The 144179-nt window shown below is 40.2% G+C and overlaps 1 protein-coding gene across 1 annotated transcript; it reads right to left on the reverse strand.

Moving 5' to 3' along the window:
• Positions 1-15453: 15453 nt before the first annotated feature.
• Positions 15454-120866, reverse strand: NRP1 (neuropilin 1). The gene is given in 19 exon segments (XM_072329170.1): positions 15454-15624; positions 15627-15878; positions 17117-17173; positions 18901-18994; positions 19453-19724; positions 22660-22797; positions 29518-29577; positions 32560-32664; positions 35480-35624; positions 39678-40009; positions 41306-41450; positions 44303-44458; positions 61376-61542; positions 63845-64000; positions 70910-71137; positions 75333-75514; positions 116831-117005; positions 120042-120113; positions 120728-120866. Coding segments are annotated over 18 exon segments (2772 nt in total). The 5' UTR covers positions 120109-120113; positions 120728-120866; the 3' UTR covers positions 15454-15583.
• Between the last annotated feature and the right edge of the window lie 23313 nt (positions 120867-144179).

Raw genomic sequence — 144179 nt, forward strand, 5'->3', positions numbered from 1 at the left:
ACTACCACAGAAGGTGCGGCACAATCCCAAGTCTTCTGCAGACACAGTGGGGTGGTAGGCAGGGGAGCACGGGAAAGTGTCACAGCTATTCCAAGAGCAAGGAAGAGTGATCTATGAAATTCTGACAGGACTCTCGTTTAGAGTCTGTAACATGTTTCTTGGGCTCCACGGGTAAAAGATCACAGAGACTTCCTAGGCCCTCATTTAATTAAGACTATCAGTTTCTCTTTTGTGATGCTTTCCTGCACCAGAGTAGAATAAAAGCATTGCCCAAGCAATAGTCTAACTAACCATAGAGGAGCGCAGAGCATGAAGACACTTCCTGATCATTTCTCTCTAAGGGCAGACAGTCTCTATTCCAGCCTTCCGAGAGGCTGCAGACTAATCACAGCAGCAAAGTCACTTGCAACTAGTGAGGTGCCTGCGACATGATGTAGAGGATGGAACTGCCTCAATGAGGAAAAGAAAATTGCCTGCCAGTGGCACTGATATTTCTTACTATTAGAAGTTGTGAAAGGGAGAAGAATGGCAAAAGCACTGACATGGATCACAGCTTCACCTTCAGGAGACACTTTCAGTGGTGCTGTGCAGAAGGACGCAGTGAGCCAAGTACTCCTGAGCCACATGGCTGAATGCTGAGATCAGGTGCTTCCTGGCAGCATGGGGCTATTGGGCACTTAAGATTTAGATGAGTTTAGAAGATGCTTTCTAATCTCCAGAATTTGATCAGTAAGTAACCCTGTGCATCAACCAGCTTTTGTGAACCTTAAATTATAACAGCACAGCAAAACATGCCTCTAGCTAATTTATAATTTTCTGTAAAGATGAATCTGGGCATGTGCAACCTTGCTTCAGACATCTGCCTCCTTCCAGGTAACAGAATGCATTTAGTTTCTTAATGTGCTGGAGTCATAAAGGTTCAATAAACCTAGCAATGTGGTATGGTTTACTTGTTAATTGTTCAGTGTTTTTTCAGTGAGAAATGTCTCTTCATTTCCCCCCCTCCCTTAATAATGCCTTCATGGGCTTCCTTTGTCTGGCAGAAAGTTTTGTTTTTTAGCTGCAGAATGGGCAGACAAACTGTGAGTGGCAGAATGTTTTTCTGAGAGTGAAACTAACAAGTGCCTGCCAGGTCATAGTGGTATTATGTGGCACGAGCTGCAGGCTGGTAAACATGTGTGCTTCTTAGTACTTGCTTTCATGTGGGTAGGGGGTGTAGTCTCACTATTTCACACCTGTCACCTAAGCAGAAGCAGAGCCATCATACCCATCCGTACCCATGCTGAAACTAGCCAGTTCTTCAGTAGTTTTAGAAAACAGTAAATCATATGCTCTCTGCTTTCTGCTTACCAGAAGATCACATATCTTTAAACTGTGCCTGAAGAAGGGAGTAAAAAGATGAGCTGTTAACAGTTAGATGTGAGAGAGGATTAAGGCTGCGGGGGTGGTGAGCGATGCATACATATGTTGACATTTCAACTCTAATTAACTAAGAAGCGTTGAGTCAGTGGTGGCACATAGATACGTGGCTGGCGGAGCAGACCAGGGATTCGTCTTTTCCTAGGATAAACATCAAAGAGTGGTGGGCTGAATTGCCATCTGGAGGTGCCCATCTCTACTCACAGAAGAAGACTGAATGTCTTGCTTTGATCCAGCTTTTGGATGACTGGGAAGGATGAAGATGAATCCCACTGCTGTGACTTGGAGCTTGATGTCTTCCTCTGCTGTTTTGCAGGGTGTAAACTCAATCTTTTCAAGTCTCCTGCTTTCAAAACTCCTTCCTTTCTTCCTTGTCCCTATCATAGGCCTGAGCAACTGTATGGCAAGGGGCAGAAAATGACCAATATTTTTGTTTCAAGAGTCAGTATTAAAGTTCCTTGTATGCGGTGGAAAAAATGAGAACTCCACTTTGTGTTGCTTTCCCTTCTTTTTTTTTGGTGGCAAAAAAAGCCTGGTGACTATGTATATTCATATAGATCACTGCAAGTTCAACCAGACTAGACCTTGGGCCATATTCAGCTCCTCTGCACTGCAGATTTCCACTGGGTGGGAAATATCCGTTCTCTCTGTAATTCAGAATGAAAGAATTGCTGCTTATCTAAACAAGTACAGTAGCCATCTGAAATGATAACTCAGCTTGTGTTTGCAGGATAGTGGATTTCAGTAGTCTACACTGAGCTTTGTGTTTGCATGGCTGTGCCACTGCACTCAGTGTGAGATCTGAGTGTGAACACAACTGCCTGGCACACAACATTTGAATGTGTAAATGGTATGACACATTAAACAGTAGCTTTGGTGTAGCTTTCATGTAAAAGGCTTTCTGAACACTGCCTTTAATTGCACTGAAATGAAATGGGAGAATCACAGCAGTAGTTCAGTGGGAACGGGGAATGGGAATGTCTGATTTAAGAAGGAGAAAGAACTATATCCGATTGAATCCAGACAGGTGGATCTGTGCCAAGCTACAGTGTAATTAAAACACTGGAATTAAATCCACTTTTCTAGTAGCACCCTCTTAATTAAGAACTGAAGGCAATAATATGACTATGTTGTGTATCTTCTTGTTAGAGCTTCAGTGTAAAGTCTTCAGAAAAGAAAGAACTGAACCTGTACATTGAATAGGAAGAAAAAACTGAACTACTTGCCACAGCTAAGTGTTCTGTTTCACAGAAAAGACAATGGAATTTGTGACAGCTGGTTGTATTTCATAAGCCAGAGAACACAATAGAAACCACTGTCCAGATGGAGATGAAGACATATTGTAGGAAACTGCAGTCACAGTCTTTGCTTAATGAACAAGTTCTCTTTACTTGTATTCAATCATTGTCACGTAGAAACTAGGGTCACATATTAAATATGCAGTATTTAAAGTGCTTCAGTAACTTTCAGTATATTTGAATTTGTGTTCAAGCAGGTTCCAAAACAAGCTTTAAAAACGTTCTCACAATGACAAATCTACTTTGGGGGATCACTTCATCCTGAATGGTTGAAAAGATATGTTTTTATTGAGTCCACAGGGGTGGCTTGTCTTAGAGGTCTAAAAATATTCATTGTCTTTGGAATATTTATTCTTAGAGTTGGTCCTGCATTTCCCTTTAGTGCTTGGAAAAAGTGTAAAGGCATTACAATCAAATATATTGGTGTATTGGAAAGTTGAACTCGAGATTCTAGCAGCTGCACTGGAGTTCAATTACTCCAGAGATGAGATGGAATTTAAAAAGACAAGACTTGTCACTATCAATGGCCATCAAATACATTTCAGAGTAATGCAGTTTTGTTGTGTGTGGAATACTGAGATGATGCCAAGTCTTACAAATGCATTTTAAAGTATTATTTATTCTCCTGAGCATGATGGTTGCCAGGTTCTTGGATCAAAAATCTTGGATGGATTCTACATGTATGTTAATCAGTCACTGCTGTTCTCTTTTCTTGCACTGAAATTAAGAGCAGAAGAGTTTCAAAAATCTGAAAAAGTTCTGTATGATCATGACATGTTTGACAACAGCAAACAAGCCAGTAAGTTCTTTAGACTTCGGCTAATTTATAGCAGGAGTAGAACATTGGAATTGTTCTGGGGGAAAGGAGACGAGAAGACTTTTCTTCCACCATTTCATTTGTATTGAGAGAAGTATGTTCCTGCAGACAGTAATTCAGAACAGCTGAATTGGCCATTTAATGATTTCAATGAGTTAGGTGCCTAAGGTGAACCAGAGTCTGTATGCCGTTAAGCACCACACAATGTAATGAGGAATAAAAGTTATTTCAACTCCTTGGAGAATGAGGAACTACTAAGTTTAGGAAATGACATAAAAACTGACTTTATATATTTGTTAGCAACAGTAGTTATTTGAAACTCGCCATCTGGGTTTTTCTTACATTGTGAATGTACATTCTGAACTTACGGGTCCCGGTTTTCGTACAGTGACATCAACTATCATGCTGGCTTCAATATCAAAAATAGTTTCAGTTCTGGGAACTATATATAAGCTATAATGCTAAAAGCTAAAACTGTTCTGTGCAAAAGATGATGATGTTTATTTCATGTTAGAAAGTCTCTGTGAGTTACTCATGGCCAGTTCTCTCAACTTCTGCAATTGGTCAACACTTCTTTGCATTCATATCATATCATCATAGTATCATAGTATCGTGCGAGTTGGAAGGGACCTTAGAGATCATCGAGTCCAACTCCCGGGATTCGAGCCCTCTGTGTAGCAGAGCGGCACTTCTACCCCCTGCTCCACAGGGGGGGATTCGAACCCGGGCCCCCTGGTGTTGCAGACAGGAATTCTACCGCTGCGCCACCGGAGGCATTCTTCTAGTTTTTCTAAAATCTTCTTATTGTAGCACGAATTACTTATCTGCTAACTGTCCTCTGAAACATTGGTATCATTTTTCAGCTGGCAACAGTGGACAGTGAATCTAAATCTTTCTCCTTCTTACAAACCTCCATCTGATTTTCTGGGCTGTTTTTCTTGATTGGGTCCCACAGAAAGGGATCCATCCGCACCACTGGTAGGAAGAGCAGAAGTAGTGTGGTTGCTCAGTGCTTTCTTCTGCTTCAGCATGGGATTTTGAGATGTCAGATCATTCCTATTTAAAGGACTTGGAAATGGTGAGACAGTTCCCACTTATCTATCATTTCTGTGTTTGGTACAATGTCTTTCAGTCATTTGATAACATATGCACCTTAGATATCATGGCTGCCTTGTGCACGCATTTATATTTGCTTTAGAACTTGCACTGACCTGAGGCAATAATTATAAAAGGTATTTTATAATTATAAATCCTTATCCTCATGCTCCATAGCAAATATGGAGAAAATGGGCTTGGAAGGGCTGAAAGTTGAAACTCTCTGAAACTTGGAGACTCCTGAATTTATTAAAGAGCAGCATGGAAATAATCTGGATGCCTCTGTCTTTTTGGTGTTGCAAACACTAAAAATGTCAGAGCAACCTTCCTGAAGATGGTTATTAACACGTCACACACTTGAGCCCGTACTGTTCACCTACTTAAATACAAAAAGAAGGAAGAGATGACCTTATTATTAAAATGTAAATTCAGATAATGCGTATTCTGATAAGTACTATGGATTTTCCTAACAGAGGTAATCAGAAAAGACCTTGAAGTTTGCTGCAAGCATATTGATGTCAATAACATTATCCAAAATTCTCCTTAAAAACACTTCTGATAGTTTCTTACAGGTCATTTCAAGGTTCTATCAGGTTTCATTAATAGGCTCACTAGAACTGTAGTATGAAAGGCAGACAGATTTTGGGTCACCCCTCATGCAGACTGTCATTGACATAAGCGTGTTTCTTGCTGAGAAAAATACTCAGGAAACCATCCAATATAATGGTTTGAAGTGCATGACAAGTTAAGAAATATAGCTATATGTTGCAGAAGTTTGAGATTTCCTAGAGAGAGCAGAGAGCTGCACTTTAGAAATGCATGCTTTTCATTCAAGCATTCAGAAGGAGTATAAGATAATAAAACTGTAAGTAGATCAAATCTTTAAGAAGAAAAAAATTACAACTTTGTGTAAAGTTATGCATACAGATCAGAACAAAACCAAAACACAAAAAAAGGAAGTGAGAAAATGAATAGATGACTGCGAGGGAGGCAACAGTATAACCTGCAGCACTGTAGGAATGAAGTATAATTAGCTCATAGCAGCTGGAAGAAAACCAATCTAAGATGCATATTCAAAGAAGCCTATAAAAAATCAAGTTTAATTCTCAGTTCTAGATCTTGAATAAGGGCACAATCAAACCCAAGTCTGCCTAAGTACGAGGGCAGGATAAGACTTCTTCAAGGTATATTTTAATTCTATAGGTAGTAGTGAATGACCCAGTTATAAAGGAGTGGATGCTCTACTTACCTTCTTACTACTTATTTGCTTCCTTTACTAAAGTTAAACCAGTGGGATTTGAAAATCCAGCTGTAAATTAAACATCTAAATTTCCCTTCAGTTAGCATAGCAGAAAGTGTACCAATGCTTTAAGATGTCAAAACAAACTATGAAAGAAATAAACCAAAGTAATTTAAATCTTTGTCCCCAGGAAAAGCAAATAAAACCAGCACCTGTTTGTTCATCACAATAAATAGTTGGGGAATTTTATCCATTTCATTTTATGCGTCTAAAACATAGTCCTTATATTATTTGAACTATAGTCCAGACTATTGTGTAGACAGGATAAATTGATACTAAGAGAACAAAATTCAACCCCCTCTGAGGTAGATGTTCGTAGCAGTGGCTATGGCATAAGCTCTGGGTATCATGTCCCACTGCCTGTGGTAGATAAGCTGAAGCCTTCAAAACTATTCAGTTAGCTTTTAAGTGGTCAGCTACATGTGTAGTGGCATTCCTTTCTCTTGCTGCACTGACCACAAAAAACAGCAGCAGCTCTGGAAAATACAAAAGAGAAACCTGTCAATAAAGGTGCTTTACAAAGATACCAGCTTCAGAATCATCTTTCCTCATAACTACCACATTGCAGTTTCTATCTGAGGAGCAAGAATGTACAGCTCTGTATCTTTTTATGTTGTTTTGCACTGCTGGACCCCAATTTTGTTATACCACAGGCCCTTTCATTGCACAGACATTAAATACAAATTCCTTTAGTTAAAAAAATGTTGGATCCATAAAGCAGTAGAGGAAAATAGTTGCTGAATATTAACGATTCTCTTCTTAGCCTGCAAAATCTGAGCTAGGAAGTGAGCTACGGAAGACAGAAACATAAAAGCAGTCTGAAAATAATTCTGCTTGTAGAGATACTCTTTGTATTGCACTTTCACAAGGAAGCTCCAAACCTGACTAGAATCTTCATGTGTATAATAATTATGTATACCTTTACTTTTTGGCAAATTCTATATTCTAGTACTTCTAGAGCTTCCTCACCCTCTGCTGCATCTCAAGGGAGGTGGTGCTGTGCTTACTGTATGTAATACACAGGCAATATGTTACTGGTTAAAAGGTACATACTGGTAATCACCAACTCCAAAGAAAACAGGTAGAAAAGCTGAAAGCTTTTTCACCATTTATATATAATGAAGTAACTTCAGCCAGTACGTACTGAGATGAAACCACAAAGGTCAGACTTGTGCTGAGCTGTGCCTTACATCTGAAACTCAGAAGAAATGGCAATCTGTATTGAAGATCATAACCTATGTGAAATGAGACTTGATTAAAATAATACAAGTTGTTAGTTCTGAGATGGTTCTTTATATGGAAAGAACAAAACTCACTGCACATAACTGTGCAGTATAAAAAGTACTGAAATCTTCTCATGTGCATTTAAAGCAGTGCTTAGCATTGTAATAAAACACATGGTTCAGTTATAATGTGGGGTCAGTAATGCACGGAGCAAGAAGAATAGAGTTAAATTAAAGAAAATGAGAGATCTGACTGACTATCAGTTTAGCACTATTACTCATGATGAGAAGTAAAATGAAGTTCATGACCTCATCTACTCTGCCTCTACTCTCTGCTCCTTCATGTCCTTCATCAGAAGGCACTTCCTCAAGGAGATTCATAAATCCACAGTTTTTTTCATTGAAATGACACACACTTAGAATCTAAGTGTTCTACCATCAAACCTCTATAAACAGAAAAAGAAAAGCTGTTACTCTGAGACGAGTTACTGCACATCCTCCTTGGCAGGTAGACAGCCTCTTAGACTAGGTGGTGACTCCTTGACAGCATTTCTTCAGTCTGGCTATCTAGCGCAGCGCACACTTACATTATTACATACAATATATAACGAAGAACCAAACAGTCCTCATAGAGTAAATAACCTACACAATACGCATGGTGGTTAGCTGGTATTAGTTTTTTTTTTTCAGCCTGGAGAGTAAGCTGATGGTTTCCAGAAAGCAGTTACAACTTAAATTTTCATAAGCAAGAGTACTAACAGGATCTTTGGTAAGATATGCTATTGAAAAGTCCATCATTTGCAATAATAGCTATTAAGAGCCATAAACTAATTGTAGATAATGGCCTACAATTCAGTGACAATGATTCAGCCACTTTATCTAGTTATATGGATTTAAGACCATTTTAAGACCTTGGAATGCATGAAGAAAAGGGAAGTGATGATCGTGCAAGTCTTGTTGAAAGTAGCAAAGATGATCCTTGGTTATCTGCTTATAATGGCACTGGAATAGTCCAGATTTCAAGCGAACTTTCTGTGACCTCTTGTTGCAAACAGGATAGTGATGCAAAACAGTCAGTAGGCCATGAAAGGCTTAGGCAGTAGAGCAGCATCAGATCAGCAAACTCTGGTCCCATGTGGGGCTTCCTATGTGGAAAAACAGGACCTGGGCTGTACTGCACCATGCAAGGCCGAGATCCTGAAGGGACATGTTTGTTTGACAAGTGCTGACTTATTAAAAAGAAAGGCTAAAGAAATGGAAAAGAAAGACAATATGATCCACAACAAGTATTTTTGATAAATTTGAGTACATGGGCAATGTGTGCAAAGTGGTATTGTTTCCTGCATGCAACCATTTCAAGAACAAGCAAAGGAATTGGTGGTAGGTTCAGAAACTTTTCACAAAGAGGGTGGTGGTGAGCAGCTTCTCCTTGACTCAGTCTCAGAGATGCTTGATAACTGTAGGGCATGAATTAGTCAGCACGAGCTGTAGGTAGGACTGAATGATTGATGACTGATTGTGAGACATGTAGATCTTACAAGAAGAAGGTCATCTCTGACGTTCTCTTAGCACTAAGTATTTTTCTGTTTTCTACCATTTCACCAAGCATACCTGCAGTAAATCAGTATCTTCACATCCTGCCTACTTCGGTAGTCCTTTGTTCCCATGACCCAGCGGTGTTATTAAACCTTCTCAAGCATTACAGGATAGTTTTCAGCTCTGGAAGCTGCCTCCTTACTGCTAACCTGCCCTCCCAAGCACCACCTCCAACCGGCCTTTGCTTCTCATTCCACAAAAACACATTTCAAATTAAAGTTAACTTCTCTACTTATTCAATATGTTCCTCCAGTCTTGTAGATAGAAAGGTCCCAGCTATGTCTTCATCTTAGTTTTTCTGAGTTTTTTTTTCCTCGCTAATAGAGTGATGGAAAACACAGTCAGGTTAAAGGGAGAGAAAGATAAAACACTGGAGTTTAGTTAGCAGTCTCAAAAGGCAGAGGGAGAGTGACCCACTCTATTATGCTAACAGTTATGAAGCTGGTAAGTAAATATTAAACAGAAAGATTGTCATCAATATTTAATTAATGGATTAGCACAGACATATCAGTACTGATCTAGAAAACAGTGAAGCTTCTTGCAAGGTGGATTACTTATTAAAGATGTCCTGTCTGGGCCCCTGACATAGAGTGCACAGCCCTGGCAGAGATGTGGAAAGGAGGGGTGAGAACAGGTGGAGTCTTCTCCTTTCTTCTGACACAGAGTATGCATGGCATTGAGCAGAACTATTTTATGCTATTCATGCCTTAGAAATACATATTTGGGCAGGGAGGAAAGCAAAATACACTTAAAAATACATATTAAGAAACCATAAAATATACCATCAGAGCAGTTTATTTATGAAGCAAATGGTATCAAGCAACTTGAGGAAAGAGACAAAAGGTGCTCAGATGAAAATGATACATGAAGAATGCATATCTTATTGTCCTGAGATACTAACAGGGTCTCCAAAGACACATCTGTACCCACTTTGCCTCTCTGAGTGTGTAAGTTCACCATTTACGTTCAGCTAAGAGCTGTGTTGGTTCCATTCCCTTCCTCTGTGCGTGAGGTGAGTGGTGCATGGTGCATGGTGACTTCTTGAGAGATTTCTGTGAAGCAGACACTTTTTTTGAGAATTGTATTTTTTTTTGTTTTGTTTGTTTGTTTTTCAAGGGAAAAACAGAGGAGTCCTGGACCGAACACAGGAGCATGTTGATAATTCCCTTTGTTGCTCCCTCAGGCAAGACCTTCATCCTCCAGCCTCTTGTCATTAAAACCTTCAGTCTGCATTATGACAACACCTGCAAATCTCCTCCTTGCTTTCTCCCTGTGATATCACCACCCCATCTCTCTCTCTGACTCCAGTAAGGAGTAATTCCTGTTTCAATAGGATTCACCTCACTCATGATGGAAGTGTAGATGCCTGTAGCCAATCACAATGATGCTGCACAGTGATGCTGCACAGTGACAGAGACATGAATTAAATGTCTGAGATGAATAAAAACAATGTAAATTTAAATAGGAGAATATGATTATTGAAGGTGAAATTAGGTTTGAACACATGATAACAATCCATTCATCCGTGAAAAATGCCAGAAGATTTTTTAATGAGATTTTCAGCCATAAACATTGGGGCACCAATGTGGTGATAAGATTAGAGTTTGATTATGTGTTACTATGAGAATAGAAGTGTATGTAGGGAACTGACCTACTGTAGAAAAACAATTAGGGTCTACAGAGGGACTAATGGGCAAATAAACAGTACAAAGTATCCCATGGCAAAAAAAAAAAAAATAAGATACACTTTGTTATAATTCAACAAACACTTGTAGATAAAATTGTGGTAATGGGTGACTTGATGCACAAAATGGTAGAAAAAAAGAAATTGAAATTCTAATAAATTAATGTTACTTGAACCAATTTGCTGTTAGGCATGATACATTGCAAAGGATAGGATAATTAAGGAATGGGAAGGGAATTACTTCTGGGATCAACATCCGCCATACAAACAAATTTACCAGTGATCTGCAAATCAAGAGGAGTTTTGCCATTTGACTTTGCAAAAGCAAATGAGGAGATGTGAATTAGAAATATACTCATTGCACATAAGACAAAACATACAGGAATCAATTTTAAAACTATAATAGTAGTTTTGGAGGACTGTGGGCCGGGTGTTCCACAGGGGTGGGAGCTCTGCACCCTCAGATAGGTCTGAATGGACAGGTCCTGCTAATTGTCCTGGATGCCAGCAGGCCCAACCCAACCATGTGCCAACCAGGCTCCCCTGCCTCTACTGTGCATCTGCTGTGTAACTCTACTTTCCGTCCTGTTGAAAGTGAAGGAAAAGAGAGTGTGTTCAGCACTGCAGCTACATGGCTGCTGGTTTAAGACTGGTATGTTTGATTGGTAAAATTGTAAGTATTTACTTGTTTCTACCCACTTATGGTCATTTTTGCAGTTGGTGACTTCAGGGTCCACCGGAGCCTCAGTTTTGTGCTCCTGGCATTGTTTTTCTTCAGCTGACCCATCTGTTTTTCCAGCCTGCTCATCATTTTCATTCAAGTGTACAAGTTATGTTCTGAAATGTAAGCTTCAGTTTTGCACAGGTGGGTTTGACTACCAGAACTCACTGCGCTATTTCTGTTTTTCCTTCATGAAGCCTGTTCAGTGTGGAAAACAGAAGGTTTAGTGCTAAGTAAGTATTAGCTTCTAGACTAATCCATCTCTCCTAAAAGAAAGAAAGACAATTTTTAGCTTGAAATACTTATCTCTTCTCAGCCTCCTGATGGATTGACTTTATAGATTCATTTTTTCACTAATTAATTTAAGTGCCATTTATATTCCCTCAAGATGCCCTGTGGCTGAGTATCAGAGAGCAAAACGGGAAGTGATGAAGTACATTCCTATGGAATTTGGGTTTAGTGATTATATGGACAATAACTCTCACAGCTATCCTTTGAGCAACCTCCACTGTGACCACAAAGCGTAGTTTTGCTCAGAAACTCTGCTGTAGCTTCTCCTTATTTTACACAGGTACCCTAAATGCTGCTATCCCGAGGAAGACTTTGTACTTTCTTTTCAAATGCCACAATCATCAAAAACACAGTGCAGAATTTCTCCCAGGAACAGTAAAGAAGATGAAGTAAACCACGTGTCTGTGAGCACTCAACCTAATGACACAGCGACAGTACATGCACTGTTTCTATGTGCAAATAAAGGAAGGGTTTGACAAACTTTAATTAGCAGAGTGCTCAGCACTAAAACCATGGTGTTAAAACCATTCTAAACAATGAGCTTTCCTACCAAGGTGTCTGTCTGTCCACTGCGTATACGGATAATTGAGACAACTGGATCAGACTAGAAGGTTAAGTTTAGGAAGCTCCTAAAACTAGCAAGATATGCCCTAACATTTATTCTAACCATCTGTCTTGAAACAAATTTAACCATGATTAAAATGTTGTGCTTGCTGCAAGATTCTAAAGAAAAAAAAAAGACATTTAATAAAACAAATGCATTTGGTATAATAAAATACATCAGGTAGGGGATATTTTATGAAAATGTTTAATTCAACTGTTTCTTTGGAATGTAGTAGTCATAGTTTGGAAATTTAAGTTACAGTTCAGTTCTATGTGATTCTTCTTATGCTACTCAGTGTCTGAGAATACAAATGTCATTTAAAGTTAAGGCTTCGCTGTTAATTTTGAAACAACAATTTACAAGTGTCATATTGTCATAGAAAATAAAAATTTCTGTAAAAAAAATTTGCACAAAATTTTATGATGTTACAAAACATGAAGCAATAATATACCAGTAAAATGAAATCATTTTACTACAGAAGATTTTTATAGTTTTTCAATAAAGAAAAAAATATGTTATTTTACACTTTAAAAATTATGAAACAATCTAAAACAATATAAACTGAACATTTTGTAACACTGCCTTTACAAATTAATAACTTTATAAACATATATTTTTTTTAAATATATTTATCAGTGCAAGATACTTTTCAATGTAAAGTTGCAGTATCATTTTTCCTTATTTGAAGGGCAACTTTCATTTTATTACCTTCAGAGAAATCAAATCTTCAGTGCTAAATCCTCATTATCATAGTAAAGTCTGAAGACTACAAAGGAGATACCATTCTTTTTTATGTTTACCATTCTCAATACGTTAAGAGAATAAAGGAAAAAACAGCACACAAACAACCATCAGCTTTACTGTTCAAACAGACCAAGACCAAGAGCTGGTCCAGAATCCACTGAAATCCATGGGAATATTTCCAAAAGTTTTGGGCCTGGGCTCCGCTCTGGGATTTTCTCTTCAAGGCAATATTCAAACGTAACTCTCAGTCATGCTAGTGGATGTGTTTTGAAATGAGGAGGGCAGATTCTAAAACAACCAAATTGCATGGTGGTGTCCCGAAAATAATTTAGAGTGATCCTTTTTTTTCTTTGGGTTAATTAACTAGCTGCTGCAATACCATGATGGGCAGCTTACGCTGTTGGAAGTAAATAAAACTTCTGCCTCTGTCCAAGTGAGCCTGCCACTCGGGCCATTTCATGGTCTAACTTTTGGGCTTAACTTTTAAGTCACAGGTGCTCTGCCTCCTCTTCTGGATGGCCTGAGGCCCAGAGCCTGGGGAGGTAGCTCTTCCTCTTTAGCCAAAGGTGTGATGACCTGAAGTGTGTGTTTCAATAGTCACTATAGTCTCTGCTTTCAGGAGTCCTTTGAAGTAGAAACCATACTCCTCACTTTTCTACTGAGTCTTCGTCTACAATATTTTCAGCTACATAACTCATATTTTTTTTACCTTCAGCCTCCCTCCCTCTTTTTCAATTTCTAAATTGGTGGATTTCTTGTTTTGTGATTAGTACTGGCTACATGACATGCTTTAAAACATTTAGCTGGTAAGCAAGGGTGGATTTTGTTGCAATTCAGGTCTGAATTATCCCTTTCATAGTCCTAATCCTGAGCAGGATATTTCCCTGCTTACCTACAATACTAGTTTCAGAAAAGACTAATTCTGAAAATCACAGACTCTTCCCTGGCTCTACAGAGCAAATCCAGTGAGGAAGAACAGGAGTTCAACTCTTTCCAGAATGGTCCTTTCTCCAGGTCTGCATGGGTTGAAACACCTCAGCTCTGACTGGGCTGCATCCTGATCACTGCAGACAGCTCCTCTGAGCACAGCAACATTTTATTTATTTTTACCTTGTCAGACCAGCTGTATCAACTGCTGGATATTATTTTTTCAACCCACTTGTCCTGAAATATTAAAAACTGGCATGTAATTGTTGAGTACGTTGTCCTGACAATTTAAATTAGCCTTGCTCACCAAATCTATTGCTATCTGTACATTTGGTCAAACAGAGACCTCATGGTAGGAAATGCCAATGGGATATTACAGAACAGCAAGGACATCTCCCATATACACTGTGGGATTTTAATCTGCCCCCTGAACTCATGTGAAAGCCCAATTAGCATTGATTTGCATGAAAATGAAGGTTTACTGAGAGAAGAGAACTCTGGTTCAGGTACGGACAGGAGGAGGAAAGTTTCTCATTTTAAAGGCAATCTTTTCAGCCAGGAATTCATTTCCCTAGTGTAATTAACAGGTATGTCATTTAGGATAAAATACGTTTCATGACTTCAGGAAAAAAGATACTGTCACTTTATGCCGTTAAGAAGAAACCCAAAGTTCGACTTTGGAGGGTAAAGTTAAGAATTTTCCCTTATTTTTTAACACAAACTCTAATAAAATCTTTTGCCATTACCAGCAAGTTAAAGCTGCAGTTTTCTTTCCTTGGCAATGGCAAATGTTTATGCAATCTACTCAGAGAGAGAAAGAGAGAGAGCAAGAAGAGAAAGGTAGAGAGACTTTACATTTGAAAATACATTCTATATGAAAGAACAATAAAAGGGGATATTGCAGCTTTATACAAAAGGGTCAAGAGATGTGAAGGTGAAATACAGAAAGCCGAACCATTGAGCCAGGTGGTCAAAGTTGATTAGCCCTTGCCTTGCCGAGGCTCTCTTACACTAAAATATACTTTTTTTTCAGTGAGCCATCAGAATATGATTAAAGACAAGGGCATAATTGGAGAGAAGCAGAGCTGTAGTCAATGTTAACACAATGAGAAGCAGTACAAACAAAAAGGCACTTGAGAGGACATACACTAGCCAGTGCCAAGGACTTTTTTGTTTAGATTTTAGGCAGTATACTTGGTTACCAGTTGTGTCTGATGATGGCACATACTCTTTTATGGAGTCACAAGCACAAAATTTAGTACAACACTGAAAAACATCAATAAAATTTGACTGTATTGCTTTGTAAACAGAGCTGACACACTATATTGGTACTGATGCAGCAGTACTTTCAAAAACATCCTAACCCTTCTTTGCCTATGCACAACACGAGCAATTATACACAAATACAGGTGCAGGAGTCCACTAAATTGCTGTTACTCCAATAATTTCTGGGCACTGAGCTACAGACAGCATGTCCATCCAAAGGACCCCACTGAATACATTTTGTGACAGCATCTTGGATTTTGCACAGTAAAAAGAAAATTACCCATTAACAGAAAACAAAAGAGAGGGAGAGAAAGAAAGACAAAATGACCTAGAAGTCAATCATACTTGGTCTCAACACCAGCATTTGATTATTTCAAATAAAACCAACAGAAAAAAGCAGACTGTACATGATTCAGATTGTTAACACAGATTGTTGTCCATGTTTATCGGTTACACACTCGTTGAAGCTCCTGAGAAAAGCTTGGCTCAGTGTCATCAATGCACTTTTCAGCCTGTACAGTAAAAGATGATCAACAGTTCCCCAGCACGACCGAGCTATGTCCTTCCATCCCGATTCTCTGAAACTTCTCAAGTTGCTTTATACCTTCATGCTTCCGAGTAAGAATTCTGTGTGTTTAGTTTATCTTTCTTCAGTTTTACACCATCGACCAGCTCAAAATTGTAATTCTCCAGTGCAGACAAGTTCCTCTCTGACATCCCATTGTGCCAACAGGCACAGTACAGGACAACTCCACAAATGGCTCCTAAAAGCACCCCAAGTGCACTCATGGCTATGATGGTAATAAGGATTGGGTCTAGCGTCTTCAGAACGTTGCCTGGTTTCCTGGAGATGTCATCGTAGTCCTCATCTGTATGGTATGAAGGAGTAAACCCTAAAATAGAGTAAGAGTTGCAAAATGTTCAGAACTGATTCCGGTTAGAGTTTAGTTTGATGAGATAGAAATTTGGAGAAAGGATATCAAGCTTTTGGCATAAACTGCTATGTAGTTTGAAAACCTAGCTTCTTAGAAGTAGTCATAAGTGACTGAAAACTATAATGGGGCTCAAATAGCTGCTGAATTCTTCATACTGCTCTCCAGTAATCAATTCTGTTGCATGGTAGCAGGAGTCCGATTCTGCCTTGACTTATGTGGGAGTCTTGGGAATGAATAACCAGATCTTTTGGTTATATTTTTCTTGTCTGCAGTATTTAGCTCCAAAATGTTAATTAAATATTTCATAGCTCAGTGTGAATCTTTACAGTCTTAAACATCAATCAGGAATCTTTAGCCAGTCTGAGTCTGTCTCTGCTTCACTGGCTTCAGGAATGGACCTTTAAATGGGGATAGTGACAGAACTGACACAGGAGAGCACTCTGCTTCCTAATGTAAAATATTCATTGGATATCACAATGTTTTCCCTAAACTCAATTTATTAAGGAGATATGCTAAGCTTATGAAACTTGCTAATTGTTGCAAGCAAAGCAAAGGAGTACTTCTGCATGAACTCCACTTTCACTAAACCCAGTGACAATCTTGTTGACTGTAACAAAAAAAAGAAAAAAGAAGCTCTTTGCTTGAAAAATGCGAATGTATTTCATTATGAGGACAATATGACAATTATGATCCATTTAATGATCCATTTACAGCTATCATCATTGAAAACGATAATGCTTTGGTAGACTGGTTATAAAACGACATTTTCTGCAAGGTCTGAGAAATGATTAGCCTGAAGAGTTTTGAGCCTAATTACCTAGACACTGCATGAGACATAAAATACAGTGATAGCTTTTTCTTCATCTGTGGGTATGCCTTCTGGATAAAAAAATATTAGGGATCTATAGTGTGTGTGTGCATAATATGTATACAATGTAACAAACATACATAAACAAAATTTGAATTTTTCAAGTCTTTATATAGGACAGAAAATCCACAAGATTGTAAGGCATAGAAGAATAAAACTATGAAATCCTTAGTATAAATGTCAATCTTCTAAGTGTCTGCTCTAGATAAACAACAACAAAAAAACCTTAGTGCCATATGCAATTCATAAATAAGGAAATAGAATACACAAATTGACATGAAAATACACATTGTAATTCATTTCCTTGTAACAATAGCATAATTTTTACCTGTTTGATTACTTTCTGGATCTTCTTCATCTATTCTGTTCTCCACATCAGTTGATTCTAATGAAGCAAAGAGAATTGACATTGATTATTAGGGTTACAAACACTGATTGACTATCATGCTGACAATAATGGTATAGCAGATTTTTCTGTGTCAGAGCATCATTATGTCAGCTTGACATAACTGTTCATTATGACGGGCTCTGAAAATTAATGGAGAAAAAAGGAAGATTTAAAAACTTCTCCCCACCCAATCCTGGCACAGTTTTAGAGTTATCAGCAGGGGTTTTCCATGCCTACAAAAGAGAAATCAGTGTGATAAATTAGCATCTCATTCATTGTATTTACAGTTTTGGAGCCCAATTCCACAACACTTCATCACTGAAGGCACAGTGAATCACAAGAACTGCAGCGAGACCATTTGTGTTTGGTCTGCTGAATGAGCTTTAGCTCACATGGGCCAAAATTTCTGCTCACCATTCGGTTTGTATATCTGAAAGGAGGAAATATACAAACACCTATTGGAGTCATACTGTTTGGGGTTGAATTTTTGTTCCTCCTTTCCTGTTGGACAGTTTACGTGATTATTAGTATTGTTATTACATCTGTTATGATGGTTCAAATAGAAGCTCCATTTGTCTTTATTTCTTGCTTGAGATTTCAGTTTGTATATCAGAAATGAGGAGGTAGGAAATAAGTTACTTTCCTCTCTCATTTCAGTCAGATCGGTGCCATCACTGTGGTCCCAGCATCTTGCTTGGCACTGAAGATACTGCAGGGGGACCAGGCAGTGTGCACTGACTCTGTTCCCCAGTAACGTTTACTTGTGCCGCAGGATGAATCGAGGAGACGGACTGTACAATGAAGAGACTGTTTCAGTCTTATTCAGCTATGAAATTACCATGTAGTTGAAGCCTGTCATGTTATCCACAAATGGCTGTTAGCCACAAAGGGTGAGAACAGCCTCTATCATTGTTCTCCGTTGTGCTGCCAACTCAAGTGGTGTAAGTTTACATTTCTGATGCTGAAGGTTCTCTGTTCTATTTTATCTCTTATGTAAAAGTCATACCTCAGTCTCTATCATGAAGGACGGGATTTAGTTGCTTGTGTTTATCTGGAGGTTCTGCTGCCAAATTACGTGCAGTATGCAATGCACATATGATTGGCTGTGACTGGAGTAATTCCAGACTGGCCAGAAATAAAACGACTGAAATAGGGCTCAAGAACAGCCTGGCTCAGAAGCAAAACAGACCATGATCCAGTACTACTCAGTGACACCCGTCTGGGGAACTGATAACTATGGTAAATGAGTAATAGCAAACTCTGCTGCAGGGCAGAAAAGGACAGAGCTGCGGTCACTGAACCATACTTGGGTATCTGATGTTGGTTTGATAAAGTGCTTAAAAATCCTAGGATAAGTGATCTAAAATGAGTGAAGAATTTTAAGGATTAATTAAGGTAGACAAGAGCATTATGAAAAGCAGAAAAATAGTAAGAGTACAGCAATAAAAAATATAAGGAGAGATATGAGGATGTGAATGTGTTATGACCTGTCAGGGGGATGCCAGTTCTGATCCAGAAGACTGCATCACTGCAGTATTGAGGCCAGCCTACCAATTAGAGTATGGACCAGATCAGGGTGTTTTCAGTGCTAAGCTTCCAATATAGTCAATAATTACGTATCCTTTTCACTAAGAAAAAAAAACAAACAAACAGCTATCTAAATAAATCTAAGTAAATAAAGGTACTGGATGAGATCTCTATACAATCATGCTATGCATACTTACTTTGGCAATCCTCTTGAGATATGTGATTGTCAATATTAATATCATCCACAGCAATTCCTCCATTTCCTTTTCCAATTTCTCCCTCTATAACCACCTGGAAAAATAAGATAATTTTCACACTGTTTTCTTGTTAACACACAATTGAAGCATTCAGGAAATCTTAATTAGCTGTTAACACACTTCTCCAGTTGTCACGATGCCACATTATGCACACTTTGAATGTGGCCTGTCAATCAGCGCTATATGCCTTCACGAACTTATATGCACAAATGTGAATTCATATAATGTCAAAACTTCACAGAAACATTTTACGTCAGCAGCAAAACTGTGGCAAGGATGCAGTTTTTGACAGCTGAGAAGTGATTTCTAATGCATTTATTTGGCCTTCTATAACAAATTGCTTGTATCACTGTCATCTGCGATAGTATGAAATATGCCACTATTATTACTGTCACAGCAACAGCAACTCATCTGTAGGTATAATACTGTTTACACAAATCCTCCAGTGACATTTTCTGCTAGGGCATATAAGGCATGACCAGCAAGGCTCACCTGGTAGTGTTTCACAGACTTGTGCAGAAGAACGCGGCCCTCCTTCCAGCAGTCTGCCTGGTGCCCGTTCAGGGTCAGCAGCACCTGGTCATATTCGTCTGGCTTCTGGTAGCGCAGCTTGATCTTCAGAGTGCCAACATGTGGGCCAGACATGTGGTACCAGAAAGTCATGCAGTGTGCTGAGTTCTGTGAGTAAATGACGGGGCTCAACAGCCGGGCAACTTTGCCTTTCTGGCTTTCGTCAGCTTGAGAGTAGATGAAGTTGCCATCTCCTGCTGTGACAAAAGGACTGCATTAGGAATAGTGACCAGATGTTGTTTCCTTTGTTCAACTAAGAAATCTCAGCTCTGCCAGTCCTGGTCACTTTGCATTCTGCCCCAAGTCTCACAGCTGAGAGTGAAGTGTGCCCAGAGGGAGTGTATTTCTGCTGCTCACCAAGATGCTCCATGACAAGTGTGTGCCATATAGCACTCAGAATTTTTTTCCTTTTGCTCAGGAATGGAGGCAAGGGCATGTCTGGAGTGATGAACACTTTGTCAGTCAGTGTGCAGTTTCTGAGGGCAGACCTCACACAGTAGGTCCAGCTAAAGACCCCTGGACCTACTCCATACTAATCGTGTAAAGAGCTGCTTTTAATGTCTGTTTAGGCTGAGCTTGAGAAGGCAGGGCTAGGATGGGAAGAGTAGTGGAGAATAAAATATCTTTGAGCAGCCATGGTCAGAGATGAGAAACTGAAATGAGGTGCATAAATTGAGCCATATATGGTGCCAGAGTTAATCCCCTTGATTTGGGCAATAGCATATTGGGCTCTGAATGTTTATGAGACACTTCCCAGATGACTAATTACGGCAGAATGGGTTTGTACATGGATTTTATATAAGAAATCTGAACACTAGATACCCTTAGTTTTGAAAATCACTTGCTTAATTGGGCAGGGAAGCATGTGGGAACATGATTAGTTTGCTAACAACAGAACACTAGGTAAGATACTGACTGAAGCAAAGTGCTGGTGATCTGCTGAAATAAGCATATATTTATACCAGTGCTTTAGCTAAAGAAAAGTTAAAACAAACAAAAAAAAGAGGCAAAAGATGTTTTAGAAGGGTGAAGCATTTTCAACATTGGTCTTTGATTATATACGATATTCTTGAGTTTCAGCTGAAATACCACATAATTGAGATATGCTGCCTTGGGATGGTGTGGGCTTGCACCAGTGAAGTTCAGGGTAGTAAAAGATTAACCAGGAACAAAACAAGTGGGTTAAACTTGGTCATTGGAACCTACTAAAAGAGAAAGAGAAATACTTATTTTGACATGGATTTTTCTGTGAGTAGTCAGAATTACCCATGCCAATATACATGGGAGTATCTGATCTTTGAAAGAATTTTGTAGGGGAAGTTGATGTTAAATTGCCAAAAATATATTTTTTTCCCTATTTTAGTGCAGTAGCACGTTGTCCAGCTTCTTCAGAGGGAGTATTTTTGCTGACAGGCTTTTTCCAACTTTACTCCTGTACAGAGGACATCACAATGTAAATGCAAATCTCTCCCACCAAAGAATGGTGACAGAGAGCCCCAAAGGAAGGAAAAAAGGAAAATAATCTAAGCATTAGGATGGCATCTCATTTGGAAGACCTAACTCTGGTCAGATTTAATCGTAACATGAATAATTTGAAGTGGCGTACAGAGTATCCTGCTGTCTTAAAGCAATTGCTGTTGAAGATCACTTCTATGGAGTTTCTTCAGTTTTATATAAGTACAGCTGGGAACTGCTCACTGCAGTTTTCCCAGCATACCAGGTGCTTTGTTGAGTAACAGGCACACTGAAGTGCACATTTTTGATGGCAGTGCCATTCATACTGCTTGTGGTCTGTGTTCACACCCACTGCACCCCTATGGCAAATGTGGCAGATGAAGTTACCCTTGGAATTGAAGGAATAATTTGGAAAATATTGGAAGTGAGCGTAGCAAGGAGCAAAATGAGCTGCCTGGAAGACTTACAGAAACTACAGCTAATGGAATGAGTAAGTCTTCTGCAATAGCAAGACCCGGAGGAAACAACAAAATCTCATTTGAAGAATATCATTTCTTCATCTCTTGATTGAAGACAGGTTCAGTCTCTCTATAATCCTTGGTGGCAAAGTGCAGATAGCTCTCATTTCCAGAATATTACTGTAGTGCTGGGTCAGGAACTCTGTCTTCATTGTCTTAATTAGAGCTTTACTTATGCATGCCTTTTAGATTTTGTCAGAGTCTGGCTAACGTAGCTTTTAACCTCCTTTCAATGTCAGATCCTACTGAGCCATTTCACTTTACTTTACATCAATTTTTCCACCATTACAGACTTCACTTCAGCTAACTGCATTTAGTTAATTTGATGCCATTTATTTGTACAATGCCATTTATAGTCAAAGTATTATAAGTTTTTTTTCAGAAACTACTGTACTTGTCTTAAGATTCAATTGAAAGTGTCTCAGAATTTAAAAAGTCCAATTTTGTCTAATTTCCTTGTCATTCTCATTAAGCAAAGGGGTTGCAGAAGTGGGAAAGGGTATTCATCCCTAACACATTTGATTAATCTGCACGTATGCAAGGGAGAACACTGAAGTGAGAGGCCATGCAGGTCAAACAATGCACTCCCTTCTCTGTTAGCCAGCAGCATATTTATTGCCTAATTATGCAGAGCCATGAGTTAGGTACTACAAACCAAACTAATCAATTTCCCAGGGTAATAATTCTGGAAAAACTGTGTGCACAAAGGGATGGCTGCAGTCTCCAACTCCCATTGGAGAACAGGAGGGCATGGAAACAAGCTCTTGTGAGAAGTTTCACTCCCAATACCCTTCCACAGTGATCAGTTTCTGTAATCACAAATAGGAATAGTGTGGGGTTTGCTCATGACCATATCATTTGGTAAATGACATCTGCAGAATGTCTGATTATTTATCTAGATGGCAGTTATTGAAAGGACAGTCAGGAGGAGCGTGTATCTTCAGTTCCTGACAATAAATGATCTTTATTCCCCAAAGAAAGAGATAATTATGGTCATTTGCATCTACACACAACGGTTCAGGTTGCCTAGGTTTATCTTTCCTACAATATTTATTTTAGGTATAACTCAGACTCTTCTGGTTTTGGAAGGCATGTTGGTATTAAACAGAACAACTTCTTCTCATGTAAAATGGCTAAATCATGAACTCAAGATTACCTGTGTGGTCTTGAATTGGCCCAGTTTTGCTGGTCAGAATTGCCCACTTCAAATCCACCTGGTTGTCATGTTCCCATTGGCACAAAGTCTTGTGGGATCCCCAGCCAAAGCCACAGTTGAAGTTGTATAGTGGCAGTTCTGCAGGAAAAGATAGAAAAGGAGGGTGGAAATAAATATGATTATTAATTTCATTATTCAGAGTTTGCATTTCAAAACCAAATGCATTCATTTAACCACAAAGAGAGCCATTCCCACTTGAAAGTCTGAGAAGACATAGCAAAAGTAGTTCTGCTAGGAAAAAGGAGGGCCATTTCTAATAAACGATGTGCCAGTTTTTTGTCTCTTTATGAATCTTATTTTGTGATTTTATTTATTTATTGATTCATTTATTTTGTTAGATTGATTTCCCCACATTACCTGACAGCTCTGTTCTAACATATATGACTCCAAGAGAAAACTGTGACTTATTTATCAGACACACTTGCTGGTTGTTAACGTGCATTTCTACTGTAACTGTACCATAACACTGTACAACAAACCATGGTAAGATTTAGATAAAAATAAGAAAACTCAGGAACACTAGTGAAATGCCATCGGCAGGAAAGGATTTCTGGTGAAATGCCAAGCTGCTGGCATCAGACAGGAGCAGCACTGCAGCATCTTCCAGACGAGCTGGCCCACAAGATGGCAGCACTGAAATGGACAACTTGAGACAGAAAAGGGACAAATGTGGCTGATTGCCATATGGACTCAAAATAAGCTTCAAAACAAGTTCCACGTAAAACAAGGGAAATATGGTATTATGGTCAGGATGAGATCATATCTTGTTTTCAGCTTCTCTTCAATTCTGCCCAAAGGTTTAATAGATTGTAGCTTATTTTACTCAACACAACTTGGAACTACTATGGAAAGATTATACAAAGGCAGAATATTCTTTACATTTCTTCTTGAAATCTTTTCGGCTTTTGGCTTCTACCAGGTTGGTATGAACTTTTACCTCACCCTGAGCAATGCCAGTTCCCAGAAGAGTAATACCTCTCCCACAGCAATGTGACCAAATCCTGAAGTCTTTTCTCAGGCGTGACTCATGCCTTATTAAAGGAAAAAACTTAGATTTACTTTAATGAGATGCTTTGTGCAAGTACGAACTAAGAAAAACCTTTCTCTCACCACTGTCAGGTCTAGGGGAAGAATTCTGTTCTGCTGTCTTTCCCATTACCAAAACAGAAACAACAAAGAAAAAAAAACACAAACCAAACCAACCAACCAACCAAACAAACAAAAAACCCAGATAAAGATCATGTAACTCCTATAATGTATTTTGTTTATAGTGGGAAAATATAGAGAAGTATGGGAGGCGTACTGGGCACACTTTTGAGGTGGATCTTTTCCAGTCTGATGAGTCAAAGAGCTCCACATAAAAAAGCAGTCCAGGGAAGACTGGAAAGACTTTTGAACTCACTTCCCAGATTTTAATAGGAGGTAAACTTGAATTAGTATATTTTATGAACTAAGAGAAAACCTCAAGTGAGTAGGTCAATACATAACAGATATAAAAGCAGTTTATCTGTCATTTCCTCCCTGCCCGCTGTGTCCTTGTTCAGTGAATCCTTGCTCTGAGACGTGTTTTTCACTCAACCCAAATCCAGAGGATTTCTGCATTTCAGCCACTGTGCCCTCTCTGCTCTTGCCCCCCCACAATGTTGTTCTGTCATCAGAGAGGTCTGAGTGCATTGCAACTCCTACTGTTCTCCTCTGCCTTGGCTGTGCTGCAGCATCTCTGCAATCCCTGTGCCTTGTTCCTTGCCCTCACCTTTCATCTGCCCCATTCCAACCCAACTCCCCGGCATCCTGTTGGCCTCCGGAGGGGTCTACCTGACATTGACACAGATGTGGCATCCTAACTGGGAACAAATGAATTAAACAGATACTGTCTGTCACAGGAATTTAATGTGGAGAAAACATGTTTCCTGGCGGACCTCAACCTTTTCTAGGAAAGAGGCAGATCACGGTGAGTAATGCCTCTTTGAGCTCAAAATGTTGAAGAAGCAGAACTCAGCCTGTGCACACATGGGTACAAAAAGGCAATCCATTATGTTTCTTGTTTCAGTATGGTTTTTTTTTTTTTTTTTCCTAGACAATGGGGCCATGATCAAAGCGATCTTCCCTGAAAGGGGACATCTGAAAATCAAGGGGAGTTTTTTTTTAAAATGAATAACATTGAAATGAATTAAAGGGTTTTAATTTTTTGAAAAATTTCCTTTCCTTGTCAAGGAAGCCTAGGGAGAGCTATACTGCATGGTTTTGTCATCAGAGTCATGAAACAGAACCATAAAAAAGGCCTTAGAGAACCTAAAACAAAATTAATCTTATTAATCCCAAAGGATTATATCATTTGAAGCTTGTGATAGCCTGTGTGGTATTCAGACCACAAGAAAGCAGAACAATGGTGGATAGATCACATCCATCTGAAGATGTAAGACAGCATAAATGAGCACATGGTGGAAAGAGGTTGAAAGGACTGGGATTGTTCAACCCTGAATAAAAGTAAATAGCAGAGGACACAGAAGAAGTAAGGGTGAAGAAGCTAGAGAAGGAGAATTGCAATGTTCTGTTCCCAGTTTCATAGCCTGAGAACTAGGTGATATACTGTGTAGTTCAATACTGATCAAAGGAAAAGCTCCATGTGGTGCAAACAACGCCTTCTTCCCTTGAATACTGCTAAGGGTGCTTTGAATGCTTCAAAGAGAAATGGGCGCTGAAATCTATGAGGAAAATATCCAGAATTTAGTTGTTAATTCTAACACGCAAGGAGTGACAAAAGCCACCTTCTTCATGGTCTGAAGCAATCTCTGAGCACTGTGACTAGAATGAGAGCTTCAAAGCAGGGCTAAATTTCACAGCATCATCTAATAAAGTATTTCTTACACTTTCATTTTAAATATATGGTCCAGGAAACTGGCAAAATGCCTAAACTTGATATGCTTTGGCCATGACTGTTCCCTGGCTTTGCTGCTGTGTAGCACAAAAATGAACTTATTTTCCAAGTAGAAGTTAATGAGAACCCCTTGAAACTGAGCAGGATTTGGCCTGCAACATGTTCTTCATCAGCTACTTCTTGCGAGGTCCCTATTGTTTTCTCAAAAGTGATCATGTTAATATGTTCCTTAAACAATCACAGCAATGGCACTGGAAATCAAAAGCAAGGCATTTATTTCAGAGCACTTTCATTTTATGGGCTCCTTAAACATGTCATCTATTACTGCCTATTCTTATGTCTCTTCCAGTGCTCTTCCCAGGGACCCATTAAAAAAAACCAAAACTGTGAGCCAATTTATAACAGACACTTGTAGCATCAGGATAAGTTCATTAGCTGTATGGACAATGGGTCTAACCCAGCAGAAGACAGAATAGTTCAGTGCTTCTAATAAATGTCCTGGGAGGCTGAGACAGTAGCTCACAGTACACTACAGGCAATCTGTTCGTTTCTTTGTCCTTGAACTATAGCTTTGCAACTCTTAGGGAAGGAAGGAAAGAAGAGAGGAGGGAAGGATGAAAAGCATTTGGTGGGCTCCCTTTGCAGTGCTGTCCTATTTCCCTGCTAAGATAGTTCCCTTGCCAGCAGGTGATTGATCTTGGGGTTTGTGTACAATGAGAGGATGAAGAAAACCAGCTATTATGTAACTAAATAGCAGCAGTTCAGATGAGAATCTGAGATGGAGGTGTGACGAAATCCCATATGTCTTTTTGAAAATGTAGGGTACGTGATACTGAATTAAAACAGATTTATCCTCTCAAAGAATAACCAACAGCTGTACTTCTTGACCACATCTTGCTCACAGCTGGAACCATTACCGCACGTGAACAAGAAAGTCATTTGAAAATCTAGTTGAGTGAGTTTCTTGCAAGTCCATTAATCTTTTGTGGCCCAATGACTTTGACATATTTTTATAACTATTCCAACAAGAGGCAAGAAGGAGCATGATGGCATTAAAAATGCTATGAAAATTACCTATAGGAAGCTCTTGCCAAAGGGAAAATCAACACTAAAAAGGGAAATTGCAAACACTTCAAAGTAGTGCATTGAGTCTGATTCTTATTTGCATTTCACCTTTTTATACTATTTATATTGGCAGCTTAGAATTACCTCTAATGATAGTAAATTATAATTTAAGTGTTTTAATATCCCTTTACATCCTTTATCAATGCAAAGTCGTCCTGCCATAAAAGAGATTCAGACTTATTCTACCTTTAAATGATTTCTTCGTATAGCTTTTAACCTCAAGATTTCTTATATTTTTCCAAAATAGCTACTATATGTGTGAAAAACAGGATACGTTACTTCTTGAACAATCTGCTTTACAAAGGACTGAGCTTACACTCCAAGAGCACATTATGTAAATGAACAGCTTGCTCTGTATGTAAATAGCTAAGAGTCAAGAGTTTCCAATAGTTCTTTGGAATTGAAAGACATGTTGAAAAAGGCTAGATGTTGGTGAGACTGAGGACTGAGGTCTGAAAGGTATTTACCTTGACAGACAGGTTTGTTGAAAGCACCTTTTAAGTCTGAGAAGTAGATTCTATTAAAAAAAAAATAATAATGAAAAAATCCAAAGCTTTAAACTTTTTGAGCAGTAGGAAATAATGATTCTTTTTTATTTTCTTACGGTTCAGCCTCTTTGGAATGAACTGTAAAAGTCTCTTTGATGGAAAGCTTGTTTATATGTGGAGGCTTTCCAGCTATTTGCACTTAACTGTTTCCATCGTGTATGAAAGCTGGCAGGAATAGGATAATCTCAAGACTTTGACATACACAAGCACGTTAGTCTGGGATAGCATGATTAGGGGTGCTTGAAGGCTTGAACACAGGCAGGAAGACAGCGGTATACAGGAGTACATGGCCTTAGCTCATCTTGCAGAAGTACCTGTCCAACAGGAGATACTGGTGTTGGAAGGGCTGTCAAAGGTGTTTCAAATCACTGTGGCACAAGATGCCATGGCTGGCAGTGGCTTGTATCAACTCTCTGCCAGAAGGGCTTTCCCCATGCTAAAGAGAATTTCTGGCTGCCCCTTTTTGGGAGTTTTCTGGCTGTTTTTCAGTGAGGGATTACAAAGCAGCTGGAAACCTTTATGTCTTTAACTGCCGATTCTGGAAAACCTACTCTTATTTATTAGCATCTGACTGATCTCTATCTATGATCTTTGTACTGTACTGTCATGTGGGAGCCTGGCGTTTGGGATGTGAGCTTGTCCCTTATTGCCCGGAAGGAAACAGCTCTTACCAGCACAATGCAGGGAAGTAGCATTGGCATGCTCTGAAGGGAACCTTGTAAAATTCTTCAGTAGAGAAAAAAATTGGCTCATGGTGGAGTCAAAGAAGGTGGTGCAGGAGGGAAGGAGAGAAAATGAGGATATCTTTAACTCTGGCAGAAACAGTCCCACCCAAGCCAAAGGGATTAAACACAACCTGCAACTGCAACTGGCACTGGGGAGGGGTAAGGAGAACTGCATAGCACTGAGGCACCGTATGAGTTTGCAATTAGCATTTGTTTGAATGCAAGAAGACAGTTAAAAGAACTGTAAAAAAACCCCTTCACTACAGCCAAGTAGAAGACTAAAAGCTCATTTCAGACAGAAGAATCCAAATGTTTTACTCTAAACCCACTGCAATATCCTTTCTGCCTTCCCCACCCCCAAACTGTGGAATCACCAGTTGTCCTTTGGCCCTGCAGCAATGCTGGCTGTGAAAGAACAGCATGAAGAAGTGCTCCATGAAGGCACTGGTACCCCTTCATCTGCCCCACTCATACAGAAGTTGATTAGGAATAGTATACAAAGCAAACTGTATGGCCCCAGAGACAAATTTTAGGGAGACTAAAAGCATTTGCCTCCGCAATAGTGGAATGCAGAGGCTGAGAGTGGGAACAACGTCAGAGAGAAGCCAGCTCTGTCTATCAGACTGACACCATTGGTGTTCTGTAGGAAACTTTTCCATTATTAGTACCCTTTTTTCACTTGAAGCAAAACCGGCTTGTGTCACACAGTTGAGGAAACAATGATAAACACTTACCCACCCTGCTACAAATCACTTGCAAGGCTGCGTCTGACCATACTTTAATGGAGGAAATGGGAGTAGTTGAAAGCTGACCTCTTTACCACTCCACATTTCACTAACGCACAGCATTTCAAACTGGTGTTCCCAGTTTTTACAGTTCAGATATTCTGACCAAATCTATCCTGTCCCCTGTTCCCAGTAAACTGAACAGGATATTAAAAAATTGCTATGAAAGATCTGGAAGCAGCAAACTAAGGATTTTAAAAGCTGCTAGTTACTGTATTGATTAAGTAGAAAGGACCTGCTGCCTGTGACAACTTGTTCCTCTCTTTTCAAGTTCATGGTAGTAGTTTATGTAACCCCATTTTGAGAAAGCTTGCTAGAAAACAACGCTGTAAAACTGCCAGCTCTCTGGTGGAGAAAACTGGCAAACTTGACTTCTCTAAGGTTAGTGAAACCATGGATATAAAGAGTGAATTTGCCTGTGTGGCTTGTTTTTGTTTTCTTCAAGTTTGCAAACAAACTTTGTATCATTAAGATGCCATTTTAACAGAATGCACTGTGTGATTAAGCTAGTTTAATTTTGTCAGCATTTACCATTTGCTGATGCAAAAGGAAATCTTGTTCTCTGCTTTGTCTACACGTGGATGAAAGGAATAAAATATTTACTGTATAAAGCCCAGAGACCAGATGCTTCTTTACTTCAGAGACTTTTAGGGGCTGGGGAGTCAGGAAGTGCTGCAATTCATTATTTTGTCTCTGGCATGAAATTTAGGTTTGGAGATATATATATATATAAATACCTGGTTGTAATGTATTGTCTATCACTGTTGGCTTTTCTGTGTTCAGCACTGTAGTTCCACCTGGAAAAGAAATTATGCATATCATGATACGTGGCATTCAACGAAGGACACAGTGATCATTAGGAATTTCCTACTTATAAATCTGAAATATGACAATCTTTATTAGACTTGTAGGCAACTGAGTACCTTAGGCATGAAAATGACATTAAAGACCTGGTTTCCTTTACAAAACAAAACCAAAAACACCCTCAAAACAATAACCCCCCCCCCCCCCCAAAAAAAAAAAACAAAACAACCCAAATCACCCCACCCAGAACTCAGATAAAGCTTTCTATGTTTTGAGTCCTTGCAAACACCAACTAATCATTCCCCATCATGCCCTTATGGTTGTCCTCACTTTACAGACAGTAATTTGTCAAAATCAGATGGGATGTCAGTGACTGATCTCCCTATCCCCCCTGACACTCACCAATCAGTGCATTCAGCAAGCACATGCTTGCCATATCACACACCTGAGATCCTCCAGCCCCTGCATTGCTTCACAGCCACTTTGTGAGACCAGCTTGCAGGAAAGCTGCATGGGAATTGCCCAGCTTTTGGCTCCTCTCTAGGCAGCTTTCACTTCTGTCTCAAAGAGCAGGGGTAATTAAGAACTTTGTCTTCTTCTTCAAGTAGATGAACAAGAGGAGAGAGGGGTCATGGCCCTCTCTCTACGCTCACTAATTGATATTTAAAAAATACTTGACTTTTTAAAGGTAAGCCTCATATTGATAAAGGAAACAAAAAGTAAACTAGAGCAATTATAAATGCACAGTGGGGTGCTGATTACCAGTCAATGGCTTTTCTCTTCTCCAGCGAGCAAGTGCTTAAAGCATTATAGAAAGGATGACTATGATGACTTCCAATGAGAATGAATGCCCAAGCTATATCAGCTTTATGTTTGTGAGAATGATCTGATGGGAAATGCTCTAAGCCATGCAAATAGAGTAGCTCTGTATGGGGTCCAAATAGAGCAGGAAGGAATCTGGCCTACAGAACAATTATTGTTAATTGCAAGGGAGGCTTCATTGTGATACTCACATATGTGCGAGTACCATCAGGGAAGTGACTCAAGCAGCCGTACCCATGAGAATGCTGGCGCTGCACTCATGGGGCTTGGAGGAAAGAAGGGATGGCACTGATGCCTTACCCTGCCATCCTTAATGGTCTGTGAGATTTACACACTTTCTGTCTATGCACTTTGGAGGAATATCTGCGGTAAAATCACTTTTGTGCATTTTTTGTGTTACATGTCACATCAAACATAAAACGTAACATTACTGCTGTGTCCAGAACAATTGAGCTGGGGTTTCTAGGGGATGTCGTAAATTATACTGAAGCGCTGGCACTCTGTAGAAGGGCAGTGTAGTAATTTTCAATTTTAGTAGTGAAATAGGTTCAGTTCCCAGAAAATCTGGTGCTCAGGAAGGCTGATAGCTGCTCCCTTGTCCTAGAGATTATAAACTGCTCCCTAAGCACAGCCTGCAAAAATTGCCAGAGGGAGTTTCTTCTGCTCAATAACCTTTCCCTGAGGGACATGTGGGATGCAGTCCTGAGCTGCTTGAAGTGCAGAGACTATTAGTGAGTGAACAGGAAGGTGATTGCACAGATCTGTCTCCTTGCCCTCACACAGCCTCTGTCTACGCGAAATATGTCTCTACCTATCGAGTCTCGCAAGCCAGCCTTCATCACAGAGCTTTGCAGGAAGCCCCAGGGTTCTCTGACCTGCTCTTTGCTTTCAGAAAAATTACAAAATTACAATGTTTAGTAATACTGAAAGCTTTCTGAGCTACCTTAACTCAATATGGACTATTTTATTAGACTTTCTACGAGACTCTTTTCACAAAGAATAAGATCCATCTGGAAAAGTGATTTGAAAAGCAGTGACAGTGACTGTGTGGTGTCTTTTCTGCTCATGAATTGTTTTTCAATTTTTGATTTGCAATATATATTTACGGGAGACAATGGCAAATCTCAGAAAGGGTCTGATGCTGAAACTGCACTTTCACTCATATCTGCTGTCAGATGTTCTACTTGGCTGCTTTCAAAAAGCCAATCTCTCTCTTACCTAAGGTTTCTCAGTGTCCTCACGGACATCTATTGTCGTCAGGCTGTGGTGCTATTTTATGCCATAGATATAAGAAGCAGTAAACTTTTATTAGATAAGTGCACCAGAGAGATGTGACGAAATAACCTGTGTTGCTATGTCCAAAAATAAGCTCAGCCACTACAGAAGTATGGATCTAGTACAGGAGCAGGCCCAGAGCTTTCTGCAGTAAGTGACCTTCATGAAGGGATCGAGGACATAGTGATGGAGAACCAGCTCTCTCAGAAGTTCAGTGGTTCTGTGCAGAAGTGAGAAAACATGAAATTTAAGAAGCTTCCTCCCTTCCAGATGCAGAGTACCTTATGTCCTGTTTTTCATTAATGATGGCAGCTTGGAGGAGGTCAGCTGCTCTGAGGCTGTAATGCAGTGCTGATGGGGAAGCTCATGAAAATCTTTTTGGTGGTATATGCGTGAGTATGCTTTGATGAATCAAATCTTCTTTGTTTCTGTCTGAGTAAGATTCAGGGCTGAGACTTGAGTCCTATGCTAAATTTTATCCATGGAAGAGTTTAACAACATGCAAGAGCCTAAACAATATTTCATTTTGAGTTCTTCAGCCTCAGACAATAAACCTCAAAAGGTTTATCAGCTTTGTTCTTAGTAAGAGAAAGTTTAATTATGACATTTGATTAGGCAGAAATCCTTATTAAAAAAAATGCCCTTTGCTCCAGCTAGTCACTATTATTTGCTTCCAAAATTATATGGCTGAGAAAACAATCAAAAGTATTGTCACATGTAAAAGGCAGATGTCTCTGTTTTGACAGCACCGGCAATATGAACTGCATACCAATGTCCATTTATGCTGAGTGACTAAATTAGTACAAATGTTTAGCTGGTTATTGGTGATGAATATGAGCTACAATGAAGCTGCAATGAAATGAGGATGGTTTCTGCACCTGTCAGTTGGTAGTCATCACCTGTGCCACTGTGACAGTTCGCCTGGTCATCATCACACTCATCTACGGGCTTGCCTTCGGAAACAGTAGGGACAGCTGTAGGAGCTGAAAGAAAATCCAGTTGTTAGTTAGAAAGTGTGTTGGAGGATCAGCATGCAATTGGCAGTAATGTCGTGATGAGCAGCATACACTGTTTTCCTGTGTTATTTTTGAGAGAAGGAGCAACTCTCAAGGTTAGTTAATATTTCCTCTTGCACTGAGGTGCTCTCCTGTATCTGAGATCAAGGGCATTAAAGCCCTGGACTATCTGTTCACTGGCTTACTGTTTCTACAAACCGGGAGTGAAGAGATGTCTTAGGGTAAGGTAGAAACCCCATGATCTTATTGTGTGGCCAAAGTTTTCATGAGTAGGCCTGTACAGAGCAGCAGGAGGGGTGTGAGCTCAGGGTGGCAGTTCTCAAGCATCTACTACACTGCCAAAGAAATCTCTGAACAGCACGTGTAAGGGAGGAAATGTCTGAGCAGACGGTAACAGTGGCAGGAAGGCAGTGTGATGTGGAATTACTTTGTGCTCACTGAGAAGGTCTGGAAGGAGTTTCTTTTGTTCTTGTTGAAGTTATAAATAAGTAAGACATCAGTGATGTCAGTCATCCCTCCTGGCCACCTGCTAGCTTCTCACTGGTGATGACTTTCCGGTAGCTGCTGCATAACCAGTAAAAGTCTGACCTTTTATTATTGCAATTAAGACCTTGAGATTTGTGCAAGGTGCCAGAAAACGTATCTAAATCCCAGTGTCTGCAAAACATATAACATCTGGAAAATCAGGATACAGTTTATGTTTTATGCTGGAAGTATATTTCCTTTTCTTAAGATAACCAGCCTGGGAATGTGGTCTGGGCTTTTGCCTGTTTTCAACTACTGCTATTTTCATTAACAATGTTTTACTGTGATTATAGCTATATAATAATGCTTCACTTCCTTGGATTCTTCTTTGCCCTTCTGCTGCCTCCAGAGCCCACTGGCCACTTAAGATCTTATGCACTGAATTCATGGTCAGAAAATGTCAGTAGGGATGGTACTTTCTGTGGAAGCTTTATCCTGGGATGAAACTAGGATTTTCTGGACCTCAACCTGTGCTTTACAGGTATAAGCTATCACTAAAGAAACATTTCCGTACCCGTTATAAGTTATTCAGAGCATCTATTCCCCATATCTCCTTGAAAGCCCCTCTGGGAGCTCCTTCTAGCTTTCTACATCAAGTCAAGTTTCTTATCTTGATCTTCATGCCCCTGTATAGCCTCAAGCTTGCCTACATCTCTGCCATCAATTCATATAGGCCCCCTGGGATGCTCTGTAAGATACAAAGCTTCCCCTTGCTCATTACTGATGGAGAGCTGATTTTTACTCCTGTCTGCGCCCAGCTCCATGCTTCTTTTCTCATCTCAATATCCATCCTCCTCAGTAAATCTCGAGTGACTTCTCTTCATTCAACTCCTTCCAAAAGATACAGTTATGCAACAAATTTTTCTTATTATGTTTCTCCCGTGGGCAAATGGAAATTGACCCTGCCTGTCCATGGATGACCTGCAGGTGAGCAACCTTCAGAAGTGCTCTTGAGTTGGGAAGATGAATGCAAGTAGATGTATCCCAGGGAAACACAATACTTGCTGCCGCAGTTTGCCTAGTTAGTCTTCTCTGGCTCCTCCATCTCACTGAGCCACGTGTTCTTGTAAGGTGATCCATAGCCTTACTTCTTGATGTGAAGGTGGCTACAGGACCCCCGTAGCAGGAGGACATTACCCATGGGTTGTAAGTTTACACAGGGCAGGTGCTGAGTTTTCTTTTCTCTTTTCTGAGCAAGCAGTACAATAGGCTGCAGGAACCAAGAATTCTCACAGGAAATGAGGACTTCCTGCAGGAACTAAGAAGCATTTCCAAACTCCCAACTTTCTGGGCCAAGTAAAAAGCACACTTATTCAATTTGGCCTTCACTAAAAAACAACAGAGAGATCAGCAGTTCTCACAGTAATGTTTCCCACTCCTCTGCTGTGGGAATGAAATGGTGAGAAAGAAGTGGAGGTAGAGCAGTTTTTCATCTCAGGAGCCTGTTCAGCAACTTCTTTCTGAGGTATCATATGAAACCCCTGATAATATGATTTGTTATTAGATGCATATTTCTAAGCTCTGTGATTTATAAGCCAAGCCACTGTACCTTCATCCACCAGATAACATTGTGAAATTCATGTAATGCTCTCTGTAGTTATCTATGATGTTAAATAATTATTGTTTATATAACAAAAATCAAAGCATAATAATACTTCATGTCATAGTCCAAGGATAAATGTCTAAACTTTGCTTTTCCTGGTCTTTCATCTCTTTACATACTGTTGCAAAATAAAAGCATGGTGTGGAACAAAAAAAGACCTTCCTCAACCTTAAAAAGGAAGAACACAGACCCTGTCCAGAAAAGTAATCACTGCCTACCATAGTGTCTGGTGTGACTTTCACATCCTTTGAAGGAGCAAAAGGTATAATTTCCCCCTTTGCATTCTCAGAAAATGTCTCTTCCTGGGTTGTATCATGGTAACAGAAAATACGAGTTTCTGTCTTCATTTTCTCCTAATAGCTCTATTCTTCTCGAAAGCATAATCATAAGTTTGCTTGAGGGAAGAGAAACCATGTGGAGAATATCACTGTGATTCAACAAAGGATGGGAGAGAGAATAATATTTGTGCCTTCAGCATATTCGAACGTCTGCCCAGAAGGAACTGATTAGTTCAAGAAACAGCACTAATGGCAGTCACAGAAGCAAGAGTATGATGTGCTGCCTGTGCAAGAACAGCAGTGTTCAGCAGTAGTCCAAGTACTGAATGTATGTCTGAAAATAATAAAGGGCATTCATCTCTGGCAGAGCAATTACCTTCAAGTTCACATCCCAGCAGCTCCATTCGAAGTCCCAGTCCAGCGTGTGTGGCTCTCTCAGGGTAGACACGGATGAATCTCGTTGATACAGGTTCAAAAGTCCGCAGTTCAGGTGTATCGTAGTTGGTGTTGCCTTCAAATGTCTGCAAAGCATGACAAATGCTGCTTGTTAAAAAAGAAAAGATATTTCAACATTTTCTTCACTCTCTAGCCTTTGAATTAGGTGAGAAGTAGGCCAGATTCTAACCATTTAATAAGTGTCAGACTTCCCCATCCTAAAAGAGAATGGAAAATACACAGTTAAAGCTTCTCAGAAAAGTAATGCATTTCATTTTTCATAAACTCAGTAGCAACCAATCCATCAGGGTCATAACAAGAGCTGAGTGTTTAATGAGACATGTTTTTAAATGACGCTCTGATCTGGGGTTTAACTGGGTGACATTTTCAACACTTCTTAGGGAAAAAAAAAATGACTGAGGTGAAGATCCTGTCACCTTTTAAGTGGTTACAATAATAATCCAACTATTCAAGAGAAAATTTCAATCTGATTTCCCCCAGTGACAGAGTTTCACAAGTTGTAGTTATTTCAAAAGGCATAAATTAAACTCCAGTAACAGTAGCTGCAAGAGTTCTTCCAGGGAGACTGCTATTGAATAAGAATAGAAAGAAAGGAAGAAAGAAAAAAAGAAAGAATGAATGAAAGAAAGAAAAGAGCTGCTTCCTGACAAAACTGCTATGTAATTTAACAGGGAAGGAAGGTCAGTGAAGGTACATATCAAACAAAAAATCTCTTGTCTGAGTTGCACTCTGGGTTCTTCAGCCATAATATAGCTCTCAATGGCACTTGTCTGATACCTTCAGTGTCACCTGTCATTGATATTTTGTATATAGGACAAGTTATAATTTGTATTTAAGCCAACATCTTTATATAATATCCATGGAGATTATAGGTCCCTAGAATGAACTGACTGCACAAAGAAATGTTTCTTCCCATGAAGTATTTCCAAGTCTAGATGATTAAACAGAGTTATTTTTGGACTAATTTATGTAAAAAAAATAACTTCAGAAGGCCCTGTAGAGAATAAACAACAAAATATTAAATGTATATAAAAGAAGTAAAATGATTTTGACTTTTCTTTCTGTTAATAGTTAAATTAGAAATCAATAAAAACAATTTTATTGAACTGATTAGAAGTGCAGCTAATTCCAATTCATAACTGTGAGGTCTGAAGATTTCTTCAGGAAGAAGCCAGCACCTGTCTGCACTTATTTTGAATGAGAACAAAACCTGGCCTTCCTACTGACCTGGGGACGGAGAAAACAGAAGCCATGGGAAAAACTGGCTGTATTGCCCAAAAGCACAGGTAAAACTGACAGCTGCTTGTGTTTTTAGTGCAGTTCTAAAAGCCTTGTTATGTTTGTTTGGCACCTGAGTCTAGTGGGTGGTCCAGAATCCCTTCTGGCCATTGGTTAGAGTGCCAGTTGCATAAGACGATGTTGCATCACATAAGCCAGTGTTGATGGGTAATTTCTACATAAATGCTTTTGCTGTTATTTCTTAGTGAAGACTGTAACTCTGAGGTGGTTCAAGGGGCACAACCTGATCTCATGTTCTGAAGGTGCCTGGAAGAAAGTTGTCAAGAATTCACGTGTAGATAGCCTGTCAGAACTAATTAACATGCAATTAAATATTATTAGATTTGAATTCCAACATAGGTCAAATGATCAAAAATCTACCTACTGCATGTGAAAGAATGAATGCCATTTTATGTGTAGAAAATAGACAGATGTATCTGAGGAATCCTTCCTTCCTTTTTAATAGTAGTCTTAATAGCAACATATAATAATGACAACTGTTTTATAAAAGACATCAGTACTAGAGTACTGACACATAGACATTAGAATTCAATAGGCATCTAGAATTATATTGAATCATAATTATATTGAATCATTGTCCTTTGTAGTGAAGAGCTGCCTGTTATTCAATTTTGACTGTTCATTTAAAATACATACTGATATTCTTCATGAGGGAGGAGAGAGGACTACACAGTAAAACTTCACTTTGTGAGCATCTTTTATATATGCTATGTCACAAATCAATTTACTTTGTTACAAAGATAAGTATAATAAATGATCACAAAACAAAAGGGAATATAAACTAGCAAGAGGAAAAAAAAAAAAAAAGGGTTTTCCTGATAGATTTGTTAATCAAAATAAGTATGGCAGAGAAATTTAAAAAGGTTGCTCCAGTTGGCAGAACATTTAGAATTTTCTTGTGCAGTAAATGACCAGAAGTGGTGTGAAAACCAAAAAGGTCATCAGTTGGTAAGTGGAAGCAGGAAAGAAGAATGGAAGACAAAGATGAATTTATGGAGTAAACTAGAGCAAGCCTATGGCGAACAAACACAAGTTGGATTTTGAAATGAATGTGGGGTTCTGCGTGGCTGTTTGAGGATTTGAGTGATATTCACTCCTTTAAGTGCTTGAGATAGGCTGGAGGGGGAAACATTCTGCACAGTCAAAAATAGCAGAAATTGGGTCAGCCAAAGAAAAAAGAGTTACGGTAGTCCTAGGGAAGGAGCTGCAGGCATGGAAGGCAAGATCGTGTTGAGGTGCCGTTTCATCCTATGGACATATTCTGTTTTTACATTTAGCTTGTTGTTTCTCTTCCTTTTCCTTGCGTGCAGTTGTTTGTTTATTGAAAGTCAAGACTCTAACCAAGTGAAATGATGTGTTTCATTTCATAAAATGGGGCTGTTTCTAATCCATGTTCCTGCTGTGACTCATTATAGCATTCTGTCCTCTCCAGCTCTACTTACATTTAAAAGTACCGCATTCCAGTATTAACATTTTAAATCCCTCAGACTCCCAAATCATAGGATTTATTTAATTCTCTTTAAAGAAAACTTGTACTTTGGAGGAAAGTTTATTAAATAGTCTTGAATTTTTGGGAAGGATTATAATTAGGCCACAAGAGACTTGAATTCCAGCCCTCCTCATTCCATTAACCTTTGAAAGTTAATTTCTGGTAGTGATGAAAGCTGAGGATGGGCTCAGTGTGTTAGTTAGCACTCTAGTTTTCTTGTCAAACTGCTAACTTCTGACAATGATGGCAAGTGCTTGTATTAGAAAACAGAAAGCCATGCAGCAGACGGCGCACTGCTTTGAAAGCATATGGCATTATTTTTTCCCTCACTGAGCCCCAGTGTAGAAGTACATGTCAAAACAACATCTATTTTAAACAGAAAATGGTTAGATCCCATTGTTGATTTACACTCTCTTCACACTTTATGATGAAGTCAAAACTCATGGTAACAAGAGAAAGGAGCTGATTGCAAAGGCTGAATTCATTTAGTTTTAATCCCCATAACAAATGATGAAAAGTGATATTTAGTGAGATTAAAACAGGAGAGAAGGAAGTCCAATATTTACCAAATGTGCCTGGAAAAGCTACATCCATGGGCACACTCAGCTTTTCCGTTAAAGAAACACAGGTTTGCTCAATTGATGAGTCTATATAGCAAAACAGTTTTTACATCTAATTTTCAGACTAACACAGCTAATATATGCAGCAACTCTCAAGGTTTCTATTTGCCAAACACCATAATGATTTGGCTTTTGGGGACCATTTTTGGTGCATCTCATTCCCTACCTTTCCAATACTGTAGCGTCAGCCCCTGAAAACGTGCGTGCTCCTTTCCCAAACAAAAAGGAAGGGAGGACTGAAAAAGGTTGCACCTCTCAAAGCAAAAATGGACTTTGTGAGCAACAATTACAAATCTGGGTGGAAAACAATAAATGGGATTTTGGGTAAACATGTTAAATAGTGCATATTATGTTCAGAAGTGCATACATTCAAAGACAAAAAAAAAAAAAAAAAAAAGACAAGCACATTCCCAGAAATATTTCTGGAGCACACTCATTTTCTTTTCCTTGGCATTTAAAACAGGAATCAATTTGCCCCATCCATGTAAATATTATCTTGTGGTTTCTGCTTCAACCTATGAGTGTTATTCGCACGTAACAAGGTGCTTCACTAGTAATCTCCACTGGGATGAGATAATGTCAAAAGCCACATCACTTTCAGTTCAGACCTACCTTAGCTTCACGCCAACCATGAGCTTTTCCTCAGATCAGAGATGACTGTATATAAAATTTAATGCAAGCTCTTCCCTATGCAGAGCATTCCTCCTTACCTTTATCTTTTTCTTGCTGGAGTCCATGATCATTTTCCAATCTGATCCATTGTTGCTGTAGCCGATTTTGAATTTTTTCATGAATACTTTGTTTTCTCGGTGCTTGCCTCCTTGGATAATAATGCCCCTCACTATTTTTTCTTCACCAAGGTCTATCTGAAGCCATTCATTTGTATAAGGATGAGTAGTTGGTGGCAGTGCCCAGCCTGAACGGCTTGTTATAAGGCGAGCGTTTTCAGGGATCCAGTTTCTATCAACTTGAGTAGATGCAGTAATCTGAGAGTCAGGAATGAGCCCAGACACCATGCCCAGCATCCCAGAGCAAGGATAATCTGCAGAGAAAAAAACAAATGAACTAAACTGTTAATTTGAACAAGCACCAAAGCAGAAACAGGCCGTATCAATCAGCTCAACTCTGTTAAGCTATTTCTTATTTCTTTCTTACATGCAAAATATTCTTTTTGTATTTGTATATAATTTTCCTTTATTCAAACGCATACTTCCTAGTTTTGTCAGGAAATGGAAGTACCAAAATACCACAAGTATTTCTGTCCTTATGGGAACCAAAAGGATCAGAAAATCCTATTCTATTCTTGTTTTCTATTCTTTTTGCTCAGTCAAGGAGTGTGGGGTCACATCTGAATTTGAATTTTCCCTAGGGAAAGTTTTCTAAATCAACCATAAAACCAGTTGCAAACTACTTATTTATAAAGTTGTTGGAACTGGAAATCTTTCGTATATTCTGTAAATTACATTTTATTGCTGTACTTGAGATTTTCTATTGTTATTACTTTGGTCTTAGGCATTTTTAAAGGACAAAGAAGCTAAATATTAAAATTATCATTTTCTTATACACCTTGTAAAAGTTCTTAGTAAAGAAGACTATTTTTACTTTGCATATAAAATGTTAACAAATTTTTGTAGGAATTGGAAAAAGAAATGCTACAAAATTCCTGGTTATGCCTGCTTTATTTTTTTCTGTTTTTTTTTTTTTTTTTTTTTCTTCCTTTTTTCTTTTTGCTATTATTTGACATTGGATGCTTTTTGCTATTATTTTAGAAAGCACTTTGGGCGATTATTTGGGTAGGTATCTGTAAGTAGGTATCTGTGTGATACAAAGGAGTTACATTCCAAAAAGTAATGCTGATTTCTCACTGGGAACATGAGTTCATATGTCTAGATACTGAAACAGGCTTTAGATCTCAGGGTTTTTACCTTGTAGTGTTTTTAAATGTAGATGTATATGTCTGTTCCTTGGGCAACCTGCTGAGAACAAACTGCAAACAGTAGGCAAGAGAGCCAAGAGAGACTGGAGGGTAAGAAAGGGAAAACAAGAGCGGTGTTTATCTGAGGTGTTTTGCACGAAGCTGTAAAAGTTGCATGAGAAGTAACTACACTTTATTTATTTAACTTCTTAAAGCAGAACACTTTAAAGAGAATGCTGGAACAATATTCTGATAATACTGTATGTTTGGGTTGTTGGGTTTCATTTTCTTTCTCATTTTGTTCACATTTCTACAGTAAGACCACAACAGAAATAGTGAAGATGTATTTCACTAATACAAATAAAAAAGCACAGCATGGGCACAATAAATTCCCTTGGTTTTAAAATCCTTCCCAAGACTTACCCGTTATCTTGCAGCCGTACACTTCAAATCTCAGCGATACTCCATTTTCCCAAGACATAGGTCTAATTCGTACAAAACGTGTTAAAACTGGTTTGGCAAAAGGTCTGTAAACAACATCAGTGGGATTGCTATTCCCTTGAAACACCTTTGTGTGGAAAGAAAAGGTATATATTTGTTAGGCTTTCTTTTAAATGGTGTTTAGATTTCTGCATTTTACAGATACTAGAGGTACAGGATCTAGCCAGGTTTATTTCTGTGGCAGATAAGACAGAAGTCTTGCATGGCGAAGTATTTCATTAAACTCCTAACATAATTTTTGCTGACAGTTAAGCTTTCTTTTGAGATGAAAAAGATGTCTGGTTATACTAAAAAATAGCCATGTCCCATAGCATGCTGCAGAACACAGCAGGAGAGTTCAAGGCCATCAGGAGATCAGGAATTCACCTGAGCACAAGGCTCTGCACAGCCCCTGACTGCGTTAACATCTCCTCAATGCCCAGGCCTCTATGTGGGACTGGCATACACTGGTCCTTGCCACCCAAGGATTGCTGTGTCCTGGCAGAAAGCCTCATTGCCTAATTAGGGCAGTTTGATTACACAAATGCTTGTAGAATGATGCCAAAAGCTACAAAACCTCATGCCCAAATTAAAAGTTTTGGATTTCAATTAGACCACGTAAAAATCCCTATATGGAGTTAAGCTAAAAACACTTTGTTTTGCTGTCCTTGAGTTTCAGAGTTTTTCAGAGTGCGTCATGCAACCCTTGCTCTGATAACCTTCTGGGCTAAACTCCTTTTTAACAAATGCTCAAGTCTTTCTCCTTGCATTCTGAGATGGAAGTCTATTTAAAGTCTATATAGCAGGTTCTAAGGTTTAGCCTCTGTGTGTCCCCTGAGGCTAATAGTCAAATCAGATGAACAATAAGACTTCCACAAGAAGAGAGAGGACTGTGCTGCTCTTTCATGTTGAGGATCCTACAAACATGCTCCTTCCTAGCAGAGCCGAAACCTTGCAATGTTCCAGTCCAAAGAAGGTGATTCAGTTTCCTGCCTCTTTCTCACGTAGAGAGGACCAGCTTCCTGTTATTTTCCATAGATACAGTCCCCTCTCTTTTTATAGGAGGTTTTCCCATTTCTTACATACACTGTCTACTTTCCTGTTTGTTACTTGCAATAACTGAACTAATTTGGAGCGGAGGCCAGCAGCACACAGCTGCCAGCTCATCAGGCATGGTTATTTCTTAAATAATTTGATAAAGGAGTTTCACACACAGAAAGAGATTTTAAATGGATCTACATTTCTCTTTAGCAACTATCTTCTTTTTCTCTGGGAGGACCTGTTATAGTTATCTCAAGGTTTGCATCTGATCAAGGAAATGGGTCTCTCAAGGCACCCAATTCCTGAGCTTGGTCAGTGCAACACTGCCATGAGGCTTCCTTAGAATGCTGGTGGCTGCCTGCTTTTGTCATTCCTTCAGCAGCTGAGTCTCCTTCATTGGTCTGAATGAAGCTTTTAGAGGGAGAACAATGTACAGGTTTTTTTCCTTGTCCTGATAACAGCAAAATAAGGTCATTTTAGAAATGTGACCTTTTAAGAAACCTGTTTTTTTTTTTTTTCTTTTTTTCTTTTTAATAAACACTTTGAAGAAGTAAGTGATTTAAGAATGAATTAAGAACAGTGTGTACAATAGAAACTTGTGCAAAATACACTCTTGGAGAGTTTACAATTTGAAGCTGGTAAAGAAAATCAGGCATGGCCTGATTCTGAAAGAGGCATTTGTTCAGGTTACTGGAACTGGAGCCAGAAAACCCTGTGCCTTGTACCCAAAGCAGTATTGGCTCCTCTTGTGACTTTGGGTGAGTCAGTTATTGTACCTTTTTACATCATTACACAGTGACTGCATTGAGGCACTTGACCTTCTAAAGTTCCTTCTCATCTGTAAAACCAGGATAATACCTGTTCAGGAGGCTTTCATCATTCTTGTTTTTTGTTTCTTTACAAAGCGTTTCAAAGAAGAAAGGTAAATGTGTTAAACGGTACTACCATTTCGATTAGATAAAGTTAATGGACTTGGCGTAGCACCTAAAGATGAATAAGGGACAAACCAGTTACCAAATATTTTGAGCTAGATATGGTTACATTGATAGAGCATAATATTATGCAGCCATTCTGAGTCCTTGCAGAAGGGTCACAAAAAAGCTGTTTTGAGGAGAGACGGCAGAAAGTCTTCTACGCCAACAGTCCCAGGCAGCCACTGGGGATGCAGTTCCCAGATGTGTCCCAGATGAGGTGGAATGGAAGTTATAGTCTCAATGGGAACTGGGACAGAACTGACTTCTCAGTAATGAGCTTTATGCTCGTGGTAGTGGATAATGAAGATTTTTCTTACAACTGTCTAAAGCTGTTACGTTGGGAGGTTACAGGGAGCACATCTGCTGATAAATGGAAAGGTGATAAAAATCTATAAGGATGGAAAGATAAGACTAATTATCTGCCTGCATGACCCCATCACTGAGATGCTTGAAAGTCTAACACATTACTAATGGCTTTCTGGCACTCCTGCAAGACAGCAGGACTATGCTGAGGCACCACAGCAGCACATATACAGAACTTCACCATATATGAAGGACTGATACATTTTCTAAAAGGTTCCCCATGATGTTTTTCTCAAAGTCACATAGGAAATTTCTGTCAAATAGGGAAACAGCAGCACACTCTGGGGAGAAGATCCAAACCACTCAAATTCCGGTGGCTACAATAAGCAAAGCAGAACCTTACACCCTTTTCAGCTGCTGCACACAGATGATTTCTCGGGCCCTTTGCTACTGAGAAAGTTTCTGCCTTTTGGATTTGGGAAATTGCTAACACTGATCATTCTGATTAAACCTGTGTTACAGTAACTAAGGAATTCAACAGCCTATATTTTTTTTATTTCATTTAATTTATTTTTTTATTTTATTTTTTTGTCAAAAGAAGTGTAAAAGAGAAAGGACTTACAACAGGCTTGTTTCCTTCCTTCAGGGTAATCCAGTCCTCTCCATTGGAGCTGACATCTACACGGTATGTCTTCAGGTAATATTCTTTCTTTGTCTCTTTTGAGATGGCTCCTTGGGTTCCAATTCCAGAAACGAAGCGGAGAAGACCCAGATCTACCTGTGGTTGTGAACAAATTGGGATGTGAGGACAATCAGTGCATAAGTGACCCTCCACATCCCTAAGTTTCTTGGTAGTAATAGGGATTTATATAAAAGAAATTGCAGTGCATTATTGCTAATGACAGTACTAGTCTTTATTGCTAACAGGGCCATCAAAAAAGAAGGGAACATTTGCTTTATCAGTTAGGAAGGCTACACACATGGCAGAGGATTATCTTGCCTCTATGGAGGAGGAACCAGTAACCCCTTCAGTGCAACTGGGCACCAGACTATAGACAAGTTATTTGCAAAGCTCCTCAAGGATCAGTCTGGTGAACAATCTTACTTAATACTTTCATTAACCGTCTTGCAAAGATGCAAATGAAATTTGCTGAGGACACAAAGCTACCAGGCATTGTCAATACAGAGGAGAGCCATGCAGTGAAAGCTGAATGGCCCTGAGGACTGGAGTATTAGAAACGGGATAAAATTTAATAGTACAATAACGAAGTCATGCACTTAGGGAATGATAAAAAGAATTCTGCTGAAGCCTACAAGCTCATCACTTGCAAACAGATGAGAAGAAAAGAGTCCCATGGTGTATTATTTAGTCACAAGATAATTATGAATCACTGTGCAATTTTGTTGGGAAAAAGGCAAATGAGTTGCTAGCTTGTACACTATGAGGCATTTGCTGAAAAAAAGGAGGCATTAACACTAGTTCAATAATTCTGCTCCGACTGACAAATGTAATGAACTTCAAGCTTTAGAAAATAATGGCAATTTGAACTTACTATAGAAATGAATGCTATTGTGTGCACACAAATGCTTGCTGGAGGCCATCTCTCTTCCTCAACTATTCTCGGTCTTTCCCCATGAAATTGCACAGCAACCAAATGGGGAAGTGATTTAGATTAGCTCCCTCCTCAAAAAACTATTTCTAATCTAGATCTGTTTCTTGATCTAGGTCACCATATGTAGTCACTGAAGCTGTATGGGTGTAGCTGGGAGGATGATGTGGGGTGCAGGAGCAAGACTACTCAAGTCAGCTCTGCTGGCACGAGAAACATTTGCCTCAGAGCACAAGTATAGCTGGCAAATGGCTGAAACTGGGCATGAAACTTTCATACTGTCTGGTTGATGACTACAGCTTTGAAACTCACCGTTTCCTTACTTTCTTTAACCATAAATACAAACTTGATAAAAATCAAATTCAACACTCTGCTTTCTCCACAGCTAGAACCTTCTCTTTGTTTCCCAAAGCAAACTACTTGAATTCAATACAAAATTACACTGTTCACAAAATATTAACCAGAGCAATTAATTTGCTCAAAATTGTTAACCAGGCTTTAGGAGCATAATAATAGGTTGATTAATCCTTCTCGCGTGAATGTCCAAAGAATGTCTCAGGCCTTCTCATTATTTCCAAAGTATGCAGGATGGGGCACATATGTCCCCTGTGTCCCACAGGCATCCTTTTTCCTGGATGTATGTCATATATCCAAAGGCGCTGGAGCAGTTAAATCAACATGCTCTGCATTCTCTCTCAAAAGGCTGAAGGAAGTGCTATTGAGGACAGACTGGCTGCTCTCTCAATGCCCATGTCATATGCAAGTCATTCTGTAGTCTTCCAACACAAGAATAGAAGCCTTGTGTATGACAGATAGAACTAGCTTTCAGCACAAAGCCACTGCCCTTGTCACGGTTTTTAAGGCTGGTGAAGCCTATATGTAACATTTTAGCGTTGGTCTGTAGAGGTGATATAGTGCAACATTTTGTTATCTCGTGATTAAAAAAAAAAATCAATCTTAAAAAAGAAAAAAAAAATATCAGAGCACCGCCTTACAAAAACAATCAAGTGATTTAAAGTAACTGGAGAGTCTCAGATGTTAGATTGTTGCAATCTGAAAGTTAATGGGGGAATCTGGGCATCATTGCGCTGAGCAATCTCAGCTTAACTTCAAATGCTCTCCAAACTGTACTCTGCTGATTGTAAAGTGTGCTGCGCTGAGTTATGTCCAATACCACATTCACTTCCAGACTGAAGTGCACTTGAAAATCTGGAAGTCTGAGGGAGTGCAGAGCTAAGTTATTTAAATGATCTGCTTCTCTTACAATTTGAAACAGCTCTTCAGTTTTGAAATGATTAGGGTCCCAAGCCTGTACCATTCCAACTGATTTGAAATGATTCTAGTAGGGGCTTTTTAATATACAGTAAGTACTTCATTGTGAATAAAGTCAAGCAATGGCCTATTACAGGAGTTCCAGATATTTGAAGCTAAGTTGAATTTTAGCAGTGGGGACTGAGGGGAAGATTTGATTAGTTGATGTCTGAGTGAACAAATACAGCTACTGGCCAGTGACCAGTCAGGCACCTCAGGCTTGTCCCATCACAGAACTTCAGGTGTCCACATTTTGCTAAGGCCCAAATGCTGATATTAAACACACTCCTGAGGCACTGAAAACCCTGAAACCCATCTATCCCACTGTCCTGAATACAGTAAGGACTGACATCTATCATTATACCTAAAATTGGACAGAATTCTACAGGTAGGTAGAAATTCTCCTGCCAAAAGTTCAGTGGACTGAGAGAGGGAGTCTGTGAGCAGGCCTCCAGTTCACTGCCTACAGGTAGGGCAGAAGTAACCTAATTGTTCTCCTGGTGCCAGTAACTGTGTCATGGAGTACAGTTTGATAGAGGAATTGCTTCTCTCCAGGTGCCAGAAAATAGAATCACAATGCTGTGGTACCTCTGTATGTTTGTAAATCAAGCTATACATTTACCAGTCTTCTCTAAGTAAAGTGATTGAAATAAATTATGTAGAAGACAACGTGGGAAATTGCATGAAGCATCTCAAAAGAGTTGTTAATTAATCTCCATTAGCCATTTTTTGATGCATTTTGTTCTCTATTTTTTCAGGGTTGAAGCTCAACCATTTCAACTGCTATTAACAACTAAAACCTGAAAGTACCAGGATGCAGAGGTTGTAAAACAGAGCTCTTCTGTGCTATGTTACCCAGAGGAACCTCTGCAGCAGCTCTAGTACAGACGTGTCACCAAATAGGTTGGAGTTCCTATGTTTTTTGGAGGTGTTTGCTTTTCAAGTCATGAAATTTCCAGTCAGCTCAGTGTGCCCTCTCAACAGAGGTCTCTGAGTGTTAACATGACCAGAAGTAACCCATTTTTCTTGTCCTTTTTTTTTGTGTGTGTTTAGAACTTGTGTTTCATGTTAAAATGAACTGCAGAGAGAGATGGTGATGAAACACAGTACTTTTGAAGATGTACATCAAATGCATTTCCCTGCAATTATTTGACATTTAACTTTCTGCACATATGATAAATAAACATCTGGTATTTATTTTACAGGATGAAAATAATTTTCTAAGTTATTGCATGCTGTATGGCCACAGTCTGAGACACACAGTGGTCTCGAAGCCTGAAATCACGACATTTCACTGCCACAAACAGAATGTTTTGCTTTATCTAACTGCAGTATACTGACAGTCCGTTTTCAAAATCTTGCTCACCTTCATTCAGATTAAAAACCTTCTCTTTTCTGGAAAATGGTGCCTTGGGGCCCTATCCAACAAACTGCTTTGATAATTGCCTGTGTTGCGATGTGACTGCCTTTATTGGTAAGTACAAGATTGGGGGCAGACCTACCTACAGGAATGGGCCCCGAACCTACAAGAAGTTAGGAATATCTCAAGTGTGTGTTCTTCTCCGGGAGAAAAATGTTCGTAAAGAAAAGTCTCAGTTTTTCCTATTTCTAAAATCAATTTATATCCTGTGAAATCACATTGCAAGACTAGGTGTTTCTGCATATGAATTTCTTCCTCGCTATTTATACTGCAATATCTTTTAGCTTCCAGGAAAAATATTTTTATTGCTGTCTTACTATCTTCAAAATATGTGGGTGGGTGACACACTTGTAGGACATAGATATGCAAGGGGTGACATGCACATTTGATTTGAGACCATTTAAGGAGAGAGAAAAAGGATAACATTTAGCTCTGCACAATATATCACGCAGCAAATCTTAGCAAAACTGCTGGTTAATGAACAACACACAACGTGCAAGGCACGAAATGAATATTGCTTCTCCCTGTATGTTGTCATACATAACCGTGTCATTGTATGGAAGACTTTATTTTCAGAATGAAAATCTGCCTCCCTAAATAAAATACAGTCGCTGAGTGAGCTGTAGCAAGGGAGCAGTTTCATGAGCTTTTAACACTCCTACTGTAGGTCTGTTCAACAGCCTGAGAAAATAAAGGATGAAGCGCTGGAGTTTGATTAACAACAGGAAGCTTTTTGTTGTGGGCATCTCTTGTGGCTTGAAAAGCTGTATAATCCATCACTTGACACAACACACCAAAGTAAATACTTTTAGAGAACTGTGTCATTTCCCTAGATAGCATACATAGCGCTCTGATTTACATTAACTGTTGTGATGCTTCACTGTTCTTCTGTCAAATATTTTAATTAATGAAGAGCTGATCTTTTTCATTTGTTAATATAATAGTTTTTATTAGCTGTTGCTGTTGTTTTGACCAATCACATACTCCCGTGATGTACATACAGCTATCAATTAGTTCCTTTATTTATTGTGCTTTAAGTAAAAAAGATTACAATGCTAAGCAAAATGACACAAGCTCTAGAAGAAATTCTGAGAGTTTCACTAATTTGGTTTCAATGTTACTTCTTAAAGCCTTCACCCCTGAGATGAATCATCATTAAAAGAGCACAACCCCTTGATTAATGACAGGGCATAAATATTCATCCTGGGTTTAAGTGAAAGTAGTTAAGGCTGTAAAGCATCTAAGACTTTTGTTCAAAATTCTCAGTGACATTTGTGTCAGCTCCACAAACAAAGCAAGTTAAAAAATACTGCTGTTGGTAAGATCTCTCCTGAGTCACTCAAGTCTTTCTCATTGACTTTGACAGAAACATTCTGAAAGCATGAGAAGATAAAGCAGCTAATCATGCACTCGACTTCTAGACTGTGGTAAACAACTGCCCTAAGTCAGCATGCTTTACTGAACTGATGCCTATGTGACTTGGCAAAATTGGGAAGGTAGGAACAAGAAGATGAGCAAATATTCGTGCCAAAGAAGCAGGAATGCTTGGCAGCAACAAGAAAGTGAACTTTTCTTAGCAGTTGAAATATTCCTTGCAATCTTTGCCCTCTGCCCAAATGCTTTTCTGAGCAGGAAAAACGTGAGTGTAAAGATTGTGTGCACGAAGACAAAGAATTGATTCAGAGGAGTCTATCACATTGAGATACTGATGTTGGGACTGCAGTACTGAGTACAGTGATATTTCTTTTCAGAACTAGATCAGCTAGTTTCTACAAGAGAAGAGTCAAACTGGTCCTGAAAAAGTACGTCTAATAGACATAAAAGAGCCTCAGTTGCCACTATGGGGCTTCCTGGAGAAAGAAAAGATGCAGAAAGTGTAAGAAAAATGAAATCCAGAAACAAAGGCAAAAAAAAAAAAAAAAAAAAAAAAAAAAAAAAAGACTAGAAAAAAAGAAAGAAAGAAAGAAAGAAAAAGCCTGTGTCTCTGACAGAGAAAAGATAATACTTGTGTGGGCTGTGTTGCATCTGGATTCATGGCACATTCTCCCACTCTTATGTTAATTTTTTTTTGCATAAATCAGAAGCAACTAATTAAAAAAGAAATATTTAATTCTGACATGTTCTTTGAACTGGTGTTCCATCTGGTTCTGTTTGAATAGTAAAATCTGCTGTAGTTGTAAAAATTGGCAAGCAGCACTCTGGTAAAGAGAAACAAAAGAGACTCAGTACAGCAGGTTAATACACTAGCATTTCAACTTGAGACATTTCCAGAATTCAGCAAACCAAATCGCTCCAGTATGGAAACTATAAAGATCAAATGCGAAAGAGAAATGCTGTGAGTAGGCTGGGAGAAGTGCTGCCACTGGAACACATTAGCTCAGTGTGATATTTTCAGTGTGGGGCTTGGAAGGGGTCAGTTTAAAAGCAGGGGCAATGCACTGGTCCCCTGGAAGGGGGTGACTGTGTTGCTGGGTGGTGACAGAGAGTGCTCCTGCCACTCTTCATTCGTTCCAAGCTGCACCTGATGTGGTCTTGTAGGGCTCTGATGTAACACGATCGTTATTCAGAAGACGCAGAAAATACCTTCTTCTTAATTTATTTCCTACTTCAAAACTACTTAAAACCTGAACACCAAGATACGATAACAAAGAGAGGAGAATGTAATAGTATTGGGATTTCTATAGACTCTGGGATCCAAATAATCGGTATCTTGTGCCATTCAAAACTGCCACAGCAATGCAGAGAAAGGCTGATTAACTCCCAGTGCTTTAGAAAAAGATTGTTTTACGTCTTTCAGGAGCATATCTTGCTGTGAAATATTACTTCTTTAAAATGAAAACCTTTGCTTCAGCACTACATTAACTTGCAAATGGATAACCTAAGACATGTACAATGACTTGGTCAAAAAAAGAGGAATGTGAATGGCCCCTTTCTCCAGCTAAGATACTTAGGAACCCTTGCTGAGCCATAAATGAGTCAGGAACGTAATACTTTTAATTAACGTTTTCTGAATACTTATTTGTAATTTACATTTAATTTTAAACCTGAGCTTAATCCTCTGATCTGGAATGAAGACAACTATTTAGTGCAGTCTGAATGTAACCTTCCCCAGTTTGTGTTAGAAACTATAGAAAAAGGAAACTCTATAGCAATACTTGTAGAACCGCTCTTTTCTGAGAAAGGGACATAATTGTAGGACTTTTTTTTCTCTCAACTGTACCAAGCAACTAATACACACATGGGAAACAAGTGATGCAAAGTGACAGACTGCCTCACATGTGAATAACTGGGCTCTGGGTGGAACACACTGAATTTTATCTACAGTGTTCTCTTCTAGCATGTATTTACCAGCTACTCTTCTGTTGAAATCAGCGGCAGAGGCAGCAAGGCTTGATATGAAATATGTTTTGGCACTCTGAATAGAAGTACAATATTATATACATATAAACACATAGGAACAACCTCGGCTTCTTCCTGTTTCACAGCATACCTATGCTAATTGTGTAGGAAGCTCATAAGTGAGGGTGTGATGCTCCATACAGAATTAAACCTCTGCTGTCTCAGACCAGAAAGATCTGACTGTGCAATCACAGATGCAGAGAAAGTGCTTCTGAAATCAATGGAATTTGCTACAGAGTTCAAGCTTTGAGTTTTCTATGTATACAGCAACAAAATGTGGGAAAAATGCCAGTGTCTAAGATTTAATGTTTTTTAAGCTTAATTTCACTGGGAATTGGAAAAGGTGTATAACCTGTGTCACATAGAAATATATGTATTTTCTTGTGATCAGCTTTCTCATCTGGGAAAATCTGCCCAGTCTCTTTAAGTCAGTCAGTCATCCACAGGAGTCTGCATTCATTTATTCTCTGTTAAATGGAACTGTCAGTTTCATTGCACCAAAATTCGATTTTCTATTTCATACACATTGTGTATGATGATTTTAATTTACTACTGGGTCACCAAACAAGTCACTGCTTTTTTAAAATATGAGTTTCTGCTACTTTCTAGAGAAAATGTCAGGTAACTGCGGTCAGATGATGTGCTGAAGGGACTGTAAATGCTCAGAATAAAGGGAGTGACATACCAAGATCATCTTGTTTGGTACATTTCTCATAGCTTCAGCTGTGGATGAAATCCTTCTGAGGCAGAGATCTGGAAGACCTGCTGGTGAGTGCAATGGTTTTGCCTTTGGAGAAGTACAGGGGCAGCAGAAGGGATGTGCAGGTTGTTGACCACCCAGACAAAATCAGTGAATCATCTGAGTTGGAAGGAATGCCCCCCACAATGGACAGGAGCACCTACACTGGATCAGGTGCTCAGAGCCCCGTCCAGCCTGACCTTGAGTGTCTCCAGGGATGGGGCATCCACCACCTCTCTGGGCAATCTGTGCCAGTGCCTCACTACCCTTATTGTAAAAAACTTCTTCCTTACATCCAATCTAAATCTCCCCTCTTTTAGTTTCAAACCATTTCCTCTTGTTCTGTCACAACAGATGCTGCTAAAGAGTGTCTCCCCTTCTTTTTTATAGACCCCCTCTAGTGCTTCCCCTCTGGTGATAAACAAAGCACCAGAAGATTGGTTCCTTTCCATCTCTGCCCTTTTCTCAGCAAAACCTGCTCAGACTTCTGGGATCTCATTTCCAGGGTTTCTTGGGCCAAGGAACGTGCCTGGTTTCTGTACTCCCACCCCGTTTCTCTAAAAGTTGCTCTATCTTTAGCCATGCAAAGGGCAAAGCCATTGATTTTTAAGTGCTGTGACTTTGTAAAATAAACACAGGATGTATTTTCTTAGTTAAGCATATCACTGAAAGGGGAAAGGCCACTATGGACTGTTAATTTTTACAGCCTGATAACAGCATTTTAAAATTATTCTATGCTCTGTCAGCCCTTCAGCCCACAGTCTGAACTTAATAGGATTTGCAATAGAAGACCTGCCACCTTTGTTAAGGCTGAAAGCCCCCTTAGTCTCCATTTCAATCATCTCTAACCTAAATATGACCAGTTAAAATATGCCCAGGTTTTATAAGCAACACGACAAATTAATCTTATCAGCAGCTTCGAACGATCAACACCAGAAATGAATTTGGCCCAAAGTGTTCAATGCAGGAGACAGTAGAGAAGAGAAAGACCAGACTGCACAGGTACCAACAGCTGCGGGGAGTTGTGTGCAAACAGGGTTCTGAGGAGGAGCCAGGCACTTTCAAAAGCAAAGGAACCCCACCTTGGCATAACAATTTCTTGACTGTCAGCTGTGCTTTCTCTGCTTATAGGCTTTGTTTATCAGACAGCTGTGAAGTTCACAGTGATGTTTTTTTAAAGAATTTTTTAAAGACTTGATAAAAAATGTTAGAGGTGAAGCAAAAATTGAAGTATCTCCCTATTGAAATATATACTTACATATATATATATATATATTTTGTGGGAAGAAGAGAAATTGTTTTCTGAAGAGAATCTATTTACTACTTGGAAGAAATCCAATTCATCCTTCCACTTTACCTATTTTCCTACTGCTGTGAAAATGTCACCTAATGGGCAGAATAGAATCAAACTGGGACAGAAAAGCAGGATAACACAACGGCAGGGGAGGCAACTGTCAGAAAATCCAGAGCGTGGATGCCGGGATGGGAAGGACCCACAGGACTCATGAACCCTTCAGCCTCATACTGCCATGCAGGTGTGGAAAGAGTGAATAAAATACACGACTGTCTCTGCAAAGCACTCAGTAGTGCACCTATCATCTCCAGCCCGGGGTCAGCCCTGTGCGAGCAGTGACCTTTAGCTCAGTAACAACTCTGCTTATTATAACATACCTCAGCTGTGTGTTCCTACCCAAGACTGTGTTTTTAGCCACTACACTTAGGCATTTAACTTCTAGCCTTGAGCTCTGCTTTCCCTACAGCCCAACACCTGCCTGGTCTTGTAGATTAATTTATTTCTGCTGGACTTGGAAAAAATCTCCTTCTGAGATACCTTCCTTCACCTCTGCAAAGAGCACAGGCTCAGAGGAACAGAAGCGTTGCAGTGTGGGATAGGCAAGGTTGCCTCAGCCCACATGAGCTCTGCAGACCCTCCAGGAGAGCTCCTCTGCCGAGCAGAGTGACACAATCAACTGATTTTTTGCCCTCATGGCAGTTAAAAATATTATTGAGCAATAACAAATGGTTTGAGTCAAGCTAAACACATGAGCATGGTCAATGGGAAAAAAAGAGAAGAATAATTCTGTGCCAAATATTTTCAAGTGGCTTTAATTTATGTGAAAGAAAGTAGAAGGAAAAGATGCTTTCATTAAAACGAACAAACAAACAAACAAAAACCCCTTTTAGTTTAAAAGCATATTTAAAGGTTTTAATTTCTTTGCCTCCTGGAATAAACCGTTTTGTGAAAGTGAGATAAATTTACAAAATTATTTTAGTAGCTGCTGATTCAGTGCTTTTGCTGGACACATTTTTAATTTGCTACCTCAGCTCTAAAGGGCCATCTGTCTTGCAGCCATTGAGGCGATGTAGGGCTGGACTGGGAAGTGGATGCATAGGTAATTACGGAGTTATATACAAACTACTCAGATCTCTGTATAATGGATCCCCTGAAAGAAGTGCAACTATTATAATGATTAGGCTGGTGGTGGAGACTCAGAGGGGCTCTGCTTCTGCTGCTCCTCCATATGTTGCATGCAGGATTGCTCGAAGCCACGCAGGACTCCCCACTGTACCAGGGCTGATGCAGAAACTTGTCAGTGGGATGTAGCGAGGCTTTTCCTCTAAACAGCATTTTGCACCTGCAATTCTGGAGCAATAAGGCTGCCAGTGGTTGTATACAGCACTTTGAGCATCCCTTCAGCCTCCCCAGACTGATAAATCTATGGCTGGAAACTTTCTGGTACTAAAATAGCTCTTAAAATGCTTTGAATAACAATAAATAAATAAATAAAACCCTTCATACATTGTAGAGCCCTTTTAGTTCTCCCTCTCCCTCTTGCCCAATTTCAGTACTTGCCTTTGAGAAACTGTACCATTTATTCCCATGTCACAGTAAATAAAGGTACAAATGCATCCTGCTGGGTCAATTAACCCTGGTTCTGCATCGTGTCACAGTCTGTACTGACTGAGATTTCCAGAAAGGAATATCCTTTTGTCATTCTTTGCCATGTGCAAACACGTTAAGATTATAAGATAACTGTAACACTCTTCCACATAAAGCTAACTCTGCTTTTCGTAATTGGAGTACAGTTATGAACTGTAAAATGACATGAACCAAATACAAGACTCGTATTCTGAAGTGGTAGGGAAGAAGGACTGGCAGGTTTTGTGCTTTCATGTCAGTGTGCTCCCTAATGATGGGCAAGCCCTGCCATGAAGCCTCTGAGCCTCAGCTCTCAGGCAGTCCTTCAAAGGCTTAGAAGTGGGTTTCCCAGGTTTCCTAAGTTTCACATTATTCTATGCAGAAATACGATGTACTTCACTGCAATATCAGACTCCAAAAGAAGCAGAAATAATAGCAGTAAAAATAACAGGAATTGTTGACTTGCACTTCCTTGAGCTTTCATGTGAAATATTTAGATAAGCTTGCTCAGGAAAGTCAACCTGAGCAGCTGCCTGATGTAAGAATAAACCTGTTAATGAAACAAATGCGCTATGCAGAAGCAATATATAAATACTGAGTGCATTTTTAAGTGAATACCTGATAAGGAAATAAGCTATGACACAGATGAAAGGTCGAGACACCAGATGATAAACTGTGATTATTTTCAGAAGTGCTGCAGGAATAAATCTATATTAATCTATATACCAGTTTACATCAACGGTGCATGCTTCTGGCTTTCGCTTACAAAGGAGCAAGTAATGAAGAAGGTAGGTTACTGCAAATTTAAAGGAATGAAGACAAATGTGGAAAAAAAATTCCACCTCAGAGGTCCCTCTCTTTCTGGTGAAGCAGTGTATACATGGAAGTGTTTTAAATCAATGGAAGTATATTTTCCTTGCATGGGAGAGTTCGTGTTAAATAAACAACTGATATTTCAATCAGTGGAGGCGATGGGATCCCCCAGGTTGCTTTGTGAGGAGGCCCGTTCTTACTCCAGAGACCTCACTGCTGCAGGATATAGAAGGATAGTTTTACACCAGGTCGACTGCTGTGTTTAGGGCTTGCTGGGCTGGAGAATGGTCCTGTGCAAGCTTGTGTGCCTGAGGCATGATGCTGGGAGGAGGTCTGAGCTGCAGGCCGGGATCTGGGGGCCTCCTGGGCCAGGCCTTCTCCCTGCAGACCTCTAACCCGGCCATTCCATTGCCCTGCTGGAAAACCTAGTACGCAAATTTGGACCGGATTAGCCATTTCTGTCATGTTAGCCAGAGCACACAATATGGAATTCATCTTAGAGTACAGCCCCGTGTCAGCTGCAGAATGACAGATAATACCCGATCCAGAGTATAATGTCTATTTATGTTAACCCTCTGCTAACCTTTTGGAACAAATTTGAACTGGCAGAGTATGTTTATACCACATTAGTGTCTTTTGTCTTATGGCTGCAAAGTTTTGATCTGGTTCTAGATTCTTAAAGCTGGATTTATGGTTTTGTTGAACTCCAGTCATAATACGAACTGAAGATGTTGTGCAAACACATCTTTGCTATCTAGACAAGCTGGGGGTCAATGAGTGACAAATGCTGCCACCCAGAAACTCAGCTTGGTGGGAACATAAAGATTTGTTCCATAAGCATTAGGAGAAATATTTTGTTAGAAAGCATACAGATGTTGCAGTAAGAGTACCCAGAAGGTGTTGCTCTTTGCGGGTTTGAAAACCCACATCATTATGAGAATTGATGATAGCACAGGTTCCAGTGACCCTGTTAATAGGCAATCAGTTTCCCTTCAAAACCACACACACATGGGGCTCAAGTGTCTGCCTACAGCCCTGCCCATATGGGCCACTGCCACCACCCATATGGCCTGGAAATGCAGAGGATTACCTTGTGCAGCACCTATGGCTCATACTCCAGGGTTTCAAAGGTAAGATGCAGAAAGTTCCCTAATTGCAAAGATTTCACGTGTTGCCTTTTCAGTTGTGTGTAAACATAACAGCCGTTCTTAAATGCAAACATTAAATCTACTCTGTAAAAGCACAATTACTGCTGCCATGGCAGAACTCAGTTGTCCCTTTTGAAGGAATGCCTTGAAAATGCAATCATAAAATCCCTGCATGTTATGGATTTCATTAACATTGTACTCCCCTAGGATTCCCAATTGCACAATAACAGCAGTTCTTTAAATTTTAAATACCACAGACAGGAACAGTTTCACTAAAACCAGATGTGAAACCCTTGTGCTGGCCTTCTTAGTGGTTCTAAGTACTGAAACTGGCTGGTAATTGATACCTATTAACATGTTTGTTGTTCAGATTACAGAAATGGAAACACTATACTATTTTTCCTGTGAAAGGATACGTTAATGAGGGACAATGACTTACAATGCAATGTCAGTACTCTGCTCTTGATTAAATTAAAGGTCTGTTTTTATTTTTTATTTTAAATTATGCTATTTCACACTGTCGGGCAGCTGAGTGTATAAAACCTAAGTGTAATAAACAGGGATGTTTAGCTTAAATTTGAAGAGCTAATAACATTCCATATGAAAATAAACTAACTTTATGCTTATTTTTGACAGTCTTTGTCTCATGTGTATCTTTATTCTGCTCATATTAGAAAATCCACAGAATGTATTAATGTGATTTTAAAGAAGAAATTCAATCTGGAGTGACTCTGTTTCTGATTATGGAGTCACTCCAAATCTCAAGTCAGTTGAGTAATTTTAAAAAGTGTGTTTGAGGGTAAAAAAGAAATAATGGAGAAGGTACCGTGCAGACTGATGGTATGATCGTGCTATTGATATTTTGAATCTAAGCTTTGACATTTATTTCAAAACAAGAAAGGAGCGGATGTGCAGCTTTCATCTTGCAGAGCCTGGCAGGCAGGCAGCACTCAGATGCACCCAGGAGCTCATGCCTTTTCAGCCGCAAAGGAGACACCCAGTTTTTCTACCAAAAAATGGATTTCACGTCCACAGATGGAATGCATGCAAATCCATTGCTAACAGCAAGCCAAGGCTATTTTCCTAATTATTTTCAGTGAAATGGTCCAAAAGACGTCAACACCTCAAAGGAGACAATCATATCGCATGCCCTCTAGACGTCCTCTATAGATACCAATCTCCCTTTGCTGATACTTAACTGAGGTTTTCTGTTTCTTTTGTCTTAATAAAAACATTAACCTTGAAGGGAGGGGTAAAAGGAAGGGAAAGGAGAGCTATAATATTTTCCTTATACAAAAAATGAAACACTAAGGAAATTAGTATTTGGAGCTGAATTTTCAAGCTGTTTTGCCCACATATAATTGTACATATCTCAAATATATGCCCTAGTTGTATATGCTTATTGGCAGTTTAAAAGCAGACATTGCTACTTAACCAGCTGCAGTGTGTGCAGGTATGCAAACCTGCAAACGTGAGCTGATTAATGAACAGTAGTATAGAGAAACTCCCTTACTCTCAGACAAAAGCATATAGGCAGAAATTTTCAGTCTAAAAGTTTCAAGTTCAACATTGCTGTAGACTTCAGCATGTTTTTTCCCACTGAATATTTTCCAGGTCTTGAACTGTGCCACAAAAATCTCTTTACGTTGTACTGCACAAAAGCAAAAACTTCATGTAAATGACTAATTTACAACCGCATACAGAACCACATAGAACAAAGTGATCTCAGTCCTTCATATAGAAGTGCCCCCCTCCTTTTAGAAAGTATTATAATTTTTTTTCAATGGGTAGTTTCAGAGTGTTTTATTAGTTGTATGTCCTTGGTTGTTTGTCTGTAAACTCTTATGGATATGAACATCTGTTCCTGCAGATATTTGTGGAGAGGAAACATGGGCTTTCATTACCATATCCAGATACAAACTCACAATACCCGCTTACTGCCAATGGCATCAAGCCTTTGTAGATAGCTTTTCCCATGTGCAAGGACACTGCTACCAAGGTACTCGATGGTCTGAATTACTTAACATCCATTTGAAGACTGTCAATTAACTTTAACAGGAAAGCATCTAAAATGCATTTGGAGGCTTGAATTATCAATGAGTGTTGAATTAAATGACAACAAATAATTACGATAATTCATATTCTCCTCACACAAATGGAACCAAAGATGTGTTAAGCCATTGTACATCGAGAAAGGTCAGAGGGTGGCAAGTCCCCAAACTATGGCTGCTTCTGCTTCTGCTATGCAGACAAAGAATGGTAGGATAATGAGACGCTTACACAGGATGAGTGGAATGATTAACAGTTCTGCAGCATGTGTAAAGCATGCATATTCAACACAGTGAATCCCCAAGAAGGGCTTTGTAGGCTTGGTCCTGCAAACACGACCTATCTCCTATCTCTGCTGTAAAGGCTGCCACAGTTCTGGCATGAAGTTTGCCCCAGGGCTGCTTGTATTCTCATAATGGCTTCTGGGCACTGTTCTAGTGCTAGAACACTCAAAGAAATGGCTCATGCTGCCTTTTCCAAACCAGGGGCTGTGTGAAGTAGGTGAGAGCTGAGGCTTGAGCAGGACAGCATACAATTAAGAACCAGCTTCTTGACCGATGGGTAGCTGAAAGCAATATAAAGGTGATCAAAAATTTGTTTGGTGATTGTTTCCACCCCTGAGTGCTCTGGTTTATAACAAAATACAAAGGAAGCTGAGATATTTCTGGTTAGGCAGCTTGAGGTACCCTTACTGTTTTAAGCATAAATCCTTGAGTGGCTTGGATTCTGTTATGCATTTGTTATTAAAGTGGTTAATAGTTAAAAAAGTCCTCTGACTTTTTTTTCCTCAGAAAGGCCTGGTTCTAAGTGAAAGGATTAAGCTATATACATATGTATGGTGTCATCATAACTTAGTAAAGTTAATAAGCACATAGAACACATGAATGAGATTTGACAAGCTTTCTTGTTTTGATTATCCAATCATAAATGCATAAGTGATGGTAGAAAAGAAGGAAATAAAAAACAAGTGGTGGCCCTCTGACCAGGTAAGACACATGGACCTTGATTCTGATGCATTCCATCCTTTTTTCTGCAAACATTCCATGATTAATAACATTTCTACAAGCAGCGATGATTAATAACAAGTTGAGCACTTAGGTAAGATTTTATTATTTATTATTAAGTAAAGAAGGATCAAGAGATTTTTTTTTTTTTTTTTTTTTTTTTTGCCACTCTGAAGCCTGATTAGGTCCATCAACAAGATCTCAGGATGTGTAGAGGCCCCTAAGCAGGACACCTGAGAGTCCCATTGTGTGCCAAGGATCAGAAATGAAAGACTTCCCCTTCTTTCTCTCCTTTACTAACTACTGCTCAACATGTTTTTAAGCTCTCTTGCAGACAGCAAACCTCACAGGAAACACTGATGTGAACATTCTTATTGACAGCTAACGAGACCTTTTTATATGTCAGTTAGCAATTTCCTATAGAAAACAACAGGAACAGAAGAAATGTTTTGAATACTTGAATGAACTTTCAATATTTGTAATATTAATCTAATATGCATGAACCTGTCTGTCTCACAACACAACTAAGGAGTCAATACATAATCTGTATTCTTCGCCTAATGAAATTAATACTGGTGTGCTACTATAGGTTGTTATTTGCATACAGTAACTCATATGAACAACTTTAATCTGCTCAGGGATTGTACACCATGAAGTTAAGGGCCTGGTTGCAATTAGCAACAGCCTTCAGTGGACCCACTGAGCTCAGGGAATCTCTTCACCGGGACAAATGTTTTCAGGATTGCTATTGCTCCTGTACTGTCAGAGCAAAGCTGAGGCAAGCAATTGTGCTAAACAACACTATGTTTAAGGATGTGGAAGAATCGCCACTAGATAGAGACCAGTAAACTCACTTTCTGTTTAAGATATTCTAGAAAGGACCTAGGTCTTCTGAGGTGAAATCAGAGTGCATGAAAACACCATCCCATATTAATGCTTAACTATAATCAGCTTGAGACACAGCACATGCTCAGTTTACTGGGACATTACACTTTAAGTTCATGTTAAACTAATATTGACTTTTCCACTAAACAAAAATCTGAAAAACAATAGACGTGGGAAGCAGAAGAATTAATCTTCCTGACCTTTTTTTTTTTTCTTTTATACCTTTGGGAGTCAGTTTTTCTATGTGTTTAATAGGGAATTTGAGCTTTCCACTTGCAGCGATTCTTAGATTATGTAGGAGTATTTTACTGTATTATTTTACTTTTTCTTCTGCATTCTCCACATTCAATAAACTCCACAGGGTATCAATAATAACTTTAAAGCATTATCTTTTTACCTGTATCCATTCTTTGACAGAATCTTCCCCTGGGGTCCATCCATTTTCAGGATAATTTAGACGGGACCTTTCTGAAGACCAGATAGCACTGTACTGGGAGGAGACAGTGATTTGATCAGAGTGAATTTCTCCTGACTCCATACCTAGTGGCTCCATGCACTGGAAATCTGAGGAAAAATAAATTACCATCATTACTATGGTCAGGTTTTTGAATTTATTTTTATGCGACTTTGAATTCATTAGCAACTTTAAGCAAAGCAGCATGGAGCTCGTGGTGCCATTCTTAATATTGTCATTCAAGTTGCCATGGCAATTCCTACAATAATAATGCTATACAAATATTTCTAGACCAGCAGTTGTAGTCATTTCAGTATAGGACAATAGAATTCTCTTTTCTAGGGTAGCACAGGCACTGCTATAGATTTGTAATATAAAACAACATGTGTTTAGCTCATAATTATGCACAAAGCCAGGAAAGACAAACTAGATGACAGTACAAAATAATTCAATATTAGAACTACATGTATACTCCAGAACAAAAAGTATAACATGTTTTAAGATGTTATTAAAATTGCAGCTGTTCTCTTTTGATCCTGGACACTGGAAGGAAACAGACTAACAAAATGTGAATACAGTTCAGAAGAGTACTGACACAAGGGAATTATCACCTCTTCTTTTTTAATGAATTGACCATCTTCATCCAGTCTCTTTCTATACACATAAAATTACCTAGGTAACAGAATCAATTAACAATGTTGTCAATATTGGAAGTTCAAAGGCTGATAGGGCATGGACTCTAAATTCTCTCACTCTTTAGAAAGATACTACTGTTGAAGAAACAGAGGCTAGTTACTTTAGATGGATCCTCACACCCAACTGCATAAGGACCTTTGTCAGAGGCTTTCCACTTTGATTTCAAGGGCAGAAGAAAAGAGCAGGTGCCTGCACTACAGTCTGGGGAATTAATCTTATATTAATATAATTCATTTCATCACTGGTAGCTTAAGAGAAAAGGCCAGCATGTGAATCTGAGAGAAGGATCTCTATTTCTAACAGGTGGTTAGCCAAAGGTTTCAGAACTGCTAGAGAATGTTGGCTGGATTCAGTACTGAATTCAGGACTGAAATGCATTTTCATGATAGTATGGGAAGCCTGCTTTGCTGCTGATTCTGATTCATCTCGTATGTCGAACAAATGCACACTTGAATTTTGAGAGGTACAGCTCACTGCTTTTGAGCATTTGACCCAAGGAGGAGGAGAAGTGAATCACAGAATCACAGAATCACAAGGTTGGAAAGGACCTACAAGACCATCTAGTCCAACTGTCCTCCCATTACTGTAGCTACAACAAATCACTAAACCATATCTTGTAGCTGAATTATCAGCTTTTCTGGTAAAATCACATTCTCCATGGTGCACCACCCATTTCCCTCTTTCTGTGCTGCTAAAGAACATTAGAGGCCTTAGGTGAGGTACTGAAACTGAAGCATGTTTGGGTAAGTCTTCTTAGGTAAGAATTCTTACATCTGTGTAAATCCCCTTCTACTTGGAATTAGAAGGCCACTACAGAGGACCCAAGTGATGGTAGGTCAGAGTCATATTAAAATATCTAAAAAACAGGTGTCCAGTTTGATGGATGCTTTCCCATCCATGCCAGCTGGGTATGTCCTACTACCTCCTGCTGTTTATGAATATACAAGAAAAAAATTGAAAATACAAAAGCAGAAAAAAGGTGGGGAGAAATTGGAATAATTTCTGTTTACACATTTTTCTTTTGTTCCTTCTTTGATTTAACAACTATACCAACTCTGAATCTGCTCAAAACTCAGACACAGAAAGGAGAAAGTTTGATTTAAAGTGTATATTTTATCATCTAACAGAGCAAGGAAATCTACAAGGGCATAACATAACATAGCCCATTATTTTCCTGCATGTCCCTCTCTTGGTTTCATTCCCTGTGCAATCAACAAGCACAAAAATGAGGCAACTGGGAGAAAAATAACAGACAGAGAACAAAGCTTATGTAGCTTATGAAATGTCTAAACAAGAGCACACATATTAAATGGGTTCTTCTTATTCATGAAATCGATCATCAAAGCTTATTGTAATAAAAGAAGGCTTTGGATAGTGCATTTATTGTACATGCTTCATTGTTTTAATGCAACTGTTTAATTGCTCTGCATTCCTGTGTTTCCTTGGTCAGCAGAGGTTTTCATAACTGTTCCAACTTCCTGAGGAATAAAGCTGTGAGAGGAATTCTGCTTCTTGCAGAATTTTTTCAAAGGGTAGTTGATCTTAAAAAAAAAAAAAAAAAGATAGGAAAAAAGCAGAACAGCAAAACAGAACCTACCCTCCCCCATCATCTTATTTATTTAAGGTTACTTTAAAGTTTCATGCAACACCTGGTGTGAGAGAAGACATAACAGAGAATATTTTCCAAGAAGCTCTGCAGGATGCATAAATACTGACCTTCTGATACACTGCTCTGTGACACGCTGTAGTTTGCTGAAAATCCCTCTTTTGCTATTGCACTGTCAGTGTAAAATACCATTGAAAGGATCCCTGTTGAAGAGCGGACGCGGCCTGGGTTGTTCTGCCCACAATAACGCCCTATGTGCGGGCCAACTGCAAAGAGATAGAGTACAATGGTAAACGAGCACTTCTACTACAACAATAGATGACTCTACAATAGCCTCCTAGAGAGACTTCCTCAGCAGGAGTAAGTGAAACTTCACAATAGTTTAAAATCACAGCCTCATCAATAACTTAGCAATGAACAATAAATTGCTTATCCTGCCCCAGTGGTCTTCTAAAATGCTCCAGATAGCACTCCATTAAACCCCAGAAAACAGAAAGAATCAGGATTTCAAAATGTGTTCTTTAAAGTGCACAGAAACAGTAATGATGCACAAAATGACATGTACAAAACAGCAGAAGTATGTTCCCAAGTGTGACTGAAGCACCTATTTACGACAAGGACATTGGAATGGCCTGATTTGCCCACACAGCCTGCAAGATGCTGAACGCTCTTAGCTCTGGTAAAAGTTCAAACAGCATCTTTCAGGATTTCTGCTCAATATTGCAGGCAATCTATTAATTTTATAGCAAATTCAGAAAAATATTTTTGCACTCATATTGAGCCAATGACCAAATTGACACACTTGTGTCACAGAACAAGTACACATACAAGATTTCTTTCAGTGTTCGTAACACATAAACTGGTTCCTGCTATTTATTCTGGCTTTCCTGTGCAGGGAGATAATCTTTCCCCTTAATTACACTACTCAAATCACAACCAACATATGCGGTCTTCCAACTCTTGAGCACCTATGCGGTTGAGTACTGACACATCTCTGCTTACAAACAATAAGAAAAGATAATGCTAAACCCATGCATGGAGTCAACTATAAAAATAATCATAAGAAATCATTCTAATGCTTACACCACCGGCTTTCTAGACTTAAATTAACACCTTGTCATTTCTTTAGGAACTCCATTTAACATTCAGTTTAAATTATAAAATGTTTATATATCCTAATTATTCACAGTTCAAAGAAAATCCTCAGCTAACATCATTTTGTAGTCATTTGTTGGCATTTTTCAACAAGTAAAACAGTTCCAGCTTGGAACAACTTGATTTTGTAAGCCACACTTCTGTAAGGCTCTTGAGTTGCCAGAATGAAGAAGCTCATGAGATATAGCTTTTGCTGCCAGCATATATATTTCAACCCATATTCTGGCCATGGTTTTCACTTGCTATGGCAATCCCAGGACATTCTGAGTACCTGCCAGTCCAGCCCCTTTCCACCAGCATTGCTCATTGTCGCACCAATTAACTGAAACACCCTGTAGAGTAAATGAGTTGGATTTCTTCTCATTCTAGAAATAATAAAGCTTTACGGTTTTTAATATTTGGAGTGTGGAAGCTGTTCCGGAGTGTTACAGTTACTGACTTTTTAAAAAAGACAAAATTATACCCCAGTTAAGGCTCCAGTTGTGGCACTGGTTATATATATATATTTACAATTTTTGCATGTGCACACAGCTCTGACACTGCTCTTTCTCGTGATGGCCTTTTGACATTACAGCTGCTGTTCTCGCTCTGAACCGAATCAAAATAGGGAGGATAAGGCCACCATGTTAGGGCACTCTGAGCCTCCCTCCTCCCATTTCCTGCAGGGAAGCCTCTTTGAAATGACAAACAGAAGAGAACTTTGTTTAGAGCAGACAGGCTTTAAGAGTCCCCATGACTCACTGGTTTATAATTTTTAAGACACATTCAATAATTCTGCATTTCAGACTTCTTCAAACTAGCACTGTTATCACACTACTATTCCCTTTGCTAGCTGTGTAGATGAAGAGGCAAAAACTTGCAGAACATTACAAAGAGGTATTGAATTTTTTGCACAGCATGTAAACCTCAGTGTCTGGAGCTAATATGGTATTGATCTAAGCAAAATTTGATCAAATAGAGATTCTTACTCTTCTTACATAGACACCTAATACATTTAAACTCCTCCTTGTTCCTATTCAAGTCTTGATGAGTTTTGAATGACAATAAATTAACATGTTTCAGGTGTCACCACATGAAACAAATGCAGTGTGGGGAACACTGAGCACTCAGCCAGGAAATGATATTGCTACCTGCTTAAGACTATGGCACTGTTTTTTGTGCTGTCTTCCTGACAGTTCTCTACCAGCTGAGATGGGTTTTCATAATGGAGCAGATAAAGCCACAGATGGGAATTTCAGGCTAGTAGGAGCTGAGAAGTCATTACGCCCAGAAAGCTCTTTGCAGCCTTTGCCTGTTGACAATCATGTGACTTTGCTGGCATCCCGCAGGATGTCCTGCTCCAAGTGTGAGCCACTTGGAAATGTTCTCTCTCAAGGTCACTTCTGCATTACCTGCGGAACAGAGGCATTTCTGTGAGCCAGCTACTTCACTGACGGCCCATGGTCTAGCTATTTCTGGGGCCTCAGCATGATACGATAGAGTGGAGACCGAAGTCACCTCCAGATTAAAAGATGGAGGTGTAACTAAGAAAGCTGTTCCACAAGCTTTTGGACTAGATTTAAACAACAACAACAAAAACTGTACTGAATTACTAAAATATCAGACAAAATGTTATATTAACTAGTGTTTTTATTGGATTTTAGAGTTTGCTTATAAAAGTGTGCTAATGTGCTGCCAACAGTATGTTCACAGCACTGTGATTGTTATTGACAAAACATTTGCACATAATTTAGGATGCTAAAGAGAAAACAACTGAAAAATGAGTTCTGTTCTCACAGTCCACTAGTCACACTGAGCTTGAATACACTCAAATCTTAATGGCTTCTCATAAGAATGTAGAATGCAACCACAGCGGAGGAGAAAAACCCAGATTAATAGCAACCTTCATTTGCACTGATGTAAACAACTGCAGTGAAGCCTTCTGTTTTGCTCTGTAACTCAGTGGTATTGACTGAAGAAGCAATGCTCAGCCTATGGTTCTCAAACCACAGGTAAACTTCTTTAAATTAGTACTGAGCACCTAGTAGACAGTCTGTAGAGCTTCAAAGAATGCTGCATGATGAATAGGTGCAATTCATCACCTGAGCTAGCCCTCATTTTGAGTGGGCTATTTTTCTTCAAAGCCATCAATGGAGTATTCTTGGCCAAGGCTGGTTGAAGTATGTCTGTGCCTTGGGCAAAGACATCTTCAGTGCCTAGTTTATCAATGAGAAACCATATGTTTCTATTCTGTCATCTACACTCTTCTGCTTCAACTTTACTCATTCCTGTCTTCCAGCTACGAATCTTTTCTGCACTGTATTTGCAAAATGCACCTGTAGTTCCCAAATATTCTCTGACAGGACTTGTTTCACTTCAAGCTCTCTTTTAATGAAGATACCAAAGGGTGCACTTGGCGTACAGTTATGTGGAAACAAAATGCCATGCCTGAGGCATTCCCAAATGCCTACCATTCCCCTCCTGAAACAACAAAACACTTAAACTGGTGCTTAACTTCAGACCTGTAAGTGTCCTCAGTGAATTCCTTTTGAAGTCAGTCTAACCACTCATGTGCTCTGAAAATAAGAACTTGTTTTGCAGAATCAAGTCACAAGTACTCAGCACCTGCCAGATTCCATCTAGTAGAAGGATAACCAGAGAGACTGAGGACTATGATCATGACAGAACATTTCAGAATTAACTTCTTTGTGAATGATTACTATGGGGCTGATGGAAAATTTTCTGAAGAGTCATTGTTTTCCATCACAAAAATTTTAATGATGGAGAAGCAAAATATACATGAAAGCATATTTACTTTGACACATTTTAGTCAAGAGAAATAATGGAAATTCTTGAAGACAGCAAAACCATCTTCTGTTGATTCCTCGTGCTTGTAACCAAACTCCAGAGTGAAAGCACTCAGCTTAGGAGGATTTTTATCTGCACTAACTTAGGTACCTAAAGTTTACAACTGAGTTTGTGATTCACAGAATAGCCAATTGACTCCCAGAATAGTCAATGAGATGAGCACCTCCAGAGGAGGTGTCTGAGACCAGGATCAGGGTGGGGTCCTGTTCTCTGCTTGGAACAGTGGGACTGTCAATGTCTAGCTCACACACTGACACCTGCTTTCTGGGGAACTCCTGCTTTTACAGTGGAGCATCATGTCCAGGGGATGCCCACCTCATTCTACCCTGAATATAGCCACAACTAGTTTCCATCAAACTTCTCTTTGTGTTGTATTAAAAAAACCCCAACATAATCATACCAAGAAAACAGGGATGTTTTGCTTGGATCTGGGAACTTGAACAGAAGGATATACTTTTTTTTTTTTTTTTTTTTTTTTTTTTAATTAAAAAGTTTTTATAGTAAAACAAACAAAAAAACCCAACCAAACAAACATAAAAATCAAACTTCTTTTTTTGTGCGTTTGTTTCCTCTAAGTTCAGCTGTCTGCCCTATTATTAGAGCTAGACATCCTTCGACTCTGTTTATATAAGTGCAGTGCAATGAGGGCTTTAACCTCTATCACAACTGGGAGTGTGAGCAGTAACCCAGTACAGCAAAGAAAAATAGCTTCCTTCTGCATGGCTGTGTGAATATCAGGAAGTAAAGGTGGCCAGGGAGCACCCTCTGGACCTATGGTCAGTGGCCAGAGGAGCAGATTATCAGAGTGAGCTTGCTCCCAGATGGCTCCTCCCTCTGAAGCAGGATAGCTGTATTCAATGTGCCATCTAGACCTGCTGCATTCCAAACCACGTTTGGGAATGGCTGGGGAAAGCATCAGCTGATGTGGGTGAAAAAATGTGTAAGGGAGTATTAGCTAACATTTTTTGGAAACATGCTATTTCTATGTAGATGCAAATTAGATTTATGTTGACTTCCTTATTACCTGGACATTCTCTTTTTGGTACCTAGAAACTTTTAATTTCTATCTTCTATTAACAGCCGGGTCATCCCAGCAGTTTCCCATGTCTCCTTTGCTCTCTGGTAGAAACAGTTCTTCTCCCTCCCAAGCAGTCATCTTGTGACGCATGTATCACATGAATAAACACATCCTCTTCATCTCTGTTAAGTTAAACAAGAGAGCCTGACCTCTGGCTGAGGAACATCCTACAGAACAATGATGTAGCAAATGTTTCCTTACAATGCCACCAGATCCAACAGCATGTATCTAAGGAAACATTTACAAACACGAAACACCCTTATTGGATGTCAGGAGCAGTTTGGATTTAGACAGTTTGTGAGGGAATTGGAAGGCAGATAATGTCTGTTGTTAATTGCTCTTCAATATGGCTCAGTCACTGTCTTGAACCAGGAAATTACTGCTTTGAAACCCTCTGACACTAACAATAATGCATTTTTTTTTTTGGTTACATTACACAAATTGATTGACTGGATCATCTTTTCACATATCAGTTGAAATCCAAGCTCTACAGGAATTTAGCTTGAAAGGATTTGGCCTATGTACAAATAAAGCTATTATTAAATGTTCCAGACATCGTTATTGTATTGTTACAATACTGTTTTCCTAACTGAGGCATTAAATACTACTTGCAGTTACTGACATGGCTCTTTCTTCCCTGTTTGTTGGAGAGGATTGAAAAGAGCCACGATAAACCCATTAAGCATAAAACAAAAAGGAAGAACAGATATACATTAAAAAGCACTTTTTTTTTTTTTTACTGCAGCATCAATAAAAATTTTAATTAAAATGATATTGAGGATTTATCTAAGAAGGCAGACAAGTTCAAATGTGTTATTAAAATATGTTCCTAAAGTTATATGTTTTCATTTAAATGAAATATTTATGTAGCATTTGCAGTTTGTAGAAACTGACAGAAAATATCTATTATTTAGAATGGGTTATCACACCAAAAGAAAACTAAAATATCTGTAATTAGCACCCAACACAAACAATATCAATCCTCAGCCAATGAATTTTGTCACCAGTTAGAAAAGAAAGAAGAAAAAAGACAGCTACAGGATACTTCTCTTTATCAGGCTGCACTGTGCATAGAAACAGTGAAAAAGGCATCACAGACAGCTTGACATAGCTGTTTTCACAATCTGTATGGGTGTTTGGACACCCCAAAGGGTAGGCACTCAGCTTGAGCAGCCCCTTTTAGTGGAAAAAAGAAAAAAAAAAAAAAAAAAGGAAAAATAAAGAAATCACATCACTATTTTGTTCAACCATCTCTGTTAAAAAAGGGCATGAGATTGGGCATGGGGTGATATGAGGGCTGAATGTCTCCTCAGCCTCTGCCAAGATCTAGCAATGCACTTCTCCAGTTTACACAAGGTTAAGTGTGGTCAACAGATAAGTGGAAAATTACTGAGATGGCAGAGAAATAAATTCCAGTAGGGCACCACCATATCCATCCTGTCATGTGTGCCTAGTTAATCAGAAATTATAACAAATTAAGAGAAAGCCTTTGGATTTGTTTGTACTGCTGGAAGAGAGAGCACTTTGAGCAAAGAACCCTGTGGTATCCGATGACCAATGCTACCTGAATGGCTAACTGGGGACTGCCCATTGACCTGAGTTCATCAAGTGTGATTTGGACTGCGCGGTTGCTATGTTTGCTCTGGCACAAAAATACTCTGCTTTGGTAGCTGGTCTGAAACCTTGTTCCTTCTGCAGTTGGAGGGTTAAGACTTGAACTCCAATTTGTGTAAGTTTCTAGAAATTACTGGATAATTCCAATGTGTTATCTGTGAAAGTCTAGGGATCTGTTAAAAGGTTTTGTGTTTGATTTATTTCAGTGTACGAGGTCCACCACATATTCTATCCAAAAATAGAGTTTTTCTCTGAGCCAACTGTTCAAAATTAAGCATATTTCATAAAAAAATCATTCACACTGTGATATGCTTTACTGAATGAATTTACAGAGTATTTTCCCCATTTCTCTTCAATTCAACTCATTTCACATAAATCAAACAAGGACCTCTGTACTATGGCATTAAAAAAATGAGAATGTGCCTTCTGCGGCCCACTATGGAGTAATGGTTATGTGTATCACAGTCCATTTTTCTCTTACCATCAGGGAATCCGTCCCAGATTTCCAATCGGTCATAGCGACAGAATGCTCCCCCTGGAGTATTTGAATCAGGTTCTAGTTCAAAGCTTTCAAATTCCAGTATAATCTCCGACATCTTTGGTGCAAAGATAATGTAAGTGCATTCAAGGCTATTGGGATATTTTTCAGGGAATCCAGGGGACTTTATCATTCCACTTGATGAAGTAAAGTTTCTGGAGCATTCAGGTCCTGCAAGAGAAAGAAAAATTCACCTGGCTTAACACTATGTTACTAACAAAGCAGTTAGCTGGAAAACAAATTAGGCTGTATTGTCTCCCCAGCAGCAAAGGTGGCTTTTCAATGAAACACCTCATTTTAATTGCTGTATTAATCATTCAGCCAGCTTGTTCATATTATTGATAGTAAGGTTTTTAAAGCACAATTCACATACACTGTCTGATCTCCAATTTTCAATTTGTATAGAACAATATGAAAACTTGTACCAGCTCTAGAAAAAATTATGACAAATACAAAGTCATGTGGGAACAATGAAAGTGTAAGCTGCAGAAATCTCAACAGAGCCCTAGAGAAATAATTATAGCCCCTTCAAGCTCAGATCTTTAAATCTTATGGCTGACAGGCTTTTATTGGTGAAATAGAAATTTTTACGAAAGAGAGTGAGTGAATTCAGTAGAGGGAGTAGTGGTTTCAGATTCCTGGAGCACTGACTCAGTAACTCTGCCAGATGTGACCTATGCCTTCTTGACAAACTAAATGTGAAAGGTAATTCGTACATGTACCAAGGGTGAGTGACTCAGTCTGAGTGGTGTTGACACAGGTGCACCAGTAAAATGTTGCTGTTAGTGCAGGCATGACAAACTGTGTGATTACAGGCGGTGTTGCTAGAAGTCACCTAATGTCAATGTTGACATGCTGGCTTTCCCCAATGTCCCTACCATGGCACAGCGTGTTGCCCCTAATACTGCTATTGGTGGAGGAGGCAGGTAGCAATGGAGGAGCAAGGGTATGAAAGGCCAGGTCACTGGATTTGCCTTTGTGAACAAACGGGACTAAAACCAGAGCCTCTTGTCGACAGATTGTGTTTCTCCCTTGTTTATGTCCTCAGAAATCCTCTCTGTGGATCCCACACCTGCAGGTGTGCTCTGAGTAAGCCACAGGCTCTGCCCACATATCTTCCCACAGGGTCAACTCAGGTACCCCTCTCTCTGCCTTTTGACACTCACAGTTTAATGTAAAGTGATTGATGGGGTTCGTGGCATCTGTGAGTGGCAGCTGATCTGGGGAGTTTGGGGAGGATGGCTCAGATGAAGCTCTTCTGACATGGAGAAAAGGAAGGATGCAGGCAACAGAGTTGAGCTGCAACAGGCCTGTATGAGCATGTGAGAGCTTTTGGTTTGGATGAGGATGCACAGCTTCCTTAGAGATTGTAGTCAGTAGCCTTAGAGGATTCTAACGCTTAACACAGATCATTGAGGGAAAACAGTCTGGCTTGTTGCATATATGCATACTCTTATTTCACCACAGAAAATGTTTTCCTTGTGAATGTGCCAAACATATTACCCCCCACAGATTTGGCTATCTCCCAAGTAAATTCAGCAGGCAAGAGAGAGGGCTGAATGAATGTAATCAGTTCAGGTATTTTTGTCCTTCAGCAGACACTGATGGGAAATGCTTGAGCTATCACATCAGCGTTCAGAACATTTCATGGCATATTTTGGAAGATGTAGAAATTAATGCTCACTTAACCTGACCCATTCCAATTTGGGAAATTACATTTTGCCTGCTATTAAATTGCACCCATACACATTAGCCGGATATTTCTCTCCTCTCCTTGTTGTTCCCTTGTCTCAGTCTCACATATGGGAGGGTTATATTCTGGTTGTTGCTCCTCACTCCCACCAGTAGCTGCTGTTCCAGGATAAAACAGCTTTGGAGTGAGTATGCCATTCATAGCAGAAAGTGCTCTTTACTCTTCTTGGAATCCAATAAGAGATGCAGTATAAAATGTAAGCCAGGATCATTATTGCTTTATTAAACAGCCAAATCCTGGCTCTGTGAGTGCAGGATTGACAGACTCCTTACACTCACACATGGAACCTCAGTACCAGCTTGTATTAGACGTTCAAGCCAATCTGGTGCAAGAAATAAAAATTGTTTTCAGAAAAGCTGCCTTACTAAAATGCCCTCTACAGATTTTGACCCTTTATTGACATGAAGAAACTTCAGGAATTAAATCAACACTGAGGATACAAGGAACTCCATGGAGAGGTATTTGTGGGAAGCTGGAAGAAAAGGCTCTTGTGGAGACCAAACAGAATGAATACTTCCAAGGCACAGAGATTACATGTGATCCTATTCTCAAAGCCCATTCTGCATTTATCATGGTAAATCACAGTTTCCATGGTGTGTGAACCTCTGAGTGCTAGGCTGAGAATTCAGGACACTGTAAGGAAGCTTTCCTTTTCCACAGCTGACGATACTTTCACATCCTGTAATGCAGAAATGCTGGAGTACAGCTCAGCCTTTGGCTTAGCACCACAGGATGTTGAGATTGGGATCATTTTAATGCCTCTCCTATCTGGGAGATGGTTAAGCAAGGTTTTAAAGGTATGCTAAAGAAGAGCATGGTAGATGTGCGCACCTGAGCTTCATCCGCAGAACAGGGTAAACTGGTCAGCTTCATTTGGTATAGAAATTAAAATGCAAATTTGGAATAGCATCTGTGCATTAACTCAAAAGTTAAAAAGAGCTGCATTCCCACTGCAACTATAACTTGTGCCCTTTGTGTACACAAAATGTTTTCTAATGCTGTACCTGGTGATAACTTTGCTGCCTTAAAATACCATTTATGTGGAATGAACTAGAGTTAAAGTTGCTCTGGGTGCCATAATTTTGAGTTTCTTGACTTCTCTGTGTGTAAAATCACACTCATAATGCCTTCTTAACATGGTTAATATGCATCACTGAGAAATGCAAATGACCGCACAAGGAAATAAGCACAACATTCCTGTCAGAGTTCTGACTCACAGCTTCACTGTTAGAAAATAAATTAAAGCTTTTCTTATTGGAAACATCCATTTGCTAAAATAGATTGTTTCTCAGACTACTCACTAGTATTTCACTTGTTCTCTGTGTTTCAGCCTTCATCTTCATTACAGATGGTAGTGTATATATAAGCATCAAGAAACTTTAGGATGTGATTTCAAGAACTTAGCTTCCTAAAGACACGAGAATAAACAGGGATATTTTTTCAGGAAAGCTTGGTGTCACTTGGATGATGAGTTCTTTCAAAAAATTTGACCCTGAAGGTCACCAAAAGAATTTCAGAGAGCCAGGAGTGGACTTACAGGCAGGGAAGATGGTGACCAAGAGGTCTGTGGCCCCAATTAGCACTGTGCAGAGCAGCACTAGCATGCAACAGAGACCTCACAACTGCAGTTCTCCTCATTAACAGTACAGCTGCCTACAAGTGTGTGCACTGAATGCAGTTGAAGATCTGGCTCTGGATTAGGTACATATAAGGGAACTGAACTGGTTCTGAAAATGTAGCAGTAACTGGGAGGGGATTGTTCTGGAAGTCTGGACCTTTGAGCTGCTTTTGTAAACATGACTCTAAACACTGACATCAAAGCCAATATTTGTTTGTCTCTCCATTCTGAGCTTTTTGTCTTTTTGTACACTAACTAGTTTTGGTCTTGTGTTCTCCAGGAATAGAGTAAATGAATTATTTGTCTCCATCCAGCTATAGGGAAGGTGTATGCCAAACATGATCTCACTGTCCTTCTAGCTGTTGGCTCAGAGAGATATCAAAGAGTAACTCTCTACTGGGTTGGTTAACCCTTGACTGGTTCTCTGGGCTTTATTTGCACCATGTACAGCTATCTGTGCTCTCTGAACAATCACCCAGTAGGACATGTTTCTGAACTGTGTGACCTTCCCCACTCCTTAAGCTAGCAAACATGATTTGTGGACGGTACAGCGACATCATCTGCTGCCCATGTGCACTTTGGTCCTTTCTGAGCTTACAGCTGTCTCTTGGGAATGCAGGGTGAGCACTAACCAGAGTTAAGTCAGGGACTCAGAAGGTTACTGTGTTGTTAGGGCTGAAACACTGTAAATCATACAGTAATTATTATCACACAAAAGAAGAAAGCTAATGGTTTTAAGAAGGTCCAAACAAACAGCTGATGAAGACTATCAGATTACACCCAGAGGAGTCAGTTCTCACATACAGCTGACCCATTGCTTCCTTAACACTTTCCACCCACTGAATACATGTACCACATCATGATGACAAAGGTAACGCAATCTTCTCTTTCAAATATTTTCCTGTATTCCCCCCACCCCTAAAAAATATGGTGAACTTTTTGATGAAAGTAGAAGTCACGGGTTAGGAGCTGTATAACAAAGAATTGTTTCTCACCTCTTTTGAAAACTTCATAGCGGATAGAAAATCCTGCTCCATGTGTTTCATAGTCGGAAACGAATTTAATAAAAAGATAAGGTCCTGAAGACACTAAAGGAGGGGGAGCAATTTTTCCACAGTACTTTCCCCATAAGCGTCCTTCAGCATTATCTCCATCAATCACTTCAACGTAATCATACCTGGTAGACAAATGGAAGGAAGAAACTTTTAACTTCCAGGAAAGAAGGAGACCTAATTAATTTAGAAACCATAACACAACATAGATAATCAAGAAAAATGCTAGCTTGCTTGGAAAATGCATTATGCTGAAAGATGTAAGCAAAATGAAATAATTAAAATGGACTACATTATGTCTGTAGACATCATCTGGCAACATGGAACTATTAGGAAGAATGGTGTCCATTATGCTTGCAGACAATGTCAGCTAGAGTAACCAATTAACACAAAAAAAAAAAAAAAGGAAATCTCATGAGCACAATTCTGCATTATTAAATTGTGTTCCTTTGTCTATGTGGTGTTGTTATCAATACATAATGCATAGCATTCTTTTCAAACTGTGAAGTTCTGTTATGAATTCAGAAACATCTTTTTAGCTGGAGCTCTTCATGAACAATACTTTCATTTCCATATGCTGTCCTCCAAACATATGTCCACGGAATAATAAATAAATCCCAAAGCATTAGATTTTCTTCAAAACTCCACCATGCTGCAGATAGAAAAATCTGCTCTTTTCCCTGATAGCTGGATGAACAATTTTCAGCAAATCTCAAAATCCACACATCTATCACAACACTTGAGTTTACTCAGATGAACCATCCCTCATTACAAAGCACCTTTGAGTAGGTTTTTGAGCCAAGGAGTGCACACTACAGTATTCTTGCCTACACAGCATGTGATTGCCAAACAGGCTGGGCTAAACCCTCCCCTGCTTACTTGCTAGATTCCCAAGGACTTCATAAAAGAAAGTACAAATGTACAAAAGCAAAAGTGTGCCTAGGAGCAGCAGTCATAGCAGGGACCCTGAGCTGTGCCACCAGCAATGCCAGTCTGAGTGGCTGGGTCTCACACCTTGATTGCAGGGGGCTGTGTAGGGCTGGCAGCTTGGTGCACCAAGCCAACCCATAGCATACAAATGAGCATCCTAGTCAGAGAGGCACAAGGTTCAGATGCAGAGACAGGTCGGGTTTTATGTTTTATTAGCAGATGATTTCACTTGGCTCTGGGCAGGAAGGATGCGCAGACACAATCTGAAGAACTGGTTTAATCTTCTCTAAAATGCGGTGGCATTTAGACCAGGTTCTGCTCTGCTCTCTGCTGGGTTGCAGTGAAAGCTTTTGCCTTGTCTGTGCCTCTTTGTGTCTCAGCTGTGCTGCCGTTTCACTTCACAGGTTGCTGTTAGCCAGACAATCCCATTTACTTTTCATTATCCTACAACAACTGACATTGAAATGTAGCCATTAATTTGTTTAGACCTTTATTCCTCTGTTGGGTTCACTGAAATGTTCTGAGCATATTAATATACAAGGAAGAGCTAAAACTGACAGGACAGTAAAGTGTGTCTGACATTTTTAAAGAGATCAAAGGAAAAAAAAATGTCTTCATGATGACCAATGTCATTTTTAACAACCCTGTTTCAAACCATCCAGGGCACATTACTTATGTTTACATGAAGTCCCATAAGACAACTGCAGAGATGATATCACTAGTTAAAGTGGACGGCTTAAGGCTCCTTAAATTAAAAATGACATTACCTCATCAGTTAAAACCGTGTGCCAGCTTTAGTGTATATCAAGTAGAAAATAAAGCTGACACTGATGGAACCGTAAGCATTAACATATGTGAAATATTGTGTTAACTGCATTTCATTCAGTGGATTTGATTTTTCTAGTAGCTATTGCTCAGCTAGCTAGCTTCACTGCCCCTGCTCAGATTAGTGGAAACACAAAGAGGAAATGTTCACTTCTGAAAAAATTTTATGGATACTTTAAGTAAGCTGCTTTAAAAAATATAATTAGACCTTTTTTTTTTTTTTTTTTTTTTTTTTTTTTTTTTTTTACTGTAATTTCATTATGATGTATACATGTGAGGATCTGAAATTTGGGAGATGAGCTATTAAAGGACTTCAGGAAGATTTATCTCCCCCCTTTTCTTTTTTCATTTTTGGCGATGTTATGATTATGCTTAGGAATATAAACAGATGCAGGTGCTTAAAGCTATTTGTGTTTTGCATCATCTGACACTTGTGGGGTTCAGGTATGTTAATCCCTTCCCATTTCCAAGCAGGTCTTTGCTATTCTCTCTCTAACAGCATTACTTCACCAGTTTTACTGATGCCATTCATTGCTCAAGCCTCAAAAGTAGATGATTTTTCAAATTAATATTGACAAGAACACTGCTACTGAATGATTAGATCTTATGAACAATTTTAACTAAAAACGTGAATCACATTTTACATGCTTTTTTACTCTTTGTATAATGAAAAAAAAATTGAATTCAGCATATTTTTATTTTTTTTTCTGCACATAAAGATTAACCATCTTCTACAGTCTTAACAAGTTGCACACAACCAAAAAAATCAGGGATAAATAAGTACCAGTTTTGCTATTATAGGAAGTAATATTCTGTAAAAAACATTAAGATTAATTTCTCACTCTCCCGTATCTCCACCTCTGTACAAACAGCCTGCCCACACCTTCCCATTTCCCCTTATACCAATAGAACTGTAATTTACTGTGCTCTGTCTGGCTGCTGTGCAATTCTAGGTGACACAATCTGGTTACTAAAAAGCTGCCTTCTAATGGATTTTGCAAGTTATAGGTCTTAGTGCCCTGCAGAAGGATGGCAGATTTCTCAGATTTTTTCCGTTCCTCTGAAAAATGACGGAAAGGAAAGAAGTTGAGCTGTGAGACAATAGGTATGAAGTAAGACTTGAAAACAGGAAGCTGTAGAGATCAGCCTCACAGCCTTCATGTTCTGGCGATCCTGCCCTGAGTTTGGCAATAAACAGATGGGTTTGGATTCTCCCACACTGGCAGCAACATCTGAAAGCTGGGCTGCAGTAACTGAGTATTAATGGATTTTTTTCATAGGGAAATTAACTTACTCTGGGTTTTACTAGTTTATACTTGGAAACCAAAGACCTGCTGTCACTTCTGCACTTTTCAAATTTCTACTGGAGACTGCAGTATATTGCAAACAACTGTTCTCGTAAATGGAGGAAAGTACAGTCACAACTTGAAAGGAAGCTCAGGAAGCAGCTTGCATCTCCCTCTGGACTTGGTAGCAGTTCTTCTCCATAAGTTTGTCAGGAGAAGATGCTGTGCCAGGGATGCAGTTGGCATGCTGGCATCCCTGCGAGGAGACTAAATGTGTCACCTCCGCGGTGCCCAGACAGCCTTGGCGTGCAGCCCAGAGAACTGAGTTTGCAAATTTGGATTTCCCACTTGGCATTTCTTCGCTCAGTTACTGCTGCCAATGGTGTGGCAAATATTTCTCGTAATGTTATAGTCCTCCAGGGTTTATGGCGTGGAGACGTAAATAAAAACACAGTGCTAACCACTGCTCCAAGATTCAGGTGAAAGACCATCGCATGAGCTCATGCGTGCTGGTGGGTTCAGTGGGTGTACTCATGGAGCTGGTATTCCAAGAGGTAAAAAGCATTCCCTTCTTGCTGGCTCCCCCTGGATATCCCATTTGTGTTCACTCTGCCCTCTAACTAACCTTCTGGTGCTGTGTGGGGTGTGGGAACCTACTGGACTGCAGGGCTCTCGTGCTGCTCTGCTCCTCCCAGACGGTGCCTGGGCATGTGCACACTGAATGGTCCCAGTTTTATGGTACCATAACATTGTATCTGGGAAAGTTTCCCACTGGAATGATGAAGGAATCTAGAATTCCTCTGCAAGTCCTTGAAGGAATTGCTTTAAGTGTGTGTTTGTTTTTTTTATTTTGGCAAGTGTAAGTTATAGGTTTGAGGAAAAGGCCAAGCCATGCCTATAAAAATGAGCACTGGGCAGTGAAAAAACATAAACAGCTGCAGAATACAGATTTTGGTGGATTTTTCATTTCCAGTTTCTGGTAGGTGATAACAGAGCTCTCATCTGTTTTCAGCTGCGAACATGCTGGTGACCTCTGAGATGCAAAACTGCCTGCTGTGCTGCAGGAGGGAAGGTGGGGTGCTGGGAAGCCTTGCAGTGCTGCAGCCAGATGCCCTGACACACTGTGCTCAGATCCTGTACATTATTAGAGCAGCAAAAGCTCATGCATTTTTCCCAGAAATAATCCCTTCTGAAGACATATGCAGAACTCAGCTGAAATCTAAATATCTGCCATGTTACTTATGAAACAATCAGTGAAGCATATACAACTCTAATTTACATCAGAATACACCATATTTTTCTGCAGCCTACTATGATATGCATCTATAGGGTGGTTATGAGTATTTTGGTTATTCACCTGTAAGAATGAAAAGATCTCCAGCTCTCTATTCCTTTTCTTTCTCCGGTTCCCCTATCCCCGAGCTGCTAAATCTCTCCCTGATAGGAATTATCCACTCTGGCTAGACTATCTTTGCTTATGAGAAGTTTTACTCTCTTTTGCCTTTATAACAATTTTTATTCTTCCTTGCAAGTCTCCACTCTAGCCAAGGAGAAGGCATTGCAAAAGGAAAGCTAAACCACTAGCTTGAGTTATTCTGCACTGTGGATTTGTGTCCCATTAGTGACTGAGGGTTAGCAGTGTGGGATTTACTGCGGTGCCTGTGACACGAGGCAATCTGTATCCCAGAGCTAAGAGCTCCAGAACAGCAGGCACTCCAGGGATACCAAACTTAATCCCGCTTTATTAGAGACAAGAAAAAGAAGCACACGCCATTACAAATAAAAAATTAGGCACAGCCCCAAAGAGGTTGTATTTCTGCCCAGAGCTATGGTGTCTGTCAGGCTGCTCTGCATCAGAACTTCTGCATAGCTCAATGGTAGTGAGGTTGAGGTGGCAGTAAGTACCTCTGGCAGGAGTCTTTGAAGCTGGTTTTGGTTGTGAAGGATGCATGGTGTGGATGAAACACACAGAGGGAGGTGGTATACCATCTGAATCCTACTACTCTCTGAAAGTCCTGGGTATTTAGATAAGCAATTTGCAACCAGTCGGAGATTTGTAAGTTACTGAAATGCCTATCAGTCTGGGAGGCTTTTGTTCCAGTCGGTCTTTTGTGAGTTGCTGTTTTTATGTCCTTCACCCAGGGCCAAAATTCACTGAAGTTACTCATACAAAGGTCCTGTCAACCTAAGAGGTTTCTGGGAATAAGGCCATTGGGATTTGGACACTGTTCAATAATTTACTAATGCCATTAAGTGACAGTGGGTCTCCATTAAGAATTAAACAGTGAGGGTCTATTTTAGTGCATGACAGCGCTGTAGTGAAAAAGAAAAAATGTGACAAAGACATGGATGAAGATCAACAGTTGCCCACTGCAACTGTTTGATTGAGACTGCTAGCAACAGTTTTGTTATTATGTTGTTTTTTGGCATCATCAAGAACTCTAAGATTTCATTATCCATGTTAAAATCAAGCTTTTAATTCTTGCCAGAGCAGAGGAATCTGATATACAACATACCTTAACCAATAAAAATCGAAAACCCACAAGTAATAAAAATAATCATTGCTATTTTAAAATCTGATTATCCTTCATCTTATCACGTGCTTCTGGCTGTTTGGCTCATGTACTTTGAATAACCAGGACTGGCAGAATTGAAGATACGAACTAAATAAGCAAGATTACATCTGCACTTTATCTATACTGCTCCACTGAGAACAGCAGATAGATCTTTAGCTGCTGCAAATGAGATTAGCCCCTTTATGTCAGTGGATCTAAGCCAGTTTACACTGATACATGGCTGAAGAGTGCAAGTGGTGACAGCATATTTTTCATTGCATTTATTTACTTCAATTCTATTTACATCAAATAAATTTGGAAAATTCTTCAACATAACTGTGAACATCAGTATCCACTCTAGGAGTTAATGTAACAACATCATGCAAAATGGGAGGCTGTGGACCAGCTCTGATCATTTTAGTGTTGTAGAGTCCTAGGGGAAGTAACAGAATTCATCAGCTATGGTCTTCAGCACATCTATCTGCAAAAAGCCTTTTACCAATGAAAATAGTTGATCTTGAAGTTAAAGTTTATTCCACTGATTTCGTTGCTTACCACACACTGTAATAAATTATAATATAATAATCCCAGTATATAAAAATGGAGGCCTCTTCTGGGAAGAAACATTCAATTTTAAAACTCTTCAGTGAGGAACTGCAGTCCATAACTTTCTGGCATAGAAAAATGCTGTCTTTTCATGGAAAAAGATTTCTGTCTGTCAAATGAGACAAATTTACAAATCCACAACTTTCACTTAAGTAGCGGAAAAAGAAACACTTAGCAGTTGAAAGGCATCAGAGATGATGGAGCTTTCTAATGTCACACTGGTGAAGGTTAGTATTTATAGGAAATTCACATGCATCTAATTACTCCAAACTCAGTTCCCAAGTAAAATATGCCATCTGGAAGATATTAGAATCATTTACAACTTGCTCACCTCCCTATTTCACTGCAAAATCTTGCCTCTTGCCAACTTTCCAGTGTTTTTCACAAAATAAAAAGTAGTCTAAGTTTTACTGGTTCTTTCATAGCTACTTTATCTATTTAAGGGCTTAAGAAACTGGAAAAAAAAATCTTTATTTTTTTTCTTTTAAAGGAATTTTCTTATCACTGGCTATGTTTGAGTTTTATACTCTTTCCTATGGACATTTCAGATATGTCTTGGCTTACTTGTGTATAAAGCCACATAATTAGATTTGTAAAGATATTATAGATGATAAGGAGAGAAAAAAAGAGGACCAATCAGTCATCTTGCATAAAAGTAGGCTCATGAAAGCCAAAAAATAATTTCCCAATCTCAATTACATAGTTTTGTTTTTGTTTTTATGACCTCCCAAGGGGCACCCATCCATCAGAACACTTCTTGTTAGTTGAGGAACTTCACCCAAGTATGCCAATCTGTTTATACGTAAAGCTTTGCAGCATTCCTCTGAGGTGAAGTTGTCATTCTCATTTTACATATGTGGAGACAGAAGAGAGAGACGGAGTGCCAACAACTTTCCAGAAATTTTGCAAACAGCAAGGAACAAAGCCTAAATAGTCAGATACTGTGTTTCGAATGTATGAACTCAGTCTAGCTTCCCCTGAAATAATGGAAAGACTCCTAGCGGCTTCTGTGGTTTTTTGAACGAGGCTTCCTAAAAGAGACTCAGAACTTGAAAGTTTTCTTAAGCAACAGAACTGGAAGAAAGGGCTGCATAGTCTCACGTGGTTAAAAATAAAACACATTTGTATGATTTTTGTAGGAGACTTAGACTAAATTACATACATACAGAGACTCATGCATATACATACACATGCATATGCAGGGAGCCAAGCACTATCTGTACATCTCTATATCCATTAAACATTGTTTTCAAGTGCCTAACTGGTTTAATGGCTTGTGGTTGGATGAGTGTTGTTAGCATGTACTGCTGAGTTCACCAAAAAGCCTACTTAACTGCTATGTAATGGAACCTTCTGGTTTGGTTCCTCGATTACCTGAAGAAAGAGAAAGGGCTGACTCAAACCAAGATCAGACCCTTCTGTGATTTTGTTTTCTTTCCATGAAAGTAGGAAAGGAAATCTTTAAAGGGATAGCAACCTTACAGTACTTCATTTGGGAGTTTTGAACCACTGATTAATTTGTAATTATCCCTTTGGGGTCTATGTGGTATATTAATCATAACCTATGGAACTTGACTTTTAAAAGTATTAGGTACATGTTAGCTTTTCACAGAAACTGTGAAAGTTCAAAACATAAAATAAGTTTCAAGCTTTTGAAATTCTCAAATATTTGTCCCTTGTGGGCTGTCTAAAACCTCTCCAAGCAACAGTTGTAATTAATGAAACTGAAAGAGGCTAAAGGAGAAAGGAAATTGCAGACATACGTATCAGCATTAGGACACAAGTTATGGCAATTTTCCTCCATGGCAACCATGTCCTGAAGCTCTGTAAATGCAACAAAATGATGGGTATTTATTCATTTATTTGCAGTTAGGAACTATATTAAGAGAGCATTAAGAATGCAGTGTTAGGCACTTGGAACTCAGCATTTCTCAACATTTTCCCCTTTGTTATGTTTTCTATTCCACTTTCCCTTTGGACCAATGATTGGCCAAGTGAAAAATCCACTGGTGGGTTAGTGTCTACACATAGGTGGTATTGATATAAATGATTTAGCTGGGTCTTTCTAGCCTGGAAGAGTGACACATCTAAATGAATGCACTGATTTTTGTAGGAGCTACAACTAAAACCTATATATAGTCCCACAACTAGAGAGTAAGGAATACTTACGGAAAAGAGGAGTTATTGGAAGACATAGAGCTTAATTACTGAAGTTTTGACCTGCCTGTGTTTAATCATGTACATGTATTAAAATTTCTTTCCTTTTTTGTGGTGAGGTGAGGTATGGTTGGTAGTGGTTTGGAGGAGAACATGGACTCTCTTAAGCTACTGTAAAAAAACCAAAACATTACAATTCAATAAAATAAAACGTCTGTTTATGAGAGTGTATAGTGATAGGACAAGTGGGAATGGTTTTAAACTATGAGTGGGGGTGTTTAGGTTAGATATTTGGATGAAGTTTTTCACACAGAGGGTGGTGATGCACTGGAACAGGTTGCCCAAGGAAGTTGTGGATGCCCCATCCCTGGAGGCATTCAAGGCCAGGCTGGATGTGGCTCTGGGCAGTCTGGTCTGGTGGTTGGCGACCCTGCACATAGAAGGGGAGTTGAAACTAGATGATCATTGTGGTCTTTTTCAACCCACGCCATTCTATGATGATTCTGAGAAAATAGCTCACAACTTTCAAAGATTTTCTGGCTTGGAAATGAAGTCCTAGGGCGTGTGAATGTAGAGATTTATTAGCTAAATACTGCTATAATGCTGAGAAGACCTTTGACATTCTCCTGCAGTAGAGAAAAAAAACAAAACGCTTCTCCTTACGTCTTTCCTAGAACACAGATTTGGAAGGACAAAGTGTTTGGCTGTAGCATCTGTAAGCGCTCTCTGGCACAGGAGGCACACTAAGCTGAATAAGAAGCATTTCCAGTTCAGAGATCAGCCCACTTACAGTGTTTGCATGCTTCCTGGCTGGGTGTTATCTCAGCACAAAATCATCTTGTTGTGTACATTGCCGCTTTAACAACCAACCCTTAAGCAGCATGAGTAATTCATGTAGACGGCAACTTTAAAGCATCTGTGGCTTTGGGAAGTCTAAATAACATTTCAGCATTTCACAAGAGCAGTGCAAAGAACATTTACTCATGGAGGCTGCTTTCAAATCTCAGCTTTCTGATCTTACTAAATGTGGCTAAAGATCTGTCTGAAAAAAAGGAACACAGGTCTTCCTCTTCTTTTTTCCAGTGGGAACACTTGCATGTGTGTGCCTGTCTCTGTGTTTTTATATTCCTTGTACTTAAAAAGGCCTGAATCATATCCTAGATCTCTCTTTCCAAATTCATTCTCAAGCAGAGGAGCAGCCTGGGAAACTTTCGGCCCAGAAGATAAGCATTTCAAAACAACTGAACCAAATGCGAATATGGAGCAGAGTGGAAATGACTACCACTTATTTTCACTAATTTCTTGTCCAGCTTTGGTACTTGCATTATGAATAAATCTGCTATTGATAAATGAGTGTATTTCCCTATTGGTATAGCTGGGTTTTGTACCAATGAGTTTGTCAATGTAGCATGTTAGTATGGGACTTTCTAATTGAAGTCTGCATTAAGAAACTCAGTAGCGACCTTAGTATAATTTTCTTACAAAGTATGTAGACAATTAACATTACTCTTAAGCTCAGTTTAGTACAGTTACAGTACTTTTTCTTTTTTTTTTTTTTTTTTTAACAGAGACCACAGTTAAACTGCACCAATTTGAAAGATCACTGTATAATTTTTTGTCCCACTGAGCAATTTTATTACATTTCCATTTTATTGTGTATATCATCAAACTAAGAAGTATAAATAACTTCAATGAATGCATTCATATTATGGTAAAATATATCATAGATGCTCAAAGCTGCTAAGCTTGAAGTTAGTTCCTTTGTGTCCTGCATCACAGAGAATATCAGACTTTCTATGAGTTTTGCGACCTTATGATTTATTTGGGTGTTGGGAAATAACTATGTGCTCAAAAAGGAGGAAAACAGTGGCCAATAAACATTCCCAGTAGCCTACAAACAGGAACAGCTTGTTAGCTGAGGTCAGCCGTATGACCCAGAGCCCAGTGAAACCGCTTTGTTACGACCAGCACGTGGGGCACATTGGTCATGCAGAAGAAACCCACCCCAGTGATCCACCTCTCATAAAAATGTCTTTCTTAGAGAAGCATGTGATAATGACTTTCAGAAAGGAAAATGTGTACAGCAGATCAGCATCATTCCCAGTGAAAATTTAGAGTCTAGTGGAGTCGCTTTAGGGATGCATCATCATAAGCTATTTTAAAACTACGTCAAAAGCCTGACAGTAGTTTTTGAAAGAAAACTTGCATAGCTTTTTTTCTGGCACAAGATACTTATCTGAGAAAGCAAGCAGGGTAATGAACACACATACAACCCAAGCACATACACAGCTCATGGGTTTCAATAATTGGGACCACACTGCATAAATGCATCCGCTCAGTTCCTAGTGGGAGCCACACATATGCCAGGGCACAATTCATTAGATGGGATGGAGTTTGTCTTTCTTCTTCCTTTCCCTCTCTCATCAGAGCAATTTTTTGAAATATGGTCTTTCAAGCTTGCTGAGCATTTGAGCCTGTACTCAGTCATTATACACACATACACTCTATACTAAAAAACTAAGTCAGAACTAATACAATCACATAGGAATTGCTGCTTTCGAGATCTACAGTAATGTTTCCATGGAACCACTCTCCCTCATTTTCATTCTGACTTTTTCTACAGCTGTTATCCAGAAAAGAACAGACTTTTCGAGATGGCTGTTAGTGGGACTAAGCAAGCATGGGATAAGGATGTAGATTTGACTTCTTCATCTCACGGGTCAGACTTCTGTCCTTGCTTTCTACTCATGGAAACAGGCAGTGTGACATGGAACTGTAATAATGCATTATCTCAGATTTCAAGGGAGGCCTGCAGTGACCCAGTGAATTAGAAACATAGATGGTGTTGCAGCTTTATTCCTTTTGTTAGACATAAGAGAATGGTGCTCTAAGTCTTCATTAATCAATTACAATAAATAAGCCTTGAAAGGCAATAAACTATTACACGGCTGATGAAAACACCTACTCTGCAATTAAATGGATAAAATCCTGATTTGATAGCTTTTGTTTCATTTACACTTCCAGTCAGGTATCTATTAATGCATTTAGCTTTGTTTGTCTATTTAGCAGTGATAAGCATACAAGAGCAATCTCTGCAAGGCTCTGTGGTATTAAGCATTGATTCTTTCCTCTCCTTCACTCACAGCAAGCAGCACACTAACCCAGACAGACAAGCCGTGAAATGTATTTTGGCCAGATTCTCCTGTACGTGCAGAGAATCTGAGCCAGATAAGCCATGCCTTCCTCTGAAGCTTAATAATGCAAAAGACAGGTTTTCATACACTGGGGAGAAAAAGATTTGTTTGCCTTATGCATTCTTTAAGGTATAAATTGCCCAAAACAGTAGTAGGAAGTCTGGGAAGGAAATGAGATAATGCCACATCCCCTTCCTTGCCCTGAGCCCCCCGCACTGGCTGGCGGGGACGCCTGGCTGAACCTGGAGGAGCTCAGGATCAGCAAACCTCTGCTTGCTCCAAGCTGAGCTGTCCATCCACAGTCCCCTTTAAAATTTTACAACCCAACATAACTGCATTTTGTTACACTGTAAACATTTCCAAGACAGGATCCTGCTTTTCATTAGGGGGGAATGGTAATAATCCCCCCTCTTCCCCGAAACGGGCATAAAAACCCTTTAACAAATTAAACACACACATTCTTCGTTAGCATTAAGCTGAGCTGAGTCTTATGTACATGGTAAAGCCAGCCCTCCCAGAACAAAGGGATGTCAAGAGAACACTACTGAGGCAAAATTCTGCCTGACTCATAGTAACAACACATGTTAATATGAACAGATTCCTGAAACAGCTCCAATGAGTGGAATTTTCACGTATTTGGCGTATAACATCCTATATTTCAGCTTTTTCTCATTTACAACCCATTTCTCCTAAATGCGATACCACGAAGCACCCTCCCTCTTGCATGATTGCCACATGTCTGGTTTAGGATCCACACCAGCCAGGCAACTTTGACAAATATTTCATACCTGTGGCCCTTACCCCGTGAACGCTCCACATGGCAGTTCACCAAAATCAGAGCGAGCAAAGGGATAAGAGGGGAACTGATGAAGGATTGTCTCCTTTCTCCCATAGGAATAAGGATCAGGGATGAGCCTCATGCCAGCAACAAAAGGATATATATCAGCTGGAAAAAATCTGAGTAAGGTTTCTATGCAGAATTATGCTCTGGGAAAATCACAGTATTTCTCATTAATGCTGCTGCTCAGAGCAGTGATAACCTCTACCAAAATTTGCTTTTCTAGCATTTGAAGATGTGATTACAGCACAGGGACACATGTCTGAGCTATTTTTATTTGACTGGCTGAGGTACTAATAGTGCCATAGATTCAGTTCAGTGCTGTATGTTCCCGTCAGGGACAATAAAACCTATGGCACTGCAGTGTTACCACTCACAGAATCAAGTTTTGGCACCATTATGGATGCTGCAACCATGTCTTCAACTGCAATGTGGATACAGATGTCCAACATAAGGCAGGTTGGAAACTAGGAGTCATAGAATCATAGAATCACAGAGGTTGGAAAAGACCACTAAGATCAGCTTGTCCAACTGTCAACCCATCACCACCATGCCACTAACTCATACATACACTTTGGTGCCACAACCAGCTGCCAGTCTGGCCATCAGTAAGATGGGGGTAGGGTCACTTGGGGAGAGGGGAGAGAGCAGGCACAGCAATGGATGGGAAAGGCCAAAGGCACCAGCTCTGCTCCTGTAGCATCACTATTCAGCGAAGTCAGGTGCAGGTAACTTTACTATGCCTCAGTTTCCCAGTCTGAAAAATCAGACAACGATATTTCCCTGAAAGCATTTGAAAGCATGAGGCAAAATTGGATGGCTATAACTGCGACTCCATCATTAACTTTGTAAATTTAATATGTCTTTTGTAAACAGCAGAATGCAGTTGACAGCACAACATTCTTGCTCCTAATCCTTTTCAGCTGTGATTTAAAAGATCACCTCTGCAAACAGACAGACAGGAAGGACAAAGGGACTTGTAACACTACGCACATTTTGTGAGCCTCTCTTCCATAGTATTGGTGATGAAATATGGCACCATGTGACTCTTGCCAGTTCATCATGCCTCGTTCTCATAAGCACATTATAAGAAGCAATAACATTTCATTATAGCCCAGAAATACTTGTGGATATAGTCTTGTCACGATGTGCAGACATTTACACAATTAATACCCAAAAGCATTTACAAGGGTTCTGCATAAATCCCTAGGTGTGGAAGGAGGCTGCCATTTGTCTCTAAGCTCCTTAGAAAGAGTACTTACAAGATGCCTGGAGAACAAAGGATTTGAGGGAGAGTCTGTTTTTAAGCAGAAAATGACTGTCTGAAATGTAAGGCACACAGAATCACCCCAAATTATGCTGTGCTGAGCATCCTGCTGCTATGCAGAATTGGAGCTCTGAGGACAAGCTCTGGTTTCCTGCATATTTCTCTCTTGATTAAACAGATCAGAGAATGAATTCAAAGGATTTCATCTCCGAAGAAGGGTGGTAAGTCCTGTATCTGGGCTCAGGTGGGAGAGGTTGGATGTCCTTTGGTAGACTTTCTAAGCAAGAGATGAAGGTGACTATGCTTCACTCAGAAAAACAAATGGGAAACAAAGAGATCCTTCACTATCTTGGCAGTACTTTCTTTTCAGAGCTCAGCTGATTAAGCCCTTTCACCCTTTGATAATCAGCATACAATCCATTAATTGTACTGTGGGTGGAGCTTTACCACATAAAGTTATTGCAAAAACCATCTTGTTGCTTGAAAGCCTTCGCCAAACTGTATACAGGATAGATTACATACACACCACGAAGTTGTCAAAACATTGTGATTTGATTAATGAGGCTGTTAATTTTCAGACTTGTCTCCCATACAGATCCCGAGGCTCTTCAGTCACATCAAGGCTTCTGAGGTTAACAGCACTCCCTGCCAGCCCTAGCGTGAGCCTGTTGTGTTACAAATGGCTCTCCCTCTGTTTGCCACACAGGAACTCTCTTAGCTACCTGGGGCAACACGAGAGAAAGCAGGCACCATTAGCAACACGCTTCTCCACCGCACGTCATGCTGAGATGTCTGTCATCCAGTCTGACTGCTGCCCTTTAGACCCAGAGCTTAAGTTTGCTCGACTCCAGCACATGTTTTGTCTCCCAGTGCTTTTAATCCCTGAGGATGTGAGTCCAATTTGCTTCAGTTTCACAGTCCCCTGCCCATACCTTAAGCCAACACAGCTTGTGAGAAGATACCCAGAGAGCTGCTATAAGGTAAACGAAAATGATTTCATATGAACTGAATCCTAAAAATAGCTCGTTTTCCTAATTCTGTTATTCTGCGTGAGAATCCCCAGGGCACTAACATAAATAAGAAAGAATGATGCAGTGGTCTTCTCTGCCCTCATTTCAGTCCTCTTTTCATATGCACAGACACATGCAAACCCATAACTAGGTGGTATGGAGAAAACTCTTTCAGAACGGTCATTAATTATGTGTAGAGTGATTACTTTTTATTTCTATTTCTTTCATTTTAAGCACATCAGTCTCAGATGACTGATCCTTTATTAAATCAGTACTATTCACTACTGACACGATTTAGGAACATAAATCACTCAGTAAATCAGAGAAGTTGAGTATTTAGCCAATCTCTTGCATAGGCCATATGTTTTACTTCATAAAATCCAAAATAGGATCAATAGTATCAAGAATTGACATCCTCACGAGACACTATAGATAGCATAGCACCCTGGCTATCCTGACAGTCACTCCAGTGAACAAAGATTTGGCAGCACAGAGCTTGGACAAAGAGCTCAGGAGAAAAGCTTTACTACTCTGCGGTACAACGTTAAGTTACGACTGTATGCAACTTCTTACATTTAAGCCTACATAAACAACAACAATGAAAAAATGTCTTATGCGGTTTTAATGATTTCAATTGTTGCAGACTGAAAAAGTCTTTTAACATATGCATGTGAATTAGAAACAAGCAATTCTTAAAGTGGAATCACTTAACAGAATTATAGATAAGCCTTCTTACATTCCCTAAGTGCCTGTATTCACTGAGTGTCACCAAAGGCAGGTTTCTGGGTTTTGTTGTTTGCTTTTTTCCTTTTTCCCCCTCCAAATGAGATTTATTTCAGTCAACACTGATTAAGAACCTGTTTCAAATCCTCCAGCTTCTACATGATTCAAATAACTTTGAATATTACACTGTTCTAAGAAAACGTGTTTTCAAACATTGTCCAAAGTGATGCTGGAAAACAGAAACACAATTTCTATGCGCAATTTACACCAGTCTGTCAAAAGCAGCATAAAAGAGAGAGAGGAAAACAGGCATCGTGATATGTTTTTGCTATTGTTAAAGCAAGAGGGCGACTCACCTAATAATTTAAATACGATCCTGTTGCCTGACATTTTTAGAGCCTTTTGATCTCTTTCCTCTGGTTCCCTGGATGTGGCTCTGTAGGGTGCAGTGGATGGAAGGCTACGGATTATATTTCGTATTGCCTGTGATCACCTTCACTTTGCTAAAACCACTGTTAGTGGGCACAATGAATGTTTGCCTTTATGGAGCATCGCTCCATTGGCAATGGAGGAGAACAACCCTTCCTAAACCTCCTGAAAGCCATCAGCATTTCCAACACAGGGCCATCTATTAAACTGCCATGCTCAAATTTGCTGCTTTTACCAAGGCAATAATTCTTTGGCCCTTTTTAAGATGATATGCCAACTTTTTTGACACAAATTAGGGACTGAGATTTAGCCTCCTGTAATTTGATTTTGAAATTGAATTTAACACACTGTCCCCTCAAAATAATTCAGGGGTAATGCATTTGTTTTGCAATTTGCTGCACCTAGATATAATGCTGAGAAATGACAAATTTTATCTTTCCAGAGCAAAGGCAGAAAGAAAGACACATTATTATCACTGGTTCAGTGCAAGTGGATAAGCCTGAACAATCTGAAGATAAAAACCTTAGCAGAATATTTAGAACTTCAGCCTCACATCTGGCTTATGTGTTTTGTCACTGAATGCAATGTTAACACATTCATTAGCTTTGATAATGGAAGAAAGTGGTGAAAAACTTTGAAATACTGTAACCGAAGCGAGAAATTTGGGAACATAAATATGAAACAGGCATAAGAAATCATAGAGATTGGAGCAGACTTTTTCACTATTGTAAATGAAGCAGTTCTGAAAGAATTATACGAGGTATTACTATTGTCCCTTAAATTTCCTCTGGGTCAGATTTGGTGCAAGAGAACCTAAATTGTTTTCTAGTGAGCAGTTCAAAGTATTTGCATTCAATTTCCATTTCTGATATGTAACAGACATTGGGAAGAGACTGGAAGACTCTTCTTGGGGCTACACTTCCCCTGTGCGGAGGCACTCAGCCTCCTGTCTGCTGCTGGTCTCCTTTGCTCAGGCAGAGACCACTAGCAGATCCCACAGCCCTCCCCATTCAATGAGCAATGTTTATTCATTACTCTGCGAGCCACCTGTGATGGAAAAGTGTCACTTCCAGCTTTGACTGTCTCCCTTGACAGCCAGCTACTTTGCTTAAGTGATCTCACAGTTTCAACATTTTTCATAATATTGAACCTAAAATTTGCTTGCTGCAGATGAATCCTGCTCCTTATCAAGTGCAATAGCTTCCCAGCTCTCAGAAGATAGTCCTAACATGAAACAGGAATCCAAGAGAGTTCTTAGAGTATGTGATGTCAAGCTGACCTTTGACTTTCACACTTTAAATACATCTCTTGGCATCCTGTGCAAAAGAAAACAGGCACCACTTGCTTCCTAGAGATTTTACGACTTGCTTGGGCTAATTACTCAGTCCCCAGCACACACAGCTCCGCACTTACCTGTCTGGAGGAAGTGCGGATCACAGCAGCAAGGAGAGGTTCCTCAGATCTACTCCATTCACCATTCTTCATTACTTCAGTACTTCATTAATTACTGAAGAGACAGAGGGAAATCTGTCCACTGCTGGCTTTTTCCTGCTACTGTGCTGCAATCCCATTACCCCATTCGGTCATTTCATTATGAGCAAAACTAGAGTTTGGATCCGTGGCCTGTTTTGAATCCTCACGTAGTTTATCCAGAGCCAGTGAAATTCCAGTAGGAACACTTTGGCCCACTGTATTTAAGTATTTAACCATCTGCACAAAAACCACAAAAGAGGCGCTCAAACCAAAACCACTCATTTACATAATAAGGATGTGAACCTACTGCAGCCATGTGAAACTATCATTTTTCACATGTGCTTGTGAATCTTTTCCCAGGCTTTTGCAGAGGGAGGGGCAATCTGAGGGCTGGGATCTGTGAGCGAAGAGAAATGTGTGGGTGGGGAAAAATGAAGGTTTTAATTTTTTCCTTTATTCCTTAAGAAGTATGTAGCAATTACCTCTGTATTTTAAAGAAATGGTGTAAATACCCAGAGGTTACAGATTGATGTTTTTCCTTAATGTTTATACAAATATAAATGCACAGCTAAAATAAATACAGAAGTAAAAGGAGTACACCCACCTCTACAATTACAAAATCACTTTCCCATGGGGAAATTTCTTGTATCCCCATCTGTTAGAACTTGGATTGTGCCATGAACCATTATGGCTTATATCCCTTAATTACTTTGTATCATGTGAAATGTAATTGTGGATATTGTACATCTTCCCTGCAAATCCTTCATTTTCTTTCTTAAAGCTACCTATATTCTTGGCCTTAATTCAGCGTGGTGGAGCTGAATTCCCAGGGCTAATTAGGTGTAACGGGAAGCCATGGCCCCAGTCCCACAGAATCTCTAAATTCTCAGAGATGATGGAACTTCTTCCAGACTGAGAAAAGAGAGGGAAAAAACACACCTTATGTCAGCATGACACATGACTCAGCCTGGGAGCAAAAAGGAAGCCCTTGGCACCCCTCCATGCAGCACCAAGCCAGGGCATTGCCCAACAGGGAGCTCCAAAACCTGCACTTGTCTCCCTCCAATCCACTTTATGGAACTCCACAGTTGTTGGTAGAGGAGATGCTTTGCATGGTGTCCTGCCTGGCTGCTCCAGCTCCGCCAGAGTTGAAAAATGACTCAGCTCTATTGGTTTAAGTGGACCCAATTTAACCCAATGATTCCTTGCCCAAGGCATGTCCTCCTTACTGCACCTCTAAACACACAGCAGAAGCTTATTTAATGGCTGCCTATATACCTTGCAGCTGAGGCACAGTTTCAAGTGTTCTCCCTCCAGTGAAGAACGCAGAGTTTGTAAATTGTGGTTGTTTGACAAAACTTGCCTAAAACCAGAAATTGCAAACCTCCCTACGTGCTGTATGTGCAACCACACACACTGCTTCCAAGGTTTGCACACCAGGCTCCTAAGAGCAAAGGGAATTTATATTCCCAGGCAATATTCCTAAAAGGAATAGTCCTTGGGATATTAGCAGCTAATGAAAAAAATGATTATGTGACTTTGACTTGAAAATAGCATTTTCAAGTCTAATAGCATTGCCACATGGCTTTGAAGTAATGCCTTTTACAAAGCTGTGCCCATCTTTGCGTACTGTATGGCTGCTTTGTCCTCTTGGTGAGCAAGGAGCTGTTTTATAGCAGACATGAAAAGTATTTTCATGATAGTTCAGTGGAAAGCTTCAGATCCACCATTGCAGTGGCTTCATATAACAGACAGACAGCTTCTGTCTGAATTGCATGGCCCTCCTGCCAGGTCAGAAGTGATGGATTTCTTACACATCATTTCTGTTGCATATTAGATATCCTCTAATAGACTCACAATAAACCACAGCAGATGTTTGAAAGGCGCATAATTTGCAATTGATTATACACATATATCACAAGTCAGACTTTGTATATATAATGGTTGCACTGTAATCACATTGCTTTTGTGAATCAAGAGACTCAGCTGTTCAATCAATTGTTGAAATTTTTCACTGGTCTTACAGCAAATATAACTTCAAAGTACTAACAACTTCCAGCTACAAATATGTTTGGGATATGAGTTGAAAAGCTGATCTGTGGCTTCCCTGGGTGCAAGTACATTTTGCACCCTCAATATGAACTAGGCAGGCCAGAGCAGTGGCATTTTCATTATTTGAATTACACCTGTAGGTCATCACTTAGTGAGAATCTCTTCAGGTGTGATGGTCAGAAAAAGAGAAGCCATCCAGTCTTGCTGTCAGGTGAGGAGGGAAGCCACCAAATCTGGGTTTCACCTCCATGCCTGAATCAGACATACTAGAGGAGGCTTAGGGATGGAAACACAGCACCAAGAGCAATGCCTCAGGCTGGAAGGGTGGGCAGTGAGCTTCACTGTGCTATCAATACGCTGAAAAAGGATAAGTGACTCTCTGCTGAAGATTTAGAAAAGAATAGATGCATCAGGATCACTTCAGTATTATTCACTCTTTCTGACACAATCTTTGTCTCCTTGGTTTGTTCCTGTCTGCTTTCACATGGATTGAACAGTGTTGAAAATATACAGACATTTCTGCACAAAAGAACACAAATATATCATTTGAATGTGAAAGAGGCACTGAACAGTGCTCTCATTTAAATGATACCTGGAGCCAAGAGCCAAGAGGTCTAAGCTCAATGAGAACAGGACACATGAACATCTTTACCATGTTTTAAAGCATGTTTGTTTAATTACAGCATGCTGAGGTTACGTACAGTACTTTTCCTTAGACCTGGAATTGCTAAGACAGACAAAACATAGCTGACCTTTGGAGTGGGATTTTTGAAAAATAAATAAAGTGGATGGCAGAGTATAAAAGCTGCAAACTTCTTTATCGTGCCATATGTGAAAATCTTGTAAACAGGCCATAAATATCACCTGCTGGGTAGGACTTGAGGAAGCCGCTGCAGAATTCTCAGCTAACATCTTTCCCCAACTCCCGAAACATTGAGCCATCTGGCAATTACACTTTACTCTATGGCTTTTCTGTTGGCATGTGCCTGCAATTACAAAACATGCTCTTACCAGCTTCAGCCTGGAAGCACCACAGCCCACGGCAGGGGTAGGAAGCAGCGGCACTGACCGAAATGCTGGGAAGGCAAAAGCACCCCTAGGGACACCATCACGATGTTTGTCTTCCTATCTTTAAAGGCAACTTTACTGACATTAAAAGTGAGTATTTTGCTTAGGCATTGTGATTGCAAAGTTCAGCTCTTAGTTTTCCTTCCAGAATCGAACTTCCTGATGAGGAAGTTAGTGTTTGATCTAATTACTGCTGAAGTAAATTGTTTTTTTCCACTAGCAGCACAGAGCTGGACCAAGCTCAACTGTGCAGCAGTTATAAAGCAGAGCAGAGTTATTGACTAACTCTGTTATAACTTATTGTCTGAAATAAAGATGCCACTGAGTGCAGTAAGAGTTAATTTTTGGTTAATTTTTGAAAGTTATACTTTTCAGTTACAGATCTGCAGAAAGTATTTTAAGACCTCCTTCATTTTTACACATAGATCTCCTAAAACACAAAAATGATGTCTTTTTCTTCTCACAGTTTAAATATTCACTCTTTGGCTGACTTTCATCTTGGGAGTGAATTTTTATAGCTGATATTTAAATCCTTGAAAATAAGGGCTTATTAAAGAATCTCTCACATGTTCTAAACCACTGTGCAGGAGCTCTGGCTGGCACTGCAGTTAGCATTGCTTTTAATCTACTGTTTGAATATACTACTAAAGAAATACTTTACATTTTAGTGGACAGAATAGATGCAGATCCTAAATGACTTGCCATGAGAAATGGAATTAAGAACAGTACATACGGTTTAATAGCTTTATCATTATGAACAGGCACAAAGGCTGACATTTTAAAGTCATTATCCTCTTGCACAAGCTGGTACAATTATATTTTTAATCAAGAATTTCTACTTCTTCTGTTACTTCCTGCCTTTCTGAGTTCCTGTGATATACAGTTCCCATTTTGGCCTCATCCTGTTTTGCTTGCTTCTTGTATATTAAGAAGTCTGTTTCTACTGTAGGCTAGCACTTTTCATAGGCAGTAGCATACAATAAACAGGAAAGATTCCCTTAGAGACACTGCTGTTTTTAACTGATCAAAAGGCTATTCTAACATCCGCTTCTTGCTCAATAAAAATATTATTTGAGGAAAAAGAGAAACAACCCTGGATTAGTACTGTATCCTTGGCTTTGCTAATGCTTCAGCAAAAGAAAACATTGGCGTCATTACCACTTAACCTACTGATGCTTAAATCCACTCTACGTTAAATATGTAAGGTAGAGAGGCAGCAAATCAGTTCGTAAATGATCATTCAGCATCCTTCATTTTTCCTGGCCTTTAGGCTACAGATCCGCTTGCTATTAATATAGTCAAATGTGAGATAACTGAGGAAGCTGCCCTGATGGTCTGCCCACAGTCTATGAACTGATGTACAATCTGAAAGAATTCTGAAGCAACAGCAACTTCAGAATTTGCGCTTCATAAGATGATCTAATTAATTAAGAAAAATTTCTGGGCTCAGACCTGAATGAATCTGTGTGAACAGGCTTTGAACAGAAACATTTCACAGTGCCTCATCTTCTACACAGAATGGTCTGCTGTGATTACAGGTCCTCATGGCTGAAACTTCTCATAAGCAACAGCCGTGTTCACGTGCTGAGGCTTTGAGCCTTAATTCAATCACACAATTCAGGGCGCAAGCCTAATTGTAAGCACCTGTTGGCCACATTAAATTAAATAGAGTTTAAGCATATGTTAAACAGGGCTTGGGATGTGTTGAGGGAAGATGGAGGAAGATCAAGTGGGCAAATTTGCTGTGTTAGACTATGCTGTGTGCGCTTCTTATACTCTGGCAATTTTCTTTCCACTCCCTTCCACTTCACGTTCTTTTGTCCTATCAGGTTGCTTTGCCACAGGAGATCTCTGGCTGCTGACTGGAGCTTCTGTGATGTGTGTCCTCTGCAGTGACTCTGACCCACAAAGTGGAGAGCACAGGTTGCCAGCCAGCCCTGGTGAGGTTCAGGAGGGCTCTGCATTGAGCACAGCATTACGCCTCATCTCTGAGCTGCAGGTAGCAATGCCTGAGCAGATGCAGTTTTACCTTGTAGGCACATCAATGTGTGACATATTTTATAACAGCAGTTTCAGTTCTGGAAGAAAATGTTTACTTCCACATAAACAGAACATGCAGATCTTATGTTCATTTTTCTGCTTTCTTTTTACCATAGCCTGACTACAGCAATTGTGCATCAAGCCCATCACATGGCAAACAGTTCTCAATGTTTTTAGCTTTAGATATGTGCAATGGCATGCATCATCCCCAGCAGTCAGCCCTCCGTCCAGCATGGCACGAGTGAGCTGCTGTAGCTATCACCTGCCCACCTTTCTGTTTGCTTGGGCAGCTACTTATGAAGGCACCAGGTGGAATTTATTTCACCTCCACCAGTAATCTAAAAGTCAGGGAGGAGCTCTGAGCTAGTTATCTCTTGGGAGTCTGTGCAGAGAGATAGAGGCACCTGAGAAGAATGATTCACTCTGTTGGTCAGTTGTGAGATGGGACGTAATTTTGCTGCTAGTATCTCCCTTCCCATAAGCCACAAGAGAAGGCCAGGGTTCCAGTTTAAAGGAAACATCAAGCTTTTAGGAGAACAAATAAACAAGACGAGGGCTATTCTTTCTGTATTTTTTCAATATTTTTCTCCCAATCATTACTAAGTGGAACTTGCTTATCACTTTGGCTCAAGCCTCGCACTTCCAGGTGCACGGCAACTGTAGCAAATACACTGCCTATTTCCTACAGGCATACTAACACAATTTTTTGTTGCATGTCCCTCCACATGCTAATTAATACTGTGCTGCACTCCTTTTGGCAGGAAGAGGCTTTGTTTGTGGATCATTCTTTCTCAACTGTTTCTTTTTAAACAGCATTATTAAGCTCACTTTTGAATTGCCAGAGAGAGGCAGAAAATTGCAAAGGACTGCAAAACTGGGAAAGATAAGCAGGAAGGCTTTAAACACCAGCAATGACCTGAAAATCTGCTAGAATTTAATTTGGAAATGAAGTTGTAAGGGTGTATAAGAAAGGTGTAATTCTGGGGAACAAGATGGAATTTAGCTTATAATTTTGGCTCCTGGCCTGAACTTTCATGTGTACATAGTGCAGCTCGTAGACACCTGTGCTGAGGACTTGAAACTTGGCTGATTGTTGCATCCACGTGGTATAAAATGGCATACGAGGGCTTTGATCTAATGCAGTGACCTAATCTTGCAGGAAGGACAACTCTGGCTCTGGGTTAGCTTAGTGATTTCTGCGGGTGAGCACGCAGAGAGATTCGGAGAGTTCAAAAGTGAGGGTAGCAGCTCTGTGGACAGAGCCAGCGCAGGCAGACGCTTGGCAAACACACCTGATTCCTGCCTCTCTTATCTCTGACAAGCTGCCACAGCTTTACAAACACCTTTCAAAGGAAACGTGTTGCAGTCAGGCTGAAGCAGCAGTATGCCCTTTCCCTGGTTTTGGCTCAGGAGGGCTTGTGCATGCCCACACAGAGGGCACTGGGTGCTCCCACTGGGGAACATGCATCAAAAGGCAGCTGGGGGCTGGAGCTGTCCCTGCTGCCTGCAGCCTGCAAGCTGGCAAAGAACAAGGAGATGCAGATGTGTCATTGAGAGGGGACTCCAGAGCTGGAGCTCTTTCAGACAGTTACAGAGAGGTTTAAAGTCTGAGCTGCTGCAAATCGGCTGTTGTTGGGCTTTTGCGTGTGATCAAAATGGGTCATCCCTGCCAAGGAAGGCAAAGGCAGTTGTGTAAAACAGCATCTAAGCTTTTCCTTGCCTAAGTGGAAACAATTGTTTCTCCTCACTTTGCAGGCTCCTTTGCAAGTTCCTTATGTGCCATTGACACAGTTCATGGATCAAGTATGCCAGCACTGCTGATATTAAAGAAATAACTGGAAGGAAATGTAGGAATGGATTTTTTTTTCCCACAGTAAAATGTCAACTTCCCCTACAAAGAAATATGCAATAATGTTACCATCTGTGTCACTTTATTCAGGCCAGATCCACATTACAGCTAGAACTGCATTCCCATGCTGGAACACTGCATCATTATTAGCAATTACCAGCATAGCTCCATTATTAGCAATGGGATGTCTACAGCCAGTTCGCGTTGGCTGTGCTGCTTTTATTTATTTTGGAGGAACAATGAACGTAAAATGACTCTTCTGGACTCTGACATGGTGTGTACAAAGGCAGAAGTCTGTTGCAATCTAGGGGGCAGACTGGGAGGAGGCGACTCAGGGAACTGCGCAGCCACTGACAGTTACTTTCATCAGTATTTCCTTTGGCAAAGCCTGCTCAGAAAACGCAAGGGGAAAACAGGGAGAAAGGCAAGGAGAGTGAAAGAGGGATGTAATAAAAGCCGAAAATGAAGAGTGCTTTTCTTACTGCACTCAGTTCAGAAGATTTCTTTTTTTCACATATAAATGCTAATTATTTGAATGAAGGGCATTTTTTTATTTTATTTTATTATTATTATTATTATTATTTTTACTTCAAGTAACTGTCTCTAATACCTTAAAACCCTGTAGAGTTGGGCTGGACTAGCCTTTAACATCTCCTTTAAAAAACCCTAAGAACCAACAGATAGCAAATGATCAATTTAACACCTGGAAAAAGTAGATATACTGAAGAAAATATTAACTTTTCAAAAAGAGATGATTCAAGAAAATATATTTACACTGCCTTTTGACTCAGATACTGAACCAGTTTTCTGGTTACTGGGTCAGGATGCCTAATGGCTGCATCAAACACGGGAAAATGCATGAGTGAAGTCCTCAGCTCAATGACAATGCTATGAGGGCTGCTCAAATGTCTGAGTGCACAGTTGTGACTGCTTCTCTTCAGAATTTGCCAAGAATGCGCATTAAAAGAGGCTGCAGGGTAAAAACTACAGCTGCCTGACAGACAGGCAGCAGCCTCATTTTACACAACTCATGTCTGTACTCCACTGAAATAAAAACAACAGCCTGATTCATAACTTCCAAATTATCCATGCAAGAAAAGTGGATTTTTCCCAACTATAATGAGAGTGTAGGAGCCTCCGTCCTTGACGCCATGCTGTGAGCTGCCCCCTCACTGCAGCCACTCCAGACCATACGCACTAAAACAGGCTTTACAGCTCACTTGTTAAGAGCTTTTTCATTGTGTGTGCTCGAGCCAGTCCTTAGCAGAAAGCCTAATTTTGATCTTTCCTTCCAGACCTCAGTCTTGGATCTGGACTCTGACGGGGTTGCCAATATCAGTTGCATCTGTAACCCCTGTTCTTGCCCTGGACATGGGGAGATGAACGGGGGCAGCTCCCCCAGACAAAGGGAAAACTGTTGGGCATTTGCAGACTGGGAGAAATCCAAGAAAAAATTTCCTCCCTCTGAACCACAGGTGGATGTTACAGTCCTGTGTCCTGCCTGTCCCAAGGTTTGGTGCTGAGACAACTCCTCCTTGAGCTCCTTATTTAAAAAGGCATTTTCTGGGCTTAGATAAGATGGTAGACCAGGCTTGTGGCCTTGCCTCTCAGCTCTCTGCCTATGGTGGTCAACCCTACCTAACATTACCGTGTATTTAAAATGGAACAACAATAGGGATATATATATATAAATTAAAAATATGAAATCTAAGATTTTAAAATTCCCATCCCTGGAGGCACTCAAGGCCAGGTTGGATGTGGCTCTGGGTAGCCTGGTCTGGTGGTTGGCGACCCTGCACATAGCAGAACGTAGAAACTCGATGATCATTGTGCTCCCTTTTAGCCCAGGCCATTCTGTGATTCTATGTTTCTATGAAAATGAACAAGGAGAGCTTGTGAGAAACCAGTACTGATATGAGTAGAAAGGTTGGAATATAACATGAAATAAAGATTCTTAAACACCCTAATTGGAAATGAAAATGTCTGTTTTGTTCTTCTTCTTCTTATTTTTATTTTTATTTTTATTTTTTTATGGAAGCAGTTGGTTTTACATGAATTACTTCATTTTAGCCTTCGTACTTATAAAATACAACTCCTTTGAGTTGTTGGTTTACTGAGGTCTCTTCCAACACAAATGATCCTATGATGGAATGAAACAAACTAATTACAACCCATTTAAATTGTATTTTCATATAAGAATCAAAGAAAATAATCAAATTAAAGAGATGTTTCAACATCTTCTCATCAGAAATTTAATGAAATTCATGCCCCAAATGGAATCTAGTGCTTCCACTCTGCTTTCTGAGAACTGAAAGGTTTGAATTTCATCCATTCCATAGCAATTGGCCTCAGAGCGAATGGGCTTTGTCTGTTTGTATATAACATGTTTACAGTAAAATTTCCTAATATGATTTAAGCTACTCTTTCCCATGAAAATAAATAAATAAATTGGTAAAAAGCCTCCAACTAATAATAAACTGCATTTTTCAGTGCAGTTCCCACACAAGCAGAACCCACTGGCCATCTAAGAAAAAGTTCTGCTGTTGCTGAGCCTGAACTCATCTGGGAATTTCTTCAGTACTCTTTAAGCACAAGCTATATATGATCATACTTTACTAAAAAGCAGTTTTCCCTCCAGGTTTCTTAGTGGTGATAGAGCACAAAAGGTCTTCATTGGGATACAATAAAAGAGCATGTGCATGGGTACATGTGCAGATGTGTGAGATTTCTTCAGCACAGAAATGTTCAGTTGAGGTTGTAGCAGTGAGAGTTCCCCCATAATCCCATTTTCACATGCTTGAAGCTTTCTGAGCTGTATTATTTTGTCACAGAGGCTTACATGTGGCCCCTAGCTCAAAGGTGATATTTTTTTGAGGTTTCACAAAACCTATTAATCCACTTTCGAGATCCAGAGGGTAAAGAAACGCTTTTCCTGCCTCCTAGATTCTTGCAGCCCTCTTACGGCATTGATTTTTACACAGAACTCTCCGCAGAGTTTAATAGCAATCAGCAGCCTGATGTGCCTTAATGACTTCCTCTGTGCATTCAAAAAATGGCTAAGCTTGACAAGCTGAAACCTTCTGAGGGGTTACTGCTCACTGAGTAATAGCTCCCAGTTCAGCTTGGTATTATTATTTTAAAGTAATAACAGAATAAAGACATTAAGATTTCCCTGACTTCATCAAAACGTTTTGAAAACTAGTTTTGTCCTCAGAACAGCTCCTGAATTCAGAGCTACACGTCCACTTCTCAGCTGCTGCACACCAGAGCATCCCCACTGCTGTAATGCAACTGTGACAGGAAAGGATCCAGCCTCTGTGGGAAATACACAGAAATACAATGGCTTTATCCTCTTCACTAGAGATATACTGACATAAAAACAGTACCCTTAATGTCAATGCCAGCTACTCAGTACAACTTGCCAGGGCAGAGCAGCAGGGGAACATGAGCACCCATCAGCAACCAGTGTGAGCTCAGCAAAAATATGCCAGCACCTTGCAGAACAGGGTCTTCCTAAATCCAAGTCATGCCCTCATGTTTACTGACCTCTAATCATTGTTGTTTTTTTGTTTTTTTTTTTCTTCTCATGGATGTAAGTTGGTTTTGGAGCCAAACAAATTTAGCTTCCATAATGACAGGATGCCCAATGCTTCCTTCCAGTACTGAAGGAGCAAGGGGGAATGGTTTTAAACTGATACAGGGAAGGTTTAGGTTAGATATTAGGAGGAAGTTTTTCACCCAGAGAGTGGTGACGCACTGGAACAGGTTGCCCAAGGATATTGTGGATGCCCCATCCCTGGAGGCATTCAAGGCCAGGCTGGATGTGGCTCTGGGCAGCCTGGTCTGGTGGTTGGTGACCCTGCACATAGCAGGGGGTTGAAACCTGATGATCATTGTGGCCCTTTTCAACCCAGGCCATTCTATGTTGATTCTATGATTCTATGCTCTTGTATATATACACAGAGATGAGGTTGGTGAACTCAGAGGACTTTTCTTTAACTGGGGTGAAATTTGTTTTTTGTAAGTTTTGATCATGCAGTGAGTGGTGAAGAAATATAGCCAAGCAGTGAAAGCAATAGAGATTAATACTTTAATTTCCTCTTGATTGTATTTTTTTCTACAAATCTATCACTTGAGTGGAAGTTTCGAAGCTGTGGCTGCAGAAAGCTGGGACTGTAACGAGAATCCAGCACTGCCAGTTCCCATGATTTTTATCACTGGTGTCATGAAACTTGATGGCAGGTTTTAAAGCATCAGCTGCTGATATCAAGGCATTGCCAAATTTCTCATTTAAGATGAAGAAATTTTATGGCTATTATTATCACAGAGAAAATCCCCAAAAGTGTAATAAAAGGAAAAAGAAATCCTTAGTACTTTTTGAGATACTTTAATAAAGTTTCACATTTTTTGAGGACTAACTTGCAATATCCGAAACTTGGAGTGGGTGCTATTAAGAAAGAAAAAGACAGTTTTAGTTGGTAAAGTCACCCACAGAGAGAACACAGTGAAGGGGCAAGCATCAGGTGGAACAAATAAATCACTGAATAGCCCGAAATGTTCTGAAAGCAAATTAAGAAACCAAGTAGGTGATTTAGCACAATACTGCATGCACTGGGATGGGGAATGGCTTTAAACAAAAAGATTTACATTAGACATTAGGAAGGAATTATTTACTCAGAGGCCAGTGAGGCCCTGGCACTGCTGCCCAGAGAAGCTGTGGATGCCCCCATCCCTGGAGTTGCTCAAAGCCACATTGGATGACTGAGCTGCCCAGGTGGGAACCCTGTCTGTGGGATTGGGATTGGAACTAGGTGATCTTTGAGGTCCCTTCCAATCCAAACCATTCTATAATTAAGTGTGCTCTAACAAGAAAAAAATTAGGTATTTTCCCTATTTAATCATTTTTCTTGTATTACAAATGCATTTGGAAACTCATGGGCCTCTTTGCTCTCTGACATGCACTGTCTGCACTGGAAGGCAAATAGCATCCAAACTGGGAAAAGACCTATGATATACACTAGCACCAGAGAAATGTTCTTCAAAAGAAGATACTTTGGAGCCTAAGGTCAAGTGAGATCCTGATCCCATGCAAGTAGGGAGAAGTTTTGCCACTGACTTAAAAGAAGCCATAATTTGACCCTACATGCAAAGATGTGGAAGTCCTCCCTGCTGCAGACAGAGCAGACCCCAAGTCTTTGTGTCATCTGCTTCCACCCAATAACAGCTTTATAGAAGTAAGTTAAGAATGAATAACTTAAAAGCTGCCCAAGGCGGCTCTAAAGTGCTGCCTTCCCTCACTGCACATGAGAAGACAACCATTAGTGCTGCTGCTGCGTGGTTCATGACTCCTCAGGGGACGCTATGCTTGCAGAATGGCCTGGTTTTGTGCTGCAATATGCACACATTGGAAATTGCTCGCATTTGGATGCTATCTGGTGCTCAGTTTTGAGTTAGTGCCATGTCTGTTATAGATTCTTCTCATCACGGTTAATATGTCTCTTGTGAGCATGAGTACTATTCTTCATTTTTGTTTGGATAACACTTCTCTCTGAAAGTCAATAGATGGCCTTTATACACAGCAGTATATTGTTTAAAAGAATCAACGGACAGAAGATTAAGAAATACAAAACAATAGCAAATAATTATTAAACTGCATTACATTTCCACCCAGAAGCCTCTATGGACTTCACAAACATTAGTAAATGCATCCTAAGCGTACTTCAAAACATGAAGATATTATGCCCCATAAGGAAACTGAGGCACAAAGATGATGGCTGACTTGCCCAAGATCAAGCAGGATGAGAGGGTCAGCACATCCACAATGTCCAAGCACCCAGCTCTGTGTACTTCTTTAGGACTGGTTCTGGACAGATCTGTATACATGGTGGGAGGACCTTGGTCTTTATTATATTTGATTTTGATAACCTCCTACCCATTCTACACAAGCACTGAAGCAGAACTTTAACTGCCTTCACTTTGAGTTACTGCAGTTGGATCAGCAGTGTTGGTCTTCTGAAAATTCCTAGGCTACTGCTGAAGTGCAGAGTCAGCTCCTTGCTCAGCTGACATACAACACAAGCTCCAGTAATGTACTTTAGACCAATGACAAACAGCTCCCTTCCTTCAGGTATTTACATTGAAATAATCTGACATTTTTTATTTTATTTTATTTTTTTTTTTTTCAGACAACAAAGGGCTGAAGCTGAGATGTGGCAAGGAAGGATATATTTTCCTTTCCATGCTGAACATATGGGGACATGCAAAAATTACCCTGCGATTGTCAACTGAGCTGTGGTTACACCTATGAACATGTTTTTAGTTTGCACTGCTAGGGGTAGTGGCAGGAATAACTAAAAAAGGGGATAAGCTACATTGCACTTCATATGGAATACCATAGGGTGAGAGTGTGCATATGGACCATTTCCATGCAGTGAGCGAGGTGCCTGAAGGTCACCATGCAGTAATTAATCCAACTGTCTAGTGAGGTGAGTTTAAAAAGAAATAGCTTTCCTGGAAGGAATAAGTTACAGTAAGCAGAGGAACTGCTTAGCGTAGACACTTTGCCTGAGCCAGTGTTAGAAGAATCAAAGCTGTGAGGAAATGGATTTGCCACTAAGTCACCCTCTATGTACATATATATTTAAATGCATATCACAGTCTGAAGCTTGCAAGCAGCAGGGGAATCTTACCCATTTCTGCTCACAAATTTAGCTATTATAGTATCCAAAAAATCTCTACCACTTCTTGTGACTACTTATTTACCACAGCCTATAAACTGTTTTTACAGCTGCTTCAGCTGCATCATGTTAGAAACCATTATAAATAAAGAGGTGTAGTCCATGTTACATGTTGCTGACAAAAGCAAGGTTTATTTCTGCAAAACTACTGACATAAGGCATCTTTATACTGGAACAAACCTTTCCCCTCATGTGTGCTGAATTGTTTTAACTACACACAAACAACTCCTTAATTGAAATAATAAAAGTACAAAAACCAGAGCACAAAGACTGGGCTTTAGAACACAAAGATTCAAGTCTCAAGTAACACACAAGTATGGTTACTTAAAAAAAAAAAGTGTAAAAACATGCAAAGTAAAAGCGAAATAGGCAGTGGGGTAGCCTGATTGCCTGGGAAATGTGAGACTGGCTCTTGGTAGTAAATGTAAGTTTAGTTTGGGGAAGAGCTATTCATGTGGGAAAGGCTGGAGAGCACTGGTTTCTTGAATAATGGCATGCTATGATGGGAAAAATGAGAAGCAATTTGGGCACTATTAGCGACACTGTTCAAGAGTAATAAGGAACTTGAAAATGATGTCAGAGAGACAAGATAAAGAAGACTATTATACTGTCTGAAGGCCATCATCAAGTATAGCTGTAGAGGGTGAATGAAAATGGAAACCAGTAAGGAACATAATACGATATGCTTATGGTATTTTGTATTTGTGCTGTTAGCAGGTGCAAGGCTATTGGCATCACTGGAGCTGTCTTCACTTGCTGCTCAACTCACTGTGGTCCTGTATCTGTTTTATATGCATACATTCTGGTGTGCATGTGCTATTTGAAACAGAAAACTTCAGACACATATTTGAATAGTGCTAGACTATGTAGAGTGGTTAAAATGCGTACCTGCTTTAAGTGCCTGCCATCTGAAACACAAGGGGATGAACCTTTGCTGTCTGCTACAAATGCATGTAGGGAAGTTTTGGATTTGAGCCCAGATATGAATGTACAAATAGATAAAGTTTATAGAATTGTGACAGGAAGTCTCAGGGGTTTTGTGGGAATGTTGAAAAAACACTTCACAACCAAAACATACACCTTCCATGCTAAGACATTGGATGCTTTTGTCTCCAAACCAGGTCATGGAGATGGCATTGAAAAAGGAGGAAAAAAAAAAAAAGCTTTTACTTAAGAGCTACCTTTTCATATTTTCCCAGACTTATCTAAAGCTACTCCAATGGAGCAGCAGCCTAGGATTTCCTTTAAGAAGGGTTTTAGCACGAGAGATGTAAGTCTTCCATTTTGTATCTGGCAAAGTGGAGTGATCACTATGGAAATAGGCAGCATAGTCTACATTTCCGCATGGTGAACAAGCTAAAGCTTTTCTAAATTGCTGATCTGCTTCCCTTGTTACAGATGAATACATCAGACGAAAGTCGGCAGAAGTTGCCTGGCTTAATGACAGATTGGCACAAGATTCTGCAGTGAGACAAACTTTGATTCTTACCCACACACTTAGCAATTTATCCCAAAACTCCGCCATTATGAGCTAAGATTTCAGAGAACAAATGATAAGTTGCATATGGTGTGGTGATACGAATTGAGGTGACAGTGGGGTCTGAAGTTGAATTTTCTACTGTACAGTAAATTACTCTTCAAGCATTTGAAATCCATTGTTGCAAGAAGTAACTACTAATTTGTATACTGCCAAAAACGTATGTCCTAGCTTTCAAGCGCTGTTAGCCCTGCACAAGTGAGCCTGTTCTTTTAATTGACTTCAGTGGGACTGTTTATGTGAATAAGATGAGGAAAAATTTGGCTGTAAGGGAGCGTTTCTCAGGGCTCGAGGCAGAATAATCACACGGCTGTGAACAGACCTCTCAATTTTCCCTAGGTTCCCAGCTACCAACTGCTGAAGGAGCATATTAAAAATAAGAAATAAAAAAAGAAATTTAAAAAAAAAAAAAAAGAAAAAAAAGAAGAAAGAAAATAGACAAATGGTATCTTCTTTTCCAGCATGAAACACGGTGGGAACATCCCCAGTGTACAACTGAGCTGTGTGGGAGTTGTGTTGGTACCCTGGGGTGCTCCAACCCCTCTCCTACCTCACAACCCTGATGGACTGTATTTGCACATGGAGACACAAGCAGACCACAGCACAAATGTGCAACAGAGAGAGCTGGTGAGAGCGCAAGGAAGGGATAAGTCCAAGCTCCTGCTCTGTGTGAGGCATCTGTATTTTGAGGAGGGATGGGACTACTGCAGTTCCACATCAGCATGGAAAGCAGCAGACTAGTGGCCCAGTTTCTCCTGCACAACAGCTGGTTAGCATGCTTCTGGGATGTGTGTAGTTTCTTCTGGAAGAAATCATCATGTCAAATGGATGTCCTTCCACATACACATGTACTTTCATAGTAGTCCTTTTGAGCCATCTAAATTCTTCATTTTAAAGCATTACATATGTTATTAACATGTAAAATAGGTCTAAGTAAGGACAATCTTTTTCACTTTAAATGAATTACGATCAACCTCACACAGTTCACAGCCAGCTTTGTGGATGGCAGAGTTTCACAGTACCTCATGTGTGAGACACAATCAGAAATTTGATTTTTTAAAGTTGCTATTTTATAAACCTTTGATATTGCCCACAAAAATCAATTTCCTCCGTGGAAGTATAGGACTTGGGAGGGGGGTTATTCTCACATTTTTGTGAATTCTTACAGAAAAAAAAAGAAAATGACCTATGCTCCCAGAAAGTTAGCAGGTGACTTATTAAACGTCTCTCAAATCTCCTTCAGGAAGTTCATTAAAACTCTATTTGGAAATGACCAGGTGCTCGCTTCCCGCAGCGCAACAGGGAAATCTGTCACCCTGTTTAAAAAATTGTTTGGTTACTAGGAATAAAGAAATAATCATTATACCAAGCTGTGTGGTTTTGTGATGGAAAACTGTGGCTCGGTGAGAAAAGTGCCAAGGTCAGTGCAATGAAAGACCCACAGTGAACTCAGGCCTGATTTCAGAAGTCAGTGGTGGATGGGGGCCAGGGAAACAAAATCGTTTCTGTGGTTTGCTTGAAAACACTTTTCAGGTTCTGGGTAAAAATAGCTGTCCACTTTGAGAGAGCTTTTAGTTTGCAAGAAATTATCATTAGAAAAGATTTTATATGTGTTATGAGGATCGCTAATGCTGACAAAATTACCTTGCTTGACACTGGATCATGACCTAAATACTATGGCCAAGTCAACTAACAGGAAAATAGTAGGGCTAAGCATTTTTCATTCTTTGTACTGCCAAACCACTGCCTCTTGCAATCAGGATTGATTACAAACACCCAATTAAGAGGCATTTGGAACATGATCTGAACACTAATCCTTTCTCTTTTTCTCTTTATACCTAATTATCAGCCTTAAGATGGGTATTAGCACTTTAATTAGCAGATTTACTTTAGGAACTTCTATATAAGCTATCAAATCTATATGACATGCATGTACATATGCACAGTCTTAAAGATGTGCGTGTTACATGTATGTTTGTGATCAAGTTGTTCCGTATGATATATGTCTAGACATACGTATGTGAGTATGTCTCCTGTTTTCAGACATAACTTCATCCTTTGGAAATACTACAAAAGAAAATAATTCAATTTGCTTTTATATCAGCTGTCTCTATATCATAATTATCAAATTATGATCCAACGTTATAGCTTGCAATAAGCTATAATTAAGAAACTAATTTTCAGCAACCTGTAGATTTTTAGTTTAATTACATTAACATGGGGAGGGGGGTGAAGAGGAAAGCAAGATGGGGTTGACTGAAAGCATCTTGAATGGTTCATAGGGCTAATGTCTGCAGCTCTGGGTTTCATTTTAGAAAGGACTCAGCCCTCTGTTCTAAATTTGCCTCTGTCCACAGAAAAGCTGAAAGATGAGGCTCACGGGAACATACATTTGACCCTTAAGACTTTTTCCTGTCTGAAGGGCATCTGGTTGTAGCACATCAAGACAGAATTTTCCCCACAGTTCACTTAACTGTCCACATTAATATAAACATCTGCATATGATTGTTATTATAATTGAAAAGTGCTTTGTACAGAGACCCAAATCAAGACTCTACTGCACCAGGGATGCACCCTCACCCACAGAGTGCAAAACTTGGCTCTGTATCCAGTACCTCTGTTCCTAATGCACATGTGCTCAGATGTCCAGGTATGACCAGGTAATCTGATCATGATTTTGCTAATGCCTTTTTCTGACACTACTCTAAAAGAAAGAATTGTTATAATCAGGTTAACAGTTGAGAGTTTCACATGAGTTAATTGCTTGGAAAAACAACAAAAGAATCTGTTTATGGCACTGTGTAATCGCAAAAACAATTTAATTTCCAACATCTTTAAACTCTTATTTCATCTCTAAAACACAATAAAATAATAGAGCTATCTTTGGATGCTTGCATCTGATAAACGTCTGGAAATACATGCCAAATCCTGTAGCAAGGAGAAAGTACTATGATTCAGAAACTTTACGTTAAGGAAAAATTATCTGTATGCAACATATTCCATCTGCACTGAAACAAGAGTAATTTGCTTTCCTGATTATTCGCAGGCCCTGAGCTGACCCCCTTCCTTGGTGCTGTTGGTCTTCCAGATAACATCAAATAACGGTTACCGACAGCACACTGCCAGAGAAAGCCCTTAATGTGTTTTTATTTAAAGGAGGGAAACGCTCTAAGAGAGCACCCAGAAACAGATATTGCAAGTCCACTGCAACAGCTCTCACCCTAAACTACCTCAAAAGTCCTTTTTTCTTGCTTTGGTGGCCAGAATGATGATCACTTCAATTCCTTTTATAATTCCAAATAATGTCTCAGTAATCCCAAACAGCTTGATGTTCCTCTTGAAGGAGAGGTTTCTGAGAGAGTCTGGGGTGGAGAAGCTGACTCTTGGGCCCTGGTACAGCTTCTCCTGCAGGACAGTGCTGAGATTCACATTCCTCTCAAGGTCACATTGAACCTGGCTTCAGCAGTGGGGCCATCAGGTACATACCAGCCTCCTCATGTGGGGTGTTCATAGTGTGAGGGCTGGGTGCTTTGGTTCACTCAAAAGACACACAGGATGCCAGTTGGCAAGTGGACATTCATGCCTGTTTTAGGTACCTGGTCCTGAGGCAAATGGTTAGCAGAAATGGCACTGGTGCCTAGACAGGCAGAGCAAGTTGCTAAAACCACATTTCCGGTTGAAGGATCAGAGGCGTTAACTCATTCAGGCTCCTCTTCTGACTTCAACCATGGTGAAATGGGTGATGAAGCCCTGGCACTGCTGTCCAGGGAATCTGCAGGTGCCCCATCCCTGGAGGTGTTCAAGATCGAGTTGGATGGGACATTGGGCAACCTGAGCTGCTGGGAGGCAGCCCTACCAGGGCTGATAATTTTTAAGGTCCCTTTCAACTCAAACCACTCCGTGATTCTATGATTCTAGGAAGTATGGTTCCTGTTTTTCACAGGCCCAAATTAATCTGCTCTTTTACTATCTCTGCTGCTTAGCTGCCATCATCAGCTGCAGTCACCTCACTGCCTACTGAGCTCAAAAGGAACTGAGAGAGATGAAATTAGGAGGCTGATTGACGTTTGCCATCAAAATGAATGATACAGTTATAAAACAGTCATACAGAGCCTGTGCTCCACCATTCCTCGCAGCCATAAAGAAAAAGGAGATACAGCTCTGCAAAAGCAGAAGGCAAAATTCCCCTTGCTTTCAGTGACAACAAGAAAGTTATGCAGATCCTTGCATTACTCCTGAGATGTCCTTTGCACAGATTTGGGAGCAATTCAGAGTTGGTAAATCTGGAGCCAGGCCCCAGCCACACCTTTGGGCAGTCAGAATGCAGCTGTAATTTGTGCAGCCTTAGCAGTTCAAAGGGCCATTCCAGCATATGCGGTTTAACTGGGTCTCCCAGGACATCACTGCATAGCCAAAGAAGCTCAGTGCCACCTGGGGCTCAAACTGCCTTTGCACAAGAGAAACATAAACCACGAAGCCTGCTAACGCAGCCTGTCACTGTGTGGAGGAATAGGAACCAGGATTTAAACAAAAGTAAATGAAAGCTTAAACTTTGCAGAAACTAAAGCAAGGCTGAGCCATGGCTTGCCTTGCTCCTGTTTATTTTACCAGCCTCGGTTTGTTATGCCTACAGATTTACAGCATAAATCCATTGACATTATTTAGAAATACAATGGATGGATGAATTTCCAACATCATTAAGGACTATAGAAGTTTTTAGGGCTACAGTTGCACTCAGTAAGTCTGTCTAGCCTTTCTGCTTCCAGACTCAAGGGTCTGCAGGAGCTGCTTTTTTCTACATAAACAAACATAGGTGGTTGGTTTTGTTTTTTTTCTTCCTCTGCATTCTATAACTAACTGCAATTTCTATTCAGCCCTAATCTCATCAGCGTATCCAATTCCTAGGAAATGCAGTACACAGAAAAACTTATCTATGATATCTTTCCATCTAAGAAACAAATGTTTCCAAAATGGATAATTCTTCTGTTTGAACCAATTTGACAGCACTGTGTACACCTTTTATAACTGTCAAGCAAAGATGATATTTACTCTATACATCTATAAATGATGGCCAATAAAACAACTATACCGCATGGAATATCTATGAAGACCTTGTAAAGCAATATAGTCAAGTCTGGCAACAAAGTCAATAATTTGTCAGTAAGAAAACCACTTTTGGGCTTTCTCTACCCAGTTCTCCACCTTTCTTAAGCCCTTTTCTTCTGAAGCTTCACATTCATTTTCTTAATGTTTTTAACCTAGCGTCTGTGAAATTTTTATTGTTCCCCAGATAATGACATCTGATCTGAATGTAACCACACACCTCTTTGCTCAGCAACATTTGTCACAAACCATTATAAATTATCATGCTGATAGTGTGCATTGCTGGGAAACCGGAAAAGTTCCATAAATTCAAAGTACTGTATCAGTGACATTCTTGTTTATTATCTAGGTATAAAGTTTTACTGGATTCAAGATGGCTACATTTACACAGTAGGCTCCTTCAGCGACACGAGACGTATACAGCTTGCTCCAAGTGCTGAAAAGCATTTACCACATGCAACAAACATTGGAGCATTTTAATACTCAGACATATGTTTTGTCTCTTCTATTCATTTTAACCATCCTCCTGACTCCAAAAAATGCATGGATGTTATCCACGCTTGCTTGAGAAAAGGCAAAACAGCAAACAAGCTTGCGTTGTCTTAAAGTACGCAGTAATTGCTGTTTCTTTGCCTCCCGAAGAGGAGGCATAACACTCATTAAAGTTAGAAGTTAAAAAGAGACTGTGTGTTTTTTCATTATGTGCTAATACTCTTGATAACAATCTGTGGTTGACATGATTGTATGCTTCCCGTCGAGACCCAGTATTTCCATTACACTGGTTCAGTAGTTCTGGCTAGAAGGTTTTTTGTCAGATGAACCCAGCTTGTGTGAACATATTTCTAATTATTTGCGTATCTTTATTCTTCAGAACTGTGAAAGTTGAGTACTTTGGACTGCCTCCAGAAAAACAGGATTTTTCACCGTGTTTGCTTAAAACAACTCAAATGATCATCAGAAAATCACACACACATGAATTTTACTAGCAGTCATTTGAGAAACACTTATCCATTAAAGCACAGCATAATCATAGGTAAATCAAGAGTATGTTTTCAAAATGAATCCCAAACCCTCACGTTCAAAGAGACTCGCCACGAACAGCTTCAATATAGCTGATACTGAGATTTGCTGCTTTTGCTTCTCCTCAGAGAGTAGACCTTTCACCAGTTTTACATTTCAATATGCCCAGTCTTCTACATGAAGAGATATTTACAAGTAAGGCAAGGCCTCTTGGTTTTCCTACTGACACTACAGACCACAATGTTAACCTTTCCAAAGTCACACTGTTGCCCTCCTTGGGAACAGGGGTTTTTGTTGTTGATGTTATCTCCAACTCTAACTGAGGTATAAGATGCAAGGAACAGCATTATGAAGTGGATTTTGGGAGCTAGGCCAGAAAGCTAATCTTCTCCTCCAGTCCACTTTAATTGTATGGGGCATTTTTGTTCCCAGACATGAATTCCCCTATCTCTCATTTTCTATCTGCTTTTCATATTTAAGTGCTTATTAATTTCCAGTGCTAAACCTTTCAATAAGTCAGTGTGTAACCTAAATTGCACATTTCGAGATGGCACGCTGAGTTGCTAATAAACTAAGAATATTGGGAAATCAAAATGTACTTAGTTGCAAAACCAGAAAAAAAAATAAATCTCCTGATATGTTTCTCTGCATTAATCATTGCTTGCACCCAATATTCAGTAACAGGAATGTGGATTTCCTAAGCAGACAGTGAAATGTGAAACCACAGAGCTTGTTGACAAATTTCTGTTGCTGAAATCATTTTCTATTATTCTGGTCCTAAGGTTCTTGGCACAAACACAATCCTTCTCAACTTAAAAAGAGCAATTTTAAATATAAGTGAAGTAGCAGCTGAGTAATTTATCATAGCCTAGAAGATTAGCATTTCAGCATAGACCAAATGACAGTAAAGTCATCACCATCACACGCTGCAAAGACAATGCAAACAGCCCTGCTCAGACTCCCTCCCACCCACTGCCATCTCATTACTGCTTTGGGCCCCTTTCAGAGGAAGGAATAATGCAAGGGCGAGAGTGGACAATGAATATTGAGAAGGGAGCGATGAAGGGAGGGAGTCAATCTCTTCCCTGGACCCCGTTCAGCTCAGTCTGGCACTATTTAGTACAACACTACGCCACAAAGATTACTTGTTCTTTAAATAATTGTATGCTGTGCACCACTTTACTGCTGTCAAAGACCACGTTGGTTTTATAGCGTTGGAAAAACATGTATTCTAGCAAGGAACAAAAAAGGGGTTGACACTGAAATATGCTTGGTTTAATTTCTCAATCTTTGTCGAAAAGACAAAGAGATGCACACAGACACACGATCATCTTTAAGCATTAACACTGTCCCACAGAAAGAAAGTAAAACCCATACAAAGAAGACACGAGGAAGTGAATCATGGCCTGAGCACAGCAAATTAAAAATTAAAGAACGGGAAACGAGCGTGCAAACATATGGTGTGAAAATGAGCTGCAGCTCCAACATCACAATAAAAATTCATTTTAACAAAGAGCCCGTTTAGTTTTATGAGCTCAGGGTTTTCCTGCATTATCACTTGAACTGAAATGCTGATATACTAGAGATTACAGAAACAACAAAGCAGCTAAGCGCTACAATGCATCATTAAAGATCTTCATTTTAAGGGAGATCAATAATGATGATCGGAGTAATCCATTTATTAAGTAATAGGAACAGAGACACGCATGGTAAAAGGTAAGTGCTTGAGTACAGTTGCTCCCTAAGTCCAACAGTCTCACCTCACAGTCCATGACAACCACTCCTGATCATTTTACAGTACCAGAGCCTGCGGAATATCGAGCACTCTCATGAAATGTCAAATACTAATGGCAACCCAGATTAATCTCTTCCTGACATGCAGAGAAAGTCTTGACTGATAGCATTAATGAACAATGACTCTCTCTTGCAGTTGTCAGAAGGGGATGGAAACTCCACGTTATTCAAGGAATTTTCAAATTGTGAATTATTCAGATGTTTTATTTGTGTAGCAAGTAGGCTGAATTTAGAGAGTATGTTGAAGAGGGGAATGACCTGAGGTTCAATGGTTTCCATGCAAAGATTTGGGGAAAAGTGGAGAACAATGTTCTGGGAGAGTCCCACTCCCATTATAGGTGGTCAATGGAAACATATGCCAGAGTGCCTCAGTTTTCCCCTTCCTCCTCTCAGAGCATTACAGCAGAGCAGGAGGAGGGATAAGAGCAGCTCCTGGCTATAAATCAGCAGCAAAGGGAGAAAAGGGGACGTACAGCTATCAAATCTGCAGTTCACTTCCCCTTAATGGGTGAGAGTAAATAGCAGACATTCTGCATTAATAAGAGGAATTTACAATTTATAGGTTGCCCATTTCTGCCACAGGCTATGAGTTGTGGGAATACTAAAAGAAGAGAAACTTATTCAAAAAAGCAAACAGCCAAATGAACACAGAACGCCTCATCCTTAATTGCACTCTCATAACACACACCATCACCCACCTGCCTCTCCTATGAGGCAGAGGAAATTCGAACCTACGTCAGATCACCTACAGAAAAGTCGCAAAGACACTTTTCCACCTCCCACCGGCCCACGACTGACGCTGGGCGGAACGGAGCCGTGAAGAACGGCCCCGGGCACTGCGGCGGGGCGGGCGCGGATCGCTGCGGAGCACCGCGGAGGATGGGAGCTGCGCGGCGTTACGCCGGCAGGTGGCGCCATAGCGCTCCTCAGAGCGGCGGCCGCACTTACTTGCAGTCGCGGTCCTCCAGGTCGAAGTGCGGATTGAAGTTGATCATGATCCGCTGGTAGGGCTCCGGGGCCTGGATCAGCCACTCGCATTTCTGGCTGGGGTGGTAGGACTGCGGGTAGCCGGGGGAGGTGAGGTACCCGGGGCTTAGAATTTTGATTGTGTCGCCGCATTTATCTGCAGTAGAAGAAAAACAGGTTGGCTTGTTTTGGGTACTTCAAGGCAATGACAGAGTTCTTCAAGCAAACTTTTCCTGTGTGCTTGCACAAAGGCATCTCTGCTAAGTCTTTTGAAGGGAAGAGGCCCAACTCTGCATCCATCCATAAATCCAACATCAGGCACAGACCCCCCCCTTTCCTAAATTTTAAAAGCTCTCCAAAGCAAACAGTGCCCATACGGTGTTCAAACCTCTCCTCCCAACAGTGTTAACACTGGCTCAGGAGGTGTCACAGAACCAATTATCCCACAAAGTATAATCTCCTTAACGATGAAGTTTTAAGGAAAGCTGTGGGAGGGCGGCTAAAAGGAGGCTGTCTGACCTCTGTCCACAATGAGCCTGGTCAGTGTCACTGGGATGGTCCTGAGGATCCCTGCTCCTTGCAGCAGACCCTCCCCTTGCTTATCAGGCCATAAATCTAGGCAGACCAAAATTATCTATGCTCCTCAAACCCATGCTGGCAGAGAACAAAGTGGTTTTAGTGAAGCAGAAATCACTCACTATTTATTCCTTCAAGGAAGTTTGTTCATGCTTGGAGGCTGTATCAAAGTAATGGAGCAGAACAACATCCTTCCCCCTTCCCTCTGTTCTTCCCTCCCTCCCCCCAACAAAAACAACAAGGGTTTATTTCTAACAGCAAAATAGTTGCAAAAGTTCCTGGAGTCACCGAGCATGACTGTGAGATGGATCATGTCGCATCTTGGTCCTCTGGGCAGCACTACAGGGTTGTGCCTTAGGGCTTATGGCAAAAATATAGGGAGACCAATATAGAGACAGGAGGTTCAGTCTACGTGGTAACTCGCTTCACTGTCCAATGCAGATTTCTGTTTTCACTTTTTTTTCTACTATGTTTTTCTACGCCTGGATGCTCAGAGAGGGAAAACTTTCTCTACACAGTGACTGCTTAATTTTGAGCAATAAAATACGACAGTAAACTACAGACAGGAAGCCTGTCTGCACTGAGAAAGGAGCCTGTATGTCACTATGTCCCAGTAATGGTACACACAGACTGCACTGCTGTATCTTAGACACATTCTGCAAAAGCAAAATGGCATTCCTTACTCTCAGCATGAATTTATGAATGTACAGGATTTTATTGTAGAAAAACCAGGTCAGATGGAAATGAATGAGGAAGAGCACATCAAAAATGCATTAAGCCGCACACTTTGTAGAGAATATTCGCCATAAATTAAGAGAGGAGGGGATGATACATTCGCAGCTGTGTGGTCAAGAACCAGATATTGCTAAGCACGCTGCTGGGAACGGCTATCTTGTTATTTATTTCCGCCCTGCCGTTGCAGAACAGCCTGTTTCCCCCTGACCAGAACAAAAGGCGCTGCGGCTCAGAGCTCAAAGCTGTCACTGGTGATCTCGCTAATCCGCCGTCTGGGCTCTGGGGAACCCTGCCTTTCCCTCCCTCTGTAAGCACCCTTGGAAAGTGATCCCGTCTCATTAAGCCCACTTCAGCCCTGCAAACAACATGGCAGAGTCTGGCATCTGCTTAACGCCTGAAATAAAGCAGCGCTGCTCCCACTCACTTGACAGAGTCAGTTCGGGGGACGCTGAGGTGGACTTACTACCACCAGCGCTGCTTCATCTGCGACTTCTGGGAAAGTGACAGTGTAATAAGATAATGCGCCCTGGTCGGCTCCGCGGCTCTGTGCAATCTCTCTCACACTTGATTAAGAAGAGTAGTTTCTAATGACTTTGGACCATTAGTTCTAAATAAGGTTAATGAATTAATTTAGCAGACACCAGCTCTGGATGTAGGTGAAGTTGGCATCGGTGGGTGAGAGGGAGGTTATCGGCTCGGTGTCTGGGGCAGGGCCAAGCACCCACCGCTCAGAGCAGACGGAGGCTCCTCTCCAGCACCCTGCTCTGCTCCCTTCTTCCAAAGGCCAAGGAGAGCACAGCCCTGAGAGCTGCAGGGCTGGGGCACCCCTGGGTGATGTGGGAGCCGCGCCCCTCACCTGGGCCGGGGGCACCCTCTGACACCTCCACTACTGTGCAGCTGTGCTGGGAGGCGGCTCCTCCCGGTTAAACTCAGCCTCCCCCAAACGCTGCGAAGGAGATGAACTCCTGTCATAAACCACGCGGCTTTAATGCTCTCTCTTCCGCTCGCGGTCCCTTATTAAAACAATATACCAGCGCAGAGCGGAAGGGTGCTCTCTCCTTTTAATTACTTTGATTGAAAACCCAGCCAGGCTAAAGTAAATATTTGATAATTAGTTAATAATAACTGCTCGGGATTTGTCGGGAAAGGCAAACTCGCAGGAGCTGCTCACTGTGTGGAAGCGGAACGTCAGAGCTCCCACAGCCGGAGCGTACTGAAAAACGCATCAGGCGGTGACAGACACATCCGCGGTGCCCTGGCATTGTTCGGGGAAAGAGGAGCGCGGTGCTTTCAATTTGCTGTGTTTGCAGGGAATGACTGATAGCAAACCGACTGCAACGGTCATCTTTCTCTCCTAGAAGAGTCTTTGAACCTTCGTGGGGAGGCTCAGCCCACCCCCCTCCTCTCTTACCCCGGGCACTGCGCGAGTTGTACACAAACTGAGCACCTCGGGAAGGGGTGGGCTGAGAGCTGTGACACCCGCAGGTACGCGGACATCCCGAAACGGGCACGGCACTCCGACACCTTTCGCTTTGGTGAAAGAAAGGGCGAGGAAGAGCCTTCCGCCTTCAGCGTTCATTATCTTTGAGATACCGAAGGCGAGACTTATTTAATTGCCGATGGGAGGAAACGCTATTAAGATAATTGGCTGCCCTGATCTTGTGAGAACGAGCAGCCTGCTCGGTACAAGCACCCCAAAGAGCGCAGGAGGCAATGCTTGGCCCGGAGGTACCGGGGGAGGACCTCACCGCTCCCGTCCCCTGGGCGGAAAGTTCCCGGGGGGTTGGGTGCGCGGGTCGGAGCGGCCCCGCTGTGCGCCCTCCGCTCCTACTGCCCCGGAGCCGCCCCCCAGGCTGAGAGCCGCCGTCCCCGCGACACTCACCGCTTCTCAGAGCCCTGGAGAGAGTGAAGGTGAGGGCTGCGCAGTGCAGGAGAAGTCCCCAATCCATTTTCCCTTCCGAGAGCGGGGAAAAGACAAAAAATATGAAAAAATAAAAAATAATTAAAAAAAAAAAAGCCCTCCACGCACAACTCTTCCTAGGTCTTAAATCCTCCAGCCGGAGTCGGGAGCAGAAGGCACGGTCCGCACGGGCAGTCCCGGGGGTAGGGGGAGGTTGGTCGCTCGCTCTGAGCCTCAGCTCGCCCGCATCCTGGCGTTCAGCTCCGGCTCCTTCTGCCTTTCCCCACACTTGTTCCCGCTCCGAGTGCCGCTGCCCCGGCCATTCCCAGCGAGACTAGAAAGCCAAATGAAAACGAGGAGGAAAAAAAAAAAAAAAAAAGAAAAGAAAAACAAACAGACAAACAAGACAGACAAAAATCCTGGAGGCTGCTGCTGGCACCTTGGGAGCGTTCTGCCGGGGCGGGCTGCGGGGCGGCTCTGCGGAGGGGAGAGAAGGGAGGAGAGCGGCGGTGAGAGGGGTCGGGCGCCGGAGTTTGGCAAAGTGTTTCCCCGAGCCCTCCCCGCTCTGCTCTGCTCCGCGGCGCGGCTCCCGCGGGGTCGGCGGCCCCGGGGCGGCGGTGCCCGGCAGGTCTGGGGCTTGGGCAGGGGCGGCGGCGCCCCGCACTCACCTGCCCCGGCGGGGAGCGAGAGAGAGAGCGCAGCGCAGCCGCGGGGAGCGCCGGCCGGGAAGGAGAAGCGCCCGGGCGGCTCCCGCTCGCAGCCTGAGGAAGAGGAGCGCAACTCAGCGGCAATAAGAGAGGCCGAGGAGCCGCCGTCTCCCAAGCCCCAGTCCCCTCCCCCTCCCCGCCCTCCTCCTCCTTCTCCTCCTCCTCTGCCCCCCAAGACATCGGCGGCGCGGAAGAACCAACAAACAAACACGGCCTTGACAGCCGGCCGGGCGGGGGCCGGCTCAGTGAGATGCGGAAGGGAAGGGGGGGGACGGGCAGCGGCCTCCCCGAGCCGGGCAGGTAGCGCCGAGACGGGCGGGAGCACCCACCTGCGCCCCGCGGGCTCCTGCATGGCCCCGCGCCGCCGTGCGGTGCCGCCCTGACCCCGCACCCATCTCCCGGCTACTGCCTTCTACCCTCCCGCCTTGGGAACCCCGTGCTGGAGGCTCACCTGGACCTCCTTCTCTTGTCCCCTTTGCGTCCTGTGGGCACCTTCCCACACCCTCCTGTTTTCGACAGCCGACCCCTTCCCTTCGTGCCCCCTCGACTGTCACCATTCTGTCTGTCCCGCACAAAGGAGCAGAGAAGCAGCCCATATTCCCCAGGCCTGCTCTGTTTCCCAGAGAAAATGTACAGCCCCAAATCTTGATCCAGGAGGGCACAGTACGCTCCCAGTCTTGTGGCATTGGATGTGTGGTGTGGTTCTGGCCAGCAATGGGGCCTGCCCCATTGCCCTGCCCCACTGCCCGGCCCCAAAGGCTTAACTACACCTCAGCAGTCAGTGCCAGGCTGAACCCCAGTGCTCCCTTCACATGGAATGCTTTGAGCTCCCTCTGTGCAGAGGTGGTCAGGTGCAGCGGTAGGGGTTACACCAGGAGCTTGCAGGCTGAAAACTCAACTACGGCGTTAAGTGGTCCCCAAAGATGGGTCTGTGCTAAATGAACTGGGGCTGCCGTGGATATCAGGCACTCACATCTCCCGCAGCCAAGTTTGGAAATGATTTGTTAGCAGTGCACAGCCAGTGAACCCTGTTCACGCTCCATCAGAAAAGGCCCATGGAGGTCCTTCTCCCAAGGAGCCCCTCCGAAGGCTGCTGGGGAAGGGAGTGGGCTTTTGCTGGGGGTCAGCCCCTGTGCGGCCGCAGCTGTAAATCCCCATCCGCTCAAAAGATGTAACTATGTTTGAAATAATCTTCAAACATAGCTGTAAGTCTGCAGCCGCACAGATTAACTACAAATGTGTTACATCTGTGTTCAGACATCGTACGGAGATTCAGCCTCCTCCATCTCTTTGTCTCCAGCCTCGCATCTCAGCCTTCCCCTTTCCCTCTTTCTCTCCCTCTCCCTCGCTGCCCTTTTGAAGCCCCGACTTTAAGGTCAGCTGAAGTCTGGAGATTAAGTCCGTAGGAAATCTGTCTGCTGGGCTCATACCGCGCACTTTCATTGCTACTTTCTGAGTTTTTGCCAGACACTTTGCTTTCTTCTGTGACTGCAGTTCTACAATATCACGCACTGAAGCACTGTTTGATCCTATTACATTTTCTGCACACTTTATCCTCTTTTTCCTCAGCCCTCCATCTCTGCCCATGCCCATACCCCCATCCCTGCGCATGTCCGAACTCATGTCCGTGTCCACGTCCACAGGCAGGAACCAGTCATACTGAGTTACTGGGTTCAGACTCATTTCTCTGTCTTTAGGCACTCTCTGGATCATCACATATAATCCTCGGGCATTTCCGTGATTGATTGGGATGTATATTTTATGGGTAGCACATTAAGCCCCCTTATTTTTTTCTTTTAGTGAAGTTCCCATTAAAAAAAGGGAAGTGGGGAGCTAGCAGAGCTCTCACATGGTTAAAGCTCTCATGGTGCTGGACAGTCCTTGACATAAATTGGTTCTGTCCTGAAGCACACCGTTGCCTGCAACTGACTGAGAGGCAACGTTCATTCTGAAATAAAATACATCTATTTCTGAATTCTGAAGTTCCCTGCTGATGGCAGCTAATTGGCGTATACACAAGTGTATACATACATGTTAGTTTTAAAAGCTCAGCCTTAGAAGCCAAGATTAATTTTGTAAGTGAAATGCAGTAAGAAGATAACCAGAGGTTGTGTATATTAACAGTTGCAATTATTTTTTGACAGCAGTGGCTCTCTTGGCTCCATCACTGTTCTCCTGTCAGGCGGTGCCCATGAATCTGAAGGGAGCCAATGCCTATTCCCAGCTGTACAGTTTAAAGATGCTCCAAACAAATCAAGCAACAGCAGGGTTCTTTCAGTTTCTTTCTATATCAGATGAAAAAGACACTTTCTATGGGTTCAGGCACGGTGTACTGCTAGATGGTGTATTTTAAAGGAATTCCATTATCTGAAAGAAGAATTAAATACCTAAAACGCAGGTACAGCGTGCACATTAGTGAGATGGTGTGGTGTGATGAATTGCAGGGCTCGTGCTTTGTAACACCAATCCACACACTGGGGTTGACTGCAGTGCACACGGGTCTCCAGTGTCAGTGCTTTCTCCTCCTGCTCAGAGATGTGCTGCAGGGACAGGAGGGCAGCTTTGTCTCCATTGTGGCCATGGATGGGGACTTCAGCCTTTCCTCAGTGCTCTATAGGCTTTCTGGATTTCGCACTTTTTTTTTCTCTTAAATTCTCAAACTCTTAGGAAATACAGCAGAATATCATAGAATTGTGGAATTGTGAAGGTTGGAATGACCATTTGAGATCATCTGGTCCAGCCATCAGTCTGTGCCTGTGATCACTCTATGCTGTGTCCCTCAGTATGACATCTACCCCTTTCCCGAACATCTCTAGGGATGGTGACTCCACCACCTCCCTGGGCAGCTTGTGCTACAGGTCTGGTACACTAATGACTTTTCCTATCACAATGTGGATGGCATAGGCCTGTTTTTATTACCCATCTTTTTTTCTCCATTTCACAAACACAGGCACATACATACATCGTCCATGTATGCACTGAGCTTAAAAATGATGAGTGAAGACATTCTTTCCTTGGTTTACGTATACTTTTCTGAAAATGTTTAAGCTTTAATCATCCTGAATACAAACTGTCATCAAATGAAGCATCCAGAAGTCTCTTTTAATAATCCACTTCTCACATTTCAGTATTAGTATTTTAGGTTCTGATCCTGCAACTGCTTACACGTTTGTTCAGCTCTCCATTTTCACATCAGTAATGGGATTTTATGGCAAGGATGAGTTAGTGTTACAAAGACCGAGTCTGAATCCCGTCTATGTAGAAGTTAATGGAGTGGCTAGCTCTGGGGTTTGGGTCGAGGCCCATCTCTGCTTCGTAATTTGACTTGGTGCTTAGAGCACCTTTTTGAAGATTGTCTGCACTTCTGTTATAAACCTGTTTCTCAGGAAGTTTATAATTCAGCCATAAAATATATTTGCCTTGGGCTAAATCATGTAATGTAAAACTTAAAATTCCAAAGGAGAAAACAGTTTTCCCATTTTAACAATAGCAGAACAGAGCAACTTTGATGTTTTCTCCTTTATACACTCATATAGCACGTTAATGCATTTAATTAAAAACTAAGTTTGGCAAATGATTAATACATGGCTGTAGACACCTTTATTTGGTATTATTTTCAGAAGGAAACACAACAAATTAAACCCATCCATAATATTAAATGCCATGAAATCAAGACTTCCTGCAAATATTTAGGGGAGAACTGGAAATACATTTGCTTTATGACTAAAAACTGTTAGTGTGTTCATGTATAGCCTGATACTCATTTATAATTGCCTTTCTAATGTTTTCTTTCTCTTTAGCTTATCTTCCCCAAGAATCTCTCCAAAATTAGGCTTCTGTGTCATCTCCTCTCCTGTTGTTTTGGCCGTATGAATCACTGCTTGGCTTCCTATTGCTTGCTGTACTGAACTGAAGGTATTTACCCTTATCTTTAAAATCAGACATACATTTTCTCTTGTCTGCATCTCTCCCTTTTATCTCTTACATCTTTTATCCTCCTACTCAGTCTCTCACACCCAATGCTTTCTTACCCTGTCCTCTCACATTACACCTCTTTTCCACACACGGCCACATGCATCTAAATGATCTGTCCTCTTTCATCACTCATCTTCACCTCCTCCAAAGAATCAGTGCAAATATGTAGTTTTTATAAACAGAGCCATCTGATCTGTCCATTATTTACATTTGCACATGGCCCTATATTGGAAGATACACTTCGAACCTCTACTCTGGTTGGTTAGAGACCAGTTTCATTTGCATTTACATCACCTCCACATTGACTTCATTGTTAGGGTTAGAGTGGCTTTACAAGTATCTTACAAAATTCCTTGGAATCACTACTGTGTTGTCTCACAAATGCCTTATCAAAACATGTTCATCATCCTGTCTAAACACATTCCACTCCAACAAATTAGCACAGCCCGAAGCTTTATTAGCTGATTATCTGATTATCAAAAGTCAAATGTTTTCATCTGTGTCAAAGGCAAATCATCACACATATCATTCTACTCCTGTTTCCATTTTGACAAGCTTGTCAGGTCTTTCCAAGGCTCAGTTCCTTTTCTGCTTGCACTGCTAGTGCTGCCAGATCTAGGCATGGTCAATGCCATGTTCCACCAGATTGCCCCACTCCTTTCTACTCTGCATCTTTTGCTTTTCCCCTGAAATAGGAAGTGGTGGACATACACAGCATGAAAGTGGATTTATGGTGGTGTGCTTACTAATGATGCCTGATCATCTCAAGGGGTTCTGAAATAGCTCTTTCTGTGATGGAAGTAATAATACATAGCAAATCTACCCATGTGGACTAAGATTCTGATTATATTTCCTCTAATGGCAGTGACAAAATTCCACTGACTTCAAAGAAGAAAAGAAGCCCTGAATGGTGATCACAGACCCTCGGATAATAAACTTGTTTTATCAACTTCATTTTTTTTCCATTTGATTGCACAATGAGCATATCAGTGTCTGTGTTTACACTGAGATCTGCTGCATAAAGCCAAAATAACAGTTCCTTTCAAAATCAGGCTTTGCTAGACTGAAAGTCTATAATCATTAAGAAGAAGGTGTAAATTGTAATAGATTTATCTTTGTATATCTTGTCTTGCTTTGTTTTTGGCTGGAAAAATTGGTGTCTCACTCATGTAATCTATTCATCTGTGCAGGTCCATATAATTATATCATATTATTGAAAATTATGTGCACTATTTTATACGTTACATCTGATAGAGTAATACCAGGAAGGCTGTGATGTTATTAGGGAAATGGAAGCTGTCACCACGGCGCTGCATGGTTGTCATGCACCCCCTTTAGCTACAATGCAGCAATCACGGTAAACAAGCAGTTGTACTGCATTCATTACAGATCAGATTCCCTTTCTCAGTCATCTCTCATCTTTCTCAAGAGATGTTCTCTATCATAATTTTCTTTGTCACTTATTACAGATGATGTTAAATGGCTTTTCAGCTAAATGCTTGTTTGGATTATTTATTAACCAGAGAACATTTACATTGGCATACTTTGATGTTATACATGGAATGGAGGACCCATTTGTAGACTATAGTGGATTAACTAGAAATTCGGGGAATCATATTCAAAGGGATTAACTCTCAGGCAATGGATTGCCTCCAGTTGGTTTACTGAGTTGGAGGAAGTGGAAGCAACAAGCAACACAAATCTTTGTTCAGGAGATTACATATAATGGTAGGAGTATTATTCAAATAAATCAAATGTAGCAAGTTTTTAAGTCTACTGTTGTTGATCTTGCAACTTAAGAGTACAGACTGACATCCAGAAGGAGGTTTAAGGCTCTACATGGGATAACTGTATTTCATACCAAGGACTGAAAGTAGAAAGCAAGAATCATTACTGGCCTGATAAAATTGATACATTTTCAGAAAGTTGATTTCATTTAGTATTTTCTTGTTATTTCTATGTTTATAGAAAAATAGCTCTGAAATGTTACTTCTCATAAAATTGCCTTGAAAAGAGAAATAAATTAATATATATATATATATATATTAATTTTATCAAGAAAATCCAGATAAAGCAGGAAGATGCTTTGGCCACAGAATAAGGGTAGGTGGGCAACATTTTAAAATTCAGTCTGTGGGGGTGCAATAGAGGGATGTCAGAAAAACCCAGTGGGGGTGACAGAAATTGGACTGTCAGGCTGTTCCAGCCAGAAAAAGAAAATGAAAGAGAATCTGTAGAAGGACTGACTAAATAAGAGGTTATGTTTTAAAAGACCTAACCTGTCGGTTTTACCTATCTCAGAAATTTCATGTGTTTGCATTCTCCCTCCTGACAGTTTCTACTGCACTTTTACTGACACTGGGACCATTAAGTTGCCAGCGAAGACAACTGAAGAACACCTGTATGGAGGAAAGTTGACTTCAGTTTTGTGTGTAAGCAATGTATTCTTTGCTTACTTGATGAAAGAGTCTTTTCTGAAGAAGCTTTCACAATAACCAAAGCAGTTTTTAAGACCTCACATATTCCTCTCAATCTTATTAATGAAAAAGAGAACAGAATAGAATTTCTTGTAATTTTCCATATACGTTTGTATATTTTTAGGGAATTTTCTGGGATCTGGTTTGACTGGGAGTTCACGATTTTATATAATTCATCTGGGTTGTCATGAGGAGAATCAGAGTTGTCCAGGTTGTCATAGCAGCTAAAACTTTCCTTTTCGTGAAATTGTCACCAGGCCCTTGGCTTCTTGTAACCAAATAACCAGAAACATTATTAGTTTAATGAAGAAGCTCTCCAACAGGCTGTTTCCAAATCTGTAAGTTATCTGTCCAACAAGTATGTCACTGCTGCGTGCAGTATTTTATTCGCAAAGGCCATCTGGACAGCCTCGACAAAGGATTCATATCTTTTGCCAGAGAACATCTTGTTTGCTGTGAAAAAAAATTGAATTCAATGTTTTTCTAAATCTATCCGGAGACATTGCTTTTTTGTTCTCAACTGCTCCTGTTGGCTTTACTGTGTTGAAGCTTCTTTATCACACTTTCAGAGTTTATGGATATATTTTCTCCTTTTCCATCCTTGTACTTATAATCCTGTGTACACGTTTGATCATTAAGATTAGTTAGGTCTCTGATTAGCAACTGTTGTTGATTTATTCTTGTGAGATTCATGTTTACATGGAAACTCCCTGACATTTATAGTGTACACTGTTTTTAAGGTTTCCTTCATGGCTTGTTCATCATGCCATAGCACACCATAAAAGGTTCAGTTATTTTCTCCTCCTTTGTGTCAATTTTTTTCTGTCACAAAGACCTTAATGACTAATAAACAGACAAAAAATAGATACAGCGTGCGCACTGGAAAATGGTTGAAGTCCACTTCAATGACCTTGCAACTGCATGTTTTGAATCCAAAGGTTGCTTGGATTTTATTGACTGGAATGAAGACTATTTCACTCGGGCATGAAATATCATGCTGTGACCAGTGGCCAAGAGCTCTACTTCAAATTAATACTACAAGATACTGAGTAATCTTATAAAACACAAAGTTACCTCAGCTGCCACACCACATTGAATAGGAGCTGGAGGTTTTTCAGCTCCTTAGTAAAATGATGAGCATCTTGCTGTGAAGCCCTGTATCCTTCATGCAGAAAGTTCACGTGCTAATAAAAATTCAAATGTTCTTTCACCCAATTACCCATAATTAGAAAAAGGGCTTCCAGACCTTTGTGATACAGTATCTGGATGGAACATTAGAAAATTAATGGAATTGATTTTTTGACATGCGCAGTATCACTTGCTGAATATAATTAAAATATCATTTTTGAGAATGATGGGAACTTGCTGGATTTATTGGAAATGCCTCTTTCATATTTATTGCCTTGAATTTTGTCTTACAAGATAATTTTGTAGCATGCATATATGATTCTGGTGCAATCAATATAAATATAGTGCACTCTATATTCACCAGTACATTCAGAGTCTCAATCTCCATTCAAGTAAAGTATAGATGCTGTGTTTTTGGAAGTTGAAGGTAAATTGAAATTAAAAATCAAAGTGTATAAATAGTTCTTAATTATGTAAATGTGGTACTTGGAGAAAAAAATGTTCTTGATGAGACAGTGTTGACAAACTATTAGTGCTTTTAAGTGTTATATTTTTAATGACTAAAGAAGACCAGGAATGAGCTGGTGCTCATCATACCAAAGGACTACATTTTTGCATTTGAAATGTGAGCATTTTATGCAAAGATTCCTTTCAAAAATAAAACTTTTAGCTTAAAAATATAGCATTTATAGTCATGGTAGCAAGACTGCACACAGATGCTAAACCCCAGCAGAGGGCTGCTAACAGGTATGTAAACAAGACTGGAGATATTCATGTACAGTGCTTCCCTTGGTGAAGACTAGACTTAGTGGGGAAGTTAAGCTGACTTTTATTGCCCATTTCTGCGTGCTGGCAGCACACAGCAGTGTTGCCAAGTGAGGCATGCTCAGGTCCTTTAGCCAAGACATTAACCTATTGACCCACTGCCACAGAAGGGGAACACTGCCAGCCATAATCAGGTCCCACTGAATAAAAAGTTACAGCAAATATTGGAAAGAGACAATTCCTTGGCACCTAATCAGAAGGTTTACTGGATAAATACTCATTAAAATAGGTTCGTTTTCCAGGGGAACTCTGCTTGCTTATACCCCATGGAAAACTTAGTTTTCCTGAAATTCGGCTTATTATATCTTAAACAAGATTAGGATAATTTCAGTCAGCTGTCAACTTATTTTTGAGTCTAAAGACAAGTTTATTTTTCAGAAGGATGAGAGCAAGAAAGAGCGTCACTCTGCAACTTACTCTTATTCCAATCCCTACTTATATCAGCTTAAAATAACTTTGTATTTCAGTGAATTATACAGGACCTGGTTTTGCTGATAAACTAACCAGAATGTGGTGTGGACCTGAGCCCTGCTATTAATTGTCATTTTGATTTTGGTGTGGTTTTGATCAGGGTAAAATAGTGCTTGCAGACAATGCCTGGGTGAGGGTTGGAGGGGGCCAGGGTCCATTTCTAACTGGAAGTTTGAGCAAAGCCATACTACACAAATAATGAGCGTGGGTTGGTTGGCCTCAGGCCAGAACAGAAATCCATCACCCATCTCTTCAACTAACACAGGTATGGATTTAGTGGCTGCTCACACAACCACATCTTTGCAAAAATTGGTGCTGTCCAGTTAATGGAAACCTATCAAGAGCTAATGAGAACGAAAAGCCTCTCATTTGGGGACCATGTTTTTGGTGTGGAGTGGAAGCAATCAAAATGAAGGGTGACCCTATGTACTACTGTTCAGTGCAGTGCTCATTTTGTCCCCATTTTCTGGGTCACCCACAGATCTTCCCTGTGCTGTGAGCAAGGCATTGCTGGATCTTTCCAGTCTTGTCTTGGGCCAGCTGTGAATAGGGGTGTGGATAAATATCAGGAACATGGTCAAGGACAAGGCAAGGAATTTCTTGTAGGAATTACTTTCAAGGGTACAGATTTGGACTGTGCCCAGTGCAAGAGTGGGTGGGAGTGGCTTGTGGCAGCACCTATTTTATGTTGATGGTGAAATGTAAGTCCAAATCCATTTCTGACAATTGAGCTCCCTGTATTTGTGATAAGGAAGAAGGAACAAGGCTATTTTGCAGTTGAGGTATGTGAGGCCATTTCTGAATTGCCACTCTGTTTTCTGATCTGTGAGAGAGGGGGATGTCAGGAGAGTTGTGTGCAGGGGTGCAACCATTGGCATTTGCCAGTCTACTTGTCCAGGAGACCTGTACAGCTTATTATGTTACACAAAGTTTTTGTTTGTTAGAGGTCTTGTGTGCGGCGTATCTATGCTGTAACCAGCTGTCATTCATAGCTGCAAGTTACTCCTTGAGACTGCAAATGAAAACTGCTGCTTGGAGCAGTGACTAGCTGTTCTGCTGATACCTCCTTTTTACCTATGCAGGCTGTGTGGTATCACAGACCATATGATCCCAAACGCAATTCATATCCCTTGGCTTCCTTCCAGTGATATCAGACAATGAAGAACTGTCACTGATCTCTGACAGAGGACTGAGAGAAACTCCTGAATATGGGGTATGCTAGGAGACACCACTTCACCTGGGTGCTCTCCTGGGTCCTGCTCTACAGCAGTGAGAAGCAAGAAAGGAGAGTGTTAATAGGTCTGCTGCACCACAGCCTCAGGCCATGGGCACTGCAGGGCACAGTGCTGGCCAAGAGTCTAAATAATTTTTAGACTTAGCATGGATCTGACACATGCAACCATGCAACAGACATCACTGGATCTGCCATTTCTATGTTGAATCTGTAGGTGAGCCATTAATTTTTTTTTTTTTTTTTTTAACTTATTTGGTGCTACCATCACGGCCAATGGAGGCTGCAATATTCTGGTGTTTCTTTTGGGGCATTTGGATGGCTCTCCCCTTCTAGACTTAATTTTTGAAGACTGAAAGCATGGCTGCTCTCTCTGAAAGGCCCAGACCATCTCCACAGTGCCTAACAGATTCCTGTTGATGCGGTGTTAATAACACTTGTCATTGGGGCAGGTTCCATAAGCCACACTGCTGAGAATGAAATGGCTTTGCAGGCTCAAGACTGAGAATTCAATAAGGGTGATGTGGAGAGTATACACATGCCCTGGAGTGTTGTGTGAGTATTTCAGGTTGCATGTGATGATATGAGGTCTTCTGGGATAACATTGGAGGATGGTGACAGATGAAGATAGCTGAACATAGTATGGCCTCATCCATACTGCTCATTGGTGGGAGCTAACCTCAGGATGAACCTAGGCTTCATCTTGAAGAGGTGTGCAGGGAATAGTACAAATCACTGCAAAGGAGAATGCAGTGTGGATGTCAGTAGCTAAATGCACAGGCTTGCACCCTCACCTTCTTTTATTTAAAAGGATCTGTATATATCTTCAGCACAGCTTCTGTCTTTTTTGACAGAAACCAAGGTTCTATTGGTTTGATAAATTATGTTGTTATTAGAATCAAACTGGAAAGAAAATTTTAAGCAATTTAACTAGAAAATACTTGCTTCTCTATCATCTATCTCTGTTTTCTGACACAAGAATATGAATTTCAAAGGTAGTGTAGTCTGAGCCACTTCCTGAAGAACTGTGGTCACTATCACTGCTACACACCATATTCTGATTGCTGTTTTGCAAAGGCATTAATGAGTTTCACAGATCAAAGCCGTCTCTTTCTCAGCATAGTTTAACATATATAAACAAAATCTGTTGCAGTAACTGTGAAATCATTTGCATTCGTAATTATAGTGGTTTTTCTCATAAATTGCAATCATATCCAAGAAAACATAAAAATAGAAATACATTACTTATGCTTTATTGTTCAAAATGAGCTTCTGTTTTATCAAGCTGCAATGATTAAAAAATACATTTACTCAAAACAAGAAACCTGGAGTATCATACTGTGGCAAGGTGGTGACAGATCAGAATCAAGTATGTTGTAGTTATCTCGTAAAAAGGAGCTAGAAACTTTGAAATCACTATCACCGTAGCATTAAAAGCCCCCAACTAAATACAACACCATACAGCATAGACATGAGATGACATTATTCTAGCTGAGGGCCTCAACTGAACCAAAACATTTGAATTTTTTATAAGATTTTACATTTTTGATGAAAATGTCTTAGTAAGGAACTGTTAGTAGATTCAAAAATATGTCTGTCAGATAAATATTCAGGTCTGTACTGTTGTGAAAGCTCTTGGAAGTGGCGATGGATGTGCATTGATCAAAAGTCTGAGCCGGTTTAAAATGCTCAGCAAAATCCAATTAAGCAAAGTAGAGACCAAGGAATTGAAATGTCTCCTTTTCCATCCAAGCACCTACATATCTCTAGGAATTTAAGTTATTATTGGTATATGTTGTCTATATAGGATTTTTTTTTTTATTTTTATTTTTTTCCTTTTCAAGATGTATGAATCACAGCCAAACTTCACTTACTCAGAATATTTGAGATGCAAGTGTCATATTCAGATAACAAGGTCTGAACTGGTCAGCTGGAGCAACTGATAAAAGAATTTGATTCTATTATCATAATAAATGTATTCTGCCACTGTTACTCTCAAAAAGAGATAACTTAGTTCTCCGTATCTTACACCACTTTGACAGTTTCACTGCTCATGGAGAACAGCATTATCTGACGGGAATGTAGAAAACAAAATTTGTCCAAAAGAAAGGAATTTTGATGCCCTGCATCTCATATATAATGGTATAAATCCTAATTGCAGTATTTTATTTAAACATGCCTCTGAAATACATGACTTGTTTGCAGTGAGAAATGACAGGCTATTTCCATTTTAGGACTACACCTAAAGTCCTTCTGGAATTTAAAAGGATTTTTTTACTGTCCTAAGAGTTCTTTCCTGCAGGTCCTGGTTTTATCTGGACCTAGTAAAGGAAGTACTGAAATGCTGTAAACAAGATGACTGACTGGAGCTTTCCAAGCCACTTCTGCTAATCCAAGAGGCAGGTGAGAGAAATACTGAATTCTGGGGAGTGCTTATCTGAACCATACATTTTGGGGAGCAGTGTACCATGAGTGGGATCTTTAAAATAAAAATTGAAAGTTAAAGGTTGTTTAGATTAAGTTCTTGATGTAAGTTCAGTGTAATTTTATGGAGATCCCATAACTCTACTGCAATATTAATGATCATGTTAAAAAGCTCATGAATGCAGATGCAATTACTGTGAGATTCCCAAACCAGTCCTTTGTGATAAGCCTGGTGATAATCCAAAACTAGGGAAAAGTGAAGGGTCATTTACTGTGCCAAGCTTAACACATTTGGGCTCTGCTGGAGTAGTTGGGGATGCCAACTTTGAAGCTGAGAGCTGTTTGTTTTAAAAGCATTGCTACTGCCTCCTATTTGTTTAATTCTAGATCTCTAACATAATATTGTCAAAAATTGCTTTGAGAGTTCACTTGGCAGAAAATGTTTTCTCAAGAAGATGGGACCCAGGTCATTTAACACTAATTCAGATTAGAGGCTTGATTCAAATAGGGAGGGAACCATCTCCTTTGTGGGGAGAAAGACAGGATGTTTTTGCCACACGAGTTATCTAGGATGTGCTCCATGGCTTCCATTGCCAAGCAGGCAAGCAGCTGGTTTCAACATGCACTATTGTTTCCAGTTGGTCCTCATCTGTAGCCCCATATAGAGCACATCACAATAATTAAGTCTAGAATTTACAAAGACATAGCTTAGAGGTGGCACTGTCCGAAGCCAAGAAGAAACGTGATAGATGTTTAATCAAAGCAGATACGAAATGTTGTCTCAAGCCCTCTAAGCCACCTGCGATTTCAAATAGCAGTCAGAATCCAAACTCACTCCAGGTTGAACCACCAAATGGGAAACGGAAAGGAAGTAAGATTGCCCCTATTTTTCCTTAGCACAATAACACCTTCTCCATCTTGTCCAAATTAAGCTTCTGTCGGCTTGTCCTTATCTAAGTATTAATCTCTGCCAGGCACAGGCAAAGCAAAGATGCTGCACCATCTGGGTTTGATGAAAATGAGGCATAGAGCTGTGTGTCATCTGCATCTTGATAGTACAACAGCCCAAATTGTGTTATTATCTCTCTCAGCATCACATAGAGGAGGGGCGCTAAAATATCGCCTGGCAGAACCTGTGTGAAACTGTTCTTTGGGCAGATGAGCAATTGATCAAAATCACTTTCTTTCATCTCCTGGGGTACAAACCTGTTTTAGATGAAGCCTAAAGCAGTTTTGCAGTTGAGTTGAGTGGGAACTATAGCTGGCATTTGGAGAAGAAAGAACAAAATCACTCAAGTGAGTGATATCTTAAAAGCTATGCTGTTTATCGCAACTAAGGACCATGGGTATCAAAGGTTGTCAACTGATCTAAGAAAGTAAAAGAGACATGTGAGAGTTTTGCCCATTTCTAGACAGAAAACAAGTCAGAGAACTGAGAATAGTCAGTGCTGTTCTCCTAAATCAAATTAAAAATGAAGAACTTTTTCTTCCTTCTTAATAACACTTAGAAAGGAGATTGTGGAGCAACACGCTAAAAACAAATAGCAAGTACTGAGACATAGAGTTGTTACTATATATATATATATATTTAATGAAGGCTAATGACTACAGTTTTGGGAAGATACTATCTTTAGTTTCCACAAGGAATCATAAATATCTGTTTTACTGTGTTTGGGCTCAATTTGGTTCTAAAATCCAGGCTGCAAAATGAGATCCTTTGACAAACTTCAAAATTACTGTTACTTCAAATGGCTGAGATATTACCAGAGAAGAGGTCGCATTTACCTCTTCCAGACTAAGCTGTGTGACAACAGGTGGAGACACTGCTTGTCTTAGAGATGATACATTGACGTGTCCATCACTTTCCTCTAGGTATAAATTGCAATGGAGGAGACTGGCATTGCTTCCCCTCTGGGGTCACCTTTGTTTCTCTGAATAGAGAGATCCGGCATTCACTACACTTTGGGTTCTCCACAGCCCATGTATATTTCACCTGGGGGCACATTCAAAGGTTGTATAAGATATGGGTGAAGACATAAATATGGGGTGAAGGTGAAGGGAAGATATAGTTTGTAAAGCAGTTCCATCAGTTTTCAATTTTTTGTTAACCACAGAATGCAAATGTGCGAATGTCCTGTTGGAGTGAACACATATGTACATGACTGTGCTTTGCATCAGCCTGCACATATGTCCTTCTCATGGAATAAAGGATTTTCTCCTAAGCAATCTGGGCTACAGGCTCACTTAAGTTGAAAGGAAATCTTTATGGTATTTTAATCCTAGCAATTTTCTGGAAATTTGTGAGGGAAAAAAAAACCAACACTCAGATTAAAAACGTAAGCTCTTATACTAGTTAAGAAAACCCAGTATTCTAACATGATTAACATTAATAAGTAGTGGTTTTTAAAGTGGCAGAAGTGGCTAAGCCATGGTGGAGCTGTATTTTAGGAATTTTAAGATAATAATTTGTGTATTAAGCTGTGAGAAATTGGTCTGCACCAGCAGGGAGCAGCAGGTTTGATAACAAATGCAGAACGTGAAGCAGAGAAAAGAAAATCCTCAGCAAAAACTGTGTTTTAATGTAATAATGATGTGGGGATATATGTGAAAAGTACGAGCTGAGACACCTACGTCATAAATGGCTGTTTCAAAAAAACTAGTAGTTTTCTGATGATCCCAGAGGGATGAAATATCAAAAGAATCAAAGAGAAAAAGGACACTTTAACTCCCGTTAATATCTCTTTTCAAATTAAACACAATTTTATGATAGGCACTACTTCCTTGGAGTAGTAATGGTATTTAAAAAAGAGTACGCACATTAACTTTTATGGCATCATCACGACCTGTATGTATTCAGATGTGGTGCATGAAGACAATGTCATAGCTTTCTAATTGTAGAATTCCAAATCATTTAATAGTTTATGGTCAGTAAAAAGCATTCTGGTTTCTATAGGAGGAAGCAGAAAGTTTTTATTGTTATCTTCACTATATTGTCTTTCCTGGATTTGATATAAATATTTTCAAATGTTTTTTTTTTTTTTTAATTATTATTATTAGATTAGGTAAGTACCCAGGGTCATAAGAAATAACACTGAGAAATGAAATTTCTTCTTCACAAAAGCTTACATTTGTGTGCTGGTGCAAGCTTTATAATGTGAATGTGTTTCCTATGATTTTAGGCTAAGCTGTGCAGGCTGTATTCAATATACTTATATTAAGATTTTGATGACACAAAAGTTCACAGTTCATTTTGCCTAAAGCATTGTTTCTCTGTAGAGATTTCAGTGAAGAACAGTGAAATGTGACTGGAATAACCAAATAATGACCAATATTCTAAGTTGTCAGAAAGATAAAAAGGATTAAAGTGGCACTTTGAAATACAGCACTGAGTGTGGGACATACTGGAGAAAAGATTTTCAAAGAGAGAAGAGTTTATATGCTACCTACAGTTGAGCAATGTTCTGTTAAAAGAGGTGGCTGGAAGGTGAGATCAGTCCTCTCAGTAAAGGAAATCAACAGAGAAAAGTGAGTCAAGAGGTCTTTCAGAATCTGAAAACCTGTGTATGGCCCATGCATACTTATAGTTTGCATAAATTAAAGTTATAGTTTTCTAACATTGATGGAATAATGCATCATACAAATTAGAAGCGTTTTCTAGCCAAAAAACATTTTAAGGAAGATAGCAGATCTTCAACCATTTTATTCAGTGGAATAAAATAGATTAAGTCTGACTGGAATCTTAAAACAGAGAACAAAAACATTTAATCTGGAGATGAAATCAATTCCCTCAAATTGTCATGCTTATGTAAATTCTTTGTGCGTTTCTTTCTACCAGTGTATGTATGTGAGTATAGAGCATTTTTTTTAGAGCATTTAATAGTGTGAGTAGTACCTGATTTTTTGCAAAAGATCTTAGTCATCCTGCTCATGAGACTAGGATGCATGCATCCCCTTTTGACAGGGGTCTAAAGACCACATCTTAGAGTTAGCCAGGTGTGGGGTCTATAAAAGGAATATCTGGAATCAATTGTTCATGCAGTTGCATGGTTCGCATACATATAGATATAATTACTTCTGTTCACCACTTCTACTTGCATCATTTTTGCTGTCTTAAATTGACCAGAGCAGACAAATGGGAGAAACTGTTTGGGATGAATAGATCTGGCACTATGCCCTTGCTCTCCTGAGGCTCCCTGTTCTGTGTGTGGGCATGCTGAAAGCACACCCAGCACACTGGCAATACTGACCCACACAAAATGTCCTCTGCTGTAAATGTGGTTGGTGTGTTCCTAGATGCAGTTCATAAGAATACCTACTGTATAATGCCCCACCCAGAAATTAAATAGCTGAACTTTGTGAATGTGGAAAAGAGTGCTTCCCAGTACTTTAACCAGTCCTAAGGTCAAAATTTGGGCTGAGAAGCATGGCTTCAGAGTGGTGGCAACTATGACCAATGCAAGAAAAAGAGGTAAAGATAAAGGTCATTAAAGTGATTGTTGTTCCAGTTTCTAATGTACACAAGGCATAATAAAAAGTTAGTTCTTTATTCCAGGCTCAAAATACTCAAATCTGCTAACTTTTAAAAATGAAATTACTTTATTGTTTTTACTCACCTTCTAGGGTCGCTTTCAAAGTTTTTCATGGGGGAGACATTCACAAAACAGTCAGAATAAGACCATATGCCATCTGAATTATGCTTAATGCTCATAGTACCATTTTCTTTTTGGCAGCCAAGTTCCTGATGTTCAGGTAGTTTTAAGATAAATTTTGAAGCATTTATGCTGATGGCAAATTTAAAAATCAAATCAAGCACACTCACATTGAAAAAAAAAAAACAACAACAACAAACCCTTATTATAGTGGTATCCACATTATTAAATAAGAAAAGGTGTTATCCCACCTGCAAATATCTTTTGCATTACAATTTTGAATTTCAATGATCAAATATATGCAATGAATTGTTCACTGATGAGCCGTGTGGCAAAAATTATTTGTTGAATTGTTTTGAACAGTGGGTAGATACAAAGAAGCTGTTACCTGCTGGTAGACAATGCATGGGCAGGAAAGGCAAAATTAGTAAAAAAAAAAAAAAATGCATTGGAAACCACCATCACAGCTTTTCTGGAATCCTATTCCTTTACTGTAGCTCCTGCATTCACCATATGGAGAACTAAAATGCATTTCTAATTTGTTTTCTAATAAGTACTAATTAGTCCAGGCCTTTGAGATCCATAAGGAAATATAGTGTGTCCTTGTAGCCTTCCAAATAAAGCTCTAAAGCTGCAGCTGGTACAGTCCCACATTGCCATTCCATCCAGCCTCCAAGAAGAAATTGAAATCATCTCTCATTTAGATTTTAATATGAGATTAAGCGAAAATCAAAATGACTAAAAGTAGCAGCAGTCATTTTTTCAGTGGGCAATGTATAGAAGCTGTGCATTTGTGGTGACTTAGAAGAGCATGATCTGAAGGATAACATTAAGAGAATATTAAAATAAGAAGAAGTGAATGATGTGAAACTATTTTCCCTCCAATAATATTGTTGGCAGAAACAGTTTTCTGAGGAAGCTTGCTCCCACCACAGAGCTGCTCCAGAGCAGAGGTTTATGGGGCATCTAAGGAGCTGCAGCCAGAATAGCTTATGCTTATTGTGCTGGGCTTCCTTCACCAACTGAAGAATTTCAAAATGGATCTGTCCATCTAAATTTTACTATAAAATTGAACTCTTTCTTTAAAACATTGACCCCTTTGTAAGCAGTAATAATGCATTTAGATACTTTGCCTGTTTCTCTTTAGTATGGGTCTGCTTTTTGAACTGTGGTGCATTTTTGGGGGGTTTTGTCATGTCCAAATACTTTTGCACATTAGTGAGCTCTGCAAATGCACTCATGGTTTGTGAGGAGAAGAGAAGCGTTTCACCTCCCACCTCCAACACCTCCAGTACTTCCCCTGCACTGTTAAGAGGTTTTTTTTGGGGGGAAGGAGGGAGGGGGGGAGGGGTTGGAGGGTGGGAAGGGGAGGAATCACTACCTGTGCTTCTTGTTTACTTTTGACTCTCACTGTCAGTTCTTATTCTGACAGTGTATTATAATTATTGTGAATTACACAATCATGGAATCACAGAATGGCTTGGGTTGGAATGGATCTCAAAGACTGACTTGTTCCAATCCAGGTTTCAGACCACTAAATCAGACACTAGACCAGGCTGTCCGATGCCCAAGCTGGCCTGAATGCCTCTAGGGATGAGGCATCCTCAACCTCACTGGGCAGCCTATGCTGGAGCCTCACCACCCTCTGAGTGAAAATTTTCATTTGATATCTAATCTAAATCTCCCCTCTTTATCCTATCACGACCTACCTGTGTAAGAATTTGATTTTCCTCCTGCTTATAAGCTTCCTTTAAGTATTGGGAGGTTGCTTTCTAGTCTCCCTGGAGCCTTCTCTTTTCCAGGCTGGACAAGCCCAGCTCCCTCAGCCTGTCTTTGTAGGAGAGGTGTTCAAAAGTGTCCTTTACAAGGCAGGGAAAAAATGACTGCTTATTGCTCCATTGTGCACAAACCATACAGAAAAAGATTATTTTGTCTTAATGAAGATATACTTCCAAACGTGATTTGGAAAAAGCAAAATAATAATAATAATAATAATGATAATAAATAGAACAAAATTCAGATTTTTCAGAAAGAGAAAAGAGAAAGATGCTTGGTGATGGGCTCTGTTCCTGTGGGATCACACTGAGTCTCCCCATGCTCCACTGTGGCTGTGGTGAAGCTGGGCAGCCATCATAATAGTAGATGCCAGGAATCCTGGCAGGCAGGTGGGCCACAGGTTGGATATTAGGAAAAAAATCTTCTCAAAAAGAGTGGTGATGCATTGGCACGGGCTGCCCAGGGAAGTGATGGGGTCTCTGTCCCTGGAGGTACTCAGGAAACACGTACTTAGTGACATAGCTTAGTGGGCAGCATTGGTGGTAGGTGGACAGTTGGACTAGATTATCTTAGAGGTCTTCTTCAATACTAATAATTCTATGATTCTATGAAGACAGGTCACCTGCCTACCTAAGTTATGGGGAGTTTGATCCAATGGTGCTGGCTGCCTCCAAGCTGCTCTCTCATTCCCCTCCTCTGCAAGACTGATGGAGTAACTGATGAAACATCTCTCCCCATGTTATGGAGCAGTGCCGTGTTCAACTCTGTGGCAATTGCTTACACAGAGACTGCTCTCCTCTCCCCTCACTGATGACAAACTGGATCCTGCAGCCCACAGCAGGCTTTGCTTCTCTCAGCTGAGCATTAAGCACGTGCTAAACAGAAGCATGAGTCATCCCGCTGACATGAACTTGAGCTGATGAATGAGCACTGAGGAAGAAAAAACACTTTTGTTCATGCATGAAACTCCTCGGTCGAGCAGGGATACTGTTATCTATATGAATAATACCATATACACCAATGTTTCTCTGAATGCCTGAGGAGAAGTGGGAGAAAGGCAGGGCACTGATATTGCAGAGTTGTAGTCCTTGGAAACAGTATAAATAAGATAACAGACACATTTTTTTTGTTAATTGGTCATCTCTTGTAAGGACTGTCAGTAACATTTTATGGCATGCTCAATGAGCTAAAATGTCTATGATTTAGTGGGTCAAACTGTACAAAAACAAATTACTCCGCTCACTTTCTTAACATTATAAAGGCACCTACAGTAGTTGTTTTTTGATGGCAAAGCTAAACTATACAAGCTTCTTGAGGCACAGGCTAGACTGCACCCAAACATTCAATGTTTGTGAGTCAGAATATCCCCAGGAAGAAATGAACCCTGGGACTTCTAATTCATGACTGTAAATACTGCCACCTATATATTTGGTGCTACCATGTTTGAAAAGAAGCACAATTGCTCTATTTGTTGAAAATCTGATTCTGTCAGCAATACTTGAGATGGAGAAAAGCATACATCCAGGTGCCCATTGGCATTACCTGATGTAGCTGTAGAGGATATCAGAAGGGGGCAAAATATATAAAGAATAAAATGTATAAAGAACTGTAGGCACTGAGTAAACTTTATTGAAAAATTAAGTCCTTAAGGAATTCAGGACGTTCTTGAGTTAGGTGGCAACCAAGGGGAGAGAATTCCAAAGAGCAATTAGTGACAAGACCACTCAAATTCCATTATATATGCCTATATCATTTTCTGTGTCTAATGTGTGGAGGTGTGCTAAATTTCTTCTTGCAGTCACCCTTGGTGTTTATGCTCTTTTTGAGAATGATACTTTTTAAAAGGAGCACTGGATGTTATACCCATTTTTGGTACATGGACTCTTAAAGGAGATAGACACCGATGTGAATTCCTAAAAACTGGTTGTGATCCAAGTTCATGTTCTTTACTTGTTAGTTGTTTTTACTGGTACCTATTTGGCTGCTTCTAGCTTGTGTGTTACTTTTTCTGCTCATTTCCATAAATAAAATGTTCTTTCTCTGCCATGTTGCTGTTCCCCTTGATTATTTCCTGCTGTGGCCTTGGTGTAATAGTGTTTCTTCTTTTACTTAAAACAGCATGCAATTGCATTTTGAGTTAAGTTAATGGGGGATGGAAAGGATGTATCCAAATCTCTACAGGACTCCCTGAGTCTCACTGCAGAATCTCTACAAAATCTTTCAATGGGTCTGGCTCAGCTTTTCTGCTGGTTTCTGTTGGCTTTGTTTATTAACTACCAAAGTAGAATATTTTGTATGCCACTTGCTATTTAATGAAATAGCCCAGAGCAAGTTGGATTTCTAGTATTAGCTTCCAGGGAACCAGTAAGAGTCCAGTTATTGTTACTGCTATTGGGGCTGTGTTGGTTCTTTGCCATCATTAAAAGAATAAAGTATTACATCTGCTACCCTTGCATTACAAAGAAGCCACATAAAGCTCAATGTGAGCTTTATTATCTATTGGACTTCCCATAATGTCTAGCATACAATACAGTGCACCTATTTAGCAAAAAGGTTCCTTTTGCAATTGAGCCTTCTCTTAGAAATAGAAAAGGATTTTCAGGCTGTGAATCTGCAGGTAGTAATTTTAATAGCCACTAATGTGAATTAATAATTCTAATAGCCTCATTTCTGATGCATTATCAGAATACTGGAGAGTGGGTTGCCATGGCTGCTATATTTTATCACTCACAGCTGTGTAAACTCTTTTAGGCCAGTTTTTCTTCCTTTATTATTATTTTTTATTATTATTTTATTTTCTATTTTTTCAACAAAAAAGCTTTCGTGTGACTTCTCCCTGAGGCTGTTCATGTGGCCCTCATTCACTATGGACAAGCACAGCTCCTAGGAAAGTATTACTTACTGCTCTAGGAGTTTGAGACATCTTATTAACACCTTAGAAAAACGGCTATCCAGGGAAGCATTCAAGGTAAAACTAGTTGTTATCATGTTAGCTCATGAATTATTAGGAATGCATGCATTATACTCTTCAAGAAAATCAACTGCCCAGTGAAATATCCAGTGAGAGCGAGCGATATGTTCTCTGTTTGCCAGGATACAGCAAGATCCAAAAAACACAGCGTGTTTCTTCATTTGCAAAATTGTTACATTAGGATAGGATATACATGGATATAAATTTCATATTTTGAATTATCTATGTAATAGCAAGACATATTTAAGCACATGGATAACCTCATGCCTGTTTGGCAAAGAGCTTGAGCACATGGAACTCAAGTTCTTGCCTAAAGTAGTTGGTTTTTGTATGACATGTTCATCTAGTGGTAAAAAATAAAATCCCAGGAGGCGCAGCACACAGCACAAAGAGCTTTTTATCTCTGATGTTTTATTTCTCAAAATAAAATCATTTCTGTGCCATTTGTGGGCAGTTTGGTGTTAGGGATTGATTTAGGGAACATCTTAATTATGTTGGCTAACACCACTGGTCCATCCATATTTACAAATCTTTTGAGGGCAGCATTACAAACATTAATCTCGAGGAGATCCTACCAGATTTGTACTATAGTTATACTTCAACATCTAACTTACTAATGGGTGGAACTTAGACTGGAGATTTGAGTCTGGTATTAAGACAAACTTTCAATTCCTTATCTGAAGAATATCCACATATCCTCAGTCAGCAAAAGAGCTCCAAATGTTACAGTAACAGACTTTCTAGAGATAACAGTGGTATTTCCCAGAAGTGTGAGAGTGGTCTTTCCTGTAGAATTTCAGCACTGCTATTTCTGGCTCTGGATTCTGGAAACTGAAGGGAGGAACATTTTAAAAAACCTAACCAAATGTCTTACAGAGCCTTCTTTCTTTCTATTTCAGTGCTACAAATGGACACGGGGAGATGCAGGGAATGACCTATACTCTTGTGCTTTTTGCATACCCCAAACTTCTTTACCTTATGATTTCTGTTTGAGAAAACTAAACAGTTTTCAGGCAAATCCTGTTGTATTATGCTAGTAAAGGCTGCAATTCCTGCTTAATATGTGGGATACATTCCTAAAAACTTGTCTGTGGCCTTATTCTTTCAGTGGCAGCAGGATGAAGACCTTCCTCTGCAGCTCATTCTCTGTCAGGCAGACCATGCTGCTCTTCAGTAGATACTGCAGTTTGTTTCCCAGTCTCTCTGTTCTCATTTGCAGCATGCTTACCTTAACACAATGTCTCATTTGGTTCACAGTTATTAAGAGTCACATCAGTTTTTGCACTCATATTTAATTTACATATTCTACCCTTTAAAAACCCTAAAGGAGGACAATGGCAAAAGCCAGGAGGAAGAATCTTCAATGGACGAAAGTCTTCCTCTTCACAGAAAATGTTTTAATCCATTAAATGTTAGAGCAGTTAGACAAAACTTCTCTCTTTAAATGTCCCAGGATATGTGCTTTATTGTGATGAATCATTCCAGC

This window comes from Excalfactoria chinensis, chromosome 2 (genome assembly GCF_039878825.1).
Source record: "Excalfactoria chinensis isolate bCotChi1 chromosome 2, bCotChi1.hap2, whole genome shotgun sequence".
NCBI classification, from domain to species: Eukaryota; Metazoa; Chordata; class Aves; order Galliformes; family Phasianidae; genus Excalfactoria; species Excalfactoria chinensis.